We start from the raw sequence: 141,942 nt of genomic DNA, 5'->3' as shown, positions 1-141,942 counted from the left end.
GAGAAGCACAGAGATCAAAACAATTCTTATCTCATTTGCTGCTCCTGTGTTTTGGAACATGTAAAATGTGTTAGAAGATTATTTACCTGAAGGAATTTGCTTGATTGGATTCTGGTGTGAGTGTCTTGTTTTCTTGACTGATCTCTGCAAGCTGTGTCCTGACAATCAGTCAGGAGACAGTCACGAGATTTTGTTCAGTTGAGTTCTTGTTCAGTTTCAGTTTAGATGTAGTGTAATATAGTATAGACTAATATAGTATAATGAAGTAATTAATTAGCCCTCTGATGTCATTGAGTCCTCCTCATCATTCTCCCTGCCTGCTGGGTGAAATTTCACAAATACCTACATCTCCAAGGCTTCTCCAAGAATGGGATGGAAAGGGCTCTTCCCTCCTTGCCAGGGGTTGTTCTCTTGCTGCCTCTTAAAGCAAAGTCATTTGGTCATGCCAGCAGTTCTGCATAGCAGGGCTCTGTCAGGGCTTTATCCTGCTGCAGAGACAGCTGAACATTTTCCATCAAAATTATTTTCAGCCAAATCTGATCTTCATCAACACAGAAAACTGTGTATATCTTGGGGGAGGGGTGATTTTTTCAGAATCTCATTATGCAAATTAGCATTAAAAAAAAAAAAGGAAAAAAAGAAATCTCACTTTTGGTTTTGATAAAAGCCCTGGCAAGTCTTGCAGAAACTCATCAGCAAAAATATTTGCTGTGAGTCTGTAGGAATTGCTGCTGTGAATGTGCATTGCCCTGAATGCTCCGGGGAAGGGGTGCAGAGCCCAGGTGCTGGCAAGCCCTAATAGACGTGTTTGTTTCCTTCATGTTTCCTTCGTTTGTTTGCTTGAGGCGCCCCGGGGCTGTCCTGGAGGCTGAGGATACACGGAGATAACACGCAGATTCATTAGTGTCCCTGCTCATTAGCTGAGACCTGTGTGTCACTGATGTGGCTCCTCCAATTTGTGTCTGGTGCAGGGGGTGAGGAGCAGAGCTGCTGCCCACCCAGCCCGTGGCACAAAGCTGCCACTGAGTCCTCCAGGGCAGCTCCTGCCACCTCTGCCCATCCTGCCAGCCCTTCCAGGGGCTCAGGGCCCCTCTCTGACCCTGGCACGATGTGTGCCAGGGCTGTGCTGAGCCATGGGGTGCTCCTGCTCCAGGTCAGATGCCAATGAAGGGGATTTGGTACTGGGATGGGGAGGAGTGAGGAGGCTGAGCATTAAATTGGGGACAGGAGTCAGGGGCTCCCTGGCTTTAGGAAATACAGCACCAGATGTTATTTCATTCTTGCCAGGCAAAGCCCTCAATCTGCTCCCCTCCAGAAGAAACCAATCCTCCTAATCAGAGGTGTCTGTTTGCAGGGATTAAGTGAAGATCAGGCCGTCTGAGGACCTTACTCCCTTTCCTGAAGAGGTCCTGGTTATTTAAAGAACTCTAATTTGCTGTCCTCATTACCAGGGGCTGCGTGGTGCTGGGCAGAGCCTGCTGTGCTGCTGGGGCTGCTCTGAGGGTCCTTTCCTTGCCCCTCCTGGGGGTCAGCACCTCCTGTGCCTGTGGCAGGGAAGGGGTTCCTCCAAAGAGGATCGCCTCCAAAACTTCAGGGGACTGCTGGCCTGAGGCAAGTAGTACACAGCCCTGCTGGGATGCAGGACAGCCCCAAACACCTTTTCCCATTCAGTTGTTCTGTCACTGAGCTGTCACCCAAAGGACAATGAAGGGCTGGCTCTGCCTGTGCTGCAGAGGCTTTGAATCACTCCTGCAGGAGTTCCCCACTGATGCCAAAGCTGCCAGGACTGGGTACCCATGGTTAAGTAAGTTCCTGGCATGCCCCTGGGAAGTCAAGGCTTTCCTGCAGTGTTCTGCTGCCTTTTAGTCAGCCCTGTGTCACCTGGAGGAGCACTGGGGTTGTGAGTTCCCAGGGCTGAACCCCCAGCTCCCGACATCTCCCCTCTCCAGGGAGACTCCTGCAGCTGCAAAGGGACATCACAGAATATCCTGAGCTGGAAGGGTCACTGCAGCCCAGCTCCTGCAAGGTGCAGGGAACTCCCTCATGCCGTGTCCTCTGCAGCAGCCCCTCCGCACCTCGCTCCCTCCTGGCACAGAGTTTGTAAATCAGTGACTCAGTACTGACACCTTCTGCACTGGGCTGCAGGGCCGGGCTCGCTCTGCCCCAGCTGAGAAATCCAGAGGTACGTCCTGTCCTCTTCATCAGGATGCTCTGGTCAGATTCCCTTTGTCCAGGACACAGAGTACAGAAGAGAATTTCACGTGGAAGAGGGGTATCAGATTTGCAAGGTGCCCCCACTTGCAAGGGAGAAATGATGCATTTGACTCTATTGATATTAGAAGGTTAATTAATTACTTTATTATGTTATTACTATAATTTATTATAGTAATAATAATTACGATATTAATTACTTTATTACTATCATTACGAATTACTATTAGTAATTACTTTATTATACTATACTATATTACACTACATTTAAACTGAAACTGCACAAGCACTCAACCAGATCTTGTGACTGTTTCTTGATTGACTGGACACAGCTTGCAAAGATTGGTTAAGAAAACAAAACACTCACACTAGAATTTAATTACTAATTTTTTTCAGGTAAACAATTTTCTGCAATGCATTCCACTTGTGCACAAACACAGGCGCAGCAATTGAGATAAGAATTGTTTTTTCTTTCTCTGAGGTTCTTTGCTGCGATTCCCAGAAAATATCCTTGGGAAGTTGTGCCTTGCTTTTCTCTGTGAAGAGAAATGTGGCCACAGAGGGGTCCTGCCTTCCCTGCTGCTGGGAGCACGGGGGGTGCAGTGATGCTGTGCTGGATGTGGTCCTTGCTGTGCCCTCAGGAGGTGCAGTGAGACCTGTGGGACAGGGATACCCACAGCCCCACAGCCCACAACCCTGGCAGGACAAGGGGGAAGGGCTTCAAACTGAAAGGGGGGAAGTTTAGGTGACATCACAGAAGGAATTGTTCCCTGTGAGAGTGGGGAAGCCCTGCACAGGGTGCCCAGAGAGCTGTCCCTGGATCCCTGGCAGTGCCCAGGGCCAGGCTGGACACTGGGGTTTGGAGCAGCCTGGGACAGTGGGAGGTGTCCCTGCCCGTGGCAGGGGTGGAATGAGATGGACTTTAAGCCCTTCTGGCCCAAATAATTCTTTGATTCCATGACCCGTGGTTTCTACAATTCTGTGATTCTGTGATTCACCTCCTGCAGCTTGATCGGTGCCACAGTGTGGTTAAAGATTAACCCCTTGAGGAGCATGTGCTGTCCCTTCGTTCCACACCATCAGCCTTCCTTCAGCCACGGGTTCTGCTGTCACGAGAGGCTCCTCTCCTCTGAGGTCTCAGCAGGATTTCCTGAAGGATTTTTCTGACTGTCACCTCTCTGTGCACATGGCACTTCACCCCGTGCTCAGTGGCAAGTGTGGCTCAGCTTTTATGGCAGGGACATCCCAAGGAGCATTGCACTGCAACAGCCAGAGGAATGTTCTTATCCCTCCAGGCCCTCCTCCCACGGATTCTTTGGATTTTTGGGTCAGAGAGTGTTGGACATGCATCTTCAGTGGACAGAAACACAGCCAGGGTGACTGGTCAGTGCTGGAGATGGTGCTGCTCTCACTGGGAGGGGGACTGGAGCCTTCTAGAGGTCCCTCCCCAACAGCACAGGAACCATGAGAGCCGTGAAGCAGAAGGAAGGAAACACTGGTGAGAAGGACCATAGTGCTCAGGCTCATTTTCTAGTGCTTCAGAGAAAGACACCAAAGAACCAGAACAGTCTGAAATCCATCCATGCAGGACGAGGAATGGACACATTCAGCACCCAGATCTCTCCTCCCAGCTATAGATGGGATTGATGTGCATTCCCTTCCTTTAGCAGCACCTGGGACTGGAGCCTGGTCTCACTCAGCAGTGCAGGAGAACAGAAATAGCTCCTGTGGCATCATTCCTGCAAGACTTTATTTTCCCCTGTGTGTAAATGATTAATGGAGGATATTGTGGAGGCAGATGTACAGTTACCACAGTAACTTGGATGAGTGGCAGGCAAGGCTTGTGCACATGGTGAGTGCTGAAGTGAGGAGCTTTGTGCATGCTGTAGTTATTTTAGCCTTCATAAGATTCTGGTTAATTATTAACACCATAAGTCCTAACCTGGGGGAGTATTTATAAGTGAGGATAAGTTCATAATGATTCCCTTTCAATTTTCTGTCCCTATTGCCTTTCCTCCCTGGATACCATTATAACTTTATCTCCCTAAAATCTCCCCATTATCTCACTTTCCACTACAGTAACCTATTACCATCTTTAATTTTTAAAAAGGATAATAACACAGAAGAAAATGTGAGCATGGGGATTATTCACAGTCACTCACCTACAGTGGCATTTCCTTGCTCTTTCCCCTGCTGTTTTCTTCCAGCTTCCAGGACTTTTACAGAAGCTCTGTCCCAGGAGAGGGAATCTGGATTTTACTTTTGACTCCCTGAAGTGACTTTGCATGTGCTGGGAAAGAAGCAGAGGGGTAGGATTAATTTGAAAGACATAAAAATAAAATAAATAAATAAAATAAAATAAAATAAAATAAAATAAAATAAAATAAAATAAAATAAAATGCTACCCCTGCCCCTCTGCTCTGCTGCCTGGTGCTGCTACAGGCAAGAGGCAGGGCCTGGTCTCACAGCTCCCCATGATGAGCCAGCAGGTCCCAGGGAATTGGGACATTCCCAGATCTCAGTGACACCCCCAGACCTCACTTCCTTCCAGTAAGGAGGGATCTTCCATCTCAATTCACCTTTGTTTACACTTTTTGGGGCCTGAGGCAGAGGGTATCCTTGGATCTCAGGCCTGGAGGGATTGTTTCGTCTGACCAAAATGTGAGGACAGTAACTAAAACTTTACATGGAGCTCAGTGTTATACATTAATGCAGTGCAGGATCTGAAAAATATAAAAGCTAAAACTTAAGTCATCACATCCTGCAGCATCACTGCATCCCTCCCTGTGCCCAGGCAGCTCTGAGGGCCGGGCTGGGCTGCAGCTGGCCCTGGACAGGGCTGAGGAGCAGCTCTGCTGGTCACCCTTGGGCTGGGGGTCACCCTGGTGCTCCTCCCAGCCCTGGAGCTCACAGGGAATGCTGTGCTGGGCAGGAGTCAGTGCAGGCACTGGGTTTGGGATGGGGTTCTGAGGCAGGGACAAGCAGTGCTTCCTTCTCAAGGGCACCCCAGGGCTGGAACTCTTCCTTCCCCCTGGGGTCACCAGGGCTGGACACATCCATGGTGCCAGTGAGAGGGAAGTCAGCAGAAGCCTTGCTCTGCTCCCACACCATCACTCACCTGACACAGCTCCCACTGGCCTTTCCCTGCCTCAGCCCCTCCTCCTCCTCCCTCTCCTCGCTCTGTGGCTCCTCTCACCCCACTCTCCCCAGTGACCTGCTCCTCACCAAGCCCTCTCAGAGCCTGCCAGGCCCAGCTGCACACAAGGGAAGGGCCTCTGTGCCTCCTCTTCCTCCATCAGGGTCCCCAGCTTGCCCACCCTGTACCACTGATGGTCCTGTTGGCTTCTGCCTGGGAAGGTTGGGTCCATTCTGCGGGCACCTTCTGTTCCTCGTGTACTCACAAATCCCACTGATGCCTCCAGCTGATGCTTTTATCTGCAGCAGATGCTTTTATCTGGAAGCAGTACTCAGATTGGCCTCCCAAACCCATTAAATGAAGGTTGAGAGGGAAAAGTGAAGGGCATGTTGGCTGGTCATGAGTGGAGGGGTCTGGGAGTGCTGCCAGCAGCAGAGGGGCTGGCAGGAAGGCTGGGCACAGCAGTCAGGGTGAGACAGATGGCTCAGGAGCTCCAGCCTCCTGGTTTATCTTGCTCACAAACCTCAGTGCTGCCCACCTTCCTCCCCAGAACACAGACTGTGTGGGAGGGCAGGACTGTGTGAGACCAAGGTGGGGTGGAGGGAGCTTTGTGGGATCGAGGGCAGCAGTGGCTCACACTGCTCCATGTCTGCCTTGCTTGAAACACTGGGAAACCCTCACTGTGTGATGAAATAGAAAAGTCTTTCAAAAGGTGCTGCTCACCCCAATCCCACCCAGGGCTGTGTGCTCAGCAGGTGAGTGAGTCCTGCACCCACCCAGCCCTGTGTTTGCTTTTTGCCCATGAGCTGAGAACAGCAGCCAGCTGTGCTATTGCACCCACGGTCCTGCTCCACAAACATCAGTCCATCCAGAAAATGGTGTCCTGATGTCCCCACACCTTCCCCTAACAGCTGTGAGAACACTGGAGCTCCTCAGAGCAAGTGCCACACGTGTGGCCTGGCTGCTCCGGGTGACAATGGCCAGAAAGTGCCAGAGCCCTGCAGCAGCAGGTGCAGGACAGCCCCTCTGTGTCAGGGCACCTTCCTCTGTGTCAGGGCACCTTCCTCTGTGTCAGAACACCTCTCTCCATGTCAGGACATCTTCCTCTGTGTCAGGACACCTTTCTCTATGTCAGGCCACCCCCCTCTGTGTCAGGACACCTCTCTCCATGTCAGGACACCCCCCTCCATGGCAGGACACCTCCCTCCGTGTCAGGACACCCCCCTCTATGTCAGGACACCTCCCTCTGTGTCAGGACACCTCCCTCTATGCCAAGCACAGCCCAGTATCTGAGGATCAGCTCAAAGGAGGTTGGCTTAAGCCCTGAAGGTCCCTGCTGTGCTTCTCTTTGCTGTCTATTATCACAACAGGGTATTCCTCGTGTGCAGAAAAGTTTTCGCTTCCTTTTATGAGTCTTCCCAAATTCTTGTTCTTTGGGATGAGATTTAAAAGGAAATGGGATTTTTAATGGCTTGCAGAAAATGGAAGGAGATCAGAATTAAGAACAAAACTTCTCAGGATGGGAACAGATGATGCAAGATGTGCCTTTTTTGTGAGTGATGTTCAAAAATGTGGTGGGAAAAGTCACTTGAAAAAACCAACACAAAGGGCACATCAGAGGAGATATTTTAAGCCCTTCACCACTTGTTCCTCACTTCTGCAGGAGGGCATTGCCAGGCTGGGCTCAGGCAGGGCACAGGACGTGTGGGGTGCCTCTGGCAGGCAGGTGGACCAGGGGAGATCAGGCTGAGGACCTGCAGCAGGAAGAGCTGGGAACTTTCACTGCCTTTGCTGCTCCAGCTGTATTGGAGCCCTAAACTGAAGAAAACCCTCTCTACACCACATCATGGATCTAAAGGAATGTGTCACGAGAGAAAAAACAACTAGAATTTAAACTGCTGTAAGTTTGCCGTATTTACCCTAAGAAGTAAAACAGGTTAAGTAAAACCCTTCAGTTAAAGCCACTTCCAATATAAGCCTTTAGGACCTTTGGAGATTCTACTATTATTAATTCTTCTAATGTTACCATTTAATGTATTGCCATACAAATTAATCTTTACATTTTTCCAGACATTTTTTCCCAATCACTTCCACAGTGATGTATCTCTACATACCTGTATAAAGCACAAAGCTGTAAACTTAAGAAGAGTTACAAAAATTGAAAAAAAACCCCTTTTTAATAGAGAATTGGTGAATGTCAAAAGTCGAGTCTTGCTGGTCTTTTAGGAAGAGTTTTTCATTAAAAGTAAATATTCACCCTTCTAATAAAGATTTGTTCATACAGCATAGATAGAAAGACTTTTTCATCACAACAGTTGCAAAACTCACATTGATTTCACAGTTTTCCTGAATTTCCAGGCTCTGAGGAGGATGGATGGACCCCAGGGCCTTATGGCTTGTCCCAGCTCAGCAGGCTCCAAGCTCTGTGTGTGCGTCTGTTGCACCTGAGCAGCTTCACCTGGAGGAAGGACAGACAGACAGACAGCAGGCTCCAGGGGGTGGGGGGTCCTCTCTGGCTGGGTCCCTGCAGGTCCCACGAGCCCTGGCTGGTTCTGACCCAGAGCACCGGGTGCCAACCAGGATGGCAGCTGAGGGGGCTCAGGAGCAGCCCCCTCCCCACATTCAGCCCCAACAACATTTACACAAATAACAGAAAAAGGCCCATCTCCAGCCAGCAGACACCAGGAGCAGGCTGTCAAGGTGTCTTTTCAAAGATCTTTTTTTGTCATGGAAAATGTGATTTCATCAGAAAAACCTTTTCAGAAAAAGCCTCTTTCCTGGAGCTGTGCAAGAGTGCTGGGGAACTTAGCACAAAGATTCTGTGCTTGAAACCTAGACAAAAAATTGGCAATTTGATAATCTTGTCTTGTCTCTCACATAGTTTTTTATTTTTCCAAAACTGTCCTGTGTTTTCTCACTAGAAAAATGTGTCTCTGGGGTGTACTGAAGGAAAAAAAAACAAACCAAGGAGCAGGGAAAGTGAAGGGAGTGAAAAAAAAAACCAAAACAGCAAAACAGTATTTCAAATATATAATGCTTCCTGAGGAAGTAGCACATTCAATTTTCAATAACCATGTACTTACTTTAAACCACCTGTGTCTTTGAATGAGTAAAAGACAGAGTACAGATCTTTTCTTGGTTAAATAATTAAAACATGGTGAGAGACAGTGTTTGTCTTTTAAATGTCTCAGTTCAAGCCACTCTTCCAGTGGGAATAAAATATGATCTTAAAACACAGAAAACCAGGAGTTTTCATAAAAATCCCAAAGGAGTGCAGCTAAAAGGGGCTCTGAAATGCTCAGAGAAATTGGGGTGAACCCACAAAGCCTCTGGCCACCCTGTGCAGGGTTCTCCTGAAGGGATGGCAGTGCAGGCATCTCCTGTTCCCTGAGTTCTGCTGTGCCCCTCCTCGGGGAGCTTTTCATGCTCACGCCCTCCCAGCACTCCCAGGAGCAGCTCGGGCTCTGCTGCGGGGCTGAAGCCTGTGCCACCTTTCAGAGACACCCAGGAGTCCCCCTGGGATGCCAGCTGGCCCCAGGCTGGAGCCCTAAATGCTGTGGGCTGGGCTGAGCTCAGCTGGCACCTTGGAGCCCCACGAGCAGCCTGGTGGGATTTGCTGCTGCTCTCTGGGTTCCAGACCGTGCCTCAGTGACCCTCTGTCCTGAGGTGCTCCCAGACCAGAGCTGGGGTCCCCTCCTTGCCCACCCTGCTGCTCCCCAGGCTGGAGAGGAAACCAGCATTTTTATTCCAGAAAGATTTGTTACTCTGAAGTTACCAATAACTTTGTGGAAGTGCCTCTTTGGGCCAGAGGAGCTGCAGAATGCACGCCCAGGGAGGGCTGGAGATGGAATGTGGAGAAATTCCACCTGGCATGGAAATCCTCTGCTTCTGCACTGCTGGCTCTCAAATCCCTGTCAGCTTGCTGGGTGGGGAAGGCACTGCAGGACACAGCTCTGGGGAGAAATCCCTTGGGTGATGGCACCCTTGGGTGATGCCATCAGTTCCTGCAGCTGAAGGTTCGTGTCTGATCCATGGGATCCACAGGTGGGATGGGCCCTGCCAACAGCAGCTGCCATTCTTGGGGCTGGAAACACCTTCCTGTGCTGGTGCTCAGTTTGGGTCTCAGTCTGGCCACAGCTTTCTGTTTCTGCTGTCAACATCTGGCCTCAACTAACTGCGGGATTAAAAAGAACAGAATTTGTCCCTAGAGTCTCAAATTGCCAAGTTTAGTGTGTCTCGGGTCCTGCTTTCAGTGCTGGGAGCTGAGGGAAGGCACTAGAGGGATGGATCTGGCTGACTCTGAACTCCAAGCAATTTTATCAAATATTTGCCAAGACAATCCTTCCAGTGGCTTAAGGGTTTTACGCCTGATTTATGCCATTAGGAGGAGGAATTAGAAAGTTACTGACATGTGGGGAGATAGTTTAATAGTGGCAGAATATGGTTTTTATGGTTTTATATTTTGGCAGAAGGTCTTAGGCCTCAGAGCAATATTTTGTACACACTTTCTCACCAGACCAGCAGCTCTGATTCAGCTCTTCCCAGCTGCTGCTTTTAGGAACAGAGGCCAAATCCATGCCCTTCCCTGTCAGAATACTGCAGCATCAAAGTGCTGAGGGATAACAGCATATCTGGGAATTAGAAGAGAGAAAGGAAGAAAAAGGAAGGAGTCAGGGAGTTATCAGTATCCCCAGGCTGGCTGCAGAAAAGGCAGGAGAGACTGAGAATCCCACGAATCTGCCCTTGTCCCCTTTTCCTGGTGCATCAGGGCTGGAATTCGAGGCATGCGGTTCGTTAGCTCTGCAGATACTGGAATGAAAACAGGAAATGTGGAGAGGCTGCAGGCACTCAGCACGCTGGAGATAGCCCCTGCAGAGCCCTGTGAGAGAAGGAAAAGAGTCACTTGTGCAGCAAGCTGCTCTTCTGAGGGGGTTTTTGTTGTGGTGTGTGGCAGTGCAAGGCTCAGCAGCTCGGCCAGCTCCCAGGGGTGCTGGCACCCAAGGGCTGGATTATCTGGATTATCGGTGAAATTTTGCCTGATGGGCGGGAAGAATGATGAGCAGGACTCCATGATATCAGAAGGCTAATTAATTACTTTATTACACTATATTACACTACATCTAAACTGAAACCGAACAAGAACTGAACTGAACAAAATCTTGTGGCTGTCTCCTGCCCGACCATCAGGACACAGCTTGCAGAGATTGGTCAAGAAAACAAAACACTCACACCAGAATCCAATTACCAAACCCCTTCAGGTAAACAATCTTCCATAATGCTTTCCACTTGTGCACAAACACAGGAGCAGCAAATGAGATAAGAATTGTCTTGATCGTTCTTTTCTCTGCTTCTCCAGGAAAAAACCTGAAAGAGAGAATTCTCTCTCTCTGTTCCGAGAATGTGAATCCCAGCCTGGATATCCCCCAGGCTGGTCAGATTGGGAATAAAGCCACAGCCATGGCTCCTTTAGGTCACAGGCAGGTGAGAAATGGACAGAAAGCTCTTCCATGTAATCCAGACAAGGAGCTAGGAGATATTCTCCTCTTGGGGAGCGAGGAATTGATCCTGGAGCTCTTGGCATGTGTCCATACACAAGGCTGGTCTCTCCCATTCCCTCTGTGGATGATGTTTCCACCGTGGTCAAAGGTGCTCATTTGGGAAAGCAGCAGGAGAGGGAGGATGTACAGGACTTACAGCAATAACTCAGCTCCCACCAGACACTGGTAGAAAGGAATTCCTAAACTTCCCAGGTGGAATTATAACGTCAGTCAGTTCTTCTGTATCTCCAAGAGGAAGAAGTCCCCCTTCACAGCACCAAGGACAGGATTGTGACAAACCCAGTGCAGCCCAGAGAATATCCAGACCACCATCTGTGGTCTGCAGCTGAGGCTGTGGGTTAGAAAAGCACATACACACATGGGATGGAGACTCCTGAGGTTCCAGGTGTGCTCTGACATGTGGAATTAAAAATGTAACTGCTGGGGGACATCACAAGCTGTACCTCATCCCCTGTCTGTGTCCTGTGGAAAGGGGGGTGGGGGTAACAGCCTCGGGGATGGCTCAGCAGCCTGGCAGGGTGACAGTGACAGGGTGACACTGCTCCCCCCAAATCCACCTGCAGGGGTGGACCTGCTTGTGGGGGTTTCTGGGCTGAGGTACCTGTAGCAGCCAGAGCCACACACAGCCCTGGCAGGCTGGGCAGGGAGCTAAACTTCCCATTTCTGCAGAGATGATGGTTCAGAGAGGCACCTGCCACCTGCACTGCCACCACGTGCAGCACCAGAGCTCTGGGTGGGCTGCGTGAGCTGCAGCAATGGGACAGCTGAGCACGAGCTTGCCAGGGCTCAGCAGGAACCAGAAGTGAGCTGCCCAGGTAAAAGGTGTGAACCTTTATGTGTGTCATGAAGAGGATGTTGTTGTTTGTCCTGACAACTCCATGTCACAGCCAGTCCCCTCCTATTTGTGGGTTCCCAGACGAAGGAAGAAATGATGAATGTGAATCTATGTTCTTAGAAGGCTAATTTATTATTTTATGATCTATATTATATCAAAGAATACTATACTACACTATACAAAAGAATACAGAAAGGATACTTATAGAAGGCTAAAAGATATTAATGAAACTCGTGACTCTCTCTCCAGAGTCCGACACAGCTTGGCCCCAATTGGTCAATAATTCAAAACAACTCACAGCAGAAACTAATGAAACAATCACCTGTGGGTAAACAATCTCCAACCACATTCCAAAGTAGCTAAACACAGGAGAAACAATGAGATAATATTGTTTTCCTTTTTCTCTAAGGCTTCTCAGCTTCCCAGGAGAAGAATCCTGGGCAAAGGGATTTTTCCAGAAAATATAACTGTGACACCCTGCCAGCCTTTCTCCTGCCTCAGCAAGAGCTGTGATGTGTCCATGTGCTCGTTCCTCTGCTTCCACCCTGTGCACTCTGCTCCACAAACACAACAATGGCTTCTGGCAAGCAGAGGAGGATCCTGCAAACACTGAGACCAAGTGGCAGGAATTGAGAAACGGAGACATCTACCCAAAAGAACATGGAGAAATGCAAAACACAGGGATCCAGAGCCAAAACTCAAGTGGGTGTTTCAAGCATTCCTTGGGTTGCTCAACCTCTACCACAGCTTCCTATTGCACACAGCAGCGGGTGCTGAGGCCATTTGTTGCTTTCTCAACAAGGAAATTGTAGGAAGATAAACTCACCAGCATGCTGAGATCTCCAGGAATGCCAAGCACTTATTGACATCTGATTCAGGGTTCATTCATCTTGGTGAAAAGAGATAATAAAGGGCTATATGTTTGCATTGCTTCGTGGCACTGGAGTGTTTCTGAGTCACGAGCTGCCAGGTGGGTCAGAGGGACCTGGCCCTGCACAAGCTCTGTGCCATCCACTGCCAGGGACAAACGGGGAAGGAAGCCCTCGAGATGTTAATGAAACCTTGTGGTGGTTAATGAAGCCAAGGCATCCCATAATTACATCTGTGGAGATGCAATCAAAATGTGCCAGGCTGAAAGCTCTTTGTTGGATTTCTCTTCAAGAGCACACCTTCCCAGGTGTGCTGCCATGAATGCTGCAGTGAGGGCTGTGATTACACACTTGTTTACAGCCAGGGTAACTGATTGCCAAGGCTGAGAATGTCAGATCATGTCACTCCACCTCCACATGAAGGGTTTATAGAATTCCTTCTCCATAACTGGCCTATTTTCAGTGACCAGTTTGTGAGAATCACTGCCCTGGTCCCAGTCTGGGGTGTGCTTCAACTGAAAGTGGTGGGGCTGACCCCTGGAGAAATTGCCTGCTTGATTCAGACCATTTTGACTCACAAATGTGAACGCTCTGTCCATAAATCTGCTTTAAAAAGAAGCTCCATTATCACTCCTGATGGAAACTTCTTGGTCCTCACTGATGAAACCTCTAGGAACTGTGTCTGTGGAGTCATTCCTGCTGGCCCCAAACCTGGGCTGATGACTGGTTATTTAACCATGGCATTGCTGTCCATGACTTTTCCAGCTTTTCCAATATTTTTCTCAAAATTTTCTCCAAAATTTTCTCAAAATTTTTCACAAAATTTTTCTCAAGGAGCCCTCAGGTGCTGTTTTTGAAGCACAGGTGAACAGGACATGCTAGGGCCATTTCAGGATGTGAGACCCATCAAATGTAGAGTAATTGGTACTTGGATAAGAAAAGAATAATTTCTGGTCATCTGGAACACTGAGCTGCTGTTCTGCAGCTCTTCCCAGCCTCAGTGCTCCCAGAGTCAGCACCTTTTGATCCCTGCACAGGGTTGTTCTTGAGGGCCACAACCTTTTCCCAATGCCATCCCTGCACACATCCAGCCACCATAAAGCAGCCATGGAACAAAGCCATCCCCTCTGCATTTAGTTCCTGCAAAACCTGATCTCTCCAGTGCACAGGGCGGAGCACAGCCAGCTGCCTCATTGCCTAAACAAATGTCTGAGAGCTGCCTGGCCTTAAATCTTCCCAATCCCCAAAGTGACCCTGCAGCCAAGTGGGCCCACCCCACCTACACACACATTTTGCAAACGATGTCCCTGTCACTGGGAACTTCTCTGTTTTCCCCATGACTTGGTATTCCAGTGTTTTGTTTTACTCTCTGGCTCACACTCTCACACTCCTGGGTTTCCTGACTCTGCCCACACACCACCTGAGAGCCTTGGTTGAGTTTGATTTGAGTTTGTGCATGTTACTTTTTAATTCCTCCACTGTTTTTGTTCCTTTCTTCAGGACATCATTACAGTGAAGATCTCCCCTGCTCTCTGCACTGTCACTGTGACTACACAGCCTTGATAACTTTGCATATATTTGCTGAACGCTCCTTTCTGTGGCAGTTGTTGCAGAACTCCCTGTTTGCAGGACACATTTCAGGGACATTTAGTTCTGCAGTTAATATAGTGCAGGTCTGGCATGAGTTTTTTGCCAAACTATTGCCAGTTTTTCTTGTCTTGTTCTGTGATCTCCTCTCAAGTGCACTCTTGAGCATTGCTGCTCTCAGTGTAACACTGCTCAGGTGTGTTGGCATTGCCTTCATGGGGTATCTGCCTTTTGTTACTTTATAGTTCCTGCATTTCCTCAAGGATCTGCAGCTGCAGGGGACATTTAGACTCACTCCTTTGACTTCTGGGGGTTATTCCCTGCATTGGAGCCTCACCTCAAATCCAGGGTGCAGTTTTGGGCATCACAGTGTAAAAAGGATCTAAAGCTATCAAAGAGTGTCCAAAGAGGGGTCACAAAGATTCTGAAGGCTCAGGAGGGGCAACACAAAGAGCAGCTGAGGGCTCTTGGTGTGTGCAGCTGGAGCAGGGCACGCTGAGGGCAGAGCTCAGGGATCTGCAGCTCCTCCCGAGGGCAGCTCCCATCTCTGCTCTGGGACAGGGACAGCAGCCAGGGCACGGCTGGAGCTGGGCCAGGGCAGCTCAGGCTGGAGATCAGGGCAAGGTTCTTCCCCCAGAGGGTGCTGGCACTGCCCAGGCTCCCCAGGGAATGGGCACGGCCCCGAGGCTGCCAGAGCTCCAGGGATGCCCAGGGTGGGGTTGTTGGGGGGTCTGGGCAGGGTTTGGGGCTGGACTGGATGACCCTGTGGGTCTCTTCCAGCTCAGGATTTTCTATTCCATGATTGTCAACCCAAAGTTGCACATTCAATCTCCTAATTTTTTCCCTCTGATCTATTTTTGTGCTTCCAGCATTTAAGCTGGGCTGTTCTCACCTGCTCCTTCCAGCTGGGGCTGGCTCCTCTGGGTACATCTCCAGAGCTCACAGGCACCATCCTGGCACCAGCAGAGGAGGGATCACTGCTTCTCATCAGCAACAGCTCCTGGGAATTCCCACCTGCTTGGGGCCACCTCTGTCCCTCTCTGATGCTGTGGAAGGCCAAGCACCAGCAGTCCCCTGGTGTTTGCACCCGTGGGACTCGGGAGCAGCGCAGCCACCACAAGAGGGAGGCAACTTCTAACCCGGGCTGTGCTCCCGTCCCTGCCAGGACCGTGTTCACACGGAGGGGACAACCGTGCCCTGATGCTCCACCTGGAATATCCATCCATGGCCACGGCATCTCCATCAGAGCTAGGGGCTGGGGGAAAGGAGGCTCGTCCCAGTTAGCACCCATCAAACACCTCTGCCTGGTGCTGGCGGTGGGGAACAGCAAGAGGATGAGATTTTCCTGGCCTTGGGGCACCGTGGGCAGCGCTGCCAGTGCAGGACAATGACCAGGCTGCATCTGGAATCTCCTGTCTCAGCTGCTGCCAGGATGCAACTTGGTTTGTTCAGCAACAGGCCAGAGCTGGAAGTGTCCTGCTCAGCACTCAGTTAAACACAACTGCCTCCAGCAGGTGCTGAAAGGTGTCGTGTGTGCCTGTGCCAGGCTCTAAAAATTAAAGGACACTTACCCAAAGTATTTTTTATTTTTGCCCCGAGGGCAGGATGTGTGCCAAAATAACCACTCTCTCCTCCTCCAGTCTCTGATTCTGGTGTTGTGTGCAGTGAACCTGTTGGCACAGCTCAGCACAGGGCTGTGGGCACCTCCTGGGGTGGTCAGAACCTCCCTCCTCTGTGCCCTGTGCTTGCTGAGCCCCGAGGTGCTGAGCTGGGGACGCTGCAGCTGTTCTGCACAACAGTGTTGGGATGTGGCAGGAGTTTGGACCTGAGACAGTTGGAAGTTCTGGTCCCAGTTCCTCTGGATAGTGAAGCTGGATAATTTTTGGATACCAGGTTATCTTCTCTTTCTGCAATCAACTCTCTTAGTGCTTTTCTGGAGTCTTCCCTTTTAGCTGGCTTTCATGTTTTGTCAGAAGGTGGGTGATAGGCAGCTGAGGGCTCTTGGTGTGTGCAGCTGGAGCAGGGCACGCTGAGGGCAGAGCTCAGGGATCTGCAGCTCCTCCTGAGGGGCAGCTCCCATCTCTGCTCTGGGACAGGGACAGCAGCCAGGGCACGGCTGGAGCTGGGCCAGGGCAGCTCAGGCTGGAGATCAGGGCAAGGTTCTTCCCCCAGAGGGTGCTGGCACTGCCCAGGCTCCCCAGGGAATGGGCACGGCCCCGAGGCTGCCAGAGCTCCAGGGGTGCCCAGGGTGGGGGTGTTGGGGGGGTCTGGGCAGGGCTAGGGTTGGACTGGCTGATCTTGGGGTCCCCTCCAAATGAGATTCTGTGATTTGTCCCTACTCATTCTGAAATCTCTCCTAGAATTAGAGAGTCACCCAGGCTGGCCTCACAGAATGCATGGTGGGGTTTTGAGAAGAATTGGTAAGAATCTGCTTAAGTAAGTGTGTGTCCTCCAATTCTTCTGAGGAAGCAGATCCAGGCTCCAGGTCAGAGCTGCTCTGGCTCTCATGGGGAGATGGACAAGGCCTCTGCTTTGCTGAATTCCCAGCACATGGATGGTTGGGCTGGTGATGAGTCACTGCCTTGTACATTCTGTGTGTTGTACACTTACAGCAAAGTGAAATAAACTGATAAATGTGTAGCAGATGAGAGGACACTCAGGGAGCAGTAACTTTGTCATCAGTCCTGCTGTCAGCTGGCCTGGCTGGTTCATGAGTCTGACACCTCTGGTCCAGGAGTTCAGAATCATACTACAAAATGGTTTTTCTAAGCAGGAGGAAGGTGTTGGGACAAGTCACTTTACAGAAAACATCCTCACTCCAAAAAACTGAAAAACTGCTCACAGCATGGAGGACACACAGCTGTAGTTGTGCACTTTAATTCACAACAACAAATCACAAAACTCTTGCACAACCAGGACATGAAACCACCATCAATAGGTGGAGGAAAGCAGTGGGTGGAAGCTGCAAATGGCACCATCAACCACATCTGTGAAGGACAACTTGCAGCATCAGCGTCCTCTGTAACCACCACCAGCTGCCTAGCCAGTTTGCCAGGGATCAATCTGGGACAAGTGTTTCCTATTGCAGGGAAAAGGAGTAGAAATGTTTCTAATTGCATCAAAATATTCTGATGAAGCCAGAGACATGAAAGAACATAAGTGTGCAGGAGTTTGGGGAAGTTGTTCTACATAATTAATGAGAGCCATTCCATACATCCATTGACAGGATGAGGGGAAATGACCTCAGGTTTTGCCAGGGGAGGTTCAGGTTGGACATCAGTAGGAATTTCTCCACTGAAAGGGTGTTTAAGCGTTGGAATGGCTGCCCAGAGAGGTGGTGGAGTCCCCATCCCTGGAGGTGTTAGAGGATGTCTGGACATGGCTCTCAGTGTTCTGGTCTGGTTGACAAGGTGGGGATTGGTCACAGGTTGGACTTGATGATTTTGGAGGTCTTTTCCAACCTTGATGATTCTGTGATTCTATTCTATTATTCCATTGCAACAAGAGAAAGGAAATGCATTTCAAAAGATTAAATCTGGCCCCAAGACCCTCCATCTCTAAATCAAGTAACTTTCCAGTGATTGACATATTTCTTGCCAAATTGGTGCTCCCAAGTCCCATAATCCCCAAGTGAATATCCCAAGCTTTCACACTGGGAGCCATTCCAGCTGGACCATCTCTGCTGGACAGAACAGCCCTTGTGGCTGTGCCTCAGGGAGCAGCAGGGAAGGAACCAGGACGGGAAGGTGTCTCAGGGTCTGGGCAGAGGGGCTATCACTTTCTCTTCATACTCAGAAATGTTTTGTTCCTTTGGAAGGCACTTGAGTGAAGGTTACCTTGGCTTTTGCTGTGATAGGGGTGGGTGCACAGATATGCTCCCGCAGGCAGGGGGGACAGAGTTCTGAAGTCAGGTCCTTTGCAGGGCACAGCAAACCCTTCCAGCATCTGCCCCCACTGTGACACAGCCATCAGGGCTGACTTCCAGACAATCCTGCACTTGGCAGGGACTGCCCACCTCAGACACACAAGAAAGGACTCAGCAAAGCCAGGACAAACGATTCTTCACTCCCAGACCAGGAGAAGCTTCCAAATGCTCTGGCACAGCCACTGTACAACATCCTCTGTTCTAAGGAAAACATCAACCATCCCAATTATCTGCACTGCCTTCCAATTAAAAGGCTGTTGCTCCGTCCGCCTCATTTCCTGCCCTTCCCTCTGCTCAGACCCTCAGCCCTGACAGGCTGCTGTGTCCTGCTGGCAAAGAAAAGGGTGGCTGGTTATTTACTTTGCTGATGGCTCTGCCTAATGTCCTTTGGTCTGACTTCAGGTCATGTGGTGAACAGAAATGGTGACTGGAGAGTGTGGGAGGATCCAAGGAACTCAGGCCCAGTTTAACTGGAATTTTATCCTTAAAATAGAAGGAGGGGGAGGAGGAGGATATCCTCCTGCTCCATAACTTAGGGAAAATCTCCCAGGGCATCTCACTCATCATGGGTACAGAAGGCATGATAAAGAGATAATGCGAGATAAAGCCACTGAAGACATACATCTCCCACCCCAGAAAATCTGTTTCCACATATCTGTTCCTGAGCTCAGTTTCCCAGACAAGGGAAAGGGTGCAAATCCTCCCCAGTCCTTTCAGGATCCTTCATCCAATACATCTCAGACTGGACAGGTGAGCTGAAGCAAAGGTACAGCCCAGGTAACACAGAAAAAACCAGGAACAAGTCACCATTTCATCAGGTGTTCTTTATTTTCTAATTATTATACTCTCTGCAACCTTCCTCCAAGCCATGAGAGACGGCTGCCTGTTTGCTGTTCTTTCCCACAGCTGAAGGGTGCTGGACCTGGCCGGTCCTCACTCGGCAGGGATGCTCAGGTTGCTGAGCCGGGTAATGCTGGTGAGCACCTGGCCAAGCTAATCACATCCCCCTGATTAAGGGGAGAGAGACAATTACCCTTATTTGTCTTGTCAGAGCACGGATGTGATGTGTGGCTGATAGTAACCGGCAGCCACTTTGCCTCGGGGCTGCCCCGGGTAATCATTTACATAGAGCAGCTAAACCTGAAAATCCCACTAGCATTCTCTTCTAATGAAGCTCCAGGTATCTTCCTCAAAGCCGCGGCAGGGCAGTATCCAGGCAACGCAGACGGCTGTCCCTCCACGAGGAAGTGCTTAGATGAGCATCTCCAAAGGCTAATTAACCCTTGGGGCAGCGCTGATCTCCCTGCTCCGTAACAAGGGCTTTGCATCCCTCGCATCTCTCGGGCTCTGCCTCAAACCTTCACGCCGGATTCCCCGGCAGCCCTGGGGAGGGGCTGGCGAGTGGTGCAGCTTGGCTCTTGGAGTAGCTATTTGCTGACACGTGGAAGGAGTTCATCCAAGCCTGCCTTGTGCTTCCAGCTCCTGAGTAGCTCCATTGACGGAGGAAATCGCATGTGAAGTTGTTAATGCAGGGCAGCAGGAGCAGAACTTCAGGGCAAGGCAGGGAGCAGGAAAAGCCCTGCCCCTGACTCCAGCTATCCCACCAGTGGCTCCTTCAGAGCTCCGTGGCACAAACTCGTGAAGCAGAAGAGCACCAGACCCCACGAGGTCTGAGCTGGACAGTGGCTGTGTGGAGCTTGGGTTTAGGATTGAAACCTGGAGAGGCTCCAGCAGGTAACCAAGCAATAACCAGCCAGGGTGATCCCAGTGTGTGCCATGTGCTCTGGGAGGAGCTGCTTGAGCCAGGGAGGTAGGACCAGTTGACCCTCTGTGGTCCCTTCCAACCTGAACCAGTCTGTGATTCTTTATGCTGTTACCTACTGCTGGTTTCTGGGCACGAGGATGGAGGATTTCAGACCCCAGCTATATTTTTGGATATACTTGTTGTTTTTAGAGTAGGCAGTGGAAGGTATGAGTGGACCAAGGACATGTGTACAGGAAACCTTCAAGTTTTGCACCCATGTTGGCCGTTTCCAGGTGGAAGCCAATCCCTAATCTTAGTGGATTGTTTTTTATTCCAGTACTGGAGGAGAAAAGAAGAAGGTCAGGAATTACATCTGCAGTCCTGCCAAGTCTTCAGAGCTGGATTTCAGTTACAGGCACATATTTAGACCTAAGATATTAAAAGTTTTTCCCTGCAATCAGATAATGCCCAGGTGAATCACAGATGGAGGCAGAGATGATGTGATGTGCAGTGATGATGAGATTAGGCTGTGCAAGTGTAATGTAGAAGCCAAAGGGGCAAATGAAGCTTGAACAACTTTTCAGTCAGCATCTCTACACTTTGCCTGCTTGACTCTGCAGCCTTGTTGTTCTCAGCACAAATTTAATTTCTTAATTTGGACTCCACAGTGTAGACATGAGGTGCGTAGGTCTCAAGGAAAGATTCAGCATGTGAAGGTGAGAATTTGTAAAGGTGCTCACAAGAACAATCCTGCCATGGGAGGTGTTCCAGTCACTGTGTCTCCAGATTTCTCTTGGTGAGTGCTCCTTGGAAATGCTACCATTGAAGTGACTCCTGACTTGCAAGGTGACTTATTAAAGGTATCAGTAAACTCCTTACAGAGCCTTGGGGGAAATCACAAGCAGCAGTTCACTTTCTCACACCTGGAAATACCTCCAGAGCTCAGCAAACCTGCAGTTCAGCAGGACTGGATTTGATGTTGGTTTTGGGAGCGGCAGCCCGGGGGCACCTCTGCAGGATGGAAGCTTGTAGCTCTCTCTTTAATTGGAGGGGAATTTAATTTCGGTAATGAGCCTGGCACATTCCAGTTCCTGATTAGATTTGCACAGTGATTAACCCAGCAGATATTCACTTGGCAAACTGCCCAGTCCATTCCAGTTGCAGTGGACTGAAACCACTTCTGCTGCTCCTCTCACACTGGGAAGCAAGGTCATCTGAAGGTCATTGTGGCAAAAGGGATATGGCAGGCTTCAAACCTATGGTTTTCTAACATTCTCCTTGGGAAGGGCCTGTCCACCTCCTCCTGTTGCATCCCACTTGGTCTGAGATCTACAGTGGACAATTTCTGGTGCTCCATGGGACAGGAGCAGCTCCTTGGAGAAGGTTCCCAAAGAGACAGTTGGGTTTGTCCAAGCTCCCGGGGATGCTGAGCAACCAAGTGCTGCCAAGCTCTTCCATCTCTGTGTCCTTAGGGTGTGCAAGAAGATCCATCTTGTTTTGTGTCCTGCCTGAGAAGAGCTGGAGCTGTGGGTACCTCCAAGGACGTTCACACCCCCGTGCTGGCCTGGGCTCCTGGCCTTGGAGCAGAGCTGGATGGAGAAAAGGGATGAGCTATCCAACATGTTTTGCATGCAAAGAATCTCACCCCAGGACTTCTAGGAAATTGTTCTTTACCTTCACTAATTGACTCTCAGAAGAGGAATAAACCAGAAGCTACTTTAAGATGTAAAAGTCACCTGTTAGTTAATCAGAGCTTCCAAGTGATTTCCACATTCTCCTGAAGAGCTCACACCACTGCCCCAGAGCAGGACAAGGTGCTGGTCAGTGCCCTCTCTGGGGTCACTGCCCTGTCCCTGTTGGACAGCAGCTCCAGCTCTGGGCAGGTGGGACCATGTCATAGAGCAAACTAAGAAGCACACACAAAACGTGAAAGGACTTCCTCTGATTTAATTTAGTGGTTATTGGGTGTCTTCACTATGATTATTACCAGAGCAGAGAGTGAAAATGGCCAAACCTACTAAATTTATTGCAAAAATCCATAGTTGGCTCAGGAGAGGCACCGGGTGATAGCTCTACCCTCCCTCACATGTGGTTTATAATTTTATTTTGCTGACAAAAGACATTTTTTTTCTTCTTCCATGGACTGTCTGAAAGGGAAATAAGCCAGAATCAAGAGATTAGCATGTGTAGTTCATGCTTATAATTTGGCACTGATAGGATATTATAATATAGTCCAGATGCCTGGGAAGATGTTTAATGTAAGCCAGAATGATTGACATCTCTCCATACAGGATCTGAAGGCTGTCAGATCTGAGGTTATTGAGTGCCCCACTTACTGACAAATATATACACCAGCTAAGTAGGGCACAGATCACCAGTTCACCCTGCTGAGCTCAGGTCCTTCTCCTGGAGCTGCTCCCCGAGGAGCTGTGAGGTGCTGATGGCATTAGCAGAGGATATTGGCAATTCCTAAAACCATCAATGGCCCCAAACCTGCACAACTTCCTGTTATGCAAAGGAGGTTGGCTTGGAAAGGGCATCGAGTCAGGTAAATCCAGTAACTCCCATGGATCCCTGACCCTGGGCTGCAGGAACAGCACAAGGACTTTGCCTCTCTGGCAGAGGCCTTGGCACAGCAGCCAAACGTCGTTGTGTTCAAGGGTGCCAGGATGAGGGAAGAGATGAGAATCTTGACTCTATGTTTCAGAAGGCTGATTTATTATATTATATTATATTATAATACTATACTAAAAAGAATAGAGAGAAAGGATCCATCTGAAGGCTAGAAAGGAAATGAATGAATAACAAAATCTTGTGACTGCTCACAGCTTCACAACAAGTAGTTGATATTGGTTATCAAGTAAAAACAATTTCACATGCTGGGTAAACAATTCTCCAAATCACATTCCAAAGCAGCAAAACATGGAGAAGCTGTAGCTTCCCAGCTTCTCAGGAGAAAAGATCCTAGCAAAAAGATCTTTCATAAAATATGTCTGTGACAGCCAAGCTCCTCGGGAAGGGCAGCAGGGGTGACAGCAGGCACAGGTCACGCCAGGCTGCCTCCATCTCCCCTGGCCTGCGGGTGTGTGGTGTTGGCTGGGCTCTGCTCTCATTTGGGGAGTGCATTGCCTGGGATTTCTGCCTTGGGGAGCTGCTGCAGGTGGTTCAGGAGAGCAGTGGAGCTGGCACAGAGGGAGGGGAGCTGCAGCACCCACTGACCCTTGAATGGCAGGGGGGACCAGGAGGGGACAGTGACACCTCAGCACCCTGGAGCTTCTCAGGCACACAAAGACTGTGATGCTTTGGGAATATTTCTGCACCAGGAGAATGTGCTGCACCTGGGCATCAAAATATCTCTGTTAGTGATGCCTTCTGAGGCTACCTAGAACAGAGGTTAGAGAGTGTTAAAGGATAAAGTATTTATTAAAAGGCATACAATGGATACACCTTGGGCAGTGCAAGAGCCCAGCCATGGCTACACCCAAGTTGGACACTGGGTCATGAGTGGTCACACGTTTACAAGTTTTGGTCCATTTACATATTGGGGTTAATTGTCCAATTACAGCTTCAGATTATGAAGTCCCATCCTCCCAGTTTGCTTTCCTCAATTTGCTGTTGTTTCTGCTTTTGGGGCCTGAAGCTGCAGCGGTGTCTTTGGCTGGAAAAGGATTGTTTTGTCTAACTAAACTGTGAGGATAACTTGCTAACACTTTAGGAAGTTCAGAGTTACACACTAATGCAGCACAGAATCTGGAAAATATGAAAGCTAAAACTTAAGGCATCATTAGCATTCACTCACTTTTCTTTGCACAATAAAGGTCAAACTCTGGGAGTTAATTTGCCATAGGGATGCTTTTGCCTGCCTCAGCAAAGCTTTTCCAGGCCCATCTGAGCAGCTGCATAGCAGGAGCAGGGAAGAGCCAAGTTGGATCCTGCTCCCTTTGAATCCAACCAGATATTTGAGCAAGAGGGATCAAAACAGATTTGAGAGCCATGTCCCGAGGCTGAGCTCAGGTGTGATGAACTGACCAGGGCTTGGTGGCTTTAACAATTATTTCCAGGCTGACTTTTATATGCTGTAGCTCCCACTCAGTGGCTCTGCCTTGAGCATCTTTGCTGTCAGTCTCGTTGGTTTGCAAGACACACAACAGCACCCTGTCCTTTGGATCCAACTTAATGGGCTCAGGCAGCATTAACTGGGAATGGCATCCTGGGGATAATGAACAGGTGTCAGCCCAGACTCAGGGTCTCGTGTTGAGGGAGGATTATTTTATTATAATTAATATTCTTATTTCTTATATTGTTAATTACTGGCAGAAGCTCAGTGCTTTGGGGAACCTGCAGTAATGCCTCCATCCATGCTCCAGATGATCCTGCAGGCTTGGAGAGGCCTTGTCAGAGCTCATCAGGTTTTGCAGATGACTGGCTACTACACAGCAACCAGAGGTGAGTGGAAATATTACAGACACACAGGGAAATCTTCTTTCAGACTAATCCCCATGAATCATTTTGTTTGCATTCGTGACCTCTTTTATATATGAGTATTTGGTAGGAAAACACTTCCTTCTAAATAAGGACTCATGAAAAACAAACGTCCTAATTACTCGTGCAAATATTCTCATTTGAGTATTTATGCAAATATGAGCCCATGTGAGCTGGTATATCAAACTACTATGAATATGTATTTTCTTGAGAAAACACATAAGCTGAAAAAACCTTTTTGTCCAACTTCCCTAAAATTCACGTCTTCAATATGACAGCACTTTTGTTGTTAGCATTCAACAATGACTGAATTTGGTATTGATAAAACACAGGGTAAATTATGATTATGTGTGTTTGTATCTGTTTCAATGACTGTGCAACTGCAAAGGGTTAAAGGGGCATGCCAGGGAAAGATCACAGTACACTTTAGCCAGAATTTGGTTAGATTGTGCAGCTAGAAACCTCTTCTGAAGAAAGAATTCTTTTTCTTGTACAGGCCTGTTGGCATAGCTGAAATGCACTGTACCATGCTGATCCCAGCCAAATGGCCCTGTCTGCCCTGGAAATGAGATTTTTGCCCTGGGTTGGCTTAAAGAGTTTCCTGACCCACTTCACATGAAACCTCTCCAGAGCCAGTGGGTTTCATTGAATCATTTAGGTTGGAAAAGACAGTTAAGATCACCAAGTTCAACCCTGAACTTAAGACTGCCAAGTTCTACAAAACCACATCCCTGGGTTACACATCTTTTCAACCCCTCCAGGGATGCTGGCTCCACCTGTGGCAGCCTGTACCAGGGCTTGACCCCCCTTTCCATGGAGAAATTTTCCTTAATAGGCAATCTAAACATCCCCTGGTGCAACTTTGTGTCATTTCTTCTTATTTTATTCTTTTTCATCTGTGAGACCAACCCCCACCTGGGTACAGCCTCTTTTCAGGGAATTGTAGGGAGAGAGAGGGTCCCTCCTTCCATGTCTCTCTGTAGATTGGTGCCACATTTGAAAATCTGAAGTCAGCTGGGACTCCACAATGAGTCAGGAGAATAATAATATAACAGCCATTTTCCAACTTCTGGATGAATTTTCCTGGAAAATTCTGGAAATTTTCCTACCAGAAAACAGTAGAAAATGGTCAACTAATTGTTGTTTCAGTAATTTAAAGTGTTAATGGATGTCTGTTTGATCAGTAGCCTTTACTGGAGGAACACTGGTGGATACTCGCCTCCTGCAGATACAAATTTTCATTGAGGAAGTTCATGTTTTGGACCTTGACTTCTTTGTGTAATGTGATCCATATTAGCCCAATGTGTTTTGCCTCTGAAGAGCTGAGTTTTGGGTCTGAGTCAATGCAGCTGAGCCATCACCAGCCCTGCTCTCTCCCCTCTTTTCCCCTCCCCTCTGTGGCAGATGGGAGAGGAGAATTTGAGGCACAAGGCTGGCCCATGGACAGTGTGTAGCCCTGCCTTGTCTGCCTGCAGGAGTCTGTCCAAGGGGAATTTGGAGCTGAGGGAAGATGGTTAATCAGCCTTGGAGGGTCAGGTTATCCTGCACAGCACATCCATGCCTCGATGCAGCTGAGGCACACCAAGTCCCCTGACCACACAAGCCCCTGGGTGGTGTGGGAGCCCAAGGGCCAGCACAGCCCACTCTGCAGCACCTAAAAGTGGGACACTTTGTCTCCTGCACACCCCAGTGCCACACTTGGCACTGCCCATGGGCCACACCTGGCACTGACCTGTGCAAGGGGGAGAGCCTGGTATAGACTCAGACATCAGCCTTGCTAAGCCTGGTACAGGCTCAGACATCAGCCTTGCAAAGCCAAGCTCCTCTCCCCCAGTTGCTCCCTCCCCCACGAGTCTCTGAGAGCGTCTCCCTCCTCTCCTGCTTGGAGGAGTGCGTTCCTGCAGATTGCTTTGTGGTAATTAGCACATCGGTGGGGCTGGGAGTGCAGAGCCGGGAAGTGGAACAGGAGGAGAAGCTAACGAGGTCAGAAGACAGCATGTGGCATCCCCGCGAGGAGAGGGAAGAGGATTCAAAACCTGCTGCAATCAAAGATGCACCTGCCTGGGATGAATCCCCGGGGCCAGGAGAGCAAAAGGAGAGGGAGAGGATTTCATTCTGCAACATACGGCAGCAAGTCTTTCTCTCCCGTTTGTTTCAGAGACTAATTAGGTCAGTGTTGCCCTGGTAGATTCAGTCTGGAACTGAGGTCTGCCTGCAGTGCAGATTGCAGGTCCTGGCAGGCAGGAAGGGACAGGCTGGACCGCAGGATGGGGACAGCTGGTTCTGGGTGTGCATGGGACTCTTGGCCTCTTTGTGCTTGGTTGGTTTTAGATGCTTTCCACCCCCAATAACATCCCTGCTTTCTCAGCCTCACACAGGTGTTGCCACATTTCTCTTCATGGAGAAAAGCAAGGCACAATTCTTCCCAGGAATATTTCTGGGTTTCACATCTCCTGAACATCAGAGAAAGGGAAAACACAATTCTTATCACTTGCCGTGCCTGTGTGGTGCCAAAGTAGAATGTAATATGGAGATTATTTACCCAAAGTGAGGATGTTTTCTTTCCTTGGCCTATCAGGGCCAAGTGTGTGTGTGTGTCTGCTGACAGTCACGGGAGACTCACGGGATGAGGGCAGTTCTGTGCAGTGGTGTGCAGAGTGAGTGCATGGCAGATTCAGTTTAGATGCAATGTATATAATATAGTATAATAAAGTTAACCTTCTGATAAGACAGAGTGAGATGCATCATTCTCTCTCCCTCACCAACATCGGAGTCGCTGTTGATTAGTAATACACAGGGAGATTTACTGAGAGATAAAACAGATCTGGCTTCAAACCCACCTTGTCATTCACAAGGGTACCTAAGGCTGCCGTTCCCACCTCACTGCCAGCCCTGAGGGAGCTCACAGCCTGCTTTAGCCACAGCTTCGTTCACCTGCTCTGTGTTTCTTTCATACCACAGATGTTCTGGGAAAGTTCTTAGGGATCATCTCCAGAAACCTGAATTTTGGGAGCATTTTGCTTCTGTGTTTGCTCTTAGTGGTGGAATGCTGAGCTGCACAGTACAACAGTGGGTCAAGGAATGCCACAAAACCAGGACAGGCCAGAAAGGATCAGCATGGAAGAGAGAGCAAAAAGATCCATCACCTCTCACCACAGAGATCCCAGGATCTCTGCAGAAAGAAAAAGATCAAATCAAGATGTTACATATCCTGAAGATGTTTCATAATTTTATTTGACAGCAATATACAAATAGAAACCCTAAATCCCTGGGTATGAAGGTAAGAAGCAGCTGCAGAGGGAAGAAAAGAGGAAATTCTTTCTTACAGGGGTTATTATTGCCCAGAGAAGTTGCTGATGTCCCATCCCTGGAAGTGTCCAAGGCCAGGTTGGATGAGGGTTGGAGCAACTTGGTCCAGTGGAAGGTGTTCCTGTCAATGCCAGGGGAGTGGAACAGAACTCCTCCACAACTGTTGCCCTCTGCCAGAGCAGCTGAGGTGGGATTTGCAGGATAGTTCGTATCTCCAGGTAGACAGACACACATGGCAGGGGCAAACCAGAGTAGTTGTTGAAATGAAGCTCTCACCAAACTCCCTGGAGCACTGCCTGGCACAGTGAGCCAGGGGAGGGGGGAACTCTTTCCCATCTCTGTTGGGTTCAAGCTCATGTGCTCACATGGGGCCCATCTCACATACACCCTCCTGCTCGGCCCAGGACTCGGGCTGAGCTCCAAGCCTCCCAACCAACCACCTCTCCATTTCACAAGCCCTGAAACCCCTCCAGGGCACAGACTCAGGACTCCAATACAGTTGTTTCAAATCTTATCCATTCAGCCATGCAGCTTTTCTTCTGGTGATGGTTTGTTTAGCCTGTCCCTAGCAAGTGACCCATGAGGAGCCTGGCAGTGTTTATGCTACTGCTGATTAGCAAACAGCCCTGGGACCCGCTGGGAAAGTCCCAGCCAAGTCCTTGTCTGGCTGCTGACCCATGTAAACACCAAGAATTACTCCTGTGGCTGCAGTGATGCAGGTCTGGGGTCAGGGGATTAAGCTACAGGGAGCGAGTGGTGCTTTGCTGCTCAGTGACAGCATCTGCACAGAGGTTTGGTGCCTCACACTGACAGGCACCACCTTCCCTGCTCTGCCTAACTCAGCTCTCCCAACGCCTGGGAGACAAGCCCAGAGCACCCATCTGTTTGATCTGCTCTCCTCATGGGCCTGGGAAACCAGCAAGGGGTGCAGAGAAAACAAAAAGAGGTCAGAGAAGAAGCAGAGAGAGAAAACACACACAAAGGAATGAGGGTCTCTATATGCCAGGTGTGGGACATCACTGCTTTGGGCATTTCCCACTTTCAGTGGCTGTCCTGCAGCAGCTCTAGTCACTAGGTCAGGGTGAGCACGGTGGGGTCACTGGGGCAGAGACAGTGCAAAAGCAGCACGAGCTGGTGTGATGGACTCTGTGTGACAATCCTGCCATCCCCGCGCAGCTGAGGCCACAAATGCTGACTCCACTCAGGGTTTCTGCTCAGGTCTCTTGACCACTTACTTCCTACAAGTTTCCAGCTGTGCCTCTGGCTGTGCCTTCCATCCTTTGCATGCTTGGAAGCAATTATTCCAGCCAAGTGGCATTTGTGGTTATTCACAGAGCCCAGGCAAAAACCAGAGCTGCACATGTGAACTGACAGCTCTCAGAGGGGATGCTGCACCAGGGACACAAAAAGAAAAAGTCTCTGCTCCTCCTGTGCCTGCTCCAGTTATTCCACATGAGAGGCACAGGAAGAAGGAGAGCAGTTCCTCTGATGTTTGCCAGCAGAAAGGTGAATGGGCACGTGAAGGGCCAGGGTGATGCCAAGTCTGTGGATACAGACCAGGAGGAAAGGGACAGCAGGTAGAGCCCTGGGCCATGTCTGGTGGCAGGGGTACCCTCTGCAGGATCCATTGGATCTTTGTTGGATCCAGTGAGGCTGTGGTCCCTGTGGTCCCTGCTGGGCTCCATCCCTTTGTCCAGAGGGTGATGGTGTTTGGTACCTCACCCAGAGACAGTTTGGTAACACTGAACTTTAACCTACGTGGTTTCTGCTCATCTGGATTTCAGTGCTTACATCAAATGGGAGAAAGGAACACAAAACATGGGCTTATCAGCTGAAATTCATGTTTGCTGGAGAAATTTCCTCACTTCCACATGACTGTACCAGGAATTGCAGGGAGAGCCAGCTGCTGTGACACAGCTGCTCCTGGCATGGTGCCTCAGACAAAGAGGATGGATTACTGGGACCTGGGGGACATTAATAAAAGATAGTTGTCCTGAAAGAGTTTTTTCTATCTCCAGGCTCCATACAAAGAGAACTCTCCCTTCCCAGGCAGTGTGTAACCACATGTGTCTGTAACAGGGCTGGGAACAGCACACCGTGTCCTGTGCACCAGCCCCAGGCCCTGCTCGTGGCAGCTCTGCCACACACACGTTCTGCTCCCCTGGGTCCTTTACCTTCTCACTTGAACTTCCAACCCCTCCCCATATCCAGGGGATAATAAATAACACATGTTTTCCTTCATCTTCACTGTAAACTGATAACCCACCAGTGTCTCTTACAGTGGAAACCCATCCTTCACCTGCCCCAAGGGCTTATCTGATACCTGCTGCTCACCTTGGCTCAGTACAGGACCTGCCAGGGCTATTCAAGGACATGGTTTCCTGCTTTTTGCTGATCTGGGTCACTCATAAATTTAAATTCGAGTTAAAAGCTTTAAGCTGTTTTGCCTGATAAATACATGCACATGGGATTTGCTTCATTTCAAGAGAAAGTAGCAATTTCTTTGACTAAAAGTTGCTTGGAAAAACTGTGGCTTACAGAAATTAGTCTTGCAACACTCCCAGCTTGGAGACCTGCTTTCTGCCCTGGTATCGCGTCGCTTTGTTATTCACCTCAGCACTCCGGAGTTAATTGCAGAGCTCACACTTTCTCTTGGCTCGTTCGCTTCCTGCTGTTTCATGATTCATTACTTGTAAATGAGTCCCTGCGGTTCCCACAAAGCTGATTCCCAGCCTCACAAAACCCTCAGATCTGTCCTTTGGCTGAGCTTTCGTTGTTCACGCCTGTGCCTGCTACTGGGGAAACTGTCGCCGAGTTACAGGTACTAGCTGCCATTTGAAGGATAGCTTCATCTTCTTGAAAAAAAGACCCTTTTTTTCCTTTTTTTTTTTTTTTTTTTTTTTTTTTGGATGTCCCAAGACTTCTGTTGACTTCGGGGCTGTGAAGTGAGCTCCCCACTGGGCAACAGCTCCAGGGCAGAGCTCCAGACAGGGAGATGGGAATAAGAAATAAAGAGTGCAACTGCACCTCACTGTGACCCCGTATCAGTCCACTGGTGTCCAGTGTGGATCCTGGCCCACAGCTGTTCCCCCTAAACAAAACAGCACCAGTGCCCAGGCACAACCCAATCCTGTCTCTGGGAAGAGGAATTTGAGCATCACCTCTAGATGAACCAGAGCAGTGATTGTTGTCACCTGAGATGGACAGACAATAACCAACCCAGACCAGAAAAATGGATTTTGTTGCAGATTGCAATAATCCCCCCAAATTTCAGGGTGTTTCTCCGGGAACAGATGAAGCACCAGTGCATATGGTGAGTTCCTATTACCCAGGGCAGCAGAGCAGGCTGGGATGGACAGGCCACTAAGAACTGGCTTCTTCTGACCAGTCACCATGCTCTGAGTGGGAAAAGCCTCACCAGGATTTGTGTGACTTATCCACAGCAGGACAGGCACAGCCTCCTCCATGTGTCCCAACTGAACTCGTGTCTTGGAGACCCCTGTGGGTGTAGGCAGGTCCCTGAACACTGCAGCTCCTGGTCTCTAGGGCTCAATCCATCCCTTGATCCAGTCCAGGACAGCAGCGCAGGGTAGGAATGAGGGGTTCCCAGCTGAGGGGTTAGGACTGCTCCCAACTAATCACCAGCAAAAGATGAAGGTTAAGGACCAGTCAGAAGCTTGCAATGCAACCTGGCAGTCATTTGGGGCATCTTTCCTCTTCCTGGGGGGACGTTTTACAACAACTTGCCTAACAGAGGGGTATGCACAGCTTTGACAGTGAGTACCATGGATCATTGAATCCCTTCTCCTGGACTGATGGTGGGTGATGTGCTCACAGCCGTGTCCTGTTCACAAACAACTGTTTCCCCCTCTGGAATGAGTCCCAGGCAGCAGGCTGGCATGACAGGAATCTTCATCTCTGGACCCCTTCTCCTTTGTAGTCAGACAATGACAATGATTTCATTTTTGTTTCACTTTCTTCCTTGTCACCAACATTTCTTTTGTCCCTTTCTTTCTTTACAAATGTTAATTTCCGTCTTTGTCTCGGCTGTAGCTGTTTCAGTGCATTGTCTTTTGCCAACTGAAATGAAATCCTCCTCGACAGACAGATCTGAGAAAATTAACATCATGCTGCAATTTGGAACAAGCACAGCTGCAGCAGCTGCTCAGCTAAAGAGAAAGAAGCAGAAGAACAACAGGAGTGCCCAGAAGAGCATTGTGGCCACACTCTGCCTGTGTCCATCAGAGTGGCATTCCTTTATGATTTGAAGCCAGTAAAAATGCCTAGGGACAATGTTGGGCAGGGTTTTACATTCCTGCGGAATTTGCATCAGCTGGGGCAAGAAGAGGACTAGGAGCTCTGGGCCAGTCACCTGTCTATGCAAAGATAGGTCATGGAGCACATCCTCTTGGAGTCCTTAACCAAATGCATGCAGGATGGGGAAGTGACCACAAAGAGCTGGAACAGGTTTACTGAGGGCAAATTGGGGCTTACAGAAAGGCTGGAGAGAGACTTTGGACAAGGACCTGGAGGGACAGGACAGGGGGAAGTGTCTTCATGCTGCCAGAGGGCAGGTTGGGATATGATATTGGGAAAGAATTGTTCCCTGTGAGGGTGGTGAGGCCCTGGCACAGAGTGCCCAGAGAAGCTGTGGCTGCCCCATCCCTGGAACTGTCCAAGACCAGGTTGGATGGGGCTCAGAGCACCCTGGGACAGTGGAAGGTGTCCATGGAATGAGATAAACTGTAAAGTCCCTTTCAATCCAAGCTGTTCTGTGATTCTATGAAAACACTGAGCTGCCTCTGCCTCCTTGTCCCATAACATTCCCACTAGCTTATTCCCATTCACACCCATTTGAATAAGACCAGAATGGGCCCCAAAGGGTTAGAGATAATCACATCAAGTTTTTGGTTTAAAATGTTATAGTTCAGGAACTCAAATTTACAGAAGTGCTGTTATTACCTTCCAGATGCATTACATCTTACATCTCCAGTGTGCACAAATGAACTGAACAGAGGTGGAAATCTCTCTGGGTTTTGTATGATTTTGAGAACAAAAGCTGAACATCTTCTTAGACCACCAAGACAAATGCCAGAATCAGAGCTAATGAACAGCACAACCAGCTGCAGCTGCAGAACCAGGACATGAAGGAAAAAAGACTTTTCAGCACTTCTGCTTCCAAAGTGAACTTTCTTCCTTGAGCTGAGCAAAACAGCACTCAAAGAAAGGCTGGCAAAAGGATACTGATCCCTCCAGTTTCCAGCAGCCACCACTCCAGGGATTTTGGAGGAGGTTAATGGTATTTAGTTATTTACAGGACTCAGTCCAAACGAACTGGAAAGCTCCAACTTTGGGAAGCTGACTGATAATGTTGTGGTAACCAGCAGAATGCCTCAATTAATTCCTCAATTAAATCCTCAATTAACTTATCAGATGCAGGACAGGCTGAGCTGGACAAGGCAGTTGATGCCTCAGCAGAATCCTTTGCCAGGCTGGAAGGAATGTGGAAATCATTCAGGATTAAAATTCCTCTGGCCCATCCAGTTGCCCCTGTGCAAGCACAGCAGGACCACAGCCCCAGGGTGATGGCAGGGACAAAAGCTTCTCTGATCTGCGCTCATGGCACATCCCCTCCTGCTGCTGGACTCTTGAGGACATGCTCAGCCTTATGCTAGGGAGATCAAGAGGGAGAGAACAAATAAAAATGGCAAGTGCTTCCCAGTGGGGTGGGTATTGCTGATTTTACACTCCCAGGGCCGTTCACTGCTCCCTCTCTAAAACACAGGCAATGGATGGCACCCGTTCATACCTGCAAACAACACCGGCGTGCTCGTGCAGAGCTTCCCTCTCTTCCTGACCCAGCTCCTCCCACTCCTGAGTGAAAGAAATAAATCCTGTTACCCCACACTCAGCTCTGCCAGGCTTGTGTAACTTGCACTGCCCCTGCATGGTGTGGGAGCCCAGCACGCAGGGACTGCCTCTCTCTTCACACCTCCAGCCCCTTTGTGCCTTTCACAATGTTGGCCTCTTCTCGGCAAGGATTTGGGTTTACAACCTGCTGACACCTCACAAGGTCCCGTCTGCGTGTGCAGGAATGTTCAACAAAACGAGCTGGAAGCTTTAGTTTGGCTGCAGCACAGCAGGAGAGAGCACTCAACCCCTTTGACTTGAAGGTTTCTTCTGTACTTGAGGGTTTCTTCTGTAATGACTCTCTTTGTGCAAGGAAATGTTATCAATTGAGGCAGGAATTTGTAGCACAAGTGTGTGAGTATTTCTTTATTGTCAGTTAAGCAAAAACAGTATAAAAATTAGCTGTGAAGTGGCCTCTAAGTGAAAAACTCATCACATCTCCATCAGCCCAGCAGAAGTAGAGTGCAAATGGGTTTGTGTCAAGAATACAAATGGTTTTATTTCAGGAGTTTTGATTGAATTAAATAGAAGTTGAAATTATCCTGCAATTGAATTAACTGAATGTCACTGTATTTCTCACACATTTCATAAAGATTTTAAAGAGCACTTAGAGCAGGGTTTTGTGTCCTTAGGGCTGCATGAACAATGAGTGATTTGTCCTTTCCCACGAAGTGCTTTTTGAGACATCTCACACCGATTGTGTGACACTCTCACTACCAACCAACAAAGCATGTATGCACTCAAAAAAGGCTTGAAATCCCTCAAGGTTTTGCCCCTTCAAAATTAGAAACGAATGACACAGCTGGAGGAGGAGGCCACCTGCAGAATCAGGTTCAAAGTGCAGGAGTCCAAGAAAATCAGTGGAAGGGAGTAAAAGACCTTTGGACTGCTGTGAACCCCAGTGCACATCCCTGCACTGTGGAGCTGTTGTGTCCCTTCGGGGTGGATGCAGGGATGTCACTGGTGGTGTCAGGCTGTTCTCAGGGGCTGTGCTGCTCAGTCATACCATGTGTTGTGCCACACCGGCAGTGCACACACCCAAATGCTTTACTCAGGGCTTTATGTGTTTGATCTGGTGGCTCAAAGCCCATCCAGCCCCTGAAACAACCACCCGAGTTCTGCTGGTACCCTGTTCCTGTTACCTGCTGTAGCCAGAGGCTGCCTGTTACAGGCAAAGCTTTTTGTAGGATTTCTTTGACTGTGGACACTGATAAAACCCCCCCACTGGATGCTGGGGTGCCCATGGAACTGCCATCTCCCCTGTGGCACAGCAGACCTGCACATGCTTGGGGCAGAGCATCAGCTCAGCTGCCCTATGAGGTTTCCTTGCCAGCTTAGCTTCACCTCTGTAGGAGTCCATCCAGGAACCCCCCCGGGCATTCCTCCTCTCTCAGGGCTTTGTGTCAACCTGCATTTCCTTCATCCTCTCTCTGGAGCCTTTGTGTCTTTCCTCCTCTCACCCAGCTTGCCAGGAAGAGACTCACAGGAGTGACACTGCGGGACCTCATCTCTCTCAGCCAGCAATGCTGGCCTGGAAACTCTTCTGCCTGCATTTTTGCTCCATACTTCTCCAACTCTCTGCTCATGCTGCTTTCCTCACACCAGTTCCTCTGTTTGCTTAGCACTTTGTCAGTGGAGCTCCTTCTGCCTGTGCTGAGCTGTGCTTTGCTGCTGTCAGGCCAAGGCCGGGTCCCACAGCTCCCACACATCACTGTGCTGGTGGCACACTCGCTCCTGCTGGTGATCACATATGCTCTGCTCCTAAAATGGAAGGATTCCTCCTTTTTACAGACAAAAAAAGCCCCAAAAGAAGGGAAAGGGGCATTGTGTATGAGTCTGTGTCAGCTGCTCTGTGCGTGAGAGTGATCTTGCCAGATTTGTGTTATAGAGTGGAGATCAGTTCTCACCCCTTAACTCTGCCAGAAATCCTATGGGAACTTCAGCAAACACTGAGTACCTTCATCCCTAGATCACAGAATTACAGACCATGGAATAGTTTGGATAGAAAGGGACCTGAAAGCTCATGCTGCTCCACCCCCTGCCATGGGCAGGGACACCTTCCACTGTCTCAGGGTGCTCTGAGCCCCATCCAACCTGGCCTTGGACACTTCCAGAGATGGGGCAGCCACAGCTTCTCTAGGTACCACGTGCCAGGGCTTCACCACCCTCACAGGGAAGAATTTATTCCTGATACCTCATCTAACCCTTCCCTCTGTCAATTTAAAACCATTTCCCCTTTTCCTGTCACTACTTGCCTGTGTAAAAAAAAAAAAATCCTCCTTTCTCTTTTTTCAGAGGCATCTACAAACTTATGGGAGAACCTAACATTTTCTGAGAGCTTCCTGGCTGACCCTGGTCCCTAAAATCTACTTCTTGCACCCTGATAGCTGTTTGCAGCTCCAAACTTTCCCATGTAGTATTAGGAAAAAGCAGCTCCCTTATGCCTTGAATAGAGCTGAGTCCCACACTGAGGTGAGACTATTCCCAGAAGAATGGGAAGACTCAAATGTTCTCTGGTTATGCAGAATTCACCTTTGCTACCTGGCAAATATTGAGGTGAAAGCAGAGTTCAATCATTACAATGCAAATATTGTCAGTACAGGTTTAAAGACAGAAAAATGAAGCATTTGAGCAGAGCTCTAAACAAACTCCAGGTGGGCTGTTTTGTGTGGTCAGTGAGCTGATGGGACACTCACAGTAGTGGCAGAGAAACAGTATTTTAAAAAATTCCAGTCCTTGACACATCCACAAAAGCATCCTGGATTAGGGACAGGTATAATTTGACATCCCCAAAGCTCCTCTGGGATTCTGGTGCTCCCTCATAGTGATTTGCTGTGACACACAGATCTCCACCTTATTTTCTAGCCATGGTGGCCTCTGTGTGTGATAACCCAGATTTGACCAGATGGTTCACAGTCCCTGTGCGGGGAGAGGGCTCAGCTCTGTCCTGGGCTCTGTCTATGATAGCTCAAAATGTCCCTCATGGATTCAAGGTTAAGGTGTGCTGAGAGCCAAAAAGGTGCTGGGGGAACAGTGGCCCTGGTGTGTATTTTAGTTCAAGAAAAAATGCTATAGAGAATCACATTTATTTTTTCCCTGACTTTTCTGTTGAGGGTATGAACTCTGGGAGAGATGAGACCCCTCCCTGTGTGTCTGTGCAGTGCCTCACCTCCTGCCCTGGGCCTGGCACACCTGGCTGGCATTAATGTAAACCTTGGCCACACTCTGTTTATGTGTGGTACGTGGCAAACAGTGAGGCCAAAACCTGTTTTGCCTCTTGGCACCTCAGTGCTTTGCTGAGTGTTCCTGCCCTGCAGAGCTCTTCAGGTTTACTGAACCTGACTCTCCCTGGGTGACTGCTTATTTTTCTAAGCACTGAGACCCTGTTCTGTGCCTGGCAGTGACATTCCTGCCCCCATGCAGGTCCCACCACAGCAATTCTGCCCATTTACCAAACGCCCAGATAGGCAACCTGTCCTGCACCTTACCACAACAGAAAAACATGTATGACTGACAAGGTCACAGGGATGGCTTGGGTTTGTTTGTGAACCGACAGGCACACCCTGACATCCCAGGGTGAAGTCATCTCAACAAATCTTCCTGCAGATCACTCACCTGGTCCTTTCAGCTCTCTGGACCAAGCCTTTTCTTAAACACTTGGTTCATAACCACAACCATGACTGAAGAGCAGCTCTGTGAGATAATTTTATGATGGCTCCTTGTTGCTGCTAGACAGAAAGGGAACAATTAGTGTCCTTAGCCAATAAGAACAGAAGGTGTTACTTGTCAGCAGATAAAATTTAAGACTTGAAAATACAAACCTAAGACTTGAAAACTTAAGACTTGAAAATACAAACACAAGTCTTGAAAATACTTGAAAATACAAACACAACAGTCAGTGAATGAAGATTTGGACACCAGAGAAAACCCGCAGACAGTCAAGCTCACAGCATCAAAGAGGCAGGTGAAAATGGACCTATGGAAATATGACAGGCTAAAAACATTAAAGGGAGATGATTGAATGGAAAAGCAACCAGCATGTTTCCTGTGGATAGCAGGTCTCTTTTCCTACATAATTCTTTTTCTTGGATGACTCACTACAGCATCCCTGTCCCAGCTTTCCCTGGTCTCTACTGTAGGTCCCTACCCTATGGGCTGCAGGGCTCACAGACCTGTCACAGCACTGCAAATCGTTAGAAACTTAAATCTCATGGTTCATGTACTAGGGCCAGGCAGCTCTCCTGAGAGCAGAGGTAATTAAATTTTGCTCAGTCATGCAGGTAGAGAGAAGCAGCTCTTGATAATCCTACCTCTTGTCCTTGCATGTCTTTGTAACACACTTCGTGGCAGCTGGCTTGGCCTCTCCAGAATGCACGAGCTGGAAATGCACTCCTGCAGTGCTGGGGGAACTGAGGACACTCCTTAGGCTTCAGATGGTCTGTGTGGTTTCTGTCTTCAGAAAAAAAAAGTGTCACAGAGTCATAGGATGGTTTGGGTTGGGAGGAACTTTAAAGGACATCTTGTTCCAAGCCTTCTGGGCAGGGACACTTCCCCCTGGACCAGGTTATCTCCTGGCAAAACCACCACCAGCACAGTCCCCTCAGAGAAGGAAACTTCATTTGTTAAAGAAAAACATCTCATTCTGCTTCTACAGCTTCTCCACTCATCAAATCTGCACGAGTCTTTCTGCAGACATGAAGGCCTGCAGGCTACACCAGGCTGGCCAAACAGTGCCAGCAGCCCAAGCAGCACCCATCACCCCTTCAGCAGCAGCTGGCTCTGGCAGATCTCCCTTTGCTGTTGCAGGACATGCAGCTCTAACTGAAATGAGAGAACCAGGACAGTGCAGGCTCAGCCCCCTGCTCTGGACAGTGTCATGAGTGGAGCTAAAGCCTCAACTCTGTGACTCCAGGTACAGAGGGCACAATCCCACAAGTCACCAGCAGAGTCAGTAATGAAAACAGAGAGCCCTGACACCCAGTTCATTGTAGAAAACAAAAGGCTGTTCCCAAAAGGTCAGAATCCTTGACTTCATCTTACACAGGAGAAAGTGAGGCACAGAACTGTGACATGACTTCTCAGAGCTGAGGACTGAGAGCTGGTCTCAGTTCAGCACTCTGTCCAAGGCCAGCACTGGCTCCATCAGACAGACTTGAGAGCTTTAATTCCCATCACACACATCTTCTGCACCTGCAGAACTTTTCCTCCCTACCCCTACCTCTTTGGTGACATGCTGTCCCATTCTCATTCACAGTCCTCCAGCCAAAACATTCCCTTCCTAGCATGGATGAGCTCTGCAGCACACCAGAGGGTTCACTCCTTGCCCCCTAGGAAAAGGCAGCTCTTCTCCATGGAGAAAAGGAAGTGGAGAGGAAGAGGCCTGAAGGTGAACCCCCCCTTTCTGAAAGAATCAAGACCTGTGGAAGGATACAATTCTTCAGACTCAGAGGGTTTGGGATGGCATCACAGAGACTGATGGAGAGGGGTGCTGCCAAATGCCCCTCAACACGCAGGGCACGTGTGGTGCTCCAGGAGCTGGTCCTGAGAGCAGCTCTGAGATCCCCACGGGTGTCACCACAGCCTGATCGTGTCCCTTTGTTACTGCACAAACTCTTTTACTGGTCCATTCCACCATCTAGTGGAGATCTCTGAGAAGACAGAGTGAAGCAGGGCAAGATCTGCCACAAGGCACAAAACCACAGGACAACTAAAAATGGAAACCACCTTCAAGGTCATCAAGTGCAACCTCTGCCTGAATCCCACCCTGTTCACAAACCATATCATGTAGTGGCATGGTTACTCATTTTTCGAACACTTCCAGGAGATGGGGTCTCCACTAATGCCCTAGGCATCCTGTGCTAATGCCTGATCACTCTTTCAGTAAGAAATGTTCCCTAAAATCCAACCTGAACCTCCTCTGGCACAACTTGAGGCCCTTTCCCCTTGTTCTGTCACTCATCCCCCAGCTGCTCCTCATCAGATTTGTGCTCCAGAGCACTGTACATGTAGTAACAGCTCTTGCTCCTACATAATTTTGTATCTTATTCAAGATCCTTTGGTTGCTCAGTGTAACAGATGTGTTTGCTTTGCACTTAGATGAAAACTTGATCAAGTTCAGAGCACAAGTGTAGACTAGTAAAAGGATTTGAACATTTTACACAAACCCTGATTAATCCTGCAGATGGAGACGTCAAGGAGCCATACAGAAGGGCTCACAGGGAGCATCCTGCTGTGTGGAAGTGGGGCTGGACAGTGCTTGACACTTGCCAGTGACTCCACATCACCCCGTGAAGTTTATATTAATCACGAGGTGAAACTGATGATCAGCACACAGTGGAAACCAAACACAGAACAGCTTCCCCAGTAACACACTGAGGCCTGACTGGCACTGGGTCCTGGCTTTGAATTACGTGCTGATGGGAGTTGGTTAGGAGAACTAAAAATGGGGATTTTTACAGTCACCTCTATAGAAGGAAGTCCAGTCCTACCTCAGATAGTACACACCTGCATTACTAAGAAAGAACTTCCACCCCAAAACACTGAAGAAGCCTTTCAGAAGACATTTGGGTCACAGCAGGAACTATTTCATCACCCACTTCAGCAGTCACAGAGGGGGAATATGGAGTAGGGCAGCTGACAACCACCCTCATGCCTTGATTTTTAGCTGTCTGCAATATTCTGTGCTTAAAAATCAGCCAAGATGCTTTTCACAGGTAGTCAGAGACAGAAATGCCCAGGACACTTCAGCAGCACATGAGATGCTCTACCTGGGGGTGTTCAAGACCAGGCTGGACAGAGCTTGGATCAACATGGGGTAGTGGAAGGTGTCCCTGCCCATGGCAGGGGGTGGAACAAGAGGACCTTTAAGGTCCAAACCATTCTGGGATTCTGTGATTCCAAGTGTCCTGTCTGTCCTTGGTGACACCAGACTTCTGCAAAGCCCTTTGCTGCTGACAAGGGATGGGGTCAGGGTGCATGGGGATGGTGACAGGGATGTCCTCACCCACACAGCTGCCACCTGAGGCACGTGCAGGGCATTTGGAGTGGGCATCAGTCAGAAGAACATGAGCTGACTCCCACCCAATATGAGTGAGACAGCTGCTAAATGTACATCTGACAGCTGTGGTGATAAGCAGCACGGGTAACAATAAAGACAAAGTGTTTTCTCTGCAGTGCTGCCCAGTGGTGGGGTGGCAGCGAGCCCACACTGCAGACACCCAGGGCTCTGCAAGCTCCTGGATATTCTGTCAGGAACACAGGAACACTCCCGTGCAGGGCCATCTTTAGTCACTTCTTTCACCAGTCACAGAGAAAAGAGTCACTGCATGAAAATGATATTGCAGTCTCAAAATCTTGTTGTAACAGGTCATCCTGTCACCTTCAGGAGGGACCATATAAGAGGAGGCTGTGAATGTCCTGACTGGAATAACTGCATGTATATATCATACATATTGTATAATTTATCATTATCACTGTCATTAATACTATATACATAACACCACAATAACCCTTTCCCTGTACAAATAGGGCCCTAAACTGCAAGGAAGTTCAAGTGAGTGTTGGAGGATTCCAGTCTATTCATTCCTTGCATAATCCCAGTAACACATTAACATTCCCCAGAGCTATGCCAGTCCTCCCAGCAATGTTTTCCAGTTAAATTGTTTTGTTGTGAATCAAATCCTGTTAAATAAACAGAGCAGATCCATTTCATCTCATTTCACATTTCTGAAAGGAAAATATTCAGTCTGTATTTTGCTGAGAGCTGAGAGCAAGGCACTGTGAGGGCAAAACTTACTGAGGGCAAAATTAAGGGTGAAACACACATACCCACATACACCTTCACCCACTTCTGCGAAAAGCTGATGTAATTTTGCATAACTTGAGATATTTGTGATCTGACTTTTCTGGGTCACTGTTATTCCACACCATTTAATGTTCACAATAGCTCCCACTGAGTGCAGCTCTCTCCTGAGCACCACGGGATGTCCAACCCCTGGGGCCTTTAATGAGGCACTGAGAAAAGGATTTGTGTGTGCTGAAGTTAATGCTCACATCGAGGTTACACACATCTCCACAAGAATGGACTTCCCTTCAGCTACAAGACACTTGTCTGGTAGCTGAAGCGTAGTGTCTTGTGCCTCACTCATGAAATGGGAAATGCTGGGATGTCTAAAGGCAGTCCTGGGAGAGCTCAGGCTCCGTGTGCCACCAGGCAGTGACAGCAACAGCCTGAGCACACACAGCCCTTGCCTGCTGTCACCCATCTCGCTGCCACCAGACCCATGGCCACCATTCTGCAGAAAACGTGCTGGATTTTTTTTTTTTTTTTTTTTTTTTTTTTTTTTTTTAAATTTCCCACTTAGGAGCCACTCGTAGGACAGCAGAAAACAGGAAGAGTCCTTCTTGGAGGAGCAAATCAGCCTGGCCAGGTAATTCTGAAAGCAAATGCTTCCTCCAAGAGGGCAGCAGGCCCACTGCACTTCTGTGCACCCCTGTGCAGGGCCACCCTGCGCCAGGAGCGAGGGGACAGCCCAGCCCACGGGAAGGCAAAGAGACATCCCTGTCCACAGAGCTATCAACACCCAGGGGGCATGTCCATGGGGAAATGTGCTGGCAGGACAACAGACAGCGGAAAATGAGACCAACAGTGACAGAATCCACCTCAGGCGCAGCTGAGGGAGCTGGGAAGGGGTTCAGCCTGGAGAAAAGGGGGATCAGGGGGGACCTTGTGGCTCTGCACAGCTCCTGACAGGAGGGGACAGCCGGGGGGGTCGGGCTGTGCTCCAGGGAACAGGGACAGGAGGAGAGGGAACGGCTCAGGCTGGGCCAGGGCAGGCTCAGGGTGGATTTTGGGAATTTCTTGACTCAAAGATTGTCCTGGCCTAGACTGCTCAGGGCAGCTTTGGAGGCCCCATGCCTGAAAGTCTTCAAGAAAGGAGTGGATGTGGCACCTGGGGACACGATGAGGAGGTGTTAGCTCATAGGTTGGACTGGATGACCGTAAATGTCTTTTCCTGCCCAGCTCATACCGCGACCCCACGACCGCTCCCGCCTCCATGAGGCGATGAGGGGGCCGGGGCGGGGCTGAGGGCGGGGCTATCCCGGCTCCGGCCACGCCCCCACCCTCATGCTCTGGGCCCGCCCTCTTCCCGCCCCGCCCCGCGCAGGCGCAGAGCGCAGCTGGGCCTCATGCGGTTCCCAGCCGAGCCGGCCGGGAGCGGCGCCGCGCGCGCTCCGGACCTCCCGCCCGCTGCCCCCGCGCGCGCGCTGTCCGCGCGCCCGGCGGCCCCAGGTGAGAGCGGCGGGCGGGACCATCCGGGCAGCGCTGGGGGGGAGAGCGGGCGGGCGGCAGAGCGGGACCGCGCGGGCCTGGCGGCGGGGGCCACAGGGGCGGCGCGCGGCGGTGGCGGGAATCTGTGGCGGGAGGAGCGGGCAGGCGCCGGCCCTCAGCGGCGGGCGGGGAACGGCCTGCGGGGCGCTCTCGGGAATGTCGGCGCCCGCGGCGCGTTCCCCTCGCGGAGCCCGCGCTGAGGCGGTGCCGGTGTCTGTGGCGTCCAGGCGCGGGGCAGATGAAGTACATCCTGGTCACGGGCGGCGTGATCTCGGGTATCGGCAAGGGCATCATCGCCAGCAGCATCGGCACCATCCTCAAGTCCTGCGGGCTGCATGTCACCTCCATCAAGATCGACCCCTACATCAACATCGACGCCGGCACCTTCTCCCCGTACGAGCACGGTGAGCGCGGCGGGGGCGGGCTCGGTGTCGGGGCTGCCTTGGCTTGCCGTGAATCGTCTCCTTTGTACGGGGCTCTGTGCCCGCTGCTGAGCCCGCAGCACAGATGTGCTCTGCCTGGAGGGGTTCGGTCCCAGTGCGCTGCTCCTCTCGGTGATAAAGGCTTTTAGTTCTGTTCGCCACTCCTCGGCTTGCTGTGGCAATCGGGGAAGGAGTTTTCCTTACGCTGGATTCTTTCGCGTGCCCGACACGAGCACCCGTGCCCGTTTTGTGCCTGCAGGGGAGGTGTTTGTGCTGGATGATGGAGGGGAGGTGGACCTGGACCTCGGGAACTACGAGCGCTTCCTCGATATCCGACTCACCAAAGACAACAACCTGACCACGGGGAAGATCTACCAGTATGTCATTAACAAGGAGAGGAAGGGAGATTATCTTGGCAAAACTGTCCAAGGTGATGCAAAACTTCTTTCCTGGATATTGGGAATTTCTTCACTGAAAGATTGTCGTGGCCTAGGCTGCTAGAAGTGAATTCTGTATTTCAGTCCTGGCTGGATGCTTTTGGCTTTCGTCTTTGCTTGAACCTCTGCACCATCCTGCTTGTGTTTGGACTGTGCTGGACTTGGGTCCAGCTGTCTAATGTACCCAGTGATAAATGTGAACAGACTTCAGACCAATACACTTTGGGATTGTTTGTTAGCTGGTTAAAATGGTAAATGCTTTTAACTCATGTCATTAGAAAACCCAAAGGATTTGTGAGTATCAGGTTAGTCCCTTCCCTTTTTAACTACTCTCCACAGCTGGTTGACATTAGGGCTTTTACAGACAGTTAAAAACAGAGTAACTTTCTCTATTTAGAGCAAAGAACAGTTTGTGCTTGAATCTTTCAGCTTAAAGGAAATGTTGCTTACATGTGTTTAAATTAAGGCAGGGTTCAATTTCCTGCCAAGGCCCTTGAAAATAACAGCCAAGAATAATCACTTCAAAATGCATAGTTCTTTAAAGACAAAATATCCTGCTCAAGCCCTATGAGAAGCACTGGTTAGCGATTGTCAGTAATTTGCTCTCTAATGAGTTAAGAGGGAGAAATGTGTGGGGGCTTTAACCCTTGCTTGGGTTTCTTTTCCAGTTGTTCCCCACATCACAGATGCCATACAGGAATGGGTAATGAGGCAGGCACGGATTCCTGTGGATGAAGATGGCATCGAGCCCCAAGTTTGTGTGATTGAGGTGTGTAACTTTTAAAAAGTAGGTAGTTTTGTTTCCTGTATGCAGTAAACTGATCTATATGCATATTTTGCATTTTTCTTTACAGAAATGTTCAACTTTGCATGTTATTGAACGGGCTAAAAATTCCCCGCGTTAACTTCACTTACTCTAATCTTTTCGATTGCAGCCTGCAGCTGCCTCATGAGGGACAGCCCCACAGGACCCCAGGGAGCAGCTGGACCTGTGTCAGGGGAGATCCGGGCTGGAGATCAGGGCAAGGTTCTTCCCCCAGAGGGTGCTGGCACTGCCCAGGCTCCCCAGGGAATGGGCACGGCCCCGAGGCTGCCAGAGCTCCAGGGATGCCCAGGGTGGGGTTGTTGGGGGGTTTGTGTAGAGCCAGGGGCTGCACTCAGCGGGTCCCTTCCAGCTCAGGATATTCTACAAATTAACCTACAGAATGAATTTTTTTAGCTCTTGTAACTCAATATGCCGGTCTGAGTTAATTGTGCTGTGCCCTCTTCTCCCTTGGTGGATGGAGGGAGGGGAGGTAAATTCCCCTCTAGGTACAGTTGTCTTTCCTCCTCCAAGTGACCAGTTCAAGCACAGACATGCAGCAGGGAATGGCACAAGGCAGCGGAGGCAGTTCTCAGGGTGTTTATGGAACATTCTGCTGCCACAAGGAGACAGAGCAGGGTGAGGGCTCTGACACTGCTGAGCTGGCTGCTGGGATGTGCTAACACAGGAGAGGCAGCTTGTCACAGAGCCCAGGTCAGGGTGGCTTGGGCTCTGCCTGCAGCTTGGGTGCCAGTTTGTGTGCCAGGATCACGAGCCCAGATCTCGAGTACCGAGGAGGCACTGTCTGGCAGGGCCTGGGAGGCTCCAGCTAGAGTCTTGCATCTGTTCCTGCATGTGTCCACTCTATATAGCTCCTAAAACTTAACAGAAATTTTGCTTTTCAGTGCCACCTAATGTTCATAAATCATAATTTTCACATCGAAGTCTTTTCTCTGAAGAGAAAATAGGGGTCAAGCTGATGTCTCTGGAGAGGTGCTGCCCATAGGGGAAGCTGTTTTTCTTGTGGCTTTTTGATTGGTGGGGAAGTGATGAAGGTAGAGCAGGACCTGGAGTAGATTGTTATGTGTGTTTTCATGTCTTTAGTGTACACCTTCACCAGGTTTTGGCAGTAACTGTAACTCCCAGTGTCTGTGTGTTGCCAGCTCGGGGGCACCGTGGGTGACATCGAGAGCATGCCTTTCATCGAAGCCTTCCGCCAGTTCCAGTTCAAAGCCAAAAGAGAGAATTTCTGTAACATTCATGTCAGTCTGGTTCCCCAGGTAAGGTCCCAAAACTTATTGGTGGGCAGAGGCTTCCTCAGTGCAAGATTTCCTAAATAGCTGTTTCTGAAAGCGCCAGTTCCAGTTCAAAGCCAAAAGAGAGAATTTCTGTAACATTCATGTCAGTCTGGTTCCCCAGGTAAGGTCCCAAAACTTACTGGTGGGCAGAGACTTCCTCAGTGCCTTCCTAAATTTCCTAAATAGCTGTTTCTGAAATGCTGTATCTCTAAGTGCTGGTGCTTTTGTATTCCTGTGTATATGTAAACTTCTGGCAGAAATGCAGAGATTATATGCTTATGTATTTAAAAAGTTGTACAGGAATGAAACAGGAACTTTTCAATGGGTGTAAATGTGTAATAAAGGCTTGGGAGTTGCAGAAATGCAGCATGAGCATTCCTTGTGTCAGACAGAACTGGATTTGGCAGAGCAAATTGATAATTATGGAATGCAGATCAGTCTTTGTTCTCTTCTCCCCCTTTCCCCTTCTGTCCAGGCCAGGTGATTTATAGAGAAAAATCAGAAATACAGAACATTAGGTGTTAGGAGAGAGCAGTGGATAAACCTTAGGCTCTGTGTCCCTCTCCTTCCTGCACTCCAGTGGACAGATTGGAACTTGGGTTCCTGCTGTTGCTCTCAGTCCTGGGGGTTAAAATGGGCTACATGAGGTTCATGTGAATTGTCCAAGAATTGAGTCAGAGTTTTTATCAGATGTCTGAGAGTCCTGATTAACCTGCTGAATCATTGCTGCTTATCACAATCTGATGCACCCACTGCTCTTCTCTGACCAGCCAAGCTCGACAGGGGAGCAGAAGACCAAACCCACCCAGAACAGTGTTCGTGAGCTCAGGGGCCTTGGGCTCTCTCCAGATCTGGTAAGCTTTGTGTAGCACAGCTTTACGTGTAAAAATCTGGCATGTTGCAGCAGCAGTCTTGTCTAAGTAATGCTTTATTTGAGAGCTCTTGTATAGTGGTAATAAATAAGGAAAAGAAATGGAGTTGTGGGTTTTTTTCTCAAATCACAGAGGCTGCACAAAGACAGCTCTTTTCAGAGGTTTGTTTTATGAATGCCTGAGTGTTTCTGTTTGCATCACAACCCTGATGTTGCTGCTCTGTTAGATTGTTTGCAGGTGCTCCACTCCACTGGATACCTCAGTAAAAGAAAAGATTTCCATGTTCTGTCATGTTGAACCAGAACAGGTGAGGATTGCTGTCTGTGCTTCCTTGCAGTGAATACTGGAGCTGCTTGTCAGATGCTGGAGGGAATTTTGTCTAGTGCAGCAGTTCTAGCTCTGTTTTGCTAGCTGCATAATTCATTTGCTGCTTTGTCTTACCTCCCTTCCTGACACATGGACCTGTTGCTAAACCAATTCTTTTTGTGCCAGCACCCAGGTTTTCTTGTAAGGTGATTGGTGTAAGCTTAGAGAATTCTGTGGTATCCAAGGTGATTTCTGAATCACTGCTTTGAACTTAATTATAGTTCCACATTCCTTCTGTGAACATAGAAGAATGAGATTTTCCAGTGTTTAGAGGTGAAAAGATTACCTGAAAATAGTTGTAAAGGATGTATGACTGTGCTTCTGCTCTTTTCACAATATTATTCTTCTGCCCAAGAATTCTTGAGGAGAAATTTCACAGAGAGGTTGAAGTGTGTGGTGTTTGGGAGAAGCAGTGCTTCACTTCAAGGTTGTGATATGCACAAATTCTATGTTTGCATGATTTTTTCTATACTGAGACTTGTAACACATTCTAAGGTGGACCTTGGAAAATAGTCAAAAGTGTGTAGGCTGAGTTTACCACTTTCCAATCCAGCTGCAGCTTGAAAAATGTTGTCTTTTTGTGAAAGACTGAGTATAACTTCACAATCCCAGGTTCTGTCAAGTAATTTTTATTAATCTGCTCTATAGCAAGACCAAACTTGAGTCCTGCATTTTCAAGCATTGCACTGCTGGCAATAATGTTGATGTGTCATCAGTAAAATATCTACCTCTTGTTGGCCAGGAATTCAAAATAAGTTGGCTCTTGTCCCTTTCCAGGAAGTTTAATGTAGTTGTTGCTCTGTCTGCTGTTGCATTTGGATTGAGAAGTGAGCAGCACTGGGGGTAAAAGAGGAAAATGTGCAGCCAAGGAGGTTTGACTGGTGCAGAACTGAACTCTGCTTTCATTTGAGTCAGTGGAAATGAGGATTTAAAACAGTTTTGCCAGTGTGTCTTGGATCCTTAAAGTACAGGTTCATTATTAGTAGACAGGTAACAGTTGTCCTGAGCCATCTTTTCCCATTTCAGTGAACTAAACTGTTGATTTAGATTTTCCTCATCGATCTAAGAATTCTTTGCTCATGATTGTGTAATCCTAAATTTGATGAGGGGCACCCTGTAAAGTGTATTGCTGTATTGGGGTCACAGATTTCCCTGGGTTTCAATTGGACTGGGAGCCCTGGTTAGGAAGGACAGTGGTGGGAAGGGGAAGCTGTGCCTGTGGCAGTTTGACTGTAGCTTCACTTGGGATTCTGTATCACAGGAGTCTCTGGAGTGTTCTTTGAACTTTGCTGAGTGCTGCTCACATAAAGTGCTGGGCAGCTGACTGTCCTGCTGCTGGGTTACTGTGTTCTAGCCCTTCCCAAGGGGCTCCAGGGAGCAGTAATGCCTTGGAAGTGCTGAAGAATGGCTTTTTCAAGCATAAGGAAACCAGCATTAAACTATTGATGTGTTCAAAAATATTCAAAATGTTATTGCCTGGAAGTTTAGGTGGTCATTTGGTTTTCTGCTAGAGACAGGAACACTCTGGATATCTGAGTAAAAATGATTGTACAGGCACTGGATGGCTGTTTTAATGATATCCTTATTTTGTGAACAGGTCATTTGTGTTCATGATGTCTCCTCCATCTACCGGGTTCCTCTGCTGTTGGAGGAGCAGGGGGTTGTGGACTACTTCAGGCACAGGCTGGACCTTCCCATCGAGAGGCAGCCCAGGAGGATGCTCATGAAGTGGAAGGAGATGGCTGACAGGTGAGCTGCACTGCTGGGCACACTGCAGCACACTTCAGGATTAGTTTCTGTTCTTGGCTGTTGGTTGTTTGAGGTGATGTGTGTTCTTACATGCTCACATTGTTTTTTGCCTTTTGCTCAGAGCCCCACCCAAACTTTGAATGTTTCCAGGGTGGGGAATCCACAGCTGCTGTAGACAGCCTGTGCCAGTGCCTCACCACTCTCATTGTACAAAGTTTCATCCTTAGATCTAGCCTAAATCTCCCCTCTTTTAGATCAAAACCATCACCACTTGTCCAGGCACAACAGACCCTACTAAAAAGTCTTGTCTCCCCATATTTCTCATAAATCCTCTTTCTGGAAGGCTGCCATAAAGTCTGCCTGGAGCTTTTTCTTCTACAGGCTGAACCACCCCAATTCCCTCAGCCTTTCTCCATAAAATCCTGTGAGATAAACTTAGTGAGATCCTTATCTTATGTTGGAAGTATACTGTCTGAGTCAAACCCAGCTTGAAGTTATTAAAAGCTGGACAGCTCTGCCCTCCCTTTGTATGAAAAAACCTCTCAGTAACATTGCAAAGTGTTGAAATTCTTTTGTAGCTATATGGAGATGTCAGGAGTGTCAAAGAATATCTTTGAGAGTGCTCTGAGGCAAGTGAGACAAGTCTTTGGTACCTGTTCTGAGACTCCTTGGGCTTTTTTCTTGTGAGGAGTAGACTCAATGCTCACAGGGAAATAGTGAATAGAGTCTTTTCAGAAAGGGCTTGAATGTCAGCTGAAGCCTTAAATATGTTTGTTCTTGTAAGAAATTAATTTTCAAGATCTAGATGCTTTCCTTGATTTCTGTGCCTGACAAAAGCCAGCCCTGTCAATAACATTTCCTTTTGATGGGGAAAAGCCCTTGGTCACCAGCTGGGCTGAAGGTATTTAGCAATTTTGAGAGAACCTTTAAACAAACTCTTGGCTGTAGCCAGGAATGCTGTGTGAATCCTGTGCTGCCAGGTGCTGGGGACTGAAAGTGGAGACAGCACAGCCTTAGGAGTGCAGAAATGCTGATAGGAGCTCAGCAGCAGCGTGGGAAGATGCTGTGCAGTACAAACATCCACCAAGCTGTGCTTTGATCCTCTCCTAGGAGTTCACTGCAGCCTTTGAATCTAGTACAGCTCCCTGAAAAGGCAGTTTGGATCTGCTCAGAATGGCTTTTCCTCATCAGGAGAGATGAGTTAATTTATGTGTGGCTTTGCAACTGTTTTCCTCAGTCATTGTTCTGGTTTTGATCTCGCTTTGATGTTTCTAAATCATAATTACTGTAAAAGGTCACTCTTGCAAAGACGTCAGCTCTCTTGGACACATCCAGGAGAGCACAGCTTGTTTGTTCCTTGGAAAGCTGAACAGAATGGAAGTGATGCCATCCCTCTCCTGTTACTGCTGGAATAACCTGTGTGTTTGGTGTTCTGTAGGTACGACCGTCTGCTTGAAACATGTTCCATTGCACTGGTGGGCAAATACACCAAATTTTCTGACTCCTATGCATCTGTCATCAAAGCCCTGGAGCACTCTGCCCTGGCCATCAACCACAAACTTGACATTAAGGTAGGGGTGGGTCTGTGTGTGGGGAAAAAACTGCACCCATCCTGCTTCCACCTACACTTACATCCTAATTCAGATTTTCACAAACCCATAGACAGAAAGGGAGAAGTGATTGAGCCCATGAACATCCAAATTATCCTTGCATCAAAACAGCTGTTTGGATTATAACAGCATTAAAACAGCTGTTGTCAGGCCTAGACCAGCTTCAGAGCAAACCAGCCTCTCCTCCTGTGAGCTGGAGTGGATGGAAGCTCCTCAGTGCTGTGTGCTGAGCTGTGACAGTGGTGGATGGGTTGGAGGGGGGCACGCTCTGCTTTCATTTCTCTGACACTTGTTGCAAGTGATTCTTTTTTGTAGTTTTATCTTTTTTGTTGCTGTTAACCTTGTGATACTCAGGTTTTATGATGCTCCTGCCTCAGGTTTTATTAAGGTTGTCATGCTGGTTTGGATGCACAGGTGCTTTCCAGGGGCCTTGGTCATAGCTGGATGCTCTGAAGAGGTGAAACACGTACCTGTTGCTAGAAATTTTATTTTCATTTCAGTAGATTTCTAAATGCCCAGCAGTTCCATGATGTCACTGAGTCATGGAAATAGGTGATTGCTTTTTAACAGTACTGATCTAGGTCAGGGTTTCCTTTCAACTTACAAAATCAGTAGAGGTGAAAATAAGCAAAACAAGACTGGTAAAGTGCAAACCCTGCACATGCATCTGTGGGTATTTCCTGGCACAGCTGTGTGTGAGTGGCTCAGAAGTGAAGTGAGCTCTGAGCCTTGTGCAGGGAGATCTTGTGCTGAAGAACTGAGTAGCTGTAGTTAGATAAAGAACTGATTGGTAGTTTTGCAACTTCTGAAAAACAAACAAAAAAAGAAGGACAAAATGGTTCTTTTAAAGGGTTACCAGCCTGCCAGAATGTCCAGAAGTTCAGAGGTACTGGAATGCTGGAGATGAGAAAATGGAAAAATTGCAGGGTTTTTTTCCATTGCCATAACACCCTTTAATTACAGCAGCCTGTGTTTCACCATAGCCTATTTCTTCTGCAGTGCCTCTTGAAGGAGATGTTTATTTGATGAGAGAGGAATTGGGTTTTCCTCTCTGTGTGGTGGTTTGTGTCTGCACAGTTCCCACCTTGCTGTGCTGCATTAACACCTCACATTGAACATGACAGGCTGGGGCTCAGGGACGTGGTGTAAGTCACAGCAGGGCTGCAGAGAGGGGAGGACACAGAAATCATGGGTTCTGTTTGTGCACCAAGAGCAGGGGGGTGAGGAAAGGAGTTCTGTTGGCTAACAGATGGGAAATCAGCCCAGAAAAAAATAAAATATCCATTAGGAAACAAAGCCAGAGCTGTCCAGGAGGAATGATGCTGTCTTAATTTATTGAGAATTCAGGAGGTCCTGCACACTCTGGTGGCAATATCTCATCATCCTCTTTTTGGATTTCTTCCCAGTACATTGACTCTGCTGACTTGGAGCCAGACACTCTGCAGGAGGAGCCTGTCAGGTACCACGAGGCGTGGCAGAAGCTCTGTGGTGCTGAGTAAGTTCTGCTGTGGCCCTGTCCTTGGAGAATGTCTGATAAACCTGTTTTCAGCACACTCTGACAAGGCCCCAGACACCTCTCAGGGGCGTTTAGGATAAGGTGTTAAGTGGAGAATTGTTAGGTAAGTGAGAGAGGTGATGAAAGGCAGCAGTGGGGGAAATCATCATGGTGAGGAGGATATGCACACCTGCATGATCAGGTGGAAACAGAGGAAATCAGGAGAGAGGAGAGGTACTGGTGAAGGCTGTTAGAGCCAGAGTGAGAATGGAATGTGTAAATGGGCTACCAAGTTCTTCAGAAATAAAGTGTGAGAGGGGGAAGAGCATTAGTATGCAGAGGAGTGCCAAGAATTAGCACAAAACCAAGAACAAGTGGGGCCTGTTACCTCTCAGGGCAGCAGGATTTGAGTGAGAGCAGAAGAAAGAGCCTCCTGCAGAGTTTGGTGTTAGGACAACCTCACGCTGTAGCCAGGGGCTTCCTCAGCATGGCCTGGCTGGGTGATGTGTTTGCAAACATGTTTGGTGCAGGGTGTGTGAGTCCCACAGCGTGAACCATTTCAGCATGGTAACCTGTGAGATACTTGGGGTCTCTCTTTGGGAAGGTAAAATTGGCATTTATGAAATGTTTCCCCCTCTTTATGTGACAGCTCATGTGAAGTCATGTGGAAACTGCTGCAGCCAGGCCTTGCCACGTGGCTACTTCAGAGCCCTTTTCAAGGGAGAGGTCTTGCAAGGCCAAGATTTTATGGGAGGCAGGTGATCTGTGGGTGTGTGGTTTGGGGCAGCCATGCTGAATGGAATCTTTTCATCCTCATGCAGTGGAGTTCTGGTTCCTGGTGGATTTGGTGTTCGAGGGACAGAAGGCAAAATTCAAGCTATTTCCTGGGCAAGAAAACAGAAAAAACCCTTTTTAGGTGAGAATCATGTTTCAAACATAAGAGGAAATAAAGGAAGCTGAAGGACAGCCTTACTGGTCTGCAGCAGGAGCTCCCCTGATCTCCAGTGGTGCCTGGGATGAGCAGATTTGCAGCAGTTGTCTGGGAAGGCAGTGATCTGTGCTCAGCTGAGCTGGCAGTGCAGCCTCACCCTGGTTAGCTCTGAAGTGGTCAGAGTTGGCTGGGGTGTGCTGACAAGGAGTCTGTACTGAGGGGATAGCAGTCTGGGGATGTTTCAGATCAGGCTGTGGTGATCTTGGCACCAGAAAATACATGACTGCATTTCAGTGAAGTGTCTGTGGTGAGAGGCTCAACTGCTGTATGAGCAGAGGGGATGGGAAAGGGAGGGAAGTACAGCCTGCCAGGACTACAGACCCCTAAATCCCAGTCAAAGATCTGCCTCATCCAGGTTTTCCTCTGACTCGGGATGCTCTGTGAGGGTGTGTGTGCTTTGCAGCATGGGCTCAGAGGTCCTTGTCCTGGCCTGATCCCTGTCCTGCCTGTCCTTCCACAGGAGTCTGTCTGGGAATGCAGTTGGCAGTGGTGGAGTTTGCTCGCAGTGTCCTTGGTTGGCAAGGTAATGGCACAAAACTCTTCCTGCCTTTGGTCATTTCCTGGGTTGCTTGAGTAATAACTGATTTTTTTAGATACCTGTGATTTTAAGCTTTTCATAGGTTTAATTTTTTACCTAGACCTGTAAAAATCCCAATCTCTTTTGCTAATTCAAAGTAAAAAGAGCAATTTCCCTACCCTATTTAAATAAAAATCAATGGATTAAGTCATGCTGATAATGACAGAAAGCTTTCTATTGCTCAACATGAGGTTCTTAGCTCCTGAATGAAACACCTTGGCAGCCTACATGTGCCAAATTCCCTCTGCAGCCAGTGGGAATGGAGCCCACAAAGCAATTCAGCCAGCCAGCAGTTGCAGCTCCTTCAGTGAGTGGAGTTACCTTCTGAGCCCCTCTGCTTGGATTGAGCAGGTCCCTGTTAACAGAGCTCCCTTCAGAGAGTGCTAAATTGAGTTCTCAGCCTGATTTTGATTCTCTCCAGTAATGAGGCGAGGAAAAAGGAGTTCCTCAGACCATTCTGCTCCTTTCCCCCTCCCTGTCTTTATTTCTGTATTTGAAGCTGTGTTTTTCCTGAGTGAGGGTGGGTTATCCCCTGACTGCAGCCTTAAACTGATATTGAGCAGTGCTGCCAGCCCTGTTCCTGCTGCCTGGGGTGTTGTGTGCCTGAGGGGGGGCTCAGCACAGCTGGGGATGAGGAGCAGCTGTCCCTGGCAGGTCCTGGAGGTGATGCCATGGTGTGAGCCACTCTGTGTTCCTGACTGCTGAACCTTGCGTTGCAGATGCGAACTCAACAGAGTTTGACCCCAAAACTTCTCATCCAGTGGTGAGTTTATGGTGATTTACTTGTGATATCCTTACTAGACTTTCTTGCACATCACTGGGCATGATTGCCAGGAGAAGCTGTGGCTGGCCCTGGATCCCTCAGAGTGTCCAAGGCCAGGTTGGACACTGGGGCTTGGAGCAGCCTGGGACAGTGGGAGGTGTCCCTGCCATGGCAGGGGTGGCACGGGATGAGCTTTAAGGTCCCTTCCAACTTGAACTGTTGTATGATAGCTCCAGACAGACCTGAATTCCTGGAGCATTTGTGGAAGGCTCTGGGTTTCTGGTCCAGAGTCCACCATAATGATTGACTTCTGCTAGAATTTAAAATGCTACTCAAGGTGAGGAACTTATGAAAAAACAGCTTATGATGTTATTTATCAAAGAGTGAGCAATTCTGATTTGGAGGTTTTGTTTTCATAAATTGGTTTAACATGCAGTTCAGTGAACAGCACAGTATTGGTGTGTGCAATCTGTGTAAACTCTGACTGAGGCCATTTCCTCTGTGAAAGTTCCCTGAATATCCACTAGCCTCCCATATGGGCTGAACACCTCAGCCAGCTAACCTAGTTCTGTTGGTCTGCCTTGTCAAGACAGTGTTCCTTGGGCTGGTTGCCTTGGTTTTTTGCATGAATGTTGGTGGGAATTTTTTCCTTTTATGTGTCAGAGTCTGCCTGTTATTGTTATTCCTCCCTGATTCTCACCTCCCTCTGAATTCTTTCCACAGGTCATAGACATGCCAGAACATAATCCTGGGCAAATGGGTGGGACAATGAGGCTTGGCAAGAGGAGGACACTCTTCCAAACCAAGAATTCAGTCATGAGTAAGGCCCTTCTTGCCTCTTCTGGAAATGTTTCCTGGGAATGGCTTGGGGCAGTGAGGCCTGGGGATGTTGAAGCATCTCTGAATGGCAGATCCCACTCTTCTGGTGGGGAATGAGGATCAGGGAATTTGATCCCCTCCAGAAGTGGCAAATTCTGAAGGATGCTGATCAAGTGAATGTGTTAAAAGCTGTGATCACTGCTCTAAGGAACATCTTACTTCTGCTGCAGGGAAGCTGTATGGAGATCATGATTTCTTGGAAGAGAGACACAGACACAGATTTGAGGTAAAAATGCTCATGTAGGTATTGAGCTTTCCTGTGTAAGTCAGACACAAGAGATCATGGCTGTCTTGCTTCTGATTTTCTAGGTCAATCCAGAACTGAAAAAGTGTTTTGAAGAGCAAGGTCTGAAGTTTGTGGGGCAGGATGAGGAGGGAGAGCGGATGGAAGTGGTTGAGCTGGAAGGTGAGTCCTTAAGCAAAAAGGACATTGTGGGTGTGGGATGGACAAGGGAAAGTGTTTGGAGGGAATGGAGCAAGTTTTCATGTGGGACCCATTCAGACTGTCTCAATTCCATCCTTCAAGCGATGGTAAAAATAAAATCCCATGTCCCTCTTCATTTATGGACATCCCCATCATCAGGGCTTCAACATAATCAGGATTTCACCTGCAGCTCAGCCACAAGCTTGAGAGACTTGACATGAGTGTTTTGTTTGTTCTCAGAGCATCCTTTCTTCGTTGGTGTTCAGTATCACCCCGAGTTCCTCTCCAGGCCCATCAAGCCATCACCCCCATACTTCGGGCTCCTCCTGGCATCTGCAGGGAGACTCACCCACTACCTGCAGAAGGGCTGCAGGCTCTCCCCCAGGTGGGTTTCTGACACACCCCAGTCAGAGCTGTCACAGGACAGTGCTGCTTCCTGCAGGATAACCCAGAGCATCCTCTTGGCACAGAGCTCCTGGGCATAACTTGGTATTGCACCCCCCTCCTTTCCACTCTTCTTTTGGAAGCTCCTGTCTGGTGTGTTGAGGCTGATTGTGGGGCCACAGAGCAGTCCTGCAGAGAGGCCCTGGCTGCAGGGAGAGGAGATCTGCAGCCCTGTGTTGTCAGTCAGGCTCTTTGGGGGTTGGGTCTGCTCTTTTTCGTGACTGCAGACCTCATGGGCTTTTCCCTACATTCCTGAGACAAGTCCCACCTACAGGCTGGTCCATGAGAAACTTGTTCCTGTTGCTGGTTTAAAGAACAGGCCCTGGTGGTTGCAGCCTCATAATTTTTTTTTTCTGCTGACTTCAGCTTTCTTTGTTTCAGTTTGCAAAGCAAGTGGTGTTCTGGGTGGATTTAATGGTGCAGTTACTTGGTGCTGCTGTTCCCAGTGTCTGCAATTCCCTTTGGCACTCAGGACTGTGCAACAAATAACAACCATTTGGTACTGACCTGTTCTCCTCACACTGAGGGGTTGCTGAGTGCTGACAGGCACTAAACAAAAACCACACCAAATGCAGAGGAGAATTAGCAGTGCCTGTATCAAGCCCAGGCAAAGGCACTGCCAAAAGGAGTGTTGGCTTTGTGGGCTGAGCTGCAGTGCAGCTGCACCACGGGATTCCTGTTGGTGTCAACATCACAGTGGCCAGGTGTGGTCCAGAGGAGTTTCATGTGTGAGGCACTCTCACTTCAGTGCCTCCAAGGGGGGAGGGATATTTTAACTCTGCTTTTGCACATTTCAGTTTGAAATGGCTCCTTGCAGCAGAGGAGCTGAAGTTTTCCCTGTGCTGCAGCGTCCCACATTATCTGTCCTTAAAGCACTTGTGCTCCCTAACCCCAAATCTTTGACTCCTGCAGGGACACCTACAGTGACCGGAGTGGCAGCAGCTCTCCTGACCTAGAGATAACAGAGCTGAAGTTCCCTTCAGCAAACCACGACTGATTCCTGGTAATGTTTCATGATCTCAGCCTCTTCCTTTTGGAAAACATTTCTTGGCCAGTCTTTGCTTGTGGCAACTGACTGCCACGTTATTTGGTAGAAAGCTGGGGCACCATGATGTGTGCTGCTGCTCACACTTGTGTTCCAGCTGTGCTGAGGGCTGGGTGCTGCCTCTGTCTGTGTAACAGCTGGGGATGGGGTGTCCCTTAGAGTGACACACAATAAAATACAAATACACACACAGGAATTTGGGGTTAGATTTTGATAAAAGCACCAGTGGAGCACACAGTCCTGGAAATGGGGGCAGAGCTGCACAAGGGGTTCCTGGGTTTAGGAAATTCAGTATTTTGCAGTCCCTCACCACAGTAAAAGAACATCTTGGAATTATCCATTGTGTCCATTTCATGGGACAGCAGATCCTGTCAGGCCTAGAGCTCAAGCTCTGCTCTCTAAGGGCTGCAGGTGTTACAGGGATGTGAAAACTGGCTGTACCCAGTCCTGGGAAGGAGAAGACACTAAAACCTGGCACTCAGACCGCACCAACAAAACAGGCAGACTTTACATTTGCATCCTCCCTCTGTGCAGTGGGTGATTTGGATGTGAGACCTGCCCCTGCTCTGGCTGGCTTGTGAGGGGGTTTTGCAGGAGCTGAGCAGCATCTGCACACCCCTGTGGGGTGGCAGCAGGGCTCCACTGCTGAGAGCCAGGGCCCTGAAGAGGTGCAGCCCCTCCCTCCTCCCCCTTCCAGAGTGACCTGCAGGGGTGAAGCAGGGCCAGCCCCAGTCTGTCACAGGAGTGCTCCACATCCCTGGGACAGGATTGGGACCAGATGTGATTGCTGGGTGTTGGGCTGTTCCACAACACCAACAGCTGAATAATTCTCCCTGTAAATTTTGATCCTGAAGATACTCTGAACCTTGGTCTCACTGACAGCATTCCCTGTGTTCCCTAATGTGGCAGGTCTGGTGGCTTGGAGGCTGTCCCCACATGAGGAAGCTGTGGGGAGGGTGGCAGTGTCCTGGGACTTGTGTCAGCCCAGCTCTCTTAGTTAAGGCTGCAGCACAGTGAAAATGCTGCTTTGGTGCTGGCTGTGGGCAGGGCAGGGGCTCAGTCGTGGCTCTGTGTGGAAGGAGCCCCTGTCCAGGGGGGCACCTCAGTGCCTTTGGAGGTGCCACAGTGCCCCTGTGGAGCTGAGACACCCCTGAGCTGGGCACAGGGCTCTGGCCAGGGCCCACGTGTCAGACTCTGCCTCAGTGCTGAGCAGTTCCAGCCTGTGGCTCTTCCCTGTTGGTAATTCCCGCTCCTTTTCTCTCTCTCCAGGTGTGTCCTTGCTGCAGAGAGGAGTCTCCATTAGGTTTTCCAGGTGTTCTTACAGCAGTAGCTTCAACACCCTCAGCTTTGGGCTTTCCTAATTTATGGGTTTATAATTTTTATTCTGAGATCCTGTCCCTTATTTCCTCAGCTCTTCTGTCCTTCCTTTATTTTCTCTATAGATCTTGGTTATTTGTGGAGGAGAGTTCACAGAGGCCCCTCCACACTTCAGTTCTTTCAGTTGCACCAGCTTGGAGGTCAAAGCAAGCTGGGGTTGGGATTTGCTGTGTTGAGGGGAACCCCATGGCACATGTGCAGGCAGTGCTTGGCATCAGGGTGCCTTGGACACTGACAGTGGAGTTGCTTTCTCCAGGCTCTCTGCTCCCTCCTCAGTCTTTACTTATTGGTGAAATTATGGATGGCACAAGATTTTGGGGGCTGGCTTAGTGTCTGAGCTGGGCTGCGCTGCAGAGAGGGCTCTAGGCAGCTTCATGCAGCCTGTTTGGTTTGGGTTTTTTTTTTTTTTTTTTTTTTTTCAGAAAAAGGGGGAAGGGGATGATTTTTGGTCTTTTTTTTTTTCAGTAGCATTTGCAAACCTTTGGCACTGGTGCTCTTGGTGCATTCATTCACTGTCACTATGAATTTGTAACCAGGAAGATCTTCCTGGAATAGTGTTACTCTGGAACATGCTCAGCTCTGGCTGAGGTGTCACTGCAGGGATGTGATTAACTGGGATCAGGCTGGGGGGGCAGGAGAACAAAGCTGCCAGGGAAGCCCTGACCCAGGGGCCCCTGTGAGCCCTCCCTGTGCCCTGGAGCTGCTCCTGGGGCTGGGAAACTCCGACCCCTTGCATCAAGGGGGAGCTGAGAACAGCGAACCACTGAACCACTTCCACTGCTGCCTTGAACTGTGTCCCTGGCCTGGGACACAGCAGCTCCTGGTGCTTTTTATGGATTTGAAGCAGAGCCTTTTGCTGCCTTTTTGTCCACGTTGGAGTCATGTCCTGGGCTCCTGCAGTGGGAGCCCTTCCTCCTCCAGGGGCTGTTCCTGCGGGAAGGGCTCACCTCCCCTCGGTGTTACTGCCTGGGCCGGTGGGTGTTGCTGTCCAGCTGTGGGGTGCTGAGGGGCTGGACTGCCTCGGTTCCCTGTCCTGTGTGGCCCTTGATTGAGGGGAAAGGAAGGAAGGAAAGTGTCTCCCTTGTCTGATGTTGTGTGCACATTTTTTTTTTTTTTTTTGCAACTTTGCCCCTTAGGGGTAAACCTGACTCAGTGCAAGAGCCTGGAGGGTTGGTCACCACAGGGCCCGTCCTGCTGCTGGCCAGGCCCTCGAGGCTGAGGGGAGGGTGTGAGCTGCGGCTCGGGATGCAGAGGTGAGCTGGGGACAGGAGAAGGAAGTGCTTGGAGTGGAGATTCTGTCCCAGCCCTTTGGTCACTGCAGAGGAAGCGTGCTGAGGTGTGTGTGTGGGCACACACTGGGGACAGCCCGTGCTGGCCCCATCAGCCCTGTCCCAGCTCAGGCCAGGCTGGTGCCAGTGATGCTCTGGGGTCCGGGCAGCCCTGAGCTGGCAGCTGCTGTCCAGGGGACACTGCGCTGGCACAGCCGGTGGCTCCACTCTGACACTCCTCGTGCAGCTGCAGAAACATGTCTGGGACCACGGGAAGCACTCAAGTGCCATCAGAAATAAATACATTAAACTGCCTGAGACCAACAGGTGCCTCGGGAAGGGCAAAGCCCTCAGAGGAGGAGCGATGCCGGGACAGGCCACCACCCCGGGGTGCTCTGGCCAGACCCAAAACCCTCACACACGCTGAGCTGGGACATACCAAAACTCTAGAGGAGCAGGAGTGCCCCTGGGAAGACAAACCTTAGCAGCTCTGGCTAAAAACCACCAAGAGTTGCGAGTTCAACACAGGTAGAAAAATCATCTCATCGTTTGAAACAGACAATTCCTTAGTAAAAAAAAAAATTCCAAATTAAAAAGAAAATAAAAAAAAGGCGAGAAGGATCAGCTGAGTCCTGCAGCATCCAGGCAGCCTCCAACACCAGCCCAGGGGCACGCCAGGCCCAGCCCTGCTCCTCAGCTCTCCCAGCTCTCTCCACGCTCCCACACGGCCTCCCCAGTCTGGAATAAATATAAAGGCTCCCAGCCCGGTGTGCCCAGCTGGAGCCATAGCAGGAGCTGGGGGCAGGCAGAGCCAGGGCTGGCTGGTCACGGCTCTGAGCTGTGGTGCCAGGGGCTGAGGGCAGGCTGCGGGCACCGAGCCCCTTGAGGCTGGGCAGGCTCCGTGCCAGGGGCTGCCCCAGCAGGCCCAGGGAGGAGCTGAGGCAAACACCCGGTCCCCAGGGACACTGCCTGGAGCTGCTCCATCCCAGGAAAGCAGGACCGGGAGCTCACGGAGAAGTGCTGGCTGGGCAGCAGGGAAGAGAGCCTCCGCTTCCAACGCCCACAGCTGGAGTCTGGTGCAAAGGCCAGCTGTGCCGGGCTCCTCCGGAGCGCTGCCGGGCCTGGGCGGGGCAGCGGGGCCCCGAGGGCCCGGCCGGGCTCGGCAGTGTCCGTCTGCGGCGGCCAAGGGGGTGTGTGCATGCGAACCTGTGCCGGGTGAGCGCGGGTGGGGCGGCCGGGAGCGGAGCTTCCAGGATCCATCCTGCCAGGAGTCCTCTCAGAACTTGCCTTGCTTTAGCTTGTCGATGTGGTAAGTGAGCTTCAGGGCTGGCCCCAGCTTCAGCCCCATGTACTTCATCATCATGTCGCTCCGCAGCAAGAGCAGGGCTTTCCCGTCGATCTCCTGCAGGGATCAACCACAGTGCTTGTGATGGGGTGACCCAGGCCCTGCCTGGGCCAGGCCAGGCCCAAAATGCAACAGCAGGGCTGGGTCAGAGAGCCCTGCTCAGCAGCATCCCAGAGGGACATTCCAGTATGGACATCCCAGTATGGAGACCCCAGAATGGAGACCCCGGTAGGAACAGCACAGGTAGTCCCACATCCACCCTGCTGCAGCCCTGGGCCCGTGTGTGTGATGGGAATTCCGCTGAGTGATCAACATCCAGGAGCCATTCCAGAGGACCAGCACATCCTGAAGGGAGAGGAGGAAGGAAAAGGGAGGTTTCCCTGCCAGGGGAATGACAGATGCAGTGGCAATGCAGGGGAGCAATGGCTCACTCCAGGACAGGAGAAATCTGGCAGAGCATGTGCTGATGGTGACAGCCCTGCTGAGACACACACAGCCCTGATGTCATGGCTGGAGATGGAGGTGAGGGAACAGATCCTGAAGCCCAAAGAGCCTGTGCTCTGTGACTGGATATTAGGAGAAATTTCTTCCCTGAAAGGGTGGTTAGGCACTGGCACAGGCTGAAATCACCATCCCTGAAGTGTTCAAAAAAACATGTGGATGTGGCACTTGGGAAAATGGTTCAGTGGTGGCCTCGGCAGTGCTGGGGCAATGTTGGAGTGTGTGACCTCAGAGGGCTTTTCTAACCTGAATGATTCTGTGGTTCTATTTCTGGAGCTTCACAGCACACTCCCAGCCACTGGCAGAGAGTGGTGGAGCTCCTCATCCCCCCTGGGGCTGATTCCAACACAGCAGCTTTCAAAGCATCTGATGCTTTACAGCAGAGCCAGATGTGTCCCTCCTGAGAGTAAGGAGGGAATGGATCATGGAGCTTAGAATAACCAGGAAACAGCTTTGCACTTGGCATTTGCAAGTGGAAGTCTCCCAGTCTCTTGCAGCACTCCTGTCCATGACCTAGTCGAGGCTGGGTCCAGAGCTTTGCACTGGACAGTTTTCCATGAAGAAAACATTAATTGGCTTTTAAGTGAAAAATAGAAGTTACAACCTCAAGCAACAAAAAATCCTGTCCTATGTCAATGCTCAGTTGCTTTCAGGTTGGTGAGATCTCCAAGGATCTCCAGCGCCAGGTTTGATCTGTTTTTCCCTTCCACAGATGAAAGCAAGGTTCTCCTCAGGACTGACAATCCAGGGCACTTCTGTCTCTTGGCAGCTTTTCATAATTAAAACAAACATATCTCAATTACTGGTATTTCTAAATTAGAAAAAATTAAAAAAAGAAGTGTTGGGTCAGCCCAGCCCAGAGCAGGACACAGTGCTGGGTGTTTGCTCTTCATGAGCACCCCCAGAACATGGACTTTATCACAAGGCAGAGGGAACACAGCTCTTGCAGGGCTCAGGACACACAGCTGCCAAACCTCTCTTGTAGCTGGAATGCTACAAACTCCATGTTGTGTCTGCAGCTGTTTCACACTTACAGATGTGCACAGGGACCAGAGCCTTAGGAGACTCCCTGTTACAGGAGCTGAGCAGCAATGCACTCTCTGAATGCCACTTGGAATGTGCTTCTTGCCAGGAGAAATTTGCCACGAGGTGAGTATTAGACTTCAGGAGGAGCAGAGTTTGTGTTTTCAGCACTGGGACTCACTGCAGAGGCTCTGTATGCACCCAGGCTGCCCCCAAGGGGTTCTGAGGAGGATCCAAGATCAGACAGGGCATGAGCAGGATTTATGAGGATCTTTTTATTAAGCACAAAACTCCATCTGTGTGGAAACTCAGAGCACTGGGAATATTTCCCTGTCTGCTCTGCGGTGCCCTGACCCCCAGGGAAGCACTGACTTTGACCCTCATTCATGGAAAAAGTTTCCTAAACTTCAAGATAGACTAGAACCAACAAAAGTATGAAATAGATTATAGAGAGTAGTGTAGGTGTATCACTTAGGTGGGAAATTTAGGTTTTGGGATTTTTAGCATGTTGTGGATGGGACCTGAGGTGCCTTCAATCCAGACCCAGAGAAACCCACAACTGGGACCTCCACACCTGCTCTGAAGTGCTGCTGTGTTCTGACTCTCGTGGGATTTGCCCCCTCCCAGCCGTACCACAGCCCCAAACACACGGAGGAGCCGTGGCACTCACGTGCTTTCGGAAGAGGTCGGCGTGGGGGCCCAGCTGTGGGTCTGACTCGCGGATGAACTGCATCACCTCCTCCACCGTCCAGGACGAGGGGTCACGGCTGCCGAGCCGGGAGCTGTCCCGGGAGCCCAGGTACCTGTCAGAGCCTGGGGAAGCAGACAGCTCTGTTACTGGGGCTCCCTGGCACTCCCCCTCAGTCCCCCACTCAGCTCCTCTCCCACAGCAGGGCAGAGACACAGCAAGGGGCACGTCCCAGATTCCTGTGGCGCAGGTCTGGCACCCAAGCCTTAGTCCCTCTCCTTAGGCCTGACTTTTCAGGGCAGCCTTCTATACTGAGCTCTTGTCCCCCCTCTCAAGCCCCAGTCCCCCGTTTGGCCCCAGCTCCCACTCCTCCCTGTCCATGGGCAGACACTTCCCACCTCAGCAGAACCCCCCTGCCATTCCCACATCTCTCCCCATGCACGGTTCCTCCTGCCCTCCCAACCCCTTTAGCACATTCAACACGGCAAAGCTGGTTTATGTTTTCACTGGCTGCATCTTCTGATGGACTGAACCCACAGGTGACCTCCCACTGTCCAAAAGCACAGCCTGAGCTGGCACAAGTCCTGCACCCAGCATGCACAGCCCCTTGTCTCAGCTCTGCCTGAAAATGTGTGTGGGAGGCACCAACAGCCTGAGCTTTTCAGAGGCTTTTACTGATGCCATGCACCTAAAATGACATTATTTGCAACCCCACACGCTGCAATGAGCAGTTCAGCTCTCCTGCCCCTCTTCCCCCATACAGAGAGATGCCACTCAAGCATCTGACCATGTTCCCAGCCCCACCAGGCAACTTTTGACTCTCCAGCCATTCCCACTCCATCCTTCTGGACTCAGACACCCATTTATCACTTGGACACAGTTCAGCTCCTGCCTGATTCTTTCTCCCCACTGACCTCCAGGTCCACCCAGTCACCAGCCAAAGGAGAAATGTCACCTGTCCAGACTGCCATTTGCCAGGTGCCATCACACCTAAGAGACCTGGTTGGCTGTGCAGAGCCCAGCCTCTGACACTTGCTGAAGTCAGAAAGGTGTGACTGGAGTTAGAATAGTCCTTCATTGCCCAATTTACAGCTGCAGGGCTGTCTGAGCTCTTACCCCCAGAGCTAAGCCTGCCCAGGGCAGAGGTGCTGCCCTGGCTGAGGCTAGAGGGCTGGTGCAGGTGCCTGTATCCTGGCAGGCGAAAGTCTCTGGAGCTCCTGCTGTGGCTGGATGAATTGACAGAGTTCAAGGCAGAGTCCATGGGGTCCAGGCGAGGCTCTAAGGGCCCTGGGAGGCCATCTCCCAGGACAAAGGTTTCACCTGGAATGCACCAAGCTGCAGTTAGTGCACCCGAACGCCACGGCCCCACGCTCCCGTGCGGGGCAGAGCCGCGGCAGCGCTCGCTGGCTCCAACCCCTGGCTGGCCTCACCCCAGCACAGGGATCAAACCAGGCCCTGCCACAGCCCTGGGATTCACCAGCTGCCAGTCTGCAAATGGTGTCACCAACTGCCAGTGCCAGTCCAGCCAGTGTAGTGACAATGGTCCCAGACTGGAGTAGAAGCTCTTTTCTTCAGCTGCTCTGCTCATGCCATCACCAGCCCTGACTGCCCTGGGCCTCTCGGTGGCCAAGGAGCACCGTGGGGAAGGGCAGGGCTGTCCCCTCTGGATGCCAATGGACACAGGACTCACAGACAGGCCAGAACAGGAAGGGGAGGAGATACTCCCTGAGGGTCACACACTGCACATCCTCAGCATCAGCATGCAAGGGCACGGCCCTGCTGCTTGGCATTGGGGTGGCAGACACATGCAGAGCAGGAGGGAGCTGTGCCATCAGGGCCAGGCAATGCTCCCACACTGTGCTGCTCCTCTGGCCCCAAAGCAACGTGCTGGTGACGAGCTGCTCATCCCTCCTGGGCTCCTGCTGGGCCCTTTTCCAGCCTAACTACATCAGAGGCCAATTCCCTGTACTGCAACATGCACAGGAGTGCCTGGGCCTCTAATACCCTTCCCAGGCAGGGTATCAGAGCAATGGTGGCTTCCTCATTTCTGCAGAAATGCAGTGAATTTGCAGCTGTCTGCGGCACTGCTGGGATGGAGGGGCTGAGGAGACTGTCCAGGGTGACAGGCTGCATTGGCTGAGCAGCAAGATCTGCCTTTGCTGTTACACTGTTACAGCTCCACTGCAGGGCCACCTTTGCAGGTCTTACTATGGCACAACTGAGTCTCAGCCCAGGTGGTCCTTGTGCCTCAGGAGCCACCCTCAAACACCTGTGCTCTTTATGATGACACCTGCAAGGAGGGAAGCAGCTCCACAGCAAGGGGCATTGCCTGTGCCGTGCCAGCACACATGGCTGGGAGCTGCAGCTCCTCCATCAGAATCTGAGGGGCCCTGAGGGCAGCTCACAGCCCTGAGCTGCTGCCACTCGAACACCACGGCAGCCGACCAGGCTGAGGAAGCCTGAGCACTGGCCAGGCCCTGGGCTTCTTCCCTGGCACTTCCCAGACTACAGGAGCAGCAGGTGAAAGCCAGCACAGCACTGCTGTGCTGACTGGGATCATGGTGAGGGTGCAGAATCTGCAGCCTGTGAGACCCAGAAGCTGCTGAGATTTTCCCCAGTTCCCTGCTGAGCTGATGCTGCCATGCTCCAGTGAAGGCAAGTGCAGCTTGCCAGAGCCTGAAGTGGTTCCCAAGTGCTGCAGATGTTGGGTATCACTGACTGGGGCAGCCTCTCCTGGCTGCTACACCTTATCTGCTCTGCTTTCTGTGAACTGTGGCACTATTGTGACAGCTGGGATTTTCTGGTCTCCTGTCCTGCTGCCTGTGTTTGAGCAGAGCTCCAGAGGCCAGTTCAGCTGACCCTGACCTGCCAGGGCTTCACACTGTAAGGACATGAAGTGGGAACACCCTCGTCTGGCTGTTGGCCAGCTCAGTGTGGGGCTGTCACTGGGTAATTGCTGTTCCCACCCCAGGGCTTTGCCACTCTGCACTTGAGGCACTGCTGCCTTTGTTTGCTTTTAGGTTTTTGGGATGTGCCCAGAAACAGCAGCACAGCCTTAAAATCTCATGTACAAACTGCTGGTGTGGCCTGTTACCCCTGGTGACCTGTGCAGTGCTGGCCCACTCTTCCTGCATGGACAAGTGTATTCTCACCTGACCTGGATACATAAAAAATGGTTTGCTGACTCATGGCTATTCCTGAATAACTCCAAACCCCTCCTGCACTGCCACGATTGCATTTCAGCCCCAGACTGGATGCAAACCAGAGCTGGCTGCCCTGCCCTGCCCTGGCCTGGCGTGGCTGGAGATCCCCTGCCCAGCCAGACCCTCTTGTGGGTGTCACTTACACCAGAGGGTTTCCACTGCAGCTGCTTCCAAGCAACGACATTTGGTCTCCTGTCCAACAGGACAGTTCTGTTTAAACCCCAAAACACTTCCCATTAAACATCTGGGGAAGGGTGCTGACTGCCAGGGAAGGACAGAGGCAGGAGAGGGGTCAGTGGGCACAGCCCTCTGAGCAGTCACAGGACAGTGGCTGTGGGCATGGGAACAGGTCCAAGCTGTGCATCTCAACCCTCCAAGGAATCCCAGCACCTTTTGAGGTGACAGAGAGCTTCAGCTTGCCAGGAAGTCCTGGGACACTCACCCACATGTGCTGGGTCATGCAAACACACGTGTCTGAGTGCTCCCAAAACCCCCAGAGCTCTCACAGCACCGACTGCTGTCAGCAGAAGGAACTTCAGGGCCCACTCTGGGACAGCACATGCACAGGCTCCTGTCAGTGCAAGGCTGAGGATCCAGAATTCACCCTCAGAAATTACTTCACTCAACAATGAACACTGTCATGACAGGAATGTGCTGTGATGCATTCTGCAAATACGTGATCCTGTTCTCACACGCTGGTGATCACACCCCCAGGGCCACGGGTGAAGCCCTGGGGACACGATGTGTTTTTGCCCAGGAGCTAAAGCTGAAGGCACACAGTGATCCCCAGGTTCCCTCTCCCTGCACAGAGGAGTGCCTGGTTGGGCTCTAACTCTGCAGCAGAGCTGGGGGCTCTGTGGCAGGCTCAGTGCATGAGGGAGTGAGGATTTTCCTAAAAATACAAGTACACAGGGAACTGCTCAATGAATGATACCTCCAGGGAAGGTAGAAAGAGATGAGACAAGAGGGGAATGATTGCTGCCCCTGGGAATCATCTGTAGACAAGATACTCCTGCAAGTGGCAGGGCACAACTGCACTCAGGCAAGATCCAGGATCCTTCACCCTTGATAACCAGAATGGGAGGAGGAGGTGGCTGATCCTTAGGCAGAATTCCTTACACAAACTGTTAGATTTAACTAAAGGCTGGCAGTTGGCACATTGTAGGGAAACATGCCACAATTAGTGGCGGAGAGGCAGGGAGCAGATAATTAAAGTTTAATTAAACAAATAGTGCTATAGACTCAACAGTGTCATTTTACTGCTAAAACACAGGAGTTTGGCCACAAGCACAAATGTGATTTGCACTACTCCTGAACACCCACTGCTTCCAGCAAGTGATGGGCTGTGAAGGCAGGTCCCCACTGTGCTGGGACTGCAGTGTTTCAGCAAAAAGCCACACAAACACCACTGGATGCAAGAGGAAAAACAATGTAATATGTGAGATCCCTTCCTCATGTCTCTGCTTCTTGCCAAATGCAGAGTGAATGGAGATGTCCCACTGCTGCTCACAGCCTTCCACATGGCAAACTGGGATGTGCTCAGGAGCTGCTGTCTGAGACAGAGCTCATTCCCATGAGAAGATGTACCTGGCTCAAGAAATACTCAATATCTGAGTATTTCAGGTGCATATTCTTAAAATATATCCTCTAAAATGCAAATATTCCTGCCTGAACCTCAGTTTCATGGTGGAGGAGGATGTATTCATTACAGCTTTTAGCTGCAGGATAAGAATGAATTTCTAGATGGAATTTTGAAACTGCACCTCATTGCTCCCTGCTTGGATGCAGAACAGAACCAGACCAAGCTGCTGCAGGAAGGATCACCCCTCACATGCAGACACACTTCCTGCTCACTTGTCTGAGTTTTTCTGGAAGAGGCTGGAGAATTCTGGCATCCAGATGGCACAACCCGTTCCAAGGCCAAGGGATAACTGAACAGACTTTGAAGCAGATTAAGAATCAGTCTTGTAGAAACCTAATGAAGGCTCCTCCTTGGAATTACCCATTATGGAAGCCTTCTCTCTTCACTGACAATACAGAGTGGGCAGTATTCACCACCCAGCCAAGGCATCTGAACCTCTGGAGCAATCCAGTTCTTTAGGAACAGGCTGAACACTGCATGTCCCACCTGCTGGGGGAGGAGGAGGGGCTGGGCTGTGCCAGCAGTTACCCAATGCAGTGGCTGATGCATCAGAGGGGAACCAAGGAGACCAGCACCCATTTGGAGACGAGGAACAGAAGGGGCCTCTGGGAACAGTTTTTGACCTGTCAGCATGCTGGAATAGATGAGGCACTGCCACACTCCACCTCTGTAACAAACATAACAGTTTTAATCACTGCAGATAACGAGGCCACTAGAAACTGTCCACCAGAGAACCATGGAATGGTTTGGGTTGGGAAGGACCTTAAAGCCCATCCAGTCCCACCCGCTGCCATGGCAGGGACACCTTCCACTGTCCCGGCTTGCTCCAAGCTCCATCCAACCTGGCCTTGGGCACTTCCAGAGATGGGGCAGCCACAGCTGCTCTGGGCAAGTTCAGAGCAGCTGTGTTAGAGGCAGGGTCAGTGATTCTGCAGTGATGGACACAAACCAAAATCATCCAGAGTGGTGCCAGGCTGGGCACTCACACCAGGGAAAAGGAACCCCAACAAAACCAGGGAAAAGGGGATTCTAAAGGGACAACACCAGAGCATGAAGCCACTGAACTAGGAGCCTGCCCAGGAGTCTCCAGCAATTTTTCAGGGATTTCAGTCACAAAGAATTGTGACTAACACACTGGCAGATTTCATCATCCATTAATTAAAAGCCTCAGTAAAATAAAATCTTCAGTCTTCATTATGAAGGGTTTGCAGCTCAGAACAAAGTGGGAGTGTATTTATTGAAGATTATTCAGTTCAGGGAGTCCTCCAGCTACCTGGATCTTCTGGAAATCTCCCACCTGTGCATGCAAGGGTCACCTATGGATCCCACAGCTAAAATAACTGAGCTCATGATAAAATGAACTGGGCAAACTTTGCCTCTTCCTGGGAAGATGAATTTTGCTGCTGACTTGCATCCCAGCTGTGAAGGGTTTTAAGTGTCCCTGTGCTTAGTAAGGAATAAAAGTGGTCATTCCTGCTTCTGCACCAGGTGCATCTGGAGGGACTCTGGAGAGGAGCAGCAGTGCGGGATGGGAATGGTGTGGCTGAGCTGGTGGAGCCAGTGACACCCCCCAGCTGTTTTAGGGACGCCTGTGAAGGACAAGATGAGGTCCTGGGAAAGGGCAGCGAGTTCCTGGGGTACAGCTGCACATCAGCATCTGTACAACAGGCTGCAGCAAACCCTCAGGGAAAAATCCACAAATCCAGGGGCAGATTGACTGAGGCAGCTGGGCAGTTTGAGCACTGTTAATCCCATGCACAGAGAGGGAAACTAAACCAGATTATACACTGTGAAATGATGACTGTCAGGGTTAGAAGGAAATCCTGCTGCATTCCACATGCCTGCCACATCTGTGTGGGGAACCTGGCTCACCACAGAGCAGCTCATCCACTCCCCTCTGGAATACCAAGCACAACCCATGCCAGGGACAAGCAGAGCAGCTCCCTGAAGCCACGGCTCGGTTTGGCACGGCAGATGTGACCGTGCAGCAGCCAGGACAGGGCACTGGGGACAGCCAGCTTTGGGAAGAGACACGCTGTGCTCACCTTCCAAAGGGTGACGGTCATTCTTTGGTAACTTGGGGGAGAGAGGAGCACTGTATGGAGGGGGATCTTGGGAAAAGCGCTTTGTACCCCGGCCTGGTCCCTGCAGAGAGCCGTCTAAGGAACTGCTTCTGTCTAGGAAAAGAGAACAAGCCCTCTTTAGTCACACCTCTGACTGTGGTTAATTTTTCTTTAAGTGCTGCAAACACTCTGAATAAGAGTTCAGGATGGGCAGGTCTCAGCATTGTGTCAGATTTGGTGCTCTGCCTGAGTTTCCCTGAATTCTGATTTATACTTTTCCACTCTGCCCAGCAGCCCAGCTCTCGGCACTGACCTCTCATGGAGGCTGGAAACTCTGTGTGTGAGCCCATCCATGCCCAGAGCTGGGTGCTTTCCCTCTCACTCAGGTTTTGCACTCTCTCATGATGACAGGGTACTGAAACATGGGATTTCTTTAGGAGTGGAGACGTCCTGGGAAATGCAGTCTTGACAGAGTCCCCTGAGCCCTGTGTGCATCTCCAGCCTGGGCACCCACCACCTGTTCAAGCTGCAATCCAGCACATCTGGCAGGGCTCAACAGAGCACAGTTTGCAGGTTTTACCAGAGAAAAAGGGTGGTGAGAAAACTAACAAAGAATCTTAGCCATGTTTTGCCACATTTCACCCAAATAGCACCTCTAATTGACTTAATTCCATTTCTCCTCATGGCTCATCCCACACAATTCCTGCTGATCCCACTGTCACCACATGTCAGATGCATGTAACCCTTGGACAACTGGCAAACAAGCCTCGGATGATTTGCAACCCCTCTGTGCCATAGCCAGTGCTGGATTAAACCCTACTCCCATTTTCAATCTCCCCCCTCCATGGAGCCCCCAGGCACGTCACTGCTGCTCCTCTCCAAACTCATGCCAAGGATGGGACTCTCCACATCCTGCACAGCAGACAGGACACTGGGATGGGCTGGGACATCTCTGCACACACGGGTGGATGGACAAGGAATGGAAGCACTGACACTGATGGGACAGCAGCCAGGTAAGTGACACAGGGGTGGCAGAGCCTGTCCCAGCTGAGGTGACCCTCCTGCTGCCCCACACAGACCAGCAGGTGCCAGCTGGGCCCTTGCAGCCACCCTGAGCACAGGTGACACGTGAGAGCTCGCAGCGCTCCTGGGGTGGGCACAGAGGGGTGAAATGCTCCTGCACAAGTGCCAGGAGCCACCACCAGCCCAGAGCAGCCCTGAGAGCTGGCACAGGGCAGGAGCAGGGGCAGGAGGGGACACAGGTACGGCGGGGAGCAACGGGAGTGACACCAAGGGAGATGCAGAATGCCAACAAATGGAGGGACAGGTGGGGGGAAGCACCAGATGGGCACGGCTGAGTTGATCAAGGAGAAACACAAAGGTAGAGAAGGTACCTGTTCAATCAATATCCTTCAGGGAAATGAAAGAGCTGCTTGCACTGAGGCCCTGGGACTCCATAGGAGTATCACCAAAAATCACTGTGACATTGCCAGAAAAACAAATTCCACCCTCAGGACAAGTCCCTGTAAGGAACACTCGCTGCCCAGAGAGGGAACACACGCTCTTGGTAATGTCTCTGGATAGCCCTGTGTCAAACTGCACAACCTTCTTCACCCAACAGCCACAGAACCACAACACAAGGTGATGCTTTACAAAGGTTTCATCAGGTTTTGGTTTGGGCTTTTTTTTTTTAAGTGGTTGATGTTAAAAGTAATACAAACACAGCAGGTCAGGTTATAGAAGTTAATCCTAAGAATCAGAAGTGAGGTTGGTGTAAATTAATGAGAGGATAAACCAAAAATGGAATTGTTTTTAAAGGACAAGTTTTATGATAATAAAGAAATGGGGTAACAGACAGAGCTGTACTCAGATTATCAGGAAATAAATAAATAATAAAAGGAAAATGTCTTCAGTCCAAAAATGACATAAACCTCATGAATGTGTATCATCAAAGAGGAAATAATCTGAGAGGGAAGGACCTCAAATCTCAGTGGATAAATGCTCACTTTGAGAAGGATGCTGAGAACAAGCAGATCATTTCCTTGGATAAAAAGGCCCTGCCCAGCATGGAGCTGTGCACCTCAGGATGGGGAGTGCAGGGATGAAGGGAAGTTTTTAACTCATTCTGTGTTTTGAAACAGTGCAAAGGCAAAAATGGGCTTGTGTTTCAGCTACAGAAGGAACAGAGTGAGGGGACATTGCAGAAAGGTGAGGACTGAGAGAAAAGGCAAGGGTTGTCCTTGCCTCCAAATGACAGGACAGCTGGGAGGAATATTTCACCTCCCCTGCCCTGGGAGGCTGCTGGGGGGAAGAGCAGCCTGTGCCTGGATGGTGCTGTGGGCCACCCCAAGGCCATCAGCAAGGACACCTTCATGAGCAGTGACAGTCACCTCATCCTGTCAGCCCACTCAGGCCTTCTAATTTAGGACAATGCACCTTGCACTGACTGCACTGGCACCTCCTCCCTGGCTGCAGAGCACACCTACACACCTGGCTCAGGTGTTGATGCATCTGTGACATCCACCTGCACTCAGTGCACTTGTATGCTGAGAGATGGTACATTTAGACCGGATTTATGGAAGAAAAGTCTCCCCTGAGGGTGGGGAGGCCCTGGCACAGGGTGCCCAGTGAAGCTGTGGCTGCCCCTGGATCCCTGGAAGTTTCCAAAGCCAGGCTGGATGGGGCTTGGAAAGGTGTCCACCTGGGACAGTGGAAAGTGTCCCTGCCATGGCAGGGAGTGGAATGAGATGAGCTTTAAGGTCTCTTCCAACCCAGACCATTCACTTCCAGCTGCAGCCATGCTGAGCACTGGGGGCAAGGCTCTAAGGACAAAAGAAACAGGACAGGAACAAAAATATCCACCACTGACTGACCACCAAGTCACACAACTGGATGTCCTCAAACTGGAGACTTAAGGGTGCAGAGGAAGCCAGAATGACAGTGCACCTGAAACTCTGGGTCTGCTGCAGTAAATTCTAACAGAACTCATAGTGCATTAACTGAGAGTCACTTGAAATGTGGTGCCAGTATTTGAAAAAAAAAAGGTGGAAAAAAGATTTTTACAATAAAATGCTTGTGTCTAACCTCAGCAGCACCACAAGGCGGAAAAAAAAGATTTTTACAATAAAATGCTCGTGTCTAACCTCAGCAGCACCACAAGGCTTGTGGCAGGCTGTGAAGGAAAGGGCAGGAAACACACATGGCACATTCTATGGCAGGTGTTCATCAGAGGCCAACCCAACAGCCCCCCTGTGATGAGAAATCCTGATCTATCACATGAAGGAAGAGAAATCAACCTCATACACCTGGAATTCAGCAAGATGTTACACACAGAGAGCCACCAGCTGAGGCAAAACACTCGGGTCTAACCTCAGCAGCACCACAAGGCTTGTGGCAGGCTGTGAAGGAAAGGGCAGGAAACACACATGGCACATTCTATGGCAGGTGTTCATCAGAGGCCAACCCAACAGCCCCCCTGTGATGAGAAATCCTGATCTATCACATGAAGGAAGAGAAATCAACCTCATACACCTGGAATTCAGCAAGATGTTACACACAGAGAGCCAGCAGCTGAGACAAAACATGAATTACCAGGAGCCTTGTTCTATGCACAGAAATCTGGTTTGAGAGGTAAAGCTGTTGGCAGCACACAGAAGGAACATGAGACTGGGAGCAACTGCCAGTGAATCTGTCTGAGGATCACCCTTGAGCCCAGGGTCATTTAATCACTGCAATAACTTTGGCAGAAATTTTAGAGATTACTAATGAAATCTGCTGATGTCTTCCCATGCCAGGTCAGACAAAGCAGCATTTAAAATCGGGCAGGAAGGATATAGATACAGAACCAAGAACCAGCAAGGAGCTAAATCCAGCAGCTAAATCCAGATGTGCACTGTCCCATGTGACCTGCAGGTGACAACAGTGGATGAGAAGAATGGTGTATGTGACCAGGACAGGCTGATCACCACCTCTTACAGACACAGTGACTCAAAGTGACTGCAGAGACATTTCCTGTGACCATGGTGGTGCCACTGCTGTGGCACCAGGACCCCATGAGCTCCTCCCCAGAGTGCTGAGTGGCACTCTGGCCACACCATGAGGTTTAAGTCAAACCAACACTGTCTGAGGAGAGCAAAAAGCAGTGAAAAGATGAACTCCTCTGAGGGCTACAACTGCTCTGCAACTACTTCCAGAAGAAAGAGAACCAAGTTTAACTAAAACACAACATTAAGACCAGGAGACACAGACACCAAGTTGCCCAAGAATAAATTAGGGCTGGAAATTACAATGTAGTTCCTAAAATAGCACCATAAAACTCCGGAGCAGCCTCAGTGGAAAAGCAAAATCCACAACTCCAGAGTTAATCCAAGAAACTCCATGTGCTGTGGTGGTGTAGCAGCAGGAGCCAGGGCTCTGTGGCCCAGAAGGTCCCTCCAGCCCTGTGTTTTCAGACAGCTCCAGGTCACATCATGTTCATGGTGCTGTGAACAGCAACCAGCTGCTCAGTTCCCTGCAAAGGGCTGTTCCTGATGCACAACTCAGCCTGCTCCTCCTCATTTCCATTGACTCAGTAAGGCAGAATGGCAGGACACTGCTGACCTGAGGGACACTGCAGACCCTCCCTCTGCCCCAAGCACACACCCCAATTCTCCATGGCACCCACAGGGGTGCTCCTGCAAAGCCACTTTGTTCTGACCAGCTCCCAGTCCCAACCAGCGGCCGTTTACTGGAAGAACCAGCCCCATACAACACATTCCTGTACTGGAGAAGAAACAAGGCAGGACATGCAGAGCTGAAGGTGAGACCACAGCAGCCCTGACATCTGGTGTGACTGAAGGATGTACAACTCCACACTCATTCCTCCATGACCACCTCAAACTTCCCAAAATCACCAGCACTGTTTCCCTGCCCTCACCAGAAGCACTGTAATGTGTAGATCAGCACCTTCTTTCAGGTGCCTGAGAAAGGTGTTACATGAGCAGATGCCCAAGAAGCTCAGACATCAGGATGAACTGCAGGACTAGGTGCTGTCACACCTCTGACTGGGGTTAATTTTTCTTTAAGTGCTGCAAACACTCTGAATAAGAGTTCATGATGGACAGATCACAACATTGTGTCAGATCTGGTGCTCTGCCTGAGTTTCCCTGAATTCTGATTTATACTTTTCCACTCTGCCCAGCAGCCCAACTCTTGGCACAGCCATCACTGACCTCTCATGGAGGCTCGAAACTGTGTGTGAGCTCATCCTTGCCCAGAGCTGGGTGCTTTCCCTCCTTCATCCTCTCTCTCATGATGACAGGGTACCTCCACACTGAAACATGGGGATTTTTTCTGTTTGAGGGTTCCTCAGGGGAAAGCCTCCAGTCCCAGTAACTAGTCATGCTGCTCCTGTCCTTGCATATGCTACAGCTCCTCTGCTCCTGGCCCTGCTGGCTCCAGCCAGGAGGAAGCAGAGGATGGGAAGATCCTCTTGCTCTCCAGACTCTGCCTAAGGTGCTTTGTCAGGTGCAATGAATGGAAGCACTGTGGCATTTGGCTGCTGCTCCTACACCTCATGCTTAGCAACTTCTCTCTAAACAGTTCTTCCTAAGTGCCCATCCTTTTACATTCATACAACTTTTGCTTTTCTTGCCAGAACCATAATTATGCAAAAGATTAACTTTGGAAAGACCTCAAACAACACAACAGCTATTTGCTGACTAGAGGGGGAAGCAAGACAGGAGTGGAGATCAGCACTTGTCAATCACCTAGGAGGGCGCAGACAGCTTTGATCCTCTCCATGATTGACATTCCTGGAGCAGGAGCTCCCCCAGAACCCCCAGACAGCCTGTGGGGCAGCCATCACCCCAGGCCTGCTGCCACTGCCCAGCACTGTGGGGGAACTGCTGGGCTTGTTTTCCACTGCTTCTACTTCAGAGCAGTTTTGCAGCCTGACAATCTGCACCGTGGCATGAACTGTCTTGTTGGGGTGAGCTGCTTCAATGCCATGCCAAGGAAAACAGAACCACCTCTGCCTCAGATTGCTGCATGAGCATCACCCCTGAACAGGCCACGCTGTTACCAGCAGATCCAGGGCCAGCGTGGAAACCACTCTGCTTTGATTAATTTCTAATTACAGTTTACCTGCTGCATCTTATCACTCTCCCTTCTCCTGCAGTCTTTCACCTGAATTCCTAGCTGGATGAAGTCACCATAATCAGATCACAGGAAGTGGGAAGGACTGGGGGACGAGGGGAGGAGGGAAGACAAGGAGACAGCACGGATGAGCGGAAACCTACAGCGGAGATGGAAACCAAACTGACAGGCAGAAAATGCGACTGGAACCCTACAAAACAAGAGCCCTGTGGGCATGTGCACGACACTGGGTGTGATGTAACGAACCCTGTGAGAGGGCTCTGGAACAGGAGCCTGCCTTCAGAGATAGAGATAAAACCTGAGTTAAGACACGGAGCACCTGGGTCCCTAGAGTGCCGCCCCCGCCCCAGCTCCTACCTGGTAGATACCTGTCGTGGTCGTACTCGTGTGAGCGCTGCATGTGGCTGTTCTGAGTGAAAGGCTGGTTCCCAAAGAGGTTGTCACTGCGCAGATTGTGGCACAGCTTCTCCAGGAAGCGGAGGACGTAGGTGATACTGTTTACTGCTGGCAGGTTCAGAGTGTGCTGTTCCCGATCAAACACAGCTGGAGACAGAAACAAACAGAGCCCAACACGTGAACCCCCCGCCAAGGCGGGAGGCTACGCCCAGGGCCGCACAGCCAGCTCCTGGATCTCAGCATCGCTGGGCTGTCGAGAGCCAACAAAGCCACTGCCTTCCTCTGCCGGGGCAGGCCAGGACCAGCCTGCTGCACCCAGCACGGGGCCGGGGCGGCAGCGCCGGGGCAGCCGCGTCCGAGGGAACGGAAAAGATTCCAGGAGGGGCCTGCGCTCGCAGATCCGGCTAGGCACGGGCTTAAAGGAGAAATAAAACCCGGGGTATTTCTTGTCTTTCCGTGAGGAGCTGTGGAATCCCCCCTGTTGTGGCTCTTGCCAGGGCTGGGGCAGTGCGGGGGGCCGGTCGGTGGGGCAGGATTGCTGCCCAGGCTGGTGCCAGGACTGAGCACTGCCTGCTCCAGCAGCTGTGCCCGCGGGCCATGGGAACTGCTCCGCTCTGAGTCAGCTGCCAGCTGTTGCTTCACTGACACAGACGTGTGGCAAGAAAGAGAAGACAGAACTCTTCTGTCTGCCCCTGGCCTGTGGCGGCAGCGAGCTTCAGGACAGACATCTTCCAATGAGAGAATTCTTGCAACAACCTCTCTGGAGGCAAAGTGCTGCGGGCCCGTTCTCACCTGAGATGACCTCTCCCCCGTGGCCTTGTTTTAAGAAGGAGAAGACTGTTTTCTGATGATAAGCGCAATCAATGCAGGCCTGTACTGCTTGCTGCAGGACAACAGAAGCTCGAGCTGGTCCAAAATGGTCTGGCAGCTGCTGAACTTTCTTCTTGTCTAGGTGGGGCCCAGTGCTGCCGTTCTTGTTCAAGTAAATGCAAACTGCCAAGATGAGAAATGTGTTTGCTGTTAACCCACTCAAGAAAGCAAGAAACAGATGCCTAAAATCCAACCTGAGAGATGCTGAGATTTTAAGACTGTCCAATCACTCACAAAGTGGAATCCACCACGGCTGCCTGACTGCATCCTCACAGTGGAGCTGCTTCTAGAGGGGAATCCCCTCCAAAATCTTCCTGCCTCATGCTCACCTTCCAAACTGCTGCTGTTTCTCCCATGCTCTCCCCTGCAGTCAGGCTGTAAAGTGGCTTCCATGCCAGCCAGGTAAGGTGGCTGTGATGTTCAGAGGGGAAGAAGGAATGCAGCCCCCACTTTCTAGGGGTTCCCACAGCGTTTCCTTTTTAGGGAAACTGGCTTCTTTAAGTTCCTCTGAAAACTGGCCAATTACATTCTGGGGAAACAGAGGGCTCAGCCCATATCCAGTGCTTGACTCAACATGTCAAAAGCAGCTTTGCATTAGACCTTCCTGGCCAGATTCATCCTCAGCTGTAGCAGTGCATACACTCTTCACTGCTGCTCCTCCTCCTCCCCTATTCCCTCCTGTCCCTGTGTGCCTTGATATCCTGGCTGGAGCTGGGCAGATCACAGTCCTTCAGCACCTCCTCTGCCCCTTGTGCAGTTCCGGCAGCTGTGCCTTGCATGGTATGGGAGAGCTCACACTCGGGACTCACAAGGGATGCTCCACACCTGACTGCCCTGGGGCACAATGGACCACAAATGTATCTGGAGAGCTGTGGAGTCACCAGCATGCAGGGGAAAGGGTCCTTGCACTCAACAGGTGGGCTTGCAATCTTCCTACTTCATTATTTCCAACAGAAAGATAAATGAACAGCTGCTCTGGACTCATGTGCCTCTCTCAGGCCAGCCTTTCTGGAGTGGTAAGGATTGCTGGTTTACAGGCTTAGGAAGAAATGGGACTCTCTCAGGGTGGTGCTGCCTGCCTGCTGCAGCTCCTAACTGTGCAATCCTGTCAAGAATGTGGTCCAAGACCCTCCTTACCTGTGGGAGCCTGCATGGCAGAGCTGGGGATTGTAGCAGCGTCCTGGGGCACAGTGCTTGTGTCTGGCTCTGGGGTACTGGTTGTTGGAGAGGTGGGTGCTGGGTTCAGCAATGTCCTAGGTTTCCTCTGCAGAAAAAGAGGAGATATTTCTCCTTTTACCCCTGCTCTCCTTTACCACCCATGATCACTACACTCTCTCCTCTGCATCCAACAGACAAGGCACTGTGGAACATGACACATTTCTGATGGTGATGATGGGGTGTCTCAAGAACCTAGTAATCAATACGTGTGTATTTTACAAACCACAACCCTGAAAATAACAAGCCTGGGACCTGCCACCTCTGCTTGACTCAGACTAGCCACACACAAAGGACAGGAGAGCTTACTCTACCCTTTGGCCATCCTGTCATGTTCCCAGCATCTGCCATGCTACTCCGCAGCCAATGCACTTCCAAAGACACGGATTCTTGATGGAAATGATCTTTAGGACACAGACATTCTCTACAGCTCTGGGGCTGGGCTCTGAGGACACTCCCAGCCCACACACCCCTCTGGTCTCCTACTTGCTGCAGTCACACAGCCAGAGGCTGAGACAAACGTGCACAAACACACGCATGCACCAACCCATGGCAGGACCTGCAGCACCTGCTGTTCACCCGCCTGCATCAGCATCAGCTTTTACCTTACTGCCAGGCTTGGGGCCTCTCTTTCTGGGGAATTTCAAAGGCTCCACTGACTTGGAGGGTGTAGGCATGGGGTGGTGGATTAGCGCTTTGGTCGTTCGACCACGCTTCTTCCCTGTTTTGCGACGCCTTTGCCCTTGTTGATGCCCCAAAACAGTCTTTGTGCTACTGTGCATGCTAGGTTTCTCCGAGTTTACTTCGGAGGCAGGTAAAGGGCTCTTTGGAATCACAACTGAAATAAAAAGAGAAAAAGCAAATGTAATTAAATCAGGTGAGAATCAAAACAAGAGCAGCCTCCATCTTTACACAGTGTCACATGGAAAAACCTGGAGTACTCCCAGACCCCTGGGCGGGGGACTGCTCTCCATGCCAGAGTAAAAACCAAACACACAGATCCCCAGCTCAGAACTCGAGCTGGGGGACACTGGGGCTTAACCTGGATGGGCTGAACTCCAGAAGGATCATGCATGCAGCCATACCTTCCTTCCTGAAAGTAACTGGCACCTACAGCTCTTCCTTCTGCAAGCAGTGACCTGCCAATGGCCACAGAAAAGGCTCTGAGAGCATTCCTAGGGAGGGATCAGCCAAGACCTGTCTGACAGTCACAGAGCCAGCGCTGCAAACACTGGAAATCCCCTCTCTCAAGGCTGATGTCAAACCTGTCCCTAAATTTCCAGCAAACTGCAGTGGAAGGGACCAGCTCCGTCCTCGCTGCCTACAAGGATTACTGCACCTGGTCCTGAGCAGCAGCTCATCTCAGCTGGACCAGCTGCCCTGCCCCTCCACAAATACCAGAGGCAGGTGTATTCCTTCTTATCTTCTCACTCTTTCCACCACAAAACCAGGTTTCTGCTATACTTGCCTACACATCCCCTAAATTTGGTCAGTCATCTTTCCCAAGCCTGCTAAAGGCCAGAGATATGCTGCCCAGCTTAGCAGAGCAGTATTTCCTTCTGTTTTAAATTTCTGCTAAAAAGAAACAAACCAAAATCCTGCTGCATTTTGAAAACTGCAGAATGATCTTTAGGATGTCTTATTTCTCACATCTGGAAACCTCAACATAGGGGCAAGGAGTTAGGAAAAAACACAGGCAAACACTTTTGAAATCAGAGGCCTTGTAGTTATGAAAAGAAGTCTTAGCCAGGGAAACAGAGACAATAAAAGATTGATACCAGGATGGCACAACTGTGGGCATATACAGAGATTTTTAAGGTTCCTGTAATGAGGTTTTAGGAGCAGTTACTGTGAGCAAGGATTTATTCCCCTGGCACAACGAAGCTGTGGCTGCCCCTGGATCCCTGGCAGTGTCCAAGGCCAGGCTGGAGGAGGCTAGGAGCAACCTGGGATAGTGGAAGGTGTCCCTGCAAGGGCAGAGGGTTGGAATGAGATGAGCTTTAAGGTCCCTTCCAACCCAAATCACAGAGTGCATCTGGGATCCAGCCCCATTCTGGCTGTCATGTAGGCATGTTTAGTTTTAATTTTATTTCCTTGCTTTTGTGCATTCTGTATCAGAAGCTGTGAAGAAGCACACAGACATCAGGATGTATCTGACTTCCTGAATAAAGAGTTTTTTGTCTTAGGCAGACACTGGGAATGTGGCAGAAACAGGGTTTTAATACTTTTTGTGTGAGCTGTTAGCGTTAAAAAGCAAGACTATTTTGCTGTTATGAAAATGAATGTGATGGCTCAGGTGCTTCTTAGAGCTGATGGCACTCCAGAAGTGTCACCTGCTCCAGGTGACACCTGGCACTGAGCTGCAGGGAGGAATGGCACAGGTAAGGCAGGTGCTGATCATGGAATTGTGGGGCCTCTGGCTTCAGGTGTGCAATGACTGATCTCAGCAGAGAAGTGTTTGTATCAAACCATTTATTAGAATCCCACAAGTTGACAGAACAAGGACAAACAGGTTGAATGGAATAGGTTGCCCAGAGCAGCTGTGGCTGCCCCTGGATCCACCTGCCCAAGGCCAGGTGGAACGGGGCTTGGAGCAGCCTGGGACACTGGGAGGTGTCCCTGCCATGGCAGGGGTGGCACTGGATGGGCTTTATGGTCCCTTCCAGCCTACACCAATCCATGATTCCAGGATTCTAAAACTCTCCATACTTCAAAGAAACTGTTAAATATCAAAAGGATGTGGAAGCCAGGGCAGGGAGCATTTCATTTGAGATCTGCTCACTGTCTAAACCAAGCTGTGCCACAATGAGGTTTCTCTAATGTGGAGGGAACACTGAGAATTCTATACACAAGCTGTGAGGCAAACCTGTGCTCTCAGTTTTACTAGTAACAAACCCAGAGAAATGGTGCATTTGGGGAGTTGGCATGCAGTAGGCAGAGCAGCTGGACTGCACCCTTTGCTCCCAGGCTGGGACCACATCACTGGGAACTCGCTGCCAGGAAAAAGGAGACTGCTGTCAGATGAAGTCCTGGTGCAAGCTTTCACTGTATAATCTTATGTTAATAAGAGAGTTCATCTTTTGGTGAAATAAATGCAATAAAAATCTGTTGCCCACTTCAGCTGTAAAGACAGTACATGTAGTAGTAATGTACCAGGCTTGAAGAATTGGTTTTGGGATTTGGGCAATAAAATCCCATAACTGGGTGCATGCAGATCCCATGATGGGACACCTCATGTCATTCAGCCACCCAGAGGAGTTCCCACTGTGCCTGTGCCCCTGGCAGCACATCCCTGGTCCCTGCTACAGCCACAGCTCCTGCAGGGATGGAGGAGCTGCCACAGCAAGGGAGGCTGTTCACTAAAACAGGCTAAATTACATCTAAATGTGCAGCCAGCTCAGGCCAGAGAGACACAGGCTGTGACCTAGATTGGTGCTGTGTGCCCAGCAGTGCTGCTGAGCACAGCCCTGAGCACAGCCCTGGACAGACACTGATGTTTTCCCTGGGGCTGATTCCATCAGACTGATGCAATGCACAGACATTTTTCTGACCTGCAGTGATTTAATGAAATGAGCTCTTATCCTCCCACAATCCAGCAGACTTGCCTGGCTTTTTGTTGGATTTGAACCAGAATCTGAGCAAACATCAGCCTGCGCTAACACATTTCTCCTGCCCTACCAGATGCACAGAGCTGTGTGAGGAGGAGACACCGAGAGCTCCAGAGCAAAGTCCTCCCACCAGCTGTACCTGAACATCAATGGTGCAGCTCCCAAAACACAGGGTTACAGCTGGGCACACTCTGCCTCAAACCCAAGGCACCACTTCCAGTGACTGGATGCTTCCTAAAGGAGCCTGTAGTTTCTTTTCAGTTGCCTGTTATTTTCCTACAGGATTTCTGCACCTGCTGTCATGCAGATGTGGTCCAGAAACATGGGATTGCTTTGTAAGGATCAGTGCCCAGCACTCAGCCCTGCCTGCACCCACAGAGCTCCAGAGGTGGAAACAGCTGTGCCCAGCAAGCAGGATTATCTCACAGCTCCAACCACTGCCCAAGTCTCCTTTAACTGCCAGAAGCTTCAATTTACTGCATCTTACTCTTACTATTACTACATCTTAATTATTAAGGACCTAAAGCTATCAAAGAGTGTCCAAAGAGGGGTCACAAAGCTGCTGAAGGCTCAGGAGGGGCAACACAAGGAGCAGCTGAGGGCTCTTGGTGTGTGCAGCTGGAGCAGGGCACACTGAGGGCAGAGCTCAGGGATCTGCAGCTCCTCCCGAGGGCAGCTCCCATCTCTGCTCTGGGACAGGGACAGCAGCCAGGGCACGGCTGGAGCTGGGCCAGGGCAGCTCAGGCTGGAGATCAGGGCAAGGTTCTTCCCCCAGAGGGTGCTGGCACTGCCCAGGCTCCCCAGGGAATGGGCACGGCCCCGAGGCTGCCAGAGCTCCAGGGATGCCCAGGGTGGGGGTGTTGGGGGGTCTGGGCAGGGCCTGGGTTGGACTGGATCATCCTGTGGGTCCTCCCAGCCCAGGATATTCTGTGATTCTATGATTCAGCTGGGGACAGTCAGCCCAACAATGAGCAGCTGCCAGAGACAGCCTCATTTTCTTCTTCCTTGTACAAGCCACTAAGAGGAGCCATATTTTCAGAAAATCAAGTAGGGCCTCTCTTACTTAAAAAATCAACTCTTCCTGAGTAAAGCAGCATCTCTGTGCCACAGCTTTGTTGCTCACCTGAGCTCTGAGCAATCTTACCATCCAAAGCTGGCCTTGCTTTTGAGGAGCTGAGCCATGCAATCCTGAGATCCCTTCTGCCCTGAATCTGAACTCATGGTTATTCCAGCTCATTAAGGGGACAGAAAACTAATCACTGGAAATTTTCTGCTGGCTGAACTGTCTTGTTTTGGGTCACACAGGCATCCAGGACAATGGCAGACATGGAGGAGGAGGAAGCTGGCTGGCATTGGATCCATTTGGCACGGTGAGAAACATCACCCTGAAAATGCAGCTCAAACACAGCTGAACTCTGAGCCAAAGAGAAGTTGGGCACCACTGATGATGTTATTCACCACTGAAGGATTAGTTAAACAAGAGTTTTGAGCTTTCTTCAGAAACAAAGAGACTTGACAGAGAATTCCTGATTTCAGGCTCTACCTCCTAAAGCCAAAATATTCCATCAGCTGATACAAGGCACCTGCAGCTGCCCACCACACTGTGACTCAAACTGTTGCTTACAGGAGACTCTGCACAGTTGCCATCCACACTCTGAGGGTTAGTCAATGCTTGGAAGCAGCATTTGTCACCCATCAGCTTATCTGAGACTTGTCACAGCTTGAAGAAGACAAAATTATGTCCTTGGGACAAGAATTACAAAGTCAAAACCTGTAGAAAAATATGGAACAGAAAAGTTTGAAGTTGCAGAAAGGTTTCCTGCGTTTCTCTCCTATTTACAAGGTTCATTTACCAAGAGCTGCAGGAGCACAAATCCCAAATTCCCATTTGCTGTGCCAAGGGCTCTGAGATACGGCTGAGTTCATGTGCTTCTGCCTGGAGATCTCTGCAATGGCCCCTGCAGTGTCCTGAAGTGCAGGGGGAGTTTTCTGAGCACACCACTCATGCCCACTCCAAAGCCCCTCTGACAGATGTCCTGCAGGCCACCCCTCCAGTGTCCTTTGGTGCTCACTGCCCCTTGTCCATCTTCAGCACTTCCTGGGCAGAAGCAGCACTCAAAGAGATGGGTTAAACAGACCCATTTAAGATAAGCAAATTTGCCAGAGAGCAGAAATCTTGTTGAGAACTGGCTGAATCCTTCCCTGTGTGAGGCATTTCAATCCTGAAGGTTGGAGCTGGACAGGAACTGGAGCTCATTGCCTGTCCCAGAGTAAAATGTGAAAGCTTCAAAGCCCTGTGATTCTTCCCAAAGCAGAGACCATCATCACTGGCCACCACGAGCACAAGTGGGACAGAAGTACAGGCCCTGGGAAGGATCCAGACTTGGGCTGTCCTGAGCTCTCAGCAGACATGGCAGACACAACACAGGACCAAGGGTGGGAGACACAGTCTCCTTGCAAAGACAGGGTTTAAGAACAAGACTCCAAATCCTGGAATTTAAAGGGTGACCAAGCTTCTGTCACCAAGGTTGGAATATGGTGACAAGAAGAAACAAGGCGTGGAGCATGAAATCCTTGAAGTGAAATTTGTAAAACTGAATGTTTAAATCCTTTCACCCTGATGGGAAATTCTGCTCTCCCTCTGGCTGTCCTACACAAACTGTCATCCTGGGCATACTTTAGGCTGACTTCACTCTGCTTCCAAACCTCTCAGCAGAGGATGGCTGGGCAGAGCCACCAGGCCTGCCTGCGATCAGCAGCTCGGTCAGGCACTTTTAGATCCCTATAAATAACAGCCCTGGAACACTCCTCTTCCTTGAGGTTGTCCAGTTCCATCCTGAAAGCACTCAGACTTCCAGTCTGCACAAGCACAGCCCTGCACCATGTCCCAGTGAACAGGAGTGTTGTTGCTGGTCAGAGATCTTGCACAAACAAAGTGATGACCTGTCACATTCATATTTTCTGGAAAAATCCCTTTGCCCAGGATGCTTCTCCTGGGAAGCTGAGAAGCCTCAGAGAAAAAGGAAAACAATATTATCTCATTGTTTCTCCTGTGTTTTGCTGCTTTGCAATGTGGCTGGAGATTGTTTATCCAACAGGTGATTGTTTCATTGGTTTCAGGTGAATTGTTTTGACTTAATGACCAATAGGGCCAAGTTGTGTCGGACTCTGGAGTTTTCATTATTATCTTTTAGCCTTCTGTAAGCATGGCCAGGAGCTGGGCTTGGTGATCCTTGGGGATCCCTTCCAGCTCAGGACATTCTCTGACCCTATACCCCCTGAGCAGAGCTCCAGGCTCCCAGCCAGCACTCAGCTGAACAGAAAGTCCACTTCACCTTGTATTCCTAAAAGCCCAGACATGTATTTAAGGGTTAAAAAGTACATGTATAAGAGGCATGAAAAGATATGTAAGGTGCTGTACACCACGTATGAGGAGCAGAGTAGGGATTGCTGGCCAGTGGACATCCCTGGGAACATCCCACTGGTGTGGGTGGGATGCTGAGGGAAGTTTGCTGCACACACACAGAACTCCCCCTCCTTTGGGACAGCCACTGGGACCTGCCTCCCCCAGCAGCTGCCTGGCTGAGGTGGAGAAGCTGCAGGTGCACAGGGTGAACTGTCCCACATTCTACCTTGCTGTGTAGCCCAGCAGAGCCAACATCCATCCCCGGCCTGTGGCCAACGTGGAGAGAGGACCAGGACCCACCACAAGCATAGGCACTCCCAGAGCTACATTTCCCCCATGTGGTGCGCTGGTTTGGATCTCCCAGCTCCAAGGTGTGCAGCATCCAGACAGGAGCACCAGGAGATGCTCAGGAGCCCACAGCCATCTGGCCACTAGCCACAGAGGTCTCCCAGCAGGCTGCTGCACAGGCAGCAGTGGAATTACCAAGCAGGCATGCAGGCTGCTCCTCCTTGCTGTCTGACCTCCCTTTCCTTCTTTAACACACACACATGCCCTAATGAAAGCTCCATGGAGCTGGCTGGGCCCCAGCTCCACCAGCTCCCTGCCCAGCCACTCCAGCTAAGCAAACACTGCTGGGAGTGGGAGGCCCTGGAGATGAAGAAGGACCATGCCTGGGAGAAGCCCTGCACTCCTCCACCTCTGCTGGCAGCAGAGACAGATTGGAGCTGACTGGAGTTACCAGCATTAAATAAACATGCCTGTCCTCTTTGAAGTTCTGCTTCCCTTGAACATGAGCTCATTCCACGAGGCCTCTTTTTGCTCAGCCCCAGGAAGCCACAGGGTTACTCATTCTCCATGGAGTTAACTCTTCACAGGATTCTCCACCTCCCACAAGGGCCTCACACAGTCAGTCCAGTAAATGAGCACAGACCAGTTTACCACAGCAGCACGTGACTGTCTGCATGTCTCTCCAGTTCTCTTTAAGAGGAATTCCCACCAGGAAAGGGAAACTGCCCAACTCCACCACATGGTCCTGCAGGCTGGCACATGGAGAAGGTTTACTGCAGCTCAAGGAAAGGGCAATTCCTCTATGGTGATGCATCCTCCCACCCTGCCAAGAGCAGCACTCTCAGGTCTGGGAGGACTATGCTCAACCCTCCACCACAGCAGGGCTGAGGAAACACGGGAGGAATTTCATTAGAGAAAGTTCCCAGTACTCTGTTCTTTATTTTAATCCCACAAAGTGCAAGTCAGAAATTCTTTGTCAGGAGAGGGAGCAGACAGTCACAGAGGGAGAAGTAAAAGCACAAAGACAAGGCTGATCTCAACTTCCTGGCATTTTTGCATGGCTCATGCAATCCCTGCTCTTGTCCCAGGAGTTGGAAAAAAAGGACAAAGAGAGCAGAAATCTGCCTGAGGGTGAAGGCTGCCTCTGCCTGGAGTGGGGGGAAGTGACTTTTCGGGGGTCACTATTTTTGTACATGAGCAGGAAGTGCAGAGTCACTGCACATGGAGCCAATGGGAAAGGGAGAAGCCATCCCAGCCACCTGCCAAGGGAGAAGCACAAGCTCCCCAGGATGCCATAATAGGGTCTTGTTTCTGGATAATTGACTGGGCTCTGCTCACTCACAGCTTCAGCCCCTGGCAAGAGGAGGCTGGGGAGGAACAGAGCTGCCTGTACTGGGGCTGAGGGTCAGACAGGTTCCCACTTCTCCTGAGAAGGGAGCTTCCACTGTACTCCTGAAAACTTCCATCCCCAGGTTACTGCCAGGAAAGCTCCCACCAAATACAAATACATCTTGAGCCACTTGTGCAGTACCTGAGAGACACCCTGGAGATGCCTGGAGAGAGCTCCAGGGCACCACTGGAGGAGTCAGCCACTGGCCAAGAGGGCCCCAGTGCTCTGCAGAGCCTGCAGGGCAGCAGCAGGTGGGACACAACAACCAGCAAGAAGAGAGGGAGTGGATGGGAACAGCAAGGCAAAATGTAGAAATCCAAGATAAAGAGGAATCATCTTCAGCCAAGGGGAGCTCACAGCTTGGCTTGCACACAGATCATATGAGATCACTTAGGCAATCCACTGAGATCAGCCCTGAGCACAGACCTGGCCCATGCCAGGGACACAGGGCAGCACCAGCCTGACAGGGCAGCATGAGCTGACCCAGCACTCCCAAGAGCAACAGTCTTGTCAGAGAAATGCCTTTCCTAAGCAACTCTTCAGCTCTGGCAGAGAGGTTGTTCTCCTGCCCCTCATTTCATTGACAAGCAATGTGCAGGGCTTGCCAGCCAGCAAATGCCAGAGGGATGTGCATGGGGACAGTGACAGCCCCCCTGGGCCCAAACACAACTGTGATGTGAGAAAGCTTGAGACATGTCTTGAGAATCAAACCAGCCATTGCTCAGGCCTTTTCAAGGCAGCAAGCTCCCCAGCACTGCTCCTACCCAACAACCACAGCCCTAGAACAAGGCAGGTATGACCTGCTCCACAACTGCTTTGTCCACTTTCACAGCAAAGGCACACCAAGGAAACTGCCCAAAGCACAAAGAGGCGCAGTCCTGCAGCTTCACAGTTCTCATTATTCCAGGCCCCCTGAGAAAAACTGCATCAGAAAACGTGGTTCAAAGGCACAGGAGAAACTTCAAGGAAATTCCTGGAGAGGAGCAGACCTCAGCAATGTTGTACAGCACCATGCCTCCCCAGAGCCATCATCCTGCCCATCTTTATGGGTATCCACTCCTCAGCACCTTGGTGCCAGGCTGTTCCAGTGCTATAAGTCTGATCACCTGTACCTTTACCACGCATGAAACAGCACAAAAACCAGACAGGGCACCCAGGTGTCCTTGCTGCCAGTCTCTGCCTGCTTTGCTGCTCTTTGAGAGCTGAGTGGAGGAGCAAAACAGCTAAAAAACAACGTGGGCCTTACCTTTTGTACCAGGGGGCTGCAGATTATCTCCAGTCAGCGAACACCAGCCTACGGGAAAGATGTCCCGGGAATCATATCGGCACCAGTAATCGAAGGCACCTCTCCAGCCATCAAATGTTATGAGGACCTCAGAACCTCTCACCTCCCCAATGGTGGCCGGGCAGATGAAGTGAGGGTTCTTCCTGTCCACTGCCTCCAGCTTCATACCTGTCTTGAAGAAGTTTTGGGAAGGAGATGGTGGTTCCTACAAGAAGAAGTGGAATATATGCTCAAAGGGGATATGGCAATGCCTCCCCACACCAGGGCTGTGCCCTCACCAGCAAACTCATCTCCACGAGCAGCTGAAGGGAGTTAGTGGGCTGAATTTGAACCCCAACAGGTGTGCACACACTGGCTGGGCTACACAGCCACTGCCCTTTAATCAAGAGGCAGCAAAGTCCACTACTCGCTGCTGGACTGAACCCAGGGAGTGGGACATTCCAGAGAGGTGCTGATGTTTCCCCCTTGCATTCCCCACTTTGAGCAGCACCTGCAGCCCCAGTGAAAAACCAGCTCCCGCCTCAAGCCCGAGCCCTGAAGCCCAAAGCACCTCCTTGACAGACCTCTGGCTACATTCTGACATTGCTATGACACAGCTGCAGAGGACACAGGTCTGTCCTAGAGCAGCCCCAAGGCAAAGCTGTGCAGTGCCACCTCCTGCGGGACCAGCACATCTTTCATGAGACACCAGCTCTGAGTCTGGTGCTCTGCAGCCAAGTGGCCACTGCCAGAAGGATCTGCACAAACAGGGAAATACCTTGTGAAAAATCCGGACAGGAGCCATCTCTGCTCCATTCAGAGTCTTCAGAAGGAACATGGGCCAGGAGGAGGCATTCAGCCGGAAGCCTGAGGGGAGGGAAGAGGAGATGAGACTTTTAGACTGTGGGGGTTGATGGATCTGGCAGCACATGCCTGCTCTGATGGGAACTCACACAACTGTGATCCTATACCACCCTCCTCCCATGCTGGAGTCAGGTGGGACTTTAGCCAAATGTTCTGAATGCAAAGCATTTGTGTTATTGAAAAGAAACATCTGGAAACAGCTGTCTGACTGCAATATTCACTTCTCAGAACAATCCCATTGACCATCCAGACAGAGCACTTTGTGCAGCACAAGTGCTGCCAGCTCCAGTGATCCTGCTGCAGGGGAGACATGAATCAGCAAGTGCACACTCAGGCTATGGAATTTCTTCCTCAACAGGGAATTACAGCTTCTGGGTGGCCTCCTCTACCTCTAGTGTGAGCTGCAGGCAAGCTAATCTGAAGAAATAGAGGCTGTGACTTGGCTGGAACACATTACAGGGAAGGATGTCAGCTTTTGGCTCAACACCTGCTGTGAAAAAAGTGGAGAAATAACAAGAGGGGGCTTATGGGAAGAAAAAAGCAATTTCACATGCTCTGAAGTATGTGGCACTGACTATGACTATACAACCAACAGAAGGCTCTGGATATCACAGAACATCTTTGCTAAACGTGCATCTTCCTACACAGGCAATTTCTGCTGCTCAGCTGTTTTTGGGGGGGTTTTGAGGGTAATCCTGGCACTGGACTTGGACTAAGAGCATGGCAAAACTTTGCCAAGGTTGCTCAGCACAGGTCACCCTGCCAGCCCTGAGCTCTGTCAGATCAGCTTGGAAACCAACCCAAGTAGCCACAACTGCAGGGGATGGAAGAGATCAGCTCCCACAGTGGCAAAGAAAACATTTTATGTGTATCACAGAACATCCTGAGCTGAAGGGACCCCAAGGACCATCCAGTCCAACTCCTGTCCCTGCCCAGACCCCCCAACAACCCCACCCTGGGCATCCTGCAGCGCTGGCCAAAGGCTCCTGGAGCTCTGGCAGCCTCGGGGCCGTGCCCATTCCCTGGGGAGCCTGGGCAGTGCCAGCACCCTCTGGGGGAAGAACCTTGCCCTGATCTCCAGCCTGAGCTGCCCTGGCCCAGCTCCAGCCGTGCCCTGGCTCCTGTCCCAATTTTTACACAGAATTATCTGTGTAAAAAAGAGCAGCAGCAGATGTGTGCACATGAAAAATACTACAGGAAAGAGAAAACCCTTACTGGGTTTTCTGTGCCCTTGAACTCTGCAGGCAGGAAGGACAACTGCAGCACTAGCTGTCAGTTACCTGTCCTCATGCTGGGAGCAGAATCATCCAGTTCCACTCCCCGGCTATGGGCAGGGACACCTTTCCTGATCCCACTATGCCAGGACCTCACCACGCTCACAGGGAAGATTTTTTTCCCCAACATCTCACCTAACCGTGCCCTCTCCTCTGGCGCAAGGTTCAGCAGGTGGCACAGAGCAGAGCCGGGCACACGGGGCAGCCATCCCGGACCTGTTCCCGAGCCCAGCCGGGGCTGTGTCACCTGCGCTTCGTGCCCTCTGCTGGCCACACCCGCCATGGCACAGGAGGGACCCACCGCGCCCGGGACAGGGCTTGGGAGAGATGGGCAGAATCACTGAATGGTTTGGGTCGGAAGGGACCTTAAAGCTCATCTCATCCCACCCCCTGCCATGGGCAGAGACACCTTCCACTTCGACCCGGCTGTTCCAAGTCCTGTCCAGCCCGGCCTTGAAGATATTATTTGGGGATATGCTAATTGAGAGATTTATGAAGACACTAGAACTGCTGGGCAGCAGAATGCAAAAGCAGGTTAATTTTGCAGGAAAGAATCAGCAAATCAGCTTGTCACTGGGCTAGCATTAAAGAAAAAGGAAAGTGTTGTGTGTTTAACAGAAAACCGGAAGAAGTGTTAGACTGTCCAGGCTATTTATAATGTTGTAGCCAAGCAAAATTAAATAAATATAATTATGAACTATTGCAAGTATCCCTCCACATGAGACAGGACGTAAGTCACTGTGAACCTTTTCAGACATTATGTTTCCTGTCCAAATAGCCAGGTATTGAATCCTAGAATCACATGGTAGCTTGGGTTGGAAAGGACCCTAAAGATCAACCAGTTTTACCTCTCTGACATGGGCAGCAACACCTTCCACTATCCCAGGTTATTCCAAGCCCCATCCAACGCAGCTTTGGACACTTCCAGGGATGGGGCAGCCACAGCTTCTCTGGCCAACAATCCAGAGCTTGAGCTGCAACCAGGGCAAGCAGCTCACCTTGGTGAGCTCTTTCATCTACACTCTAAAGGACCTCCCTGTCCACGTGTCTGTGTGGAAATACAGACCTGGTGTGTTTACAGACCTTGTGTGTATCCCAGAGTGGGCAGGGGCAGGCCGTGGGCCTCTGTCCCAAGCACAGATCTATAAAACCCCCCAAGCTTTCCCCACCATCAATTCAACCCTCACTGGACAGCTGAACTCCAGCTCACCCAGTGGAGGCTGCAGCATCCCTCCATTCTTCTCACAGTTCCCAATGGGCTGGATCTCAGCAGAGTCCACCAGCCTCCAGAAGTCGTTCTTGTTGTCGCTGCCGTCGAGGCGCAGGCGCAGGCGCGCGCCCGTCAGCCCCACCACGGTGGCGATGCACGTGGACGTGGTGTTTCGGGGGTCCTGGGCCTCCAGCTTCATACTGATCTTGAACTCGTTTGCAGGTGGAGTGTAGGACTGAAAAGAGTGGAAAAGGGGCCAGTCAGAGCCAGGATTGCCAATAAATGCATGCACCAGTGTGGAAACTCAGAGCACTGGGAATATTTCCCTGTCTGCTCTGGGGTGCCCTGACCCCCAGGGAAGCACTGACTTTGACCCTCATTCATGGAGAAAGTTTCCTAAACTTCAAGATAGATTAGAATCCATTGAAGTCTGAAGTAGATTACAGAGAGTAGGTGTATCACTTAGGTGGGAAATTTAGGTTTGGGGATTTTTAGTATGTTGTGGATGGAAGCAAGATGGAGGGCACAGGGTGTTGCCCTGGGTTTCTCCTTCATGCTTCTTCTTCCTTCTTCATGGGTCTGGGTGGCATTTTGTAATTGGGTGGAAAAGTCCACATTGTGGGCTCTTTGGGATCAGTTATTGGGAAAATAAAAGGGAAAATAATCTAGGTGTCAGTTCTTAATTGGATAGTTTAGCTTTAAAAGACCTTGTAACAAAAGACTGCTGGCCATTTTTTGCGGTGCTTTTCCAGTGAGCTGAGCCTTGTGTGGACAGTGTGCAAGACTCTAGGTAAGATAACAATAAACAAGAACCTGAAGATCGAAAAAACCCAGTGCGTTTCTCTTTCCTGACACAAGAGCACTCCAGGAGGGTCTCAGGCACAAAGCTTCCAGCAGTAGGAGCACCTAAATGGAGTCTGCTGAAGGCTGAAAGCCCCTCCAGGCACAGCACAGAGGCACCACAGAGAACTCAGCAAGCCCTGGCACGTCTGTAACAGACCCCCATCCTTTCATCCTGCATCATCTAGACAACTAAAGCCTGTTCTCTTGGAATCACAGAATCATTAATGCTGCAAAACACCTCTAAGATCATCAGCTTCAGCTGTTCCCACAGTACTGCCAAGCCCACCACTAACCCAGTACCCCTAAGCACCACAACTACATGTTTTCTGAACACTTCCAGGGATGGGGACCCCACTAGTGCCCTGGACAGACATTTCCTTGGCCTGATCACCCTTTCAGTGAAGAAATTTTCCTGATATACAACCTGACCCTCCCCTGGCACAAGTTGAAGCTGTTTCCTCTGCTCCTGTCCCTTGTTCCCTGGGAGCAGAGCCTGACCCCACCTGGCTCCATCCTCCTGTCGGGAGTTGTGCAGAGCCAGAAGGTCCCCCCTGAGCCTCCTTTTCTCCAGGCTGAGCCCCTTTTCCAGCTCCCTCAGCCACTCCTGGGACTCCAGCCCCTTCCCAGCTCCGTTCCCTTCTCTGCACATGCTCCAGCCCCCTTGTTGTGAGGGGCCCAAAACTGATGCCAGGATCTGAGGTGCAGCCCCACCAGTGCCCAGTGTGGGGGATTAACCCTCTCCTGGGAAGACTCACCCAGTCAAACCCAGACCCACAGAGACACTCACTCTCCCCTCTGCCCAGAGCCAGGTGTCCCACACTGATTCACTCCTGCACCCTCTGTACTCAGCACAACCACCTCTGGGCTCAATACCTGCTGCCCAGGGGCTGCTACTCTGTCACAACAATTGGGTGAATTCTGCTGAAAATCTCCTGATTGAGCAGGATCCACCAGAAGCAGGATCCCAGCCTACTCAGGACACTTTCTCCAAGGGCTCCTGCTTGACAGAGTTAATATCACACTGGTGTTCCCAACATGCACATCTGAGAGAAAAATCTTCTGTGCTACTCTAAATGCATCTTTTTAATCTTTGCTTCAGCACCTGGATTTCTGTTAAGTCTCCAATATCCTTAAGCATCTTCCTTTCCAAGCCAGGGGCCTATCCCAGGCACAGAACTCCAGGATCCCCAGTGGACCATAGCCTTTGACCTTTCTTGTTTTCACCCTCTTACCTGCTTGAAACAATGGGCAGGAGCTGGGATGGCACATGTTTCTTTCAGGTACTTCTCCCAGGTGAAGTGACCTGAGAAGTAAAAACAAAAGGATTCAAATAGGAAAGGATGAGCAAAATTCCCAGCAAAAGAACTGGCCAGACTCCTAAGCTGGCAGTTCTGCACTTCTCACAGAGGAGGTGCTCACAGGCAACACGTTTTCACCAAGAACCTCTGATGTTTGTGAGCACAGAAGATTTACAACTGCAACTGACAGGCAGAACAAAGCACAGCGCTGCCTTCGGCATCCTCCTGCCTCGGTGCTGCTGAGAAGGGGCTGCACAGAGTCAGGATAACAACCTACAACTTAATGGAAAACACCCAGCACAGATGGGAATCTGCTGAGTCCTCCAGACAACTGTCCCTTAAAAACCATTCATTAAACACATCACTCAGTCTGGGGACTGCAAACAGTCACCGTGGGCTACGAGCAGCACAGCTTGGGGGCTGGAATGAGATTATCTTTAAGGTAATTTCCAACCCAAGCCATTCTGTGATCCCATGATTCTAAATCATGGATTTAAAACAGGAACCTGCATCTGTGGTGACTGGATGGTCCCCCTGGTCCAGCACAGACACAGTCCACCCCATAGACCAGGGATAACCCAACCCCAGCAATAAGTGGACAGGTCAGCAATTAACTTCCTGAAGTGTCATGAAGTCCACAGGATGGGCAGGATGGGAGCAGGGATCCTCCAAACAGGGATTTACTGAGCTCAATACCTCACACCCAACCTCAAGCCCCCTTCCACCAAGTGCTGCTGCCAGGGGAAGTGCATTTCATCCTTGCCTGCACCTTCCTCACATACAACAGGAAGGGTAAAAGCAATATGCCACCCAGGGAAACCTGTTATTAAATGAGGAATTAAAAGCTCCTGTGATCTGAGCAAATCATGACTTTTGCCATTTAAACTGAGCAGCTGGGAGAGGAACCTTCCAGCATGACATTCTCTTGTATTCATCTAAACAGCTCCCGGGAGACCGCTGTTTTCAAGGCATTTCAAGAGCAGTGGTGGCAGCACAATTGAAGCCACTGCTTCCCTGAGTCAGGCAAGTTCTTAATCAGTCTATTTTCAAAACAAAAGCTACATTAAGAGCCATTTTAGCTACTGCAGCACACACCACACCTCTGAAAATTGAGGCAGTAAGGTCAGCACACATTGCTTCAGCGCTGCCTCGTGCACAGAAGAGCCTTCATAACCTACAAGCTTCAAATAAATACAAGGAATGCTGCTTTCTCACCACCTCCCATGCAGATGACTGGTACACTGTTAAAAATGGGGAAAATGAACAGAAAAAATACAGTTTCATTGCCACACTGCCTGAATATTGCTGTTTCCAGACTGACAGCACTCTCCATGCCCCAGAGTACTCAGCTCCCTTCACTGGCACATATTTTCCTTTCAGCCACAGTCTCACACTGGGTGAATGAGGAAATTCAGTGAGTTACTGCAATGATGCTCTCACAAAACCAAAATTCTTTTGCTTTAATTGAAGATATGATTTTATACTTGGTTCTGTCAATGAAACTCTTTGTATGAATAATGTGGAGTAAACACGCAGGCAAAGCAAAGCTTGGCACTCCTGGCCTGGAAATGCCTTATGTATTCCACCCCTTAACTCTGGTGGCTGATGTGGGCTCATCTCAGACTGGGACAGGCCTTCTTGTCCCCACATCACAGAGGACACCCAGGTGACAGTACTGGGTGAGCAGTGCCAGTCTCAGTCCCAGGCCCTGAGCCAGCAGCCTGAACAGGATCAGCTGTGCTTGACAATTTTATAAAAAAAGAAAACCAAAAACAACCTCCCCTCAGCTGGTTTCAATCCATCACTATTAAAAGTTGTCATGGTTTAAATCTTCCCACTTTCCACTCTCTCCACACCAAGCAAGGCTGTCCTGCTCCCTGCAGCAGCTCACTCCACAGCCCAGATACATGCTGCACAACCCAGTGGGAGCAGAGAATTTCTGACACAGCTGCAGGCCTCTAAAAATAGTGTTTGGACATGGAACTTATTTGAGATTAATTCTAAAGCCTGCTGGGATTCAACCACTGTATGAAGACACACACAGCACTAGAACTGCAGCTTCTCTAGGACCTGAGGGTACAGCATGAAGCTGGGCCAGGGCAGCTCAGGCTGGAGATCAGGGCAAGGTTCTTCCCCCAGAGGGTGCTGGCACTGCCCAGGCTCCCCAGGGAATGGGCACGGCCCCGAGGCTGCCAGAGCTCCAGGGATGCCCAGGGTGGGGTTGCTGGGGGGTCTGGGCAGGGCCAGGGTTGGACTAAATGATCCTTGGGGTCCCTTCCAGCCCAGGGTGTTCTGTGATTCTCTTATTCCTATGACTAATAGTTCTGGTGATTTATTTTGCAAAGATAAGCAGGAGAAACACAAAGACTTCTAAGAAAAGGCAGAGCTGATACAGCAGTGCTCACTACCAGCCATCCCCTTACACACAGGTGGCAGGGCAAGCACAGGTAGACCCTGCACTTCTTTTTCAAGATTACCCTCAAACCAAGGTAAAAACTGCAGACTGCAGTTGGAAGCTGCCACCACACCTTTAGCATGAGAGGAAACCCTGCACTTCAGGCCCTTGTCCCAAGTCCCTCTCTGCCTCTCTCCAGCACATTGGATCTTCTTCACAGGAAGAAATGAGAGACACTTAAATGAGAAACACCCTGTTTTTTAAACTCCATCTGTGAGCCAAACAAAAGCCAAGGACTGGGAATCCGTGTGACTCCCTGTGACTTGGCTGTGGAAATGTCGCTGGGGTGACTGTCTGTCACTTGTGCTTGCCTTGGGAAAGCTCCTTGTCGTGTGCTCATGCCAAAGGAAGAGATTACTTCCAGGCAGAGAGTCAGATTTGGGCTCTGATGTCTTAACCTCCAAAAATATTTACTCCAAACAAAACACTCCACAAACCCAAGGGGTCAAACTGCAGTAGTTGTGAACAATGCAGCTCTGCACCCTCATGTTTTGATTTTCTTCATGTTGCATTTAACATTGATCCTTTGCCCAGAATTTAAATGAAGATGGAGTTTCTGTTTATATCTTTAACCGAAGTCTGGTTTGGGCTCCATTAGCATTTTGGCTCCCGAGGGGTCATCAATCCAACTGAAACAATACATGTGTGTTTCAGGTCACATCTGTGAAGGAGAACGTGGCCTATCCAGATCAAGGCATCCCATTAGAGTCTGCAGCCCATATGTGTGGCTGCTAAGGAGCACCAAGGCAGCACATGAAAGCAGCACAGTTTGAGCCAGCTCGGTATGAAAATGAGCAGAGCATCGTCTGGGCTGGCAGATCCCAGGTGACAGTGGCTGTCCCTGATGTCTGAGCATGGCCTCCCAAGGGGTCAGCTCTCCCACAGGCACAGCTCCTGCCTGTCCCACCCTGCCCCATCCCAGGCACTTTGCTCAGCCATCAATCCAGCTGCACATGCTCCATTGGTAACATGAGCCCCACTGCTCTGTCCTGCTCAGTAAAATGTGATAATGTGAGTCAAAACCAACAGCTCTGAAACACCAGAGCTGTCTGCTCTGTCCTGCTCTCCTCAGAGGTTCCCAAGGCAGCTTTGGCCTGAAATTCTTCCAGCCTGGATTACAGGGTGCTCTGTGGCACATGCTGCAGTTTTACCCCCTCACTGTGCAGAATCACAGAATGGTTTGGGTTGGAAGGGACCTTAAAGCCCATTCCTTTCCACCTGCCATGGGCAGGGAGACCTTCCACTGTCCCAGGTTGCTCCAAACCCTGTCCAACCTGGCTTTGGACACTTCCAGGGATGGGACAGCCACAGCTTCTCTGGGCATCCTATGCCAGGGCCCCCCAGTCTAACAAGGAAGAATTTCTTCTCAATATCCCATCTAACCCTGCTCTCTGACAGGATGATGCCATTCCCGTTGTCCTGTCACCTCAGATCCTTGTCTTAAGTCCCTCTTCAGCTCTCCTGGAGGCACTGGAGGAGCTTTATGGTCTCCCCAAACCCTACATCCCCCAAGGATGTGCCCAAGCTTTGGGCAGTGATGAACTGCTCAGAGTTTCTTGCAGGTGATCACCAATATTCACTGCTGCACTATGCACTTCTCAAAAAATCTTCAGAAATTGCAAAAAGGAGAAGGGAGGGCAAAAAAAAAAAAAAAAGCGGGGGGAGGAAGAAGGGAGCTCTCTTACCTTGGTACTGGGAGGGAGACTCTGACGGGCGGCTGTACTTGTGCTTTTTACCATCTTTCCAGTCTATGGCTGAGACAAGAAACAGAGCATTTGTGTCAGGGAAAGGAGCCAGACAATGCACCCTCCTACACTATCTGTGCTCCAGGCACTTCAGAGGACAGCAGTGCCCTCCATATCATGACCCCAGAGGCATGGATGACTTGCCTCTGTCTCTGGGGTGTGCTCCCTTTCTCTCCCCAGGTCATGCAGGTACCTGACAGGAGGTATCCACACCTGCACCTCAATCCCTGTTTAGTTCCCACCAGCCACTGTTCTCCTTTGGTGACAAGCAATAACAAAAACCAGCAAACTCCATCATTTTAGCTATGAGAAGAAGGGCTTGAGAGGAACAAACATAACAGCCACTAAAAATGGCTCATGTGGATCTTTGGTGCAGAATGGCTCCTTGTGTATGAACTCCAGGTTATTCCACACAAGCAACCTCAACCCTTTGTGGTGACAGAGAGGACTTGTCTGAAAATCTGCACAAGGGCCCTCTCCACACACAACACCAGGCTTCCTTGTGTCCCTTGCAGCTCAGAGGACAGCACAACAAAGCAGCACCAGCTCTGCAGAGCAGCTCACCTGAGCTGTCTTTGCTCATGACAGCTTTGGGTCTCAGAGCTCCAAAAAAACTGAACTTCTCAAGACAGCTCTGGAAAGTGATAGAGCAAAAAGTGGGGAATGCTCATCCTGGCCTCCAGCCCTGTGCCATGGCACAGTTCACCCTGAGCCAGCTCCTCAACCTGCTGCTGCCAGGCTGGCACCCTGGGAGTGCTGCTGCCCTCCAGCTCCTTTATTTTACAGATCATTTTTAGGGCTATTGTAGACAGCAGCTTGGTAGTGCTCTATGAAATGTGCCATGAAAAACAGTTTCTTGTTACAGATCATTTTTAGGGCTATTGTAGACAGCAGCTTGGTAGTGCTCTATGAAATGTGCCTTGCCCCCATGAAAAACAGTTCCTTATGAAAGGAAAAGGTTTGAAATCTGACCAGTAGCTGGAAGAGGCAGTCTAAGAGCTGCTTCTAAAGTGGCCTGGGGTCTCTTGATGTGTCTGGAATTGCTTTGGGACAATTATTTTTACAATCTTCTCTTCTTGACATGTTCTTTTCAGCACAATGGAGAGGACAGTAGGTTTTATTGCTCTGGAAAGTGATAGAGCAAGAAGTGGGGGATGCCCACCCTGCCTCCAACAGCCTCCAGCCCAACAGAGGGATGCCAGACCAGCATCCTTTAAATGAACACGAGGGACATATGGAGTGTGGCCACAGCGTCACTAGACATGGGCCAGACAAAGAGCCTCCTTGGAGAGACATAAATGAATGAAAGGATTGAAGGACACCCTTCCTAATAAATGCATTACCACGAGGCACAGTATTGTGCCATGTCCCTAAGAAAGCAAGAATAAAGGACATAAAGTATTTAAGTCAGAAGCAAAAGAGCCCCCTGGGAGGGTAAGGCTCCCCTCAGTGCTGCAGGACAGCTCTAACAGCATCCATGCACTCAGAGGAGCTTCTCACCACACTCTGCAGGTGAAGGTACATTTTGTTCTTAACCTTTAACATGCAAAAATCCTCATTAAGCAGGATACAAAAGCAGCAGAAAGAGAGCGAAACAAGAATTTCTGCAGACAAATAAAGAAACAGTGCAAGTTCAATGCATTATTAAAAAAGCAGGTAAGTAGGACAGAAACCCACATGTGCACGGTGCAGGTGCTGCCTCTGCAACCTACAGCCTGGCATTCTGAGCCCAGGTCACAGAGGCAGGCTGGCTGGAGGCTCCAGGAGCACAGAGAACAAGCTGTGAGCGAGGCTGAATCCAGGCAGCCCGGGCCACAGCCACGCTGCTGACTAATCAACCAGCCTCCTTTATTGCCAAGCCCTCCAGCTGCCTCACAGCAGGGTCTCCCCATTCCCTGCTTTCCTTCATTTATTTTCACTTCATTAAAGGACAAGCAGCGTTAGGAAGAGGATAATGCCGCTGTAAGATGAACCACGACAGAAGCAAAGGAGACATTTAAAAAAAATAAAGGGAGGAGAGAAATCGAGCATAGAAATCTCCTGCAATAAACCTTGGGAGTGTGGAGCAGATGTGAACAAAGAGCTGTGGAGGATGCTCCATCCTCTCTCTTCTCCCTTCCCCCCTCCTCCCTGATGAGATCACTCCAGTCAGACGCACATGCACGGCACAGCACTAAAGGAAATCAATATTTTTGTTAAGCACAAGAAGCCAGAGCAGCTCAGCTGCTGGCAGTCTGCTTGGCTTCACCCTTTTTGTTGGGGATGCAGGACCCAGGAAGCACGTGCTGCGTGAGGGGCCAAGGGACTGGGTGGCAGGGTAACCTCCTGACAGATTTCCTCTCCACAAGGTAGGCTGGTTTCTGGTTTCATGCCTCATTAGAGGGGGAGGCCTGTGCCAGCACAGGCAGTTTGCCTCATGCTGGGAGCTCTGCCAGATGGTGCTCTGGGCTCTGCAGGGCACCCTCGCTGCTGACACTGCGCCCCACGAGCTGCAGGGATGCCCCAAAAAAGGACTCTCCTCTTCCTGTCACAGGGGTGGATGGATGAACTGCTCTCTGCACACTGATTGAGAAACACACAACTCTGCTTTGGGCTTCCAAGCACATCCCCTCCGCTCCCACCCCACTGTCAGCCCCCTGCAGCACTCCAGGCCATGCCAGCCACTGCAGGGCCCTTGCTGTGCCAAGCATCACTGCTCACCTTTCTGAGGGCCTGGCTTCCGCATTCTACCACCTGCTGCTGTCCTTATCCTGGGACTGGGCTGCTCTTACAGAACTGGAGATGTCTAGGACAAAAGAAATAAAGATGAGAAAATTCCCCATTCTGGAGCACAGTCATCTGCAGCATTAACTTATCACACAGTGGGGGAAAATCATGCTCTGTCACCTGGGGCAGCACAGAACACACACAACTCATTTCACCCCCTGAAACTACAAGACTTTCTCCAATTTGTGGACAACACCAAATTCATGGCAGCAGGAGCAGCATGAATAAGCACAAGGAGCACATGCCTGTATCTTTGCTAACCCTACAGCGGGTCCAGAGCGTGTGTGTGGAAGGAGGGGCTGCTCCCACTCACTAACAAAGGGAGGCAGAGCTGGAATTTATGAAAGAAAACACATGGAAACATAACATTAACTCTGGCAAAGCAGCACAGCAATCCCCAGCTTGCCACTTACAATTCAAATTGCTCACAGCAGTTCTGGGGAATAAGGATGAGAAATTGGACAATGACCCAGGAAATACTTTTGCTGTTAGTACTGCCACGAGTGTCCAAGTTGTGCTGCATTTTTTTTTCCTGGTTGGAGAAAAACTGGCTGGACTGTGCCCAACAAGCAAAGGCATTTGCATTCTTGTTATAAAGAAATATTCCTGAAAAATCAGAGCTCCTGGGAGATGTGTGGTGGTCATGTACAGGGACCCAGTGCTCCAGCACAACCACTCTCACAGGGCAGGGCCTGCCACACCCATAAAGCCCTGCCAAAAACCATCCAAATGAATGGCTGAGCCACAAACAAGCCCTTGGGAAAGCCACGAATAGCATGTTTTGACACTCCACTAACTAATGAAAGATTAATTGTATCAATATAATTCCATTTTGTTCACAGTGGGGCAGTCAGGAGAAGCAGGAAGCTGTCTCAGGACACAGCACTGAGTAGCTGCTTAAAGGGTTATTTACAGATCCAACTTGGCAAGAATTTGGGGTTTTGAAAACCAGGCTTTTTCTAACTGTAAGAGAAATAGAGTTTAATTTTCTGTAACAGCTCTACAAACTACAGCCTCTTTACATGCAACACTGAGCAATACTCTGAGAAGAAAAATACTGAGGGAATATTAAACACTAAAGGAAAAAAAAATCCTGGTTGCTTTTTTAATCCAAATCAAAAGGTGCACAGTAGTCACTTATTGCCTCTCTTCTAAATAGTGTGTGTGTCTGTACACACTTGTGAAAGGAGTAAGGTTGGTTTCCCTTTCAATAGCAGAAGGTAACCTACATGTGAAAGGTTATTTACAACTTTTAAAGCTTCTTTTCATAATTTTCTTCAGTCATTTTTATTAAAGACTAGCAGTCCTGGCAGGAAAAGTCTCCTAGACATAAAAACCCAGGCTGAAAGGTGTTTATATATAAAGGCACCAGACAAGCATTTGCCATCTCTGGCTCTGCCCCTCTGCTGTCTGTGGGACTTTCTCAAGTACTCACACACATAAATCTCATGTGTTTGGCACAGGAGTTCCTGTGCCCCTCTGAGGGATTCTGAAAAGCCACTTCAGCCTGAGCACCTCAAAGTTCTGCTGGCAGAGATGTGTGACCCCTTCCCTTCTAAAGTATTGGAAGAAAAAACATTGTGACTGTGTTTGAGCTGCTCAGACAGGGTTTGTGAAAGGTTATGGCCCAATAGCCCTAATGAGGCTCAGGGGGACCTTCTCCCCCTCCACAACTCCCTGACAGGAGGGGCAGGCAGGTGAGGGTCAGTCTCTTCTTTGAGGGAACAAGGACAGTTCAATAGGAAACAGCCTCAAGATGTGCCAGGGGAGGTTCAGGTTGGACATCAGGAAGAATTTCTTCACAGAAAGGGGTGTCAAGCATGGGAATGGGCTGCCCAGGGAGATGGTGGTGTACTGAAGACATCTCTGGATGTGGGACTAGTGCTCTGGTGTAGTGGACATGGTGGTGCTTGGTCTTAATGATCTTGGAGGTATTTTTCAACCTTAATGGTTCTGTAATTCTGTGATACTGATAAAGTACAGAGCTGACTACTGGTACCCCTCAGCCAACACTGCAGCAGGCTCTCAGCAACATCTTGTGTCGTGGAAGAGAATCATATGTTGTAAACGTCCAATTTAAATAAATAATTAGATAAATGCTGAGAGTTCCCCAAAGGAGGAGACTTAAGTTGCATGGGGAGTCCCACTTTGCTGAGAGCCACATGAGTGCCAGCTCAAGGACACTGCACTCTAAAATATGCTTCCAAGAAACTGCCCAAATGTGACAGCCCCAGCCTGACTCCTGCCAGCCTGCATGAGCCTCTACACAGCTCTGTACCACCCAGATCCCCTGTACTTCTCACATCACAGGACAGCAACATGTGGTTAATCCTGCAAAATCATAACTCAAGGGGAAAAAAGGCAAAATAATTAGTGTGCTCAGAGTCATGTAATGTCTAGAGAAGAGGCAGAGCCAAACTCCATGATGCACAGCTTCAGCCTGCCTGCCCCAGGGACAGCTGGACCTACACAGCCAGATGGGAGCCAGCAGCCTTACTGCATCACAGGGACAGGGACAGCTCCTGCCCTAGGATGCAGGGATGCCCTTCTTCAGCCATGGAGACAGACACTGTACAATGACAATTGGGAAGGATCCACGGGGGTCACCAAATCCAGCTCCTGGCCTGTCACAGAAACCCCAACAGTCCCACCCTGGGTCTGAGAGCGTTGTCCAAATGCTCCTGGAGCTCTGGCAGGCTTAGGGTCATGACCATTTCCTGGGAAAAGAACCTTTTCCTTATACCCAGCCTGACCCTCCCCTGACACAGCTCCAGCCACTCCCTTGGGTCCTGTCCCTGGTCACAGGGAGCACAGACAGGAGCTGTCTCTCTGCTGCCCCTGGACTTTACTAACACAGGGCTTGGGAATTGATGATTTCTACTGGCTGTAATTTATAGTTGCCCAGAGGAGCTGTAAAATCTCCACCCTTGGAGATACTCCCTTGGAGCTCCCTCCCCTGCCAGCCTGATCTAACCTTGTAGCTGACTCTGACTTCAAAGTCAGCCCACCTCTGCATGCAGCATTGGACCAGACAACCTCTGAAAGCTCCTTCCAACCTGAAACACCCAGGGACTTTATCTCACTGACAACAGAGTGGAAAGAGGAATCACCCTACAGGTTTTGACAAGGCTGAAATGCCCCAGTGAGGAGAATTCAGTGTAGAGAGAAGAAAGCCAAAGGCAGAACAGACAAGGCCACAGGCACCTGTGGACAGGAGCACCATGGTACCAATGGATGTGACCTTTACTCCATTCAGAGACTGAAGACTGAAAAAATGTGAAAGTAATAAATAGCAGAAGGTACAGACTGGTATCCAAGGGGCAAAACCAGGCTACCCACAGAGACAGATCCAGAATCACCTCAGGCACAAACATGCCCCTGATGAGGACCTGTTGTCTGGATCCATGGCACAAAGGACACAATATTACTGTTGCATCAGATAAAGCCTTTGAGACTTCCACAGCCCAGCACACTCTGCAATGCTCCACCTCCAGAGCCTGACACTTGCACAGAGCGGCATACCAGAATTAAAACTCTCCTTGTTTTCAAAAGCTGTGTTTCTCCTGCTTGTGGACATCAAGATAATCTCCCAAGCATGAACTACAGCATTACAGAGTGCTGGTTTCCAGAATTTATAACCTGAAAGGACACATCGATGTGCAAATTCATTTCAGCAGGATGCTACCTTAAAAATGTAAAACGACCTACTAATTTGCTGCCTTTAGTATCAGATGAAGTGCCTCTCCCAGAGTTTCAAACAACTTTCACTCACCGAGATATCAAAAGTGCCAAGGGCTCCACTGAACTGTCATGGGCTCTAGTTCCCCATCACTCCTACAAGACAGCAGAGTCAGTACAAACACTGCGGCATAGCAAAACCTGAAAGCACAGAGACAAAATGAAAAAGTTTGCATTTAATTGCAGAAAGGCTAAGTTACCAGCTGCATTATTCATGTTCATATTTAATTCATTTAAAACATCCAAATTTAAATTTAAAGACAGCTGTAACAAACATTCCCACTTGCACTCATAAAGTAGCACAGAACTTGACACAATTTAAGTTCAGCTTGCAGTGAGTACACGGGACTGCAGCTGTTAAACACCTTTGATATGAGTAAGATCACATCAACTGAGCTGATAGAAACTAGTTCAGCTTTTGTAAAATGAAACTATCACACAAAGGAGGATTGAAAAGACTAGACCTGATTAGTAATGAAAAGGAGAGACCACAGGAGAGGCATATAAAATAATGAGTAGAATGAAGAGAGAGAACTGGGGACTCCAAATTATCCTTTCCCAGTGCAGCAGAGCAAACCTACAAAAGTAAAAAACTCCCAAGTATATTCCAGGCAGAAGGAACAATTCATTGGAAATTAATAGACATGCAACTTCCTTATGGAGGAAGTTATCACGAGAAGTAAACGAGTAACCTTAGAAATGACACAGACATGGAAAAGCAAACCAGCATTTGTAAGGGCATCAAAGTATGAGGCCCATGGGCCATCAGTACCCAGGCCTCAAGCAAGAGCTGAACGAAGGATGGGTGCCCAGCCAAACCCTGCCCACCACATCACTGCCTCAGCTGCTGTGCTGTGGCAAGGAAAAGCTGAGTCCTTGCCCCCCTGCCAGGCTGCTGACCCCTGCTCACAGCCAGGGGCAGGACACCAGCTCAGGACACGGTTTGTTCACAGCCTGGTGAGCCCAGTGCTGGGTTACACTGAGATTCACACCTCTGATGCATTTTCCTTTTTCTCAGGCAGCAGAGGCAGGCAGGGCTGGAAGAGCATCCCAGGGCATCCCCAGCTCCGAGCGCTGCTCTCTCCAGCACTGCACAGCCTGCAGCAACACTGTGGAAATGCATCTTAATCTAATTAAGTTCTCTCCCCACTGCTCTTGCCAACAGGCTCTTCCAAAAGCTCATCCCTAAGGGTAGTCAGATTCAATTTACCTGTGCCAGCTTGGAAGGCAACTGCAGGGTTACAGGGGAGCCTACTCTGCAATATTCTTCCACAGAATGTGGCAACTGCAATATCAGTAAAACAAAAAAGAGAGAATGTGGATGGAAGATGCTGTCCCATCTTTCCAGACCTCATGAGATGCATGTAATCCCTTTATCTCCAAAGCCTCTGCTCCTTCGGAGCGCATAATAATGAAAAGAGTTAGAGCTGAGGCTCTTAATGTCTCTTCTAGGCACTTCTTTGTTCCACTCAAGGCACCAGTCACATCTGAATTATTTCCTGGGGTTGTTTGGACTTCCTATTATACAAGGATGATTATGGTGAACCTTGGGATGGAATCCAAGTCAGATCTCAGCACTACCATGTTTGATTGAAAGGGAACCTGAAGGTTTGCTGACAGCGTGCCAAGCTTCAAACCTCGCTGGACAATGCCGCTGCCAGCAGGCCAGAGGCTTTCAGAGACAAGAGGAAGAAAACCACCAACAGCGAAGCTGGAAAATGGTTTTATTAGCTTGGATACATACCCACAGATCAGGATTGGGGGGGGAAAAAAAAAAAAGGAAACTTTGGATATTGACAGAGGACTGTGAGAATGATGCTTCTTGGAAATCCCATGGGCCTGCCACAAGAGAATCCTGAGAGTTTCTCATGATGCAAAGTGCCTGCAGTCATTGATTTGTTCCCCACAAAAGCACAGGTCTGGAGCACCATGACCGCTGCAGCCACTAAAAATCCCTTCCATGTAACCTTTGCTTCAGCTGAGGTTTTCTTCACAGTGATGTTTCCATCAAACACCATCAATGTTTCCAGCACTAAAGAGCTGTCCCTTACAAATTCCCTCAGGAAACGTGAGGGCAGCACTGTAAGCTCCTGCCTGTCAGGGGTGATGGCAGTGCTGCCATTCCAGCCTCCCTGCTGGAATGTTTCAGCTCCATTCTGGAAGCCCCTATGTGACCAAGGGTTACACAGGCACATCCAGTGCCAACTCAACCCAAGGAGAAAATCAGGCACATGATGAGCAGATCATGTTAATTACAGAATATCCTGAGTTGGGAGAGAGCCATCCAACTCAGGATCATCAATTCCAACTCCTAACCACACACAGGACACCCCAACAATCCCACCCTGTCCCTGAGAGCATTTTCCAGATGTTCCTCGAGCTCTGGCAGCTTTGGAACCATGACCATTCCCTGGAAGCGTGTTCAGGGCCCCACGACCCTCTAGGGGAAGAACCTTCTCCAAACTCAGCCTGCTTGCTCATTTAACACCTTTTTTTTGCCATTTTTAATTTCAGTGATGCAGAAAGAAAAGCACTTTCAGCCTACCTGATGAAATCAGAGGACTGTCAGTGCACAGTCTGACTCCTCTTTTAGTTTTCACACCAGACGTGGCTCCTCAGATTTCTGCCTGACCTGTGGACACCAGAACTTTTCCTGGTCTAAAGCCCAGGTTTGCTCTCAAGGCACTCTCTGATGAGCCAGCTGACTGCCCCTTTCCTGGGCAGAAGCCAAACATCAGCTCCCAGGACCAGCCTTCTCAGAGCCAGACGGGCAGGCAAGGAATCCTAAACCAAAATGCTAAATAATGCTTATGTGGGACCTGGAGTAAACTCTCAGGAGTGATCAGCTCCCAAGTTTGAAAAGGTGAGTCAGAATTTATCTTAAACAATGATTTTAGTTCCATCCACCTCCCTGTTACCATCTTCCTGAGCAAGACTGGAGTTTTATTTCTCCTTGTCTGTGCAAAGTCATGTTTTTGGCAGCTCCAAACAAAGGCTGATGAAGATACAGCACCTCTGGAAGCATCTCCCCTCATCAGGTCAGGAGAGCCCTTACATTCATACCAGGGAATATTTCTAAATAACACTGTATGATGAATGCTGGTATTTCCATCTGCAGTACTGATCCCCTTGTGTGATCTGAAATACCTGATGGCTGTAAACCATTACTCCTCTTTCTACCAGAAGGATTTTCTGTCATTTCCAACATCTCCCATTCTCTGGAATTAATTTTATCCTTATATCAAGTAAGAAGTGGACTGATGAACTCCAGACTTCATGACAGGCTCCTCACAAACACATTCTTGTGTTAACACACTGAGGTGTCTCAAAGATGTGATCACAAGTAACACACTTCCTCAGCCCCTGAGCCAAGTCTCACAGGAGTACATATTTTAAAAGACAAAAACATGTGAAAAACTTGGATAGACCATGTTTCTACAATGAAAATATTGATTTTATGACTTCCCTTTGAACACCTTCAGGTTGGTGGGGAGAGGAGATAAGTCAGCCTCCCAGGAAATGGCAGCTGGACCACCAGACACTGCTGAGTCAAACTCAAGAGATCACCCTCAGGGTGAGTAAAAAAATCAAGGACCAGTGAGAGGAACGTCCACTGTGAGCAAAGCTACAACAGTTACCACTGCTCATGATTGTGGGAGAAATTAAATAAAACCTTGCAAGATTTCAATAAAGATTTCCTTCCCTATGCAAAAATAACCCAAAACCCCAACCCACACACAAAAAAAAGACAAAAACCAAAACCAAAAAACAAAACCAAAAAAACCCCAACAAAACCAGCATGGGCCTTGGATCAAACCAAAACCATCCTGACATGTATCACTGTGAGCAGATCTTGCTCTCCACAAAGACTGAAGAGGCTGCAATAAAGACAACGTATTTGGCACACTCCAGGAACAGGATACCCAGGCTGAGAGAAACAGAGAGATGAAAGGGCTTCAAATAAAAGACAAATAAGATAATCTGACTTTACTTTGCTAAAGAAAGCCCCTTAACAGGATGAATTTTCTCAGTACAGACATGTTTACTGATGAGCTGGGAGTTACAGCTCCGTAGCTGCCATTTCTGTAGTGAGGGGGGTGAGCAGTCCAGCCCTGCAAATCCTCCTTGGAAAGATGGGGCTTGACTGCTGTAAGAAGTCCACACACTGCTGAAAAATCACAGCTGCTTTTAAGACTGGTATTGGTTTCCCACCCACTCAAATAGAAAGAAAACAGTGCAAAACCTAAAGCCTTCCCATGCAGGGAACATGGAGTGGTTTGGGTCAGAAGGGAGCTCAAAGATCCTCTTGTTCCAACCCCCTTGACATGGGCAGGGATTCACAGCACTCAGAGGATCCTGTGCTGCTCCTCCCCAGACAGGACCATGTCCAAGGCGTGGAGCCAGGGCCTGGGCTGCCTCCCACTGCCATGGACAGCGAGTGGCCCACCTTGAACTCGTGCTGATGTGGCACAGACCTTATCTAATCATATAAATCCCCTGTGGGAACAGCTGGGGGTAAGGAAGCTTCACTGTGCTCCAGAATAATTTCAGCAAATTCTTTATGACTGGTCTTACTGTTGAAGTCACTTTGAGGTTCTCCCTCTGAGCTGAGCAATGCCCACGTCCCACATGCCAGTGTGAAAGATGCCACCAACACTCTCCATGACTGTTCTGGAGGAGTTTTGGGAAAAGCTGCAGGTCTCTGTTTCTGGCTGTTAAGCAGAGACATTTCTGCCCTGTACCTCCATGTGGCACTCCCAAATGCACTGTAACAAAACTCAACAGAGAGATCTGCTTTTTGGGCAGGTAAGGTGCCTGTTACATACACAAAAGCAAAGCACTGATGGACTTCAGTGCCATATGGGAAGAACATGCCCAAGCAAGGAACCGAATCTGTGTGCCCAAGGCTGCTGTTTCTAACACTGAACCATCTGTGTTACAGCTATTTTGTGTCAGCAGGACTCCCATAGCTAAAAGTTAAAGTCTCCTGACTTTAGAAAAGGAAGGGCCTGGGTTGTAGACTGGCACAGCAGTGTACCCAATCCACTAATGACAACTATACTTCCAGTTGTCATCAGTGGATTGGGTACATTGCTGTGCCGGTCTACAACCCAGGCCATTCACACATGGGGCTCTGTAGCCTGATCCTGGCATATTCTGACTGTTCCCTGACACCCTGGTGACTGGGAACCAGACCACAGGCCAGGCTTGCAGGTACCTGAGCATCCTTTCATGGCAATCCCAGAACACAGAGAGGTGCAGGACATGGTGCACCCCACACTCCTGTGCTGGGTCATGCCCCCCCTTGCCTGGGGGGAAGCTGGAGGGTGAACCTCAAGGACAGGGTTGATGCAGGGCACCCCAAGAGTGCACCAGCCTGTGCAGGCATAGTGGGAAGCCCAAACTGATGCAGGCAGTAAAGAAAGTTTTGCAGCAATGTGGCTGTTTCAGCCTGCACTGAGCCACATGCCAAAGCTAAGAGCTATTACTGAAAGCAGATGGCTTACAGGAGACCTTGAAATGGGATTCTGCCCAGGGCACTTACAAAGTCACCCCTCACAAAAGCACACAACAGGATGCTTCAAAGTCTTTAAATAAGAATTTAAACAGGAGTACATTAAAAACCAGTGCATGGTTTCCATATCAGCCCCAGACAGGCTAGTACAGCCCCCCTTGAACAGTCAGCTGTGGCTGCTTTCCCAGACAGCAGTTACAGGGGTGATGGATGTGGCCCCAGAAAGGGCTCCAGTGGGTAAACTCTTCACGGGTCTCTGGCTGACACCCAGTAGATATATGTACATATAACATGTTTAATCAACCTTATCCTTAATTCTCTACTGGACTCTATAAAAAAATAAAACTCTTTATGGAATGGAAGATATGGAAGGACAATGTATTCCTATGGAAGGAGAAACAGGAGGCAATCCAGAAGGAAAGGACTGACTTCCAGTTGTGTCTCTATTGGAAATTTCACGACAGACTGTGCAGTGATGCTGCAAGCAGGATGTGAGAATTCCTCAAAGAAAATTCTGCATTAACTATTTCTAGTAATGTAAGTTTGATAGTTTCAGCACAACGTCCTCAGGAGACCATAAGCAGGGAAAGGCAGCTTGAGGGGGAATAAAAAACCAAAGGGATGGTAATTAGGGACACAACAGAAATGTAAATGAGGAAAACCTTGCAAAGAGAGGGGAAGGGGATGACCCAATCCCTTAAAGTAGCCTGTATCTCACAAGCACAAGGGAGGAGGGTGATCCTCAGGGAGAGACACATGGGGCAAGGGTTTCCACTGAAACAGCAGGGAGGGAGATGAGAGCTCAGAGAGCAGAGGAGAACAAATCAGGCCTGAAGAAAAGGTGAGGGACAAAATCACCACTCTCTAACGAGCTAAATACTGAGACATGGGGGATGATGATGGTTACACACACCTACAGTTGCATTTTCCTTCTCCTTTCCTTCTATAACCAACCCTAACAATTAAATGGAATGCTTAGCAACATCCCTTGGGAAAATACACAGGATGAAAACTCATCCTGAAGCTTCACATGGCATCAAAGCAATCGCTGAGCACGTTACTGGAGTGCCTGAAGTGCTTGCTTTCCTCATCCAGGACACAGGAATGACCTTCCACGGAGTTAAGCATTTCTTACCTTCCTGAGGTCCAGCACCAACACAAACATCTCCCTACTGACAAAGGGGAGGAGGGAGGGGGGCTCAACTCCAGTCACACGCAAGGCTGAATCCTTCACAGATCCACATACAAATCCCTGTCTGACTCAACATCCATACAGCCAACCTTCCCAAACCTTCCAAATGCAACGCCCTCTGCCCTCCTGAACCTGCTCTCTCAGAGAAAACCCCTTTAATGTGTGTGTGTGTGTGTGTGTGTGTGTGTGTGTGTGTGTGTGTATAAAAATATACCCTCAGAGTGACAAAACTCAGGGTCTCTGGCAGGAAGCACAGCCAGACTCCCCTCCAACCCCTCCAGCAGCTGATTCTTCTTATGCAAAGGACAGATGAGAAATAGTTCCTACTGATCTGCCCCATCTGCTAAAGAGATGAGAAAGATAAAATCTCCAAACCCTAGGGGTATGGAGCAGAGGCACCAAACCTGGATTTACCCTTGTTGGAGCGGAAGAGGAGTCAGTCTCTGCTGCTTTGAGCACTGAGACAGAGATAATCCAGCCCTGACAGAGGGAAATAAGGATGTCTGGGGAGGGAAGGATGTGAAGGGAGCCATTCCTCCAGGTGCCTGCTCTGCTCCAGCCCAATCAAGGCAAAGGGCTGCCCAGGAGAAGACTCCTCAAACTCATTGTACCCCAAGGGAATGGTGTGCCAGGGCAGGAAACAAGCATCTTTTATTTTCTCACTTATGTAGAGAGATATTAATTCATATATTTCTTAGGAAAAAGAAAGGAAATTGCTACAGTGCAACATGTCAAGAGAAACCAGAAAAGCCAGGCTCACTGAGGATGGGTATTAATTACTGCTTGCTATTTTTACCCTGTGTGTAACTCTGGTCTCATCTGTGACTTAAGAAGATAAAATCCCAGTATTCAAAACCATGTATCTTCTCAAACAGAAATATCCTCTACTGTACAAAGTCTGGATACAGAAAAAGTATAACATGCCCATCAAAATTACACTCAATTTTAATAACAAAAGAAAGAACAATCTAGACATAGACAGAAATATTAGCTCAGGAGAATTACTCCCAAAGAGGAAAAATCACTAGCCAGTTCCTGCAGGAAACCCTGAACAGATTGCTGTTAATTATATAAAGAAAAAGTTGTTAGGCTGCTTTACATTCCTGAAGGGCCAAGAGTTTGGACAACTAAAAAATATCCTGTGAGGCCCTTCACTGTTTTCTGTGCAGCACACGGTAGATGCCAATAAAAAAACCCAAACCATGACCACAAGGAACCAAAAGTCCATCCTGCAGCACTTCAAGTATGTTCAGTGTCTGCCAAGGAGCTAATGAAAACAAGGCACTCTTACAGACTGTATCTGCTCGACATTCAAGTACCTGCTGGACATTTTGTACAGCTTATAAAGCTATAAAATATCACAGGGCATTTACAGATTTTCCAGCTGACAACAATATGAAATAACTGAGCAGCCCCAGAACATATTGAGTCCTCTGGTCAGGCACAAGATAACGCTGAACAGACACTGCCACACACACACACACACAACTGGAGACTCTGCCAGCAGTGTGCAAGATATGACCAAAACTCATGGTGATAGAAAAAGAGCCAAGATTCAAAAGCCATCCCTCAACCCCACCATAATGCTGGAACAACACTGGCACTGCCCAGATCTACAGTGCAGGGCTTGGATAATGCTCAAGCGAAGCAAATTCCTCCTGCCCTCTCCAGGCCTAGCAATTCACCATCAAGTGAGCTGCTACCTCCTGCCACGCTGGAGGAGATGTGGCACTGCACAGCCAGGTAAAACCCTCCAGTGTGGGGCTGTGGCAATGACAAATGACCTCAGGAGTGAAGTTACAAGCCAGGAGGTCAGCCAGCTGGCATGGTTTAACCCACCTGTGGTAAGAGTTAAGGGCTTCAGGTGAGCAGCAAGGTGGTGGAACTGATACCTGCTGCCTATCAGTGATCAATATCCTCTGGATAATGTCAACTGTACATAACAAGCGGTACAGCATTTTTCTTCTCTTGGTAGCTTGCCAGAAGAGAAGGTGAAATGCCAAAATGATGGGGCTAAAGTACAGCAATACCAGCCTGAAATCAAGTAAAGCTTCTTAATCTCAGAACAGTCAGGCACTGGAGTGAATTGCTGAGGAAAGTAGGAATCACCATCACTGGAAATCTTAGAACACCCTAGAGAAACCTCCAGGAAACATTATGTATGGGTGATCCTTCAAGGTCACTTCTAGAAACACTGAAACCACAAGACTTTCTCCATAGGTACCTTCCGGATTACACAGCCACTGCACAATTTTAATGGACTGCAGCATCTAAGATTTGCTGTAAAAAGACCAAAAAAAAAAAAAAAAAAAAGCAACCACAGTCAGCACACAGAGAGCAGCAGTCTCTGGGCTGTGTGAACAGCCACTTGACTTATTTTTAGAAAGCAGAATTGGTACAACTTCCTCCTTGGTCCACATCAGACTCCATCAGCTCTTCTGCCTGCTCTCTACTCCTTCACTTAACTAACGAGTATAGAGGAGAAATTTCTCCTACCTTATGTGCTGCAGCTGGGCAGGAAAGGCACAAGTGGGGAGCGAGGGGCCCTGCAGCAGCGAGTGCAGGGAGAGAGCACTGCTGGGAGGTGCCCAGCACGCTGCAGAGTTGCTCAGTGCATTCAGCCTGAGCTCAGGCAGCCACCCTCACCTTGAGCCATCACCTCTGCAGACCAGCTGGTTTCAGGGATACTCAACTGCACTGTGGGGACGTTTTGTGCCACCCAGAGCCAGAGCCAAGCCTGCATTACTGCCCCAAGTCCCTCTCCCCTGAGAAGAGCCATGGAGTAACCATCCACTACTGACTGTCTATGAAGAAGACAACTCCAGAAGATAATTCCTTCTAACTATCATTGGAGTGGCTGGAAGTGAATTGCAAGTCCAGCATAACTCAGTAGAAACCCTGGGTTTTAATAAGGAGCCAAAATACTAGCTGTAGGCAGGTCAGAATTCAGTGATTATATGTGGATTGCTTTTGAAAATTCTCTGAATATTTAAGATGGATATACACACGTAAGGCTGTCAATGACAATGAGCCATCCTAAAGCTGCTGCTCATTTGTGTCCCCCACGGTGTGTGCGGCCCAGCCTGGCCCCTGGCCTGGCCTCCCCACAGCTGCAGGGACACGGGGAGGGCAGGCAGGCCCTGGCAGTGGCCCAGGGAGGCTCCCACAGCCAGGAGGGAGCGAGGGGGAACAGGGAACACAGGCTGCCCTCCCGCTCACCGCAGACACAGCTGGACATGCATCCCACTGCTGAGGGCTCAGCATGGGGGGAGGAGGCAGGGGCTGCTCCAAATGGGGAAGGGAGGGAGGCCGGGAGCAGGGACACCCTGCAGCAGTGGCACAGGGGAGGGCAGAGAGGATGGAAGCTGGTCAGGCGATGGCAGCAGGTGTTCCAGCAAGAGGTGACAGTAAGCAGCAGCCAATGGGACCGTGGCTCACTCAGTGGAGCACAGATGGGCTTCACCCTGTGCAGCCTCTGCCAACACTGAACTCAAACGTTATAAGTGTCCCCCAGCTTCTGTCAGGCACAAAATCCATTTTTCCTGTCAGGACCTTTTCCTGTAGTCAAACAACAGCAGCACCCTGAGGAATCAGAAGGGTGCAACTACTTCCCTCCACCCCCAAGCAAACCACAGCAGATGTCACTCCAGAAATGGTGAACCAAACTTGTTCCCTTGCCACGATATCTAGGAGAAAGGACCCAGACCAGCGTCCAGTGAAACCTGGAAGGGCCAGGAGAGGGGAGGAATTGCAGGAAATTCAATGGGCAAAGACTGAACTTTGCAAATTTCCACTGGTATCTACTCCTGCAGTTTCCGTTGTTGAAAACAAACCTGAGAGGTTTCTGGGCTGTTCCCACTGTGGCAGTCTGGAAAATGTACAAGCTAATTGGAGCTGGGTAACTCTGAGCACATTGGCTGGGAGGAGACACCTCCAGCAGGAGTTTCTTTTCCGACTGGTGATAACGCCATTCAATTTATAATACAAACAAAAAAACTTCTGAGCAAGAAATGGAGAGCAGCAGAAAAACAAGCTTGTGCCAAGGAAAAACAGTCCTGCCTGAATTCCCACGTCAGCTCCCTTGTGTTGGCAATGACCACACTGACTCTGCTGTTTCCTCATCTCCAGTGACATATTACCAACCAGGCCGTGGAGCTGCAGGGGTCACTTCCCTCTGCTGATCAAGTCAGCTCTTAGGAAGCCAAGTGCTTTAGATTCCCCAGACATCACCTGCCCATCTGGCCTGTTGGACGAGGCTGCCACGCAAACAGCAGAGGCAGCAAAAGAGACGTTCATCTTTTCCTTCAGTTCTCAGCCAAATTCTTGATTTTTTGCTCAGGATGAGTCTGCATAAAAGTGTGAGATTCAGTCCAGTAAGAGCAGAGGCACACACAAACTCTGCTTAAATCCCAGCTAGAGAGGCAGAAACATTTGGTAGGTGCCTGAGTGAACCATGCAGACTGCAAACTGTGTATCAGTGTTTAAATCTGCTAGAGGTGGTGTGTGTAAGAAACCTCAGTAAAAGAACCAAGTATTACTCTGTTTTTTAAGGGAATTGAATGAAAATAGAGATCTCTGGGAATTAAGTGTTTTCAGCAGCAGCCAGGCTGCAGTGATGTCCCTGTACTGATCTCTCCTTCAGCTCACAATTGAAACCACCCCTGAAATGTCCTGCTAAGGGAGATTACCACCCAGGACAGAGCACAGCTTTGCGAAGAGGAGGAGGTGCTGATCTCCAGTGCTCAGGTGTCCCCACCAGACACCACTCTGACACCACTAGTTCAGGTCACTGGATTTGTTCACTCCAAGCCCAGTGAGATGTGTTGATAGACACGGACGATCTCTTGTGCTTCCTGCTGCTCTCAGACTTGCACTATCAGTTAAACATAGGGCAAATGTTTTATAACAGCTTCCACTGGTAGAAAGGAATTTTTTACAACTGTATTAAAGCCAGAAAAAGCATTTCCTTTAGGATTAGGCTGTGCTATCCTGCAAATAAAGTGGGATGAAGCACTTATGGCCCAGCTTGGACTGCAGGTGCTACACCCGGATGTAGTGCTGGGGTGAAGGAGGGGTCAGAGTTACAGTTCTGCTACACTGAGAGTTCAGTTATGGAGGTAATTTTTACCTTGGCATGTCTCTGAATTACATATATGCAGGAGATTAACCACCTTACAAGAGAAGCTGGCAGCCAGAGTTGCTGCTCTGTCCTCAATGCATCTTCCCTCACTCCTCAGGGATCCCTCCTTGTCAGGAAACTTCTCAAACATTAATGGATGCATAAACGACTCAAAATCTTTTTGTCTCATTGCAAAAACTGAATTGCAGTAGCAGGCACAGAAAAGAAAAGGAGAAAAGATGGGGTGCTAGATGCAAACATTACAGCTCAAACAAGAGCCCCAAACACAACAAGGTTTAACTGAGCACAGCTCCAAGCTCACGTTGCTAGCACGCTACTCCAGATTTGCAAACAGGAGCTCACTGAGCACGCCAAGTCCTGTCACAAACACACAGTTAAAAGCACAAACAGGCAAACATGTGATCTGCATTCCTTGTCACGTAACAGTGCTGAGACATACCCAAAACAGGGTCATTTGGGCCCAGCTTATTACAACTGCTCTGCAGAGTCCTGTTCTGACTGACCACAGCACTTTAGGTGAAGTGTGAATGGGAGCAGAACCCAAGTCAGAGACAGAGATCAGCTAGGCTGACATGCCCACATGAGAAGATTGGAGAAACTATCTTGCTCAGCTTAGGGAGAGGGAAAAAAAGTCTTCAAATGCTTCTAACTGAGCTGCAGACACGTAGGAAGTGGAGTGATGTGGGGAGTAGGGTGCTCTCCATGAGCTCTGGACATCAGAAAAATAACAGGTTTAAAGTGCAAGACAAAGGTTTAGATTAAACACCCTGAAAAATCTCTCTAATGATGAGGAGGCCTAAGTGCTGGCATACATCACCTGCAGAGGATATGGAATTGCCAGCATGAAGAGCTTAACAGAAGAACTATTACTCAGGAAGGGTTTAGAAATCTACCTGACCTTAGCCAGGGTTGGGAAACAACCAGGACATATCTGGAGGTACCTGATGTCTGAGACTATGAAACAAAGTTTCAGACATTCCTTTAAATTAGACATAGGGCAGGGACACAACTCCCACAGCATTCCCGTCTAGACTAATGCACAGCTACTTGATGAATAAGATCATCATTTAATACCTTAACGGAATCTTTTACTTATAGACATCCATATTGTCCTGCAAAATTCATCAGGTTTCCACAGAAGTGCCCCAAGAAAAGCACATTATCAAGATGCAGAATTGTTGCTTGCTAAGATGTAAATACCAAATCAGGAGGAGCAAGACTCAGCATATCTCTCACAAACAGAACACACAAACTTTTCATTAAATAAATACTTTAAAAAGCACAGAAATACCTGCATTTCCCTCGTGCCCATTGCAAGGGACTCCCTGATTTCCATCTGCATTTTCATACCATCTACTGGGCAGATCCTGAACTACCCACCAGGACATGCAGGGCTGCATACCACGGCAGCTCGTCCCAAGCTGAGACTCCCATGAGCCGAGTTTTGTTCCCCATATTAACACCAAGCCACACGCCAGCGCCTGAGATGAAGCACAAGGAATGACACCACCATCCCATGCTCCCAATATTCCTAGCAAACACATATGGACAGCACAGTCTGGCCAGCAGAAGCTGAGAGTAAGAGAGGAAGGCGACAGGAGGAGGCCCAGCCCGCAGCCGGCGCTCAGGCGTTGAACCGAGGTGGGAGAACATTTTCCCCCAATATTACTGGCTGCGAACTGCAGCGACCACATGGCTGTTCCCAGCCACTCAGTGCACGCTGTTTACTATAAACAACAACAGTAAACAGAAACTCAGCCAAAAAATCAAAGCCGGGGACCCCGAAGCTGGGTATCCCGACGTTCCTCATGGAAATAGTTTCATGTTCAGCTGCTGAACCTAAACCATCCGAGGCCCAAGGGAGCCAAGCTGCTCAGTGCATCCCAAACTCAGGCTGCCTGTTCGGATTTGCCAGCTCTACCTTCAGTCATCCAGACTCCAAAGTGCTGCCACAGTTTTTACACGGGAGCTTCAAAGAGCTTGCGGATTAAACCCGCGCGGCAGGAGCCAGCCGTCACCGGGGTTATTTTTAAACATCTCACTGTGCACGAAACGCTCAAATCTTGTCTCGCTCCCAGCTCCATCCCAGCACTCAGCTCGGGGCGGGTGCGAAGGAGGCGCAGCTTTTCCCCAGGCATGGGGGTGATGGGATTACTCCGGCTGCTTCCCGGGGTCATCCCTGCTACCTCCAGCAGCAGGACCTGGCGGGGACCTGCTCGAAGCACCGGGCACCAGCTCCACACACACACAGAACGGTGGCACCGAGCCCCGAAGGGCTCGTGGGGGAGGAAGGGCACAAATCCCCCGGGCACAGCCCGCAGCCGGGACCACCTCCTGCAGCTCGGTCCCGCTTCCCCTTTCCTGCCGGGAGCGCCCGGCTGATACCGAAACGCGCCGGGGAGGGGGGCATCTCCGGCCGGCCCCAGAACCGCTCCGAGGCCTCGGGGCGAGGCGGTACCGCGGCTGCCCGAGGCCCTGCCCGGGGACACCCGGCAGAACAACAAAGCCCTGGAAGAGGCTTCCCCGGGAGGCACAGCCCGGCCGGGCAGCCGCGGGGCCGGGGAGCCCCGGGGCGCTGCCCAGCCGCCACGAGGGCCGGTCCCGGACGGGCACCAGCAGGTGCGGGCGGTGACAGCCGCCCCCGGCCCGGGCACCGCGCTGAAGCGGCGGCCGGGCCGCGCTGACAGGAGGGATGAGATCCGGGCCGGGCTGCGAGCCCGATCCCCGCTCGAGCCCCGCCGCGCCTCCCCGGCCCGGCCGGACCGAGCCCGGCCGAGCCGCCCGCCCCGGGCCGCCCGCTCACCTGCGCGGCCGCCGAGCGCTGGCGCTGCTCAGTCCCTCGCCGCCGCCGCCGCCGCCATGTTCGCGCTGCGCAGGGAGGCGGGGAGGGAACGGGAGGGAACGGGAAGGAGCGGAGGGGGAGCGGCGGGGGATCGGGGAGGAGGGACCGGCAGCCCGGCCCGGCCCGGCCCGGCCCCGCGCCGCCCCCGCCGCCGGGACGGCTCCGGCCAGCTCAGGGGCTTCGGCAGCTGATCGGCCGAGGCTCGGCTCGGTTGGGTTCGGCTGCGTTCGGCTCGGCTCGCCTTGGCTTATCTCGGCACGGCTCCTCTCTGGTTCGGCACAGCTCGGCTCGGGCTCAGGCAGGGCTCGGCTCCGCTCGGTCTCGGCTGGGTTCAGCCCGTCCTGGCTCGGCTCCGCTCGGCCCGGCCCTCACAAACCCCTCCACTGTCGCTGCGCCCCGCGGGTCGCCCGCCATGCCCCCTCGGGGCCGCCCTCACGCGGGGACAGACCCCCGTCCCCACCCACACTCTGGGCACGGGGCAGACCCGCAAGTGTCCTCACCGTGCTTGGGAGGAATCCCTGTGCCCTCAAGGGACCCACCAGGTACAGGACAGACCCCCACCCATGATCCTCAGCCTGGGGTCAGCCTCTCCAACCCTCCCCAGGACCCCTGGGACAAGACAGACCCTGACTGTGAGCCCCAGCCTGGGAACAGACCCCCTGTGCCATCCAGGACCCTTTGGGCACAGGGACAGACCCGCACTGTGAGCCCCAGCCTGGGAACAGATCCCCTGTGCCATCCCAGAACCCTTGGGACAGGACAGACTTGCTCCTCCCGTGAGCCCCAGCACTGAGGTGGAGCTCCCATGCCCACCCAGGACACATGGGCACAGGGCAGGCCCCTGCCATGATCTCCACACCTGGGAGTGGGTGCCCCAGTGCCCAGCCAGGACCCTCTGGCATAGCAGAACCCCACTGTGACCTGCTGGAGCCCTGTTCCCACCAGAGACCCCCTGGGTACTGCAGAGTGATGTCCATCCTTGTCTGACCCCACTGGGGACAGCCAGCACTGGAGTGGACTCCACGCAGCACAGCCAAATGCTGGGGACAGGCAATCCCCAGATATTCCCTTTCCTCCCAGCCTGGGCAGGACCTCTCCCTGCAGTGCCAGAGACACCACAGATGTACAGATGTGTACAGATGCGTGGGGACTCAGTATCCACAAATTCTCCCCAGACTAAGACTCCTGTGACTCCCTAAAGCTGAAAGGATCCCTTGTGCCACTGTTGTACCTCACTACTTCCATGTACCATCTCCAGGTTCCATCTGGGGAGAACCCTGCGTGAGCTGACCCCGTGAGCATCCTTGGTGCTGTCTTCTGACCAGAGATGGACCTCACTGGAGACCTTCTCTGTCCTGTAGAGCAACCAGAGCCTACACATGGTACCCCAAAACCATGCTCTGCCACCCCTTATCTTGGGAATTCCCAGGTAACAAGTGAAAGTACAAGAGGAAACAGCATCAAGTTGTGCCAGGGGAGGTTTAAATTGGATATTGAGAAAAATTTCTCCATGGAAATGGTTGTCCAGCCCTGGCATAGGCTGCCCAGGGCAGTGGTGGAGTCGCTGGAGGGATTTAAGACACGTAGATGTGTCACTTGGGGACATGGGTTAGTGGTGGCCTTGGCAGTGCCAGGGTAACTGTTGGATTTGATCTTAGAGGGCTTTTCCAACCCAAGCAATCGGTGATTCTTGTGGTCTGGAGATTCAGTTCACATCTTTTAAGATACTCGAGTGAGTGGTCATTGAGTCTCTGGGGGTAGACCTGGGTCTCATGACCCAGGTATTTCAGTGGGGCAGTGGATACCCCATAGAATCTCGGTATGGTTTGGGTTGCAAGAGGAAAAGATGTCCCAGTGCCACCTCTCTGCCATTGCAGGGACACCTTCCACTGTCCCAGGTTAGTCCAAACCCTGTCCAGCCTGGCCTTGGACACTTCCAGGGATGTGGTAGTGCGTCTCTGGGCAACCTGTGTCAGGGCCTCACCATGCTCACAGGGAAGAGTTTTTTCCTAATACATTTTCCTATATGTTTTCCTACATACCTTTGGAGTGACACAGACATGTGTGACAAGTCTTCCCGGGGAGAAAGCACCTGAACAATTTCCAAAGTTCTTGTAGTGACACAGCTAATGCAGGAATCTCCCCTGAATGATTTCTTGTTCTGGGAGATTCCATGGAGGCTTGAGTGGTTTAGGTCAAAAGAAGATCAGAAGGAAACACCCCTGGTGTGGACAGGGCTTGGTGGAGTCTGGGAAGGTTGTTTCTGGAAAGCTCTGTGATATGTGTGGCTTCCTGCAGTGAGTGGCTCTGTTATCTGTGACAGAGAGAAGGCCAAGCCGTGATTCATCTGCTCTCTGCCCACTGCCAAGCCTGGTGCCAGCCAGGGGGGCACAGGGTGGGCAAGAGCTCCGGGTTGGGACCTTCCCACCAGTACCAGCCGTTCAGGAAGGGCTAGAACTGCCTCAGCCCATTCCTGTGTTCCTCCCTTTTCCTCTGGGGAAGTGAATGGCACTGCTCTGATGGGCTGAAGGCTGCAGTGCTCCCCAGGAACCAGAACTGCCCTGAAGGCAAGGGACACCTTGTAGGTGCTCACGCTGTCCTAGTTCAGATGCTGGACTTGGTTTAGCATGTGCAAGGCTGAAAGTCCTGCCCAAGGCCAAAGGAGCTTCTGCCTGATCAGCAGCTAACTTCTGGTGTCCAGAAATTTGTCCACAGCTCTTTGATCCCCTTCTCAAGGACAGAAAAGAGGGATCAGTACTCTCAGAGCAAAATAAACCTGTATTTGCCTCTCTCCACGAAAAAATTGTAAATAAAGATATATACTTCATCAATCAGGGTGGAATTTCTAATAGTGGGGGAGAAAACTCTTTGAAACTGTTCCAGAGCTGCTGTTTGAGAGTTTCTCATGTCTTTTTCTGAGGGCCAGAATTGGCCTGGAAAACCTCTTGTTCTGAAACACTCACATTGAGGGATGGACAGTTTGAAATGCTCGTGAGGGCTTCTATTTTAAGATGTGGAGTACTTGATTGAGGTAGGACATGGCGTGTTTGCTTCAGCCTTGCACCTGAGCACCTCCTCTATAAATTCACAAGTATTATCAATTTTTTCTGATGGGTGTCATCAAGTCTGATATTCCCTCCTGTCCACAGTAATCAGAAATTCATGAATGGAATAAATACACAAGAGTTCAGAGCTGCAGAATGGAGACAGGAGTGAAATTTCTCCATTGGCTTTAATTTGGAATGAGCAGTGGGATTTACATATGACATCCATATGAGCACCACAGGAATTCAGTTTGATTAATACTACAATGGAAACGAGCTGCAGAAATGGTTTGCCATTTATTCTGAAGCGTTGCCAGAAAAGCTCAGCACATTTGCAGCCTGGTTTGGGCCAGCTCCCGGGGATGAATGGCTGGGAGGGAACCCCTCAGAGGGGCACTGATGCACGGGGTGTTGGAGCTCTGGGGCAGGACTGCAGGGGGAGAGGGTGCAGTGGGATATAAGGCAACGTGACTGGGAAGAAAACCTCCTGCTGTCTTCCCTTCTCCCCTCCTCTTCCTCCCTCATTAGTGCCTTGCAGCGATCTGGCATTGAATGTCCTCCTAGGCTGGTTCCCACTATTTGCAGTGTTCCCATTAATGAACTTTGTTTTCTGCCACAAATTGATCCTCAGTCTGGCATGGATGAAAATATAGAGCATGTTCTGCTTGAAAGAAAAAGCCTAATGTCCCCTGGTCCATGACCTTTTTATCCTGATCTGATACTTCATAAAAAGGTGAATAAGAGGGCACAGGGACAGATGTAGAGGAGGAAGATCTAAAGGAACATGTGCACCCAGTATTCCTGCTTCTCTCATAGATATGTTCTTTGACCTGACATCTTTATTGGAGAGGGGAGATGGGAATCTTCTCCCCCTGCCTCAAAAAGGCAGAGGAAAAGGTTATTTACAGAGATTAAAGCCCTAACAATCAGCAGATCACTTTGCAGGGCCTGCTATAAGTTTCCTTTCCCAAAGCAATCTCATATTGAGACCAGCTGTTGAAGTTGCCCCAAAGAGTCCATTTTTGTTCTGAAGACTTCATGGCCTGGAAAATCACTTTTGTCAATACCAGAATACTCTCTTGGCAGTGGGAAATCTCCTGGCCTCATGTCCCAGACATTTGCAGGCAGCTCTACCTTTTCCTATCCAATTGCACAGAGACCCTCTGACAAAGGCTGCCCACTGCAAATCCTTCTGAGCCCTCAATATCCTCCTGAGGCAAAAGAACACATTTTCTCATCATAACACTATTTATTTCTCCCGTTTCTCATGGCTCTTTGCAACTATTTCTATCTTTTCCACATGCCAGGTGGATGCCAAGCCTGGGTCCAAAGTGCCAGGGTGTCACTGTGCCATGTCCAGGGCTTGCACCCCCTGTCCTGGTTAACTGTACCCATTTCTCTCAGTATATACACCCAAATTTAAACTAAAACCCCTCTGTTACAGAGGCAATCCTTGCAGTTCAGGTCTGCTTTGCTCACCCTGAATTTCTTCCCAGAGTTGCTGCTTTCTTGATCCTACTCCACCTTTGCTGCTTAACACCTCACCAAGCTTGGGTATTTATTTATAATCCTTCTGTTATTCTAATATGAAATTATTATCTAATTATTACTTAATATCAATATACAACCCATAATTATCTTATTTCAGGCTGTCACAATAGCTCAGTCCTAACTCAGCAGTTGTCTGGTATTTCCAAAGCCTGCTATACACCTCTGTCAACACTTGAAGGATGATAGTGTTTGGGTTATCTGGGTGTAGGTGTAAAATATCAGTTTATTTTTAGGTATGCTGTTTAAATTTCTTGGCTAATAGCAGTCTTGCAAGTCCTTCATCAGCTTTATAAAAAGAGACCTGGTTTCTCTGCAAAAGCAGAATTTAGGAAGTTATTGAACACTTGATTTGTTGCCGCTGTTAATAAATTTCCTGTGTCTATTAATAGACTCATATGGGTTTGAATTCCCTTTGTTCCCAGCGCCTTCTAAACATTTCCTACTGGTGCTCTTTGATCCTGCCAGCCACGAATCCTTCCCCTAATAGCTCATTTCTTCTGTTCCTACCCTTCACAAATTACTGCACGTCTTAATCCCAGCCGACCTCTCATCCTCCCGCAGGGATTCACGGCTCCAGAGCCCTCTTTGATCCCCATATCAGAAAGAGAAACCATTCCCAGGACACCACGAGCTGCTCTGCTGGGTCATTAGCAGGGGGCTGCTGGTGGGCTCCCAGCCAGCAGCACTGGGCTCAGGGAAGGGGCAGGGTCACAGGGACAGAGCAGCAGGGACATGGGGCACTCGCTGCTCCGTGCCCGGTGTCTGTGCCTTGCTGGTGCCAGGAGAGCACAGGGAACCTTCCCAAGGGATGTGGGAGAGTGTAAATCACCTCCCCAAATCCTGTCCCCTGACACCCAGCAAAGCTGAGCTGGGTGAAAATTTTCATCAGTTTTTGACCTTTCTACTCCCACCCAAACACTAAAACCGTTTGAGGTATTTAATTTAATTTAATTTAATTTAGGAGTTCTCGTGTTCAATCCCCCTCTCCCTTCTTTCCTTTTTGCCATTTTCCCCAACACAGCATCTGCCCAGCTTCTCGAATTACTGTAAAAAATTTCAAGCAAGGGATTTTTCAGAATCATAATAAACTATTGGACAAAGGAAGCAGCTCAAGGTATTGATTCAATTTGAGTCATCTTTTCTCAAACCTCCCATTGAATTTCTGGCATTGCTTAGATTCAGGGTCATCTTGTACTCACTGATCAATATAAAATGTTATTATTTATGTTGCTATTTGTTTGCCCTTACTGCTCTTTGACACATACATATCAATTTGCGATCATCAATTTACTATTTCTTCCCCTCCTTTTCCAGTGAAATAGGATGGATTCCAGCTGTTTTTCTCCTTGCAATGATGTGACCATTTTGAGTATCTGAAAACAAATTTCACTGGGAAGTCTTCATCTCCATTCAATTTTTCTGACTAAATTTTTCTCCCTAATAAATACAGCCAATAGTTTGCAGCTTCTTCCTCGACTGCTGGCTGGGCTCACCCTCCAGCAGGTGTGGCACCTTTCTAGTCCCTTCAGAACAGAATATCCCTTTAGAGTGCAAAATCATATTAATTATTTTAGCTTATTGAAAGAATACATAATCAACAAATTAGGATGTAGAGTCCACCTGTGACTGAAGGTTGGATGTGTCTTTCTGTGACAGGACAAGGGGGAATGGCTTCCACTGCCAGAGGACAGGGCTGGATGGGATATTAGGAGTTAGGAATTGTACCCTGGGAGGGTGGGAGGGGCTGGGATGGAATTGCCAGAGCAGCTGTGGCTGCCCCTGGATCCCTGGCAGTGCCCAAGGCCAGGCTGGACACTGGGGCTGGGAGCACCTGGGACAGTGGGAGGTGTCCCTGCCATGGCAGAGGGTGTTTAAGGTCTCTTCTAACCCAGCTGTTCTATGGTTCTGTGATTCTGTGAAATACTGCTACAGCTCAGCTGGTTTTCCTTGGAAAATCTGTCATGTTGCACTAAGGAGGGTGCAAGCCCTGTGACATCCAACATTTTCAGGTTGATGCTGTGGAAAGTCTAAACCCAATACACAAAGGTGTCAGCTGGGAAGCTGAGTTGTGAACCAAGAGATTTAGCAAGCCTTGAAAACTTGGAAAATCCTAAGAGACTGGGGATTTACAAAATTATGTTGGTTTGAGAAAGGAAGCCATGAACCCAGATCAGATGGTAGGAGGGATAATTGAGTTCCTGCAGCTACACACTGGCAAAATTAATGGCTTTTGGTATGGAAAGTGGCTGTGGCTGGACAGATTTGTGAGACTGGGGCTGGTGAAAACATCCATGCTGGTCCAGGCCATGTCCCAGCAGTTCTCAGTAGCCCCCTGGCAGCACTTTGGGGTAGGGAGGCTGGATACAAATCCCTGAGGAACCAACACCAGCAAGGAGATCATTGATGCTGTAAACTGGGCATGTTAAATGTCAGCTGTGCCTGGCTCTGTGACAGAGCCTCTGCCCAGTGCCAGCGCCCTGAGATGAAGGAGAGGTGCTGCTCCTACTGGGACTGGAAATTAGAAAGACAGAGCTGTGAAGTAATTTTAGTAAAGATAATAACAATCATAAAATCGACAGTAAGGTTTGCAGGTGACAAAAATCCTGAGCAGGGCAGGTTATGGCTGCCAAACCCTCGGGACCATTAAATAGCCCCAGTCCAGCTGCTGTATTTGAAGAGCCTTCCACAAATCCACCCCTGAGAGCCTGGAAAATGCATTCTGCAAGATGAGAGACTCTGTCTCACAAAGCATCATTCAGGGCAGCTTCAGAGTCATTCTGTGTATCTGCCTGACACTGGGTTTATAAAAAGGGGAATAGCAAAGAGTCAGGAGTGACCTAGATCCTTCACACGGCGTTGGAAAAGCTATTCCAGGAACAGCACAGCAGCTCTGCTGTCAGCCTCTGACAGGGCCTGCAGAAGCACAAAGAGGGCTGGAAGAAAAGCTACAAAAGTCTTCTGGGGGCTAGAAAACCTCCTTGACTTGAGGTCAAGGAGCTCTTCATGCTTGGCACAGGAAGCTGAAGGATCTTTGCCATGGATGTGTGCCCTGCTGGTGTGGAAGTAGCTGCAAGATGCAATGAGGTGGAGGGGCTGGGGATGAAAATGGGGGTGATGCAGAGAGGGGAGAGGTGTCAGTGCCAGGGAAGCTGAGCATCTCACTCTGGGGCTCTACCCCTTCACATTGATCCTGTCTGAAAAGAGGAATTCCTGCCCCAGAGCAGGGATTGCATTTAAATAGCACATGCTGAGCTGCTCTTTGCATCTGCAGAAACACTTGTCCTGCCTTTCTGGGTTTTCCTTTCTCCAAATTATTTCAGGCCTGTTCCACCTGGAGGTGGAGTATGGTGGACCATGCTTTCACCTCTCCACTGGCCCTGAATTGTCTATTATATCTTTTAATGGAGCATGAACATTAGGAGGAACCTGCTTCTCAGGCTGACAGGGTTTCCATCTCCCTCAAAGCATGTGGTTTACCATGTTCATCTTGGGGGGGTCATGGTGGATCCCACCCCTTCCAGTGGCCCTGCTGGTCCCTTTCTTCTGGCAGCTGAGTTTTACAGCATTGAAATATTCAGCTTCACTACAGTCTTTGGGCTCAGCAGACAGCATTTGGGTGAGACTTGTCACTCATAAAAGTTGCAGTATGTGGTTTCTTAACAGTTACTTTTGCAGTCCTTCTGTGGTTTATTTTTTTACAGAAATAGCAATACAGCCCATTCATATCTTCCAAATTAAATAGAATTATTTCCTATTTGCATGTGATGAGCCTCTCCCAGGTCAAGAGATACCAGCCATTTTCTCTGGGAGGGGGTTAAATCCCACCCAGTGATGGTGGGAAAGCAGGGCCAGCCCTTGGTCATTCCTGTGGGCTGGAAGTGCTTGGATTCCCCTGCAGGCTCCTTGCTCCAGCAGCACCACCGTGCTGCCTCAGGGATGCTCCACCAGGCTTGCCCACTCCCTGGGTCTACAGCTGGAACCATTTCCACCTTGTCTTTACCTTTTCCTCATCACCACATGCAGCAGATCCTTGACTGCGTGCTCAGCTCGAAGCCAGTTGGAAAATAATTTTGGTGAATTAATTTATGAGTTGTTCATTAGGATTATTCACGGGTGGCCAGGCTCTGTGGGACACAGCTCCGGGGGCCATGGGCTGATCCTGGGCTTGGAGCATTTTCCAGGGCATCCTGTGTTTTCCTGCAGATGTGTCCTGGGTTATTCATTGCCCGTCAATACAGATAGAAACACAGAGGCTGTGTTGGAGAAAGAGGGAGGTTCCTGTGCAGTCCTGCTGGGAAATGGCCCCCGGGGCTATTTCAGGACATGAACTCAGATCGGGCTGTTCAGTATGGAAGTGGAGCTGTTTGCTTTCAAAAGTACTTTTCCTAAGGAACGTCTCTGCTCTCCTCGGGACGCTGCCAGCATGCTGAGGACACTTACATGAGGAGTTTTTTAAATTTCCATGGCTTTGCCTCTGCTCAAAGCCCTGCCTGCAGTGGGTTGTGCTGTGCAGGGATTTTGAAGGGAAGTAGGGTTGTCCTATTCCCTACACTTTGGCCTGAGACACTGCCAAGGTTGCTACTAAAACACGCCCCCAGATGCCACATCCACACATTTTTTGAACACTTCCAGGGGTGGTGACTCCACCAGTGCCCTGGGCAGCCTGTTGTAATGCCCAACCACCCTTTCACTGTTTTTCCTATTATCCAATTTAAACCTCCCCTAGCACAACTTGAGGCAGTGTCCTCAGAGGGCTCAGGCCTGATTATTTTTTAAGACCAGCTCCCTTGTTCTGCTTAAATTAAAATTGCAGTATCCTGCTGCTTCCATGAGCATAAAATCCATCGGATGGCACGCGCAGCTGAGTGGCGTCATCTGATCTGATTCATATTTTAAAATCTACAGAGTTCAAACATGATGCACTTATTACCAGGCAGATTTACAGGTGAAGTGCCATGCACCCCTCTGCCAATTTCAGGAGGGGTTAAGTGCTGCTTTATGACACAAAAGGTATTTCAGGGCATGTCTGAAGCCACCCCCTGGTTATTTAGGGCATCTCTGTGTGTTTGGGGTCTTGCAGTGATTGACTCTGAGCCTCTGAGAGAGGCTGTGCCAGACTTCTCTCTCCATAGGAACTTGCTTTTCTGAGACAGGAGGGACCTAGGGATGCTAATTTGCCTCTCCCAGAACATTAATTGAATTGCAGATATAAATTGATATTAGGGTAGTCTGGAAATAAGATATAAAAAGATTTCCTGGCATGGTGCTGCAGATTTTTCTCTATTAACATTTTGCAGGGAACAAAACATGGCTCACAAATACCTGCTATTAGTTTCAGTGTTTATTACAGTGTCACCAACTGTGCCAGAGACATGAGATTTGCAGGATGCTGAACATGGAGCCTTGGAGCTTGTGCTGGCCTATGGGAGGCAGGAGAATGGGCACTGCCAGTGCCTTGAGTTCCTGCTCCTGCTTGCCAAAAATTAGGGAAACAAGCTAGATGAGCAGGAGGTGAGGGGTACTCCTGATTGAAGGAAGCAAAATCTCCCCTGGTCCTCCCCTGGTCCTGTTTGACCCAAATTTTGTGGTGGAGAAGACACTGGAGTCGTGTTCATGCAGTGGCTGAATATAAAAAAAAAAAAAAAAGCTCTTTTTTAAAGAGCTCTGTCTCCTCCTTAAGGAGCAGCTCTTATTTTAGGGGCAAAATAGTGCTGAGCTGAGCTTGTGTGTGCTCGTGGCATCGTGGAGTGAGTCCAGCAGTGATTTCCCACTGATAATCCAGAAGAATGTGATGTGTCTGTGCAGGAAGGGCAGAATGGGACGAGCTCCAGGAGGGGCTCAGAGATCAGACACTTTCCAAGGGACTGTCTGGGAGCAGCTGTGGCAGCTTAAGCACAGGAAGAGAAGCACTGTGAGCAGTGTGGAGCTAAAAACCTGGGGGAATTTTGCTAAGACAGTAGTTTTATGGGCAGTAGCAAGCCCATAAAACAAAAAATCCTAGACAGAATGATCTGCTGATGTGTAAGTTCAATCAGGATATGGGAAAAATGGAAGAGCCAAAACATGGGGCAACTCCAGTGGGACTTGTGAGTGTGAAAGGGGGAATAAACACATGATGTTCATGAAAAAGAGAGAGAACAGATAGGAGATGAAAGCCTCACAGGTGCTGTGGGCCTCCATCTGCTCTCATAGGTAGGAGACACTGAGCAGCCTGGAAGCACAGCTGCTCACAGGGATGTTCCCCTGCCACAGAGCCTTCAGTTAAATGAGGGGGAAAAATGCCTGGAGAAGTTTATCTTTTACATTTCCAATTTGACAAAATTGGCAGTGAAGAAAAGGCAGTTTTGGGGTCTTGCTTTTATCCTTTCCAGAGTACAGTGTTTCACAGGATGGTGAAAGGGGGAGAAAACGCTTGGAAGAGAAAAGGGAAACAAAAATTCCAACCTGTTCCAGCTTATTTTTTGGAACTGATGGAATTGTGATATCAGGATTTTAAAAAGAAGTGCTGCTTTCCCTTCTGGGGCTGAGGCTGATTCTTGAAAAGCCTTGGACCTGACCATATTAGAGAGAAGGAAAAGAAGGTGGGTTGGAGAGCTTGGTTTGAGATGGGGTATGGATGCTTATTAGGAAATAGTTTATTTGAGTCATTGGGGCTGGACTATTTTTAGTGTCCAAGGGGGGAAACTGAGGCAGCAAGTGAACCAGGCTCTCCATATGCACTGCAGGATCTGCATGGTCCTGTCATTTTCTTCCTGATGCACCTTTTATTGCAAAGAAAAGCCTGTTGGGGACATCCAGAACAGACAGACGTGAGGCAAAGCCTTCAGTTCCTACTCTGTGACTGAGCTGACTGTTCTGGCCCTACAATACCCACAGGGGTGAGGTGGGTGGTGCCATTTTTAACACAAGTGGTTCATTTATTGCAATCCTTCACCTGCGAGGCACAGAAGGGGTCCAGGACTGGGATGTGCTACTGCAGCTCTTCCCAGCCTTGAGCTCCTGGCCCCTTGTGTGCCTTCCAGGTGGATGGGCAGGCTGGAACAGAAGGGCTCAGGCGTCCCAGGGGCTTTGGCTGTGTGGTCCCACCTGGTCAGCTCGTGTCCCCTGTGGGGCCTGCAGCACCGTGGTGCTGTGCACTCCCTGAGAGGAGGGGGTGAGGCTGTGCGAGCCCAAACCCAGCTCTTACCACCCCACGAGGCTCCAGAAGTGATGGCAGCAGCAACCTGCACAGGGGGTAAGTGCAGATTGCTGAGGGAGAGAAATACAGCCCATAATAACAGCAAACATCCAACTCCTGCTCCTTTATAGAGGCCATAAATCCTGACAGACCTTCTCCAGGTGACTCCTGCTTGGTGTAAGGGGAGAGCAGAGCTCTGACTGCCCAGTTCTGTCCCCCTGACATTCATGAGGTGAAATATCTCCAAATTGCACAGCTGATTGTGGCATGAATTATCAGCACCTGCTGTTGGGAAGCGTGGCTCAGGCGTGGCTCAGATGGTCTTCCCTCTCCTCATTACAGGCATCCTTGCAGCAGCTGAAGCCACCAGAAGCATGGGCAGGGATTCAGACTGTTGGAGGTGGAAAGAGACACAGTTCCCAAGAATTGATAAAAAAAAAGCTCAAAAAATAGCTTACAGTGTGTGTTGTTTCAAACCACAGTTGGAAGCAAAGGGATGCTTTGCACCATGCCAGTGTTGTCCTTCACTGCTCAGCATGACTTTCCTGCTGGAAGACCTTAAATCTGATCAAGGTTTGAGGGGGTTTCACCTCCCAGGGAGCCCTGAGGGGTTCAGGCCAGGCAGCATTGTCTGTGGAGCACAGGGACAGGGCTGGAGGAAGGCTCTGAGGAGTGGGGCTCAGCTCTCCTCAGTGCACACACATCTCCTGCCTGTGCCCTGGGACACTCTGCTCACTGAGGAGTGGGGTTTTGAGCAAACTGGGGAAAGGACTGTCCAGGGCAGATGAGTTATGGCAGCTGGGAGAGCTTGAGCCACAAGTTCCCAGCCCCAGTCCTGCCAGTCTCCTGTGGTGTTTCTGAAAGGCTCCTCTGAAGGAGAGCAGCAGGACCAGGGCTGGTTTGAACCTAGGAGAGGAAGAGACCTGCTGGGCAGGGAGGTCAGTGACAGTGACACCAGCACTGCCAGACCTGCTGGCTCAGGCTCCACCTTCAGCTGCAAGAACTGCCCAGAGGTGCCTGTGCACCCTGCCAGAGCCTCTGCTCCCAAAGGAGCACACCACAACCTCAGCTTAATCATTTGTGCTATGTCTGCAGGGTCTGGGCTGTGACTGGTACCATCCTGGTGAAGATTTGTGAGCCATCAGAAGTTTAAGACACAGCTGCATCTAATGCAGAGATCACCTAGAGACTTTTTTGTAGATGTTCACACCTGTCTGAAACACCCAGAGCTCCTCACGTGCTGTCTGTGCTGTTTGGGAGAAACCAAAGGACAATGACCACAATACTCCTGAGGATATGAGGAGACAAATATTATTTCTCCATTGTTTATTAACAACTTGTGCCTTCAGAAAGCTCAGCTCTGCAGCTGTAGGAGCCCACAGGAGATGCTGGGTCCCCATCAAAGGTGTGCTGACAGGGGCATTGGAGTGGTGGCCTTGGGGCCAGCCAGGGGCAGGGGATGACCACTGCCCAGGGGATGTGGAAGGTGTGGGCAGTGCCAGCAGTGCAGCAGCTTCCAGAGCCACAGGAGATGGGTACAGCAGAACTGAGGTGACCTGGCTGCAGAGATGCTTCCAGGAAAACTGTGGAATTACAGCCTGGAGAATTGTGATTTCCTGATGGGCAAGGGAGCTCCCTCCCTACATTGATTTCCTGAAATATGAGAGTGACTAAGAGTGGTGGGGGCTCTCCAGCCCCTGCCAAGCTTGCTGAGGCTCCTGGCAGTGCCTCCCTCCTGCCTCCCAGCTCCACCCTGCTGGTGCTGGGAGCTGGGGCTCCTCCACTGCCCGCCACTTGCCAGGCTGGCAGATGGGCACCGGTGGCTTCCAGGCTCGCTGAGTCCCCAGCAGCTTGCCACGCAGGTTGCTGCAGAGTGGGGATTGCCAGCCCGCTCCACAGCGTGCCAGATGGACCACGGGGCTGGCAGGGATCCCCTGCTCCGTGCTGGCTCCGTGCAGGCTCTCAGCATCCCTGGGCTCTTGCTCCCTGGGGCTCCTGGCCCAGCACTGTGACAACCTGGGAGTGTGCTCAGCACCTGCAAGCATCGGGAGCTGCAGGTGCTGCCTGGCCAGGTGTGGGGCAGCAGGAAAGCTGTGAGCTGGAGGAACCCCAAACTAAATCCCATCTCTGGCAGCACAGCACTTTGGGGTCTGCTGCTGCACCTACCAGGGTGCCAGCAGGGCAGGGACACTGGTGTCCCCTCATCCACTGTCAGGCTGGCACGCAGCTCAGGCCTCCTGGGGAGTTGCTGGAAGGATCTGGGCCTTATGGGGATGAGGTGCTGAGCAGGCAGTGCTGGCTCCTCCAGAGCTCAGGGAGGATCTCCTCGGTGCCCTGCTGAGGGTCACCCTGACTGTGTCACTCTGCCATCCCTCCCGTGGCTCTGTGGTACAGCCAGCATGGCCTGGGGGCTGCTGGGGGGGATTCACGGGGCTTTCTCCACACTCCCCCTCTCCCCCAGCACAGTCTGCCAGGCAATTCCATCCAGGAACATAAGCGAGTTATTGAAAGCCTCGCTGGCAGAAACATCGGGATCTAATTTCAGCGTGTGAGTGAAAATATTATTCTCCAGTGTGAGGGGAGAAGTGATGAAAGAACAAGAGGCTTTTTGAGATGAATCGGGAACACCAAGTTACACCAGGACAAAAACTGAGCAGCGATTTCCCAAACCCCAAACTTCCTGCAGAAAGGATTTGGTTGTGATTAAACCATTGTTAGGAGCTTCCCTTTGCTCCAGGGTGTGATTTCTGCTCCTGGGGAAATGCAGAGGAGTCTGGCCAAGGCTGTAGCAGGAGCTGCAGGGTAATTGCTGGTTTAGGGCTGGGTCATGCGTGGCCTCAGGGAGTCACTGGGAGCTGGCCTTGGCTGCTGGGGGTCCAGCAGGAGAGCTGAGCCCAGGCACTGCCCGGGGAGCAGCAGGAGGTGCCCCGTGCCATGGGTCTGCTGGATTGTGGTCAGGGCAGCCCCTGCAGGCTGGCAAAGCAGAGCTTGGATTAGCAGCCCCCTCAAAGCCTCCGGGGTGGGACCTGCACAGCCCCTGCTCTCATCTGCTCTGGTGCCAGCCTGACATGGCAGAGGGTGTCCTGGTTTTGACTGGGGTAGAGCTAATTTTCTTCTTGTAGCTGGTACAGTTCTGGGTTTTGGAATGAGAATAATGGTGATGAAATGATGTTTTAGCTGCTGCTGAGTGCTTCCTCTAAATCAAGGACTTTTCAGTACCCCATTCTCTGCCAGTGATGGCCAGGGGAGCTGGCCCAAACTGGCCAGAGGATATTCCACACCACAGAAATATTCCACAGTACAGAAACTGGGGGGAGTCACCTGGGGGCTGTTGGTGGAAGCTGGGCCAGGCTGGGCACTGGGTGGTGAACAATTGGGCATCACTTGTTTCTCTCAGGTTTTATTCCTCTCTTCTCTTGTTATCTCCCTTTTAGTTTTCATTAATACTGTTATTATTACTATTATTACGATGTTTTATTTCATTTCAGTTATTAACCTTTTCCTCCTTTAACCCATGTATGGTTCCTTCATTGCAGGCTGGGGTTGAATCCCATCAGAGGGACAGGAGCAGCTGTCCCACCCCAGGCAGGGAGCACAGGAGGAGCTGCTGTTTCCAGCTGCTGGTCTCTGTGAAGACCTGGACAGTGGTGGAGTGTTGGGACAATGCTGGAGGATCTGCTCCACGGGCAGGGGACAGCTGTGGCTGGCCATGGAGGTGTCACTGGCTTGTACCCTGGTGCATGGGAGCACCAGCCCAGCCTGGGAGTGTGACATGGGATATCCAGGGGATGTCTACAGCATGGCAAGAACAAGGCTTAGCTCAGTGCCCCTTGCTGCTGGAGGAAGGTGACTTTTGGCAGCAGGAAAAACACAGCACTGCCTTGGCAGTGGTCAATGCAGGGCAGTAGTGACTGGAGGAGCCCTGGGGCTGGTCCCTGGCTGCCACCAGGACCATGCAAAGGCTGTACATGCATGGGTGTTCCCAAAACAAGCAGGAACAGCTGAGAAAGACTGATGTCCTGAGGATCAGGGCTCTTTCCCCAAACTGAAGAGGCAAAAGTGCCCAGAGTTTGCCCAGAGCAGCTGTGGCTGGTCCTGGATTCCTGGAAGTGTCCAAGGCCAAGTTGGACAGGGCTTGGAGCACCCTGAGCTAGTGGAAGGTGTCCCTGCCCATGGCAGGGGGTGGAATTGGAAGAGCTTTGAGGTCCCTCCCAAACCAAGCCGATTTCTGATCCTGTGCCTCGGTGGCAGTGGGGGCTCATGGTGGGAAGAGCAGCCGTGCCCTCCAGCCTCGGGAGCAGCCTCGCACCGGCCCCTGCGCCTTCAGCGTGCCGTGAGCAGCCGGGTGTGCCCCCGGGTGTGCCCCCGGGTGTGCCCCGGGCCCCTCGCTGTCCCCCGGGGCTGTGGTGGCGGGGATGGAGCCAACATCCCGTTTCCGTGGCAACCGCGGGGCCCGGCCGCGGGTCCCCACCAGGGGGCAGTGCCCGCGCGCGGATCGGGGCTGCCCGGGAGGGGCCGGGACAGGGACAGGGACAGGAATGGGGACGGGGACAGGGACAGGAGATGGGGACAGGGGATGGGGACCGGGACAGGGACAGAGGATGGGGACAGGGACAGGGGATAGGGACACCGGGACAGGGGATGGGGATACTGCGACAGGGCACCGGGACAGGGGATGGGGACAGGGGATGGGGACGGGGACAGGGACAGGGGATAGGGACAGGGATAGGGGATGGGGACAGGGACAGGGTCAGGGGATGGGGACAGGGGACAGGGACAGGCACCAGGACAGGGGATGGGGACAGCGCTCTGGGACAGAGAGTGTCACTGCGGCCAGCCTGGCACACGGGGACTGGTCCTAGGGCCAGGCAGCGACAGGAGGTGTCCCTGCAGCCAGCCTGGGACAGAGGGACTGGTCCCACAGCCATCCCAGACAAGCAGACTGTCCCTACAGCCAGTCCTGCACGGACCCCAAGGTCAGCCCAGCACAGGGTGACCCAGCCCTGTGCACTCGGCAGCCTGCAGTGGGCATGGGGAGCTGGGACCAGTGCCCAGGGGATAGGAGCTGTCCCTGCTCATCCTCGGGGCACCCAGAGCCATCCCCTGCGGCCACCCCACCAGGGACACGGAGCTGTGGGGGGTGACTGACTCCGGTTCAGCCAGCGGCAGACCCTGCTGGTGTCAGCCCCAGGGCTGAGTGCCACCTTCACCCACCCGCTGTGCCACTGGCTCCTTGGATCTCCCTTGGGCTCTTCCTGGAGTGAGACCCACTGCTCTGAGCCCCACTGCCTCCCCTGGACATTCCCTGGAGCCTCCTGATATCCAAGGTTATCAAACTGCTCTTTCAAGTGATACCAAAGCAGGTCAGAGTCTGGACAGAGCCACAGCATTTTTCAGTTTGGGAGGGATCTTTAAGGTTGAGATCAGCTGTTCTCCAGCACTGCCATGTCCCAGCACTAACCCAGGTTAGCTGCCACATCCAGACTTCTTAAATTCCTCCAGGGATGGGGACTCCACCACTGCCCTGGGCAGCTGTGCCAGGGCTTGATCATCCTTTCAGTGAAGAAATTGTTTGTAATCTTCAGTCTCATCCTCCCCCAGTAGAACTGGGTTCCCTCTCCTCCTGTCCCTGTTCCCTGGAGCACAGCCCGACCCCCCTGGCTGTCCCCTCCTGTCAGGAGCTGTGCAGAGCCACGAGGTCCCCCCTGATCCTCCTTTTCTCCAGACTGAGCCCCTTCCCAGCTCCCTCAGCCTCTCCTGGGGCTCCAGACCCTTCCCAGCCCCATTCCCTGCCCTGGACACGCTCCAGCCCCTTAATGTCCTTCTGGTCATGGGGAGCCCAGACTGACCCCAGGACTGGAGAGACCCCAGCAGTGCCAGCACAGGGGGATGTCACAGCCCTGGTCCTGCTGTCACACCGTGGCTGCTACAGGCCAGGTGTCACTGGCCTTCTTGGCCACCTGGGCACACCTGGGCTCATGTTCACCCACTGCCAGCACCAGCAGATCTCAGAAATCAGATCTCAGATCTCTCTCACTCCAGATCCCTCTCTGCCAGGCAGCTTTGCAGCCCCCCTGCCCCAAGCCTGGAGCGCTGCTGGGGACTCTTGGTCCTGGTGGTCACAAACAGGATGGTGCCTCAAGGGCTGCCCAGGGAGCAGCTCAGGCCATCCCCAGGGAGCCAGACCATGCTGGGGAGGGGCTGATTCCTCCCATGGAGGGACAAGACCCCTGCTCAGTTCCCTGAATGCATCTCTGGCTCCATCCTGCCTTGGCACCGGAGCCAGCTGAACGGGTGCCAGGAGCACATCACCACCATCAGTAACATCGCTAAGACAAGCCTCTATTTGCATATTTTATAGCATTAAACATGCACTGCAGCCCACAGAACACACCACAGGGGCTTTGTGTCCCCTCAACAGCCTCTCCTCAGCCTGGTGAGGACACCAGCTGGCTCTCCCCGTGGGTGACCATCCTTTCTCAAGGAAAACATCAACAGGATCCCCCATCCCAGGTCCTGAAGGGAGGATGGTGACTGGTAAAGTCCCCTGCTCTCAGAAAAAGGCTGTTTTGCTCTGGCAGCAGGGTGACCAGGAGCTTTCCCTGACTTCATCCTGTGCCTTTATAGATGCTCTGCTCAAAATTTCAGCTCCATAGCTGCTTTGCCTGGCCTGGCTGCTCTTCTCCAGTCCCATCATCTCCCAGAGCCTGGGCCTTACTGGGATGGCTGCAGGACTGTGGTGTGGAGAGGAACTGGGGGGTCTCTGCAGCACCTGGTGGCCTTTGGTAGAGGGAACCTGCATGGACATCCCCTTCCTGCATGGGGGGAGTGAGGAGAATGGTGATTTAACCAGATCCTGGGTGGGTTTGAAAGAGTCAAAGTGTGTGTGGATTTCAGCCCTCATTTGGATGCAGCTCGGTGCCACAGCATTCCCAGGCTGAGAAGGAGTTTTCCCCGGTCTCTTGCATGGCTCCGTAGCCTCAGGCACACAAGCACAACTAGAAACATCTGTCCTTCTTTCATGCAATCAGTTTCAATCACTAATAATTATCTCTCCTCTTCCCTTTTCCTCCTCTGCTGGCTGCTGTCCTAGTGCAGCATGGCATTACTGGAGACCAGGTACCCACCTGCTCCGTGCCAGGGCTCGTGGGGCACGGGCACACCAAGCTCTGCTGCTTTTGCTGGCCAGGTCTGGCCAGGACTTTGCCTTGCTTGCTAAAAAACCCCCAAATTTTTACCCCCTAAAACCCTGGTTTTACCCCCAAAAAACCCCATTTTTATGCCCCAAGCGCCCCCATTTTTACCACCAAAAACCCTAAACCATGCATCCCTGGGGATTTTGTTGAAAAACCCAGTCCTTGGGCACAGGTGATGGGAGCATCTCAGCTCCCCTTGCTGGATAAAAGCAGTTTCCTGTGAGTACAGACTGACAAGGCAAAGACACTGATGTTCCTTACCCTTTTACAAAGAGATTTCTGGGCAGTCTCCTGGGTTTTGGGTGCCTGCACCCCTTGGAGCCCTCATTTTCCTTCTCCCTCTGGAGCAGGCAGGAAAGTGAGGATGGTTTATTGACACTGCAAGAAAACACAACCCCCAAACCACATTGTTCTTGTGACAGGAGGGTTTGGGATGAGCACTCAGCTGGAGGTATCACCTCAGTGCAGGTATCACCCTTTTGCTTGTGGCAGATTTTGGTGTCAGCTGTGTGGGGGAAGCTCTGCAGCCTCAGCCTGGGAGCTGGGGGTCAGGTTAGAGCTGGATTTACAGTCAGTTTATCAAGTTAGCTCTGGGCTTGTTTTAAACATTGGCAAATGGTGAGCTCCTGGCTCCGAGTACCTGTGAAGATGAGACATATATATATTTACACATCTGTTATTAACCTAAAAATATAACCAAGTGGCAGATCACCTGTCTTGGTTTTCCACAGAAATGCAGGGCTTGGAGTCCTTGCAGAGAATAGAAAAGGGCTGATCCACCCTGCAGGTTGCCAGAGCTGCCTCATGCCCAGCTGTTGGTGCCAGTGCACCACGGAATGACCCCGTGGGATGGGCAGTGAGGGGAGACACCCTGAGGGTGCCCAGTCCTTGTGTGGACACACAGCACTGACCACAGCTCAGCTCTGCCCTCAGAGCAGGACAGGCAGGGTGGGTGTCCTGTCAGGGAACCTTCCAGAGCAGGTTCCCCTGCTGTGGACAGGGATTTCCCTCACATCCAACCCAAACCTCCCCTGGCCCAGCCTGAGGCCGTTCCCTCTCCTCCTGTCCCTGTTCCCTGGAGCACAGCCCGACCCCCCCGGCTGTCCCCTCCTGTCAGGAGTTGTGCAGAGCCACGAGGTCCCCCCTGATCCCCCTTTTCTCCAGGCTGAGCCCCTTCCCAGCTCCCTCAGCCTCTCCTGGGGCTCCAGACCCTTCCCAGCTCTGTTCCCTGCCCTGGACTCATTCCAGCCCCTCCATGTCCTTCTTATCATGAGGGGCCCAAAACTGACCCCAGGATTAGAAGTGCCCCAGCACAGGGGACAGTCCCTACCCTGGTCCTGCTGTCACACCGTGGCTGCTGCAGGACAGATGCCACTGGCCTCCCTTATCTGGGGAGGAGTTTTGTGGAGAACAACGAGACTTGAAGAGGAGTAAGTGCTTTCCTAAGTGACTGTGCACTGCATTGGTGATTAAACCAGCACATCCTGTCCCTGACAGCCTTGGCCTGGTGGGGAGAAGCTCCCCAGGTGCTGTGACCTCTGTGGGGACACTGGTACCTGGGCACTGAGCTCAGGGACTGCTGCTCCTCCAGAACCAGGCTGTGGTGTGCCCTGTGCTCCCATCAGCTCACACACATCACCAGGATCGCTGCACTTGTGGCACCAACTGGGGAGCCTGCTCTGTCAGCTGGAAACTCAGCAGACCATGAACTGCAGAGGGGGCTGGACGTGAAAGCTGTGCAGGGACCTCGGGGTTGTTCACATGCTGTAGGTTTTTATAGCTGGGATTTTGCACTGGCATCCTGAGGGAAGGCCCTGACTCACCCAGCATCCCTGCCCACCCCGCCAGGATGAGCTGCTGGCCCTGCTGCTGCCGTGGGGCCAGTGAGCATCGATGCACTGGGTGTCCCTCAGCTCTTCAAACACCTTCAGGGCACAGCAGTCTTCAGGAGAACAATGGAGGGATCTACTGAACTCTTGGAGCAAGACCTTCTCCAAACTCATCCTTGCCCCCTGTAAGAGCCCTCGTGCCACGCAGCCTCTCCTGCTCAGAGCCAAGCTGTGCCACACTGGGTTCATTCCCCCATCAGCACCCGGCGTGGTGCGTGCAGTGGGGGCCAGCCTCGTGGAGAGCAAAAGGCACCCGTGAAGTTCCAGTGGCCTATTTCATCTTACACACTGTCCTGGCCCTCTCAGAGACCCTGCCTTGCCTTGGGCATAGTGGTGCCTCTCCACTGGGCTGAAATATCTCTGATTTTAGGACACCACCATGAGATGAATCCCATCCCAACACACATGCTGAGAATGTCCAGATGGAGAATTAGCGTAGAATATCAGATGCTCCTCACGTCTTTCCAGAGAAACCTTTGAGTCATTTGCTCTGAGGCTGTGTGGGTGGGTGGGTATTTGTGCTTGTGCACGTGGGCTTGCACCTGGCTATTTGCTCAGACAGATCCCTCCTGTGCCCATGAGAGCACCCTGGGCAGACCCTGAGCTGTGCCCTGCACACTGGGGAAGCTGGCAGTGCCCTCAGGAGGAGTTTTGGAGCCCCCCCATTCAGACCCTGAGCTGTGCCCTGCACACTGGGCTGGCAGTGCCTGCAGGGAGGGGTTTTGGAGCACCCTGGGCAGACCCTGAGCTGTGCCCTGCACACTGGGCTGGCAGTGCCTGCAGGGAGAGGTTTCTGCAGCCCCCCATGCAGACCCTGAGGCCCTGCACACTGGCTGGGCTGGCAGTGCCCTCAGGAGGGGTTTTGGAGCACCCTGGGCAGACCCTGAGCTGTGCCCTGCACACTAGGGAAGCTGGCAGTGCCCTCAGAGAGGGGTTTTGGAGCCCCCCATGCAGACCCTGAGCTGTGCCCTGCACACTGGGCTGGCAGTGCCTGCAGGGAGAGGTTTCTGCAGCCCCCCATGCAGACCCTGAGCTGTGCCCTGCACACTAGGGAAGCTGGCAGTGCCCTCAGGAGGGGTTTTGGAGCCCCCCGTGCCAAGGGATCTCCTGCAGGCAGCAGCAGGCGAGGGGAGGCTCTGGCGTGGCCACCACGGCTCGGTGCTCTCCGAGCAGCGCTGGCTGAGCAGAGCAGGCTGGCAGAGACAAGATAACATGCCATGGGGAGCAAAGCTGCTTGGATCACCTCTAAAATGCCTTATGCCATCAGACACTTATCACCTCCAATCCCCAGCTTGTCCCAGGTCACGTACCACAACCGCTCTATTACTAATATCATTAAGATCCCTTTGCTGGCTTCTAAATAATAAGCATAGGCGGGGACACTGTGATTAATGGAGGGCTGATGGATGAAACCCCCTGTCACCATTTAATACCTGTAACAATAGATTCA

The 141,942-nt window shown here is 50.5% G+C and overlaps 2 protein-coding genes across 7 annotated transcripts; one reads left to right on the top strand and one right to left on the bottom strand.

The window, feature by feature from the left end:
* The first annotated feature begins 42,742 nt into the window (after nt 1-42,742).
* On the top strand, nt 42,743-58,864 carry CTPS1 (CTP synthase 1). The gene is made up of 19 exons (XM_041479313.1): nt 42,743-42,858; nt 43,125-43,301; nt 43,579-43,749; nt 44,425-44,525; nt 45,722-45,838; nt 46,627-46,710; nt 46,955-47,035; nt 48,692-48,843; nt 50,282-50,414; nt 51,860-51,948; nt 52,770-52,864; nt 53,400-53,462; nt 54,236-54,279; nt 55,003-55,099; nt 55,329-55,384; nt 55,468-55,564; nt 55,823-55,967; nt 56,939-57,029; nt 58,341-58,864. Exons 1-18 carry the CDS (start codon nt 42,756-42,758, stop codon nt 57,021-57,023), a joined length of 1,890 nt encoding a protein of 629 aa, XP_041335247.1. The 5' UTR covers nt 42,743-42,755; the 3' UTR covers nt 57,024-57,029; nt 58,341-58,864.
* Nucleotides 58,865-59,622: 758 nt separating this feature from the next.
* On the bottom strand, nt 59,623-119,729 carry SCMH1 (Scm polycomb group protein homolog 1). Of its 6 annotated transcripts, none has more exons than XM_041479306.1 (16): nt 119,597-119,729; nt 104,981-105,087; nt 101,143-101,227; nt 98,383-98,451; nt 94,177-94,247; nt 92,102-92,336; nt 89,532-89,620; nt 88,736-88,979; nt 79,403-79,635; nt 78,720-78,846; nt 77,505-77,705; nt 76,674-76,859; nt 70,164-70,295; nt 64,390-64,593; nt 63,256-63,398; nt 59,623-61,118 (listed from the first exon to the last, which is right to left on the bottom strand). In XM_041479306.1, the coding sequence occupies exons 3-16, from the start codon at nt 101,165-101,167 to the stop codon at nt 60,993-60,995; spliced, it is 2,085 nt and encodes a 694-aa protein (XP_041335240.1). In that variant the 5' UTR covers nt 101,168-101,227; nt 104,981-105,087; nt 119,597-119,729; the 3' UTR covers nt 59,623-60,992. The 6 variants fall into 6 exon arrangements, with proteins under 6 accessions (XP_041335240.1, XP_041335241.1, XP_041335243.1 ...); XM_041479307.1 differs by having other exon boundaries at nt 104,981-105,042; nt 119,597-119,681; XM_041479309.1 differs by lacking the exon at nt 104,981-105,087 and having other exon boundaries at nt 119,597-119,677.
* Nucleotides 119,730-141,942: the final 22,213 nt, after the last annotated feature.

The sequence above is a fragment of the Pyrgilauda ruficollis genome, unplaced genomic scaffold, assembly GCF_017590135.1.
Source record: "Pyrgilauda ruficollis isolate IOZ18807 unplaced genomic scaffold, ASM1759013v1 scaffold48, whole genome shotgun sequence".
Classification (NCBI taxonomy): domain Eukaryota; kingdom Metazoa; phylum Chordata; class Aves; order Passeriformes; family Passeridae; genus Pyrgilauda; species Pyrgilauda ruficollis.
Note: the sequence above shows the minus strand (reverse complement) of the source record. Positions and strands in the feature narration are given on the sequence as shown.

Bases quoted from the DNA above. Each gene is read 5' to 3' on its own strand.
- SCMH1 (XM_041479306.1), bottom strand. From the start codon at position 101,167: ATGCGGAAGCCAGGCCCTCAGAAAG. The intron at 88,980-89,531 runs GTATTTCCCTGT...TTCTTCTTGTAG, and splicing joins CTGTCCGGATTTTTCACAAG to GAACCACCATCTCCTTCCCA. The intron at 76,860-77,504 runs GTGAGAACGGGC...TTCTGTCTCCAG, and splicing joins CGGGGGAGAGGTCATCTCAG to CTGTGTTTGATCGGGAACAG.
- CTPS1 (XM_041479313.1), top strand. From the start codon at position 42,756: ATGCGGTTCCCAGCCGAGCCGGCCGGGAGCGGCGCCGCGCGCGCTCCG. The intron at 46,711-46,954 runs GTAAGCTTTGTG...CTGCTCTGTTAG, and splicing joins TTGGGCTCTCTCCAGATCTG to ATTGTTTGCAGGTGCTCCAC. The intron at 52,865-53,399 runs GTGAGAATCATG...GTCCTTCCACAG, and splicing joins ACAGAAAAAACCCTTTTTAG to GAGTCTGTCTGGGAATGCAG.